Genomic DNA, 144,179 nt, shown 5'->3' on the forward strand with positions numbered 1-144,179 from the left:
AGGATCACCAATAATGATCACCCTTTTCCTATTTGCCTAGCTAATTTGTTTATATATTTCATAGTCACATTATCCTCCACATTACCTGGACTATAGCAACATCCAACAAAGTCTTTCATTCTATTCACCTCTATCTCACACCATACCTCCTCAAAATCTGTAGCACTATTTCCCCCCTTGCATCTCTACCTTGTATGGACATAACTCTTTTTATGTCATCAGTAGAGCACTCAACCTGCCATTTTACTTTTTCTATCTTCAAAAAATACATCATACCCCTCCATCTCTATTCCTGTGGGGATGTCATCCTCATCCAACCATCAGTGGTGAGCTATAAGAGGCTCATGTGAGCCCTTTGTTAAATTTTTCTCACATTTTTTTATTCTCAAATTTTTTTATTTTTTTCAAAAAAGAACAAACAATTTTTTGAAATATATTAAGCGACAAACTCATACGATAACCTAACAAAAATTAGTCTATTCGACAGTGTATAGATTATTTGGAATTATTGTTTCAACTCCTCTATAACGAATGTGCCCAAGTTTGAAAATAAAATAAGCGCATGAGCTATCTTTACTCTTCTCCCTTCTGGTAGCCAATTGTATGGGTGAAACCAGTAGCCAATCAAATGTTCGTAAAACTGTCATCAACGGGTTGTTCCACTGGACATTAGTTCTGTGTTCGTCAGTACACTGATGTATAACAATTGTTTGTGTTTAAAATTTTAAATAATAATAAATTTATAAACTGTATATTCAGCAAATTTTATTTTTATAATTGTAAAAGTATTTTTACCCGTGAAACATGAAATGACAGTCAAATTTATTACATGTTTTTGGGCAAGAAAAAATAATGAAAAGTAATTCTGCCGATTCTACTGCAGTTGAAAATGAAAGTGAAGATAATATGCACATTGATTCAATGAATATGCAACAGGTTGGAGGAGAAAAAGAAAATCATTTACCTGATTGCTGGAACAAGAAGCAAGCATCGTATTTCAAAAAGCAGAAGTGTCTTCTTATTTGTAAATAAGAAGACACTTTTGGTAATCACATATAAAAGGCAGGTGTATCACTTGGTAGGAAGTCTGCTGCCAGCACCTCAACAGGAAGCTCAATTCCTGCAAATCTGTTTCGTGGGTGAGGACGAAAGGAAATTGTGCTTGAGGTGCAGCAACTTTCTTGATGTCAAACAACTGCAGAGGACACTACATGACATCAACAGTCACATAAAGGTTAGGTTAGGTTAGGTTAGACTGCCCTGAACAAGATACCTGCAACCTGCAAGAAGTTTGAAGTCGTCATCCATTCAGATAGAAAGTCCACTGGCACTCATGGAGGTCACTTCAAAGCACCAGCAGCAAATGAGGTAGCTCTGGTGATTGTTGGTCAGAAATTCGAACAGTGAGACATTATGCTGCAGAGCCACGACAACACACTGAGGTGTATAGCGAGATCCAGCAATCGTATGACGCTCTGCAGTACCCACTCTTGTTCTGCTCTGGCAAGGATGGGTACTCCATTGCCCTGCCTCAGCACGACCCTGAGACCAAGTTGTCCTCAAGAAGACAGCCTCTGCAGTAAGCTTCTACTCCTACCGCATCATGGTCAGGCAAGGGGAGACCAATCACATGGTGTACTATACACACAGACACATACACACATTTTATATCTTGGAAACAAGATATAAAATGTGTTTCCAAGATATAAACACATTTTATATCTTGGAAACATTTTATATCTTTTATATCTTGGAAACAAATAAAATGTTGACTTGGAATTTCTTAATGGAGGGAAACTGCAGGTAACACAGGTTAACTCTTCTAAGTCGAGAGATCATAAACGTTAGAACTCCACTATAGTTAGTCATTCTCATTATATTCGATGTTCAGTTGACAAATATAACAAGAAAATAATCATGTGCACTTTCTTTTTTTTTAACACACACACACACACAAAGAAAGTACATTATAAATCACACTTCATTCTGAAATCTACACTCAATGAAAAAGAAAATACTATGTATTTTCTTCATATTATTATTCTTATCATCATTATCTGGCATTTTCTTTTAGTACAAAGAAGAAATCACTGCATATTTGGAAAAGACATTTACTGCTAGTTTAGATAGGTGGCATAATAGCTATATTTTTACTACAATTTTACACTAAAATGCATAAGTATGCTCCCCAAGTGATTTTCGTTTGTAACAATTGTCTTGTGAATGGTTTTGAAAATAAATTATTTCAAACATCAGCAGGATGAAGAAGTGGGTCCTCCTCTCTCTCCCCCCCCCTCCTAAAAAAAATAGGCTGAAGGCTTAATCAACACATAAGCACCTATTTTTTTAAATTCAAATATTTCTTTCATTGTTAAATAAATGCATCCAATAATTTAGAAGTTTTCGATAATAAAAGTGAAATTGTGATTATTAAAAATGAAGAAATATTTTCACATAAATATTGTATCAGACTGTAAAAGAAATCTCGGTATTTTTATTTAAGATTTTGGATAATATTAGGATATAATTGAAAACCCCCCCCCCCACCCCCCCCCCCCCCCACCCCCCCCCCCCCCCACCCCCCCCCCCCCCCACCCCCCCCCCCCCCCACCCCCCCCCCCCCCCACCCCCCCCCCCCCCCACCCCCCCCCCCCCCCACCCCCCCCCCCCCCCACCCCCCCCCCCCCCCACCCCCCCCCCCCCCCACCCCCCCCCCCCCCCACCCCCCCCCCCCCCCACCCCCCCCCCCCCCCACCCCCCCCCCCCCCCACCCCCCCCCCCCCCCACCCCCCCCCCCCCCCACCCCCCCCCCCCCCCACCCCCCCCCCCCCCCACCCCCCCCCCCCCCCACCCCCCCCCCCCCCCACCCCCCCCCCCCCCCACCCCCCCCCCCCCCCACCCCCCCCCCCCCCCACCCCCCCCCCCCCCCACCCCCCCCCCCCCCCACCCCCCCCCCCCCCCACCCCCCCCCCCCCCCACCCCCCCCCCCCCCCACCCCCCCCCCCCCCCACCCCCCCCCCCCCCCACCCCCCCCAAAAAGTCTCAATCATATCACCTCTCCTTCTTCTATCTGCCAAACTCTGCAGTCCACATTCTCTCAGCCGATCCTCATAACTATCATTGTACAGTCCTGAAACCATCTTTGTCATCCGTCTTTGTATCCTTTCCACAGTTAATTTATCCCCTTCAAATCCTGGGGACCAAATCTGAGAACAATAGTCCAAGAGTGGTCTGATCAGAGACTTATACAACGGAATGATAACCCTCTTATCTCTGCAGGTCAGTGTCCTTCTCATAATAGCAGCAATCCTCTGTGTTACCTTCACCACCTTTGCAATATGTCCCCTAAACTTCAGGTTTCTATCAATCATCAACCCCAGATCTCTTGTCTCCCCTACTTCCTCCAGTATAACTCCTCCCATAGAGTATGCAGCATCCCATCGATGTTTCCCAAACCTCAAGACCTTACATTTTGCTGCATTAAACAGAGACCCCCATTCATTTGCCCATCTATCTAGCTTATTTAAATCCTCTTGCAGGGCTACCACATCTGCGCTATTACTAATAATCCTTCCCAGCTTCGCATCATCCGCAAACAACTGAATATCCCCCTGCAATCCACTGGCTATGTCATTGATATAAAGGTTAAACAATATAGGTCCTAGTACTGAGCCCTGTGGGACCCCACTTGTAACCCTCTGCCTCCTGGAAACTGCTCCACCATACACAACTCTCTGATACCTATCAGACAGCCAATCCTGAATCCAGTTGACCAATCTGACATCCAGACCCATGTGCTGCAACTTAAATATCAGCTTATTATGTGGCACCCTGTCAAATGCCTTCGCCAAGTCTAAGAAAATTGCAGTATATGCCTTTCCCTCATCTAATGCTCTTGTAACTTTATTATAAAAGGCTAGCATATTGCTAAAACAAGAGCGTCCTTTCACAAATCCATGTTGATTCTCACAGATAACATTACCCTCATCTGCCCAATGCTGTACACGGTCCCTCACTACTTTCTCCAAGATCTTAACAACTACTGATGACACACAGACTGGCCTATAATTAGACACTTCCAGTCTGTTACCACCCTTATGCAATGGCACTATCTTACCTTCCTTCCATTCCCTGGGCACCTTTGCCAAAGCCAGACTTTCATTGTAAAGCCACGTTAAAGGTATTGTCAATTCGCTAGCACATTCTCTCAAAACTCGTGGCGAAATACCATCCAGTCCCACAGCTTTACTGACATCCAGAGTACTCAGTATCTGAAACACACTCTCCTCCTGTACCTCCAGACCTCGTACCAGTCCTATCCCTCTAGCATTAAAACTGACTCCTCTAGGATGAAATATGAAATAATAATTATGCACAGATTTGGTTGCCAGGTTTTCATGGTGACTAGGATATGTTGGAAAGGATCCAGATTAGTTTCACAAAGGTGGTCAGTGGTCTTTGGAATGTGGAAAATTAAGGACTAATTGAGAGGATGTAAATTGCAGAGCCTTGTGAATAGGAGGAAGAGGGAGATATAGAAGCTAGTAAGGGGTTTGTTATCAGACTGACATGAATGAGATTTTTCATAGAATGGGGGGAGGGGTAGAGCAAGAGGCCATTGGTGGAAACTGTATAAGGAGTGTGTGAGCAGAGGAATGAGGTGAGTGGAATAAATTGCCTGATTGTGTTGTGAATGAAGACATATTAAATCTGTTTAAGGCACAGTTGGATGAGCTTTGTGTGTGATAGTTTGTACTTCCCATGATGAGCCTCTGAATTCATGGAGGTTAGATAATAATAATAATATAAAATGCTTTTTAAACAATATCATGTAGTTAAATTTGCAAACCAACAACACTTATCACCTGAATTTATTTTACTTAATCTAAATTAAGTAAAATACTACTAACAATAATTTCTAAAATTACTAGTATTTATGGAAAAGTTATTAAATCAGACATTGTTTCAAAACTGAATAAGAAACTCAAAGATTGGAATCAAAGAGTTTCATGCCTAATATAGTAACTATAACAGTATCGGTGACTACTAGCGTAAGCTAAAGCACGTAGTACAAACTAGGGCAACTCATAGCAAAGGTGGGGAAAGTTCTGATCGCTATTCTTAGTATTTTCCATAATGTAAAACCCATCTCCTAGGAAATGTATGATGTTATACATTATGGTGGGAGGTCACTACCCAGACCAGTTTTGATCTTTTGAGATCTCATCAGTGTGTAGCTAGACCAAAAATAATACTAAGGGTATAGCAGAGTATATAAGTTCTTTTCACTATACCCTTAGTATTATTTTTGGTCTAGCTACTCACTGATGAGATCTCAATAAAGATCAAAACCGGTCTGGGTAGTGACCTCCACCATAATGTATAACATCATACATTTCCTAGGAGATGGGTTTTACATAATGGAAAATACTAAGAATAACGATCAGAACTTCCTCCACCTTTGCTACGAGTTGCCCTAGTTTGTACTACGTGCTTTAACTTACGCTAGTAGTCGCCGATACCATACCAAGATGCTATACTACAGTAGGTTCGAATCTGATCATCTATTTTTTGAATTGTATGAAGCCCTACTCCACCATCCTAATCTTAATTGGACAGATTGTATGCCTATTTCTTAGTTTTGGGAAATGATTGCTGTTAATTGTTTATAGTTTTTTATATTTTTATTTATTTCTTTATTATTTCATTATTTCAAAATTAATTATGCATCTGTTCCCACTTTTCTGAATTCTAATAGTGTTTCTTCCTACTGGACAGCTACAACCGAGATACACGATATTATATGCATGCTGTATACTCATTTTTGAATTCAGAATTTAAATGTCATTACCAGTTTTTCTGTCTTCTTCCTGAAAGAAACTCATGACATTGATTGAAATATATAGGAGGAAGAAATTATATTTAGTTTTCTCTTAGATGTTTGAAGCTGTTATTCAAAAAAATATAGTATGTCTAACACACATCTCTATTAAACAACTAGTATCCTATTTTGATGGTGCCTGTCGTCAATTCTTCTAACATTGAGAATGTATAAAAATGAAATATTTATGTGTAAATATAATAAAAATTCAATTTTTGAAATCAATATATCCAATTATGAAATCATTTAAATGCACTAACATTTTGTTCTTATTTGTTTTCTAGTGGGTTTTTGGTGACTTACCTATTTTTAAAAGAAGCTGATAGGACAAAAGGGAAAATAAACTGGCTTCTTTTTTATTTTCATCGTTTCTGGAGGTAAGTGTATTATTTATTTTTAAACACTATCTCATATAATTTTATCACTTGAATTTTCTTGATCTATGCCATTGAAGATTTCAGTACCTATTCAGAGGGTGAATGTTTTTAAGTCCAGATGTAATCAAGTTTTTGTTGGAGAGTGTGGATAATGGAATTTTTGTAGCCTTTATCAAGTTTGGTTGAGTTGGCCTACTTTTAGTTGCAGGTGAAAGGGGATTTTCCTCTTGTAAATACTTTATTATTATTATTATTATTACATAACACTTCCAGGGAGTCAAAAGACTCACCGAGGAGGGCGTCTACTCTACAGGTTTCTGTCTCCACCACTCCACCAATTGCAACTACCTTCATCATCTACACCAATGGCATCTACCACTACTAGTATTTTCACAGACAATCACATGCCCACAGTGGGATTCAAACCCACAGCCTTTTGACTGGAGAGCAGATACGCCAACCAGACCAGCATAAATACTTAAGACTTCTTTCTACAAACAACAAAAAAAAACTCTAAGATTAAGAACATAATTTATAGCCCTAATATATACAGCTCTCTCTGTTTGGTGAGCATGGGAAATTGCAACCAGCATCCTAAAAGAGGACCCCCCCCCCTTTCTTCTTTTCTTTACAGTAAGCTCTAGATTATTGCTATAAAATAGATAATTTAATTCTTTTTTTAAAGAATATGTAATTTCACTATGAAATTGTTTATTTCATTTTTAATATTTAAGATGGATGTCATGTAATGCTTTCATTGTGTTATGGCTTTAATAGGGTCACCTTATACCATTCAGACCATACTTTTATCTGTGGGGAGGGAACTAGAGCTCCAAAACATATGATCCCTCCAAGACATTTCTATTATTTTGAATCAAGTAAAAGAAAGAATGGCTTGCACTCACTCTCTCTCTCTCTGTGTGTGTGTGTGTGTGTGTGTGTGTCAAAGTGCTATATTTTCCCTATTACTTAAAGAAAACTCATATGACATTAATTTGTCAAAGATATTGTTGTGTCGGAAAAAGTGCTGATTCACTTTTGATGAGTCATCCTTTTTCCGATCCAACATAAGGTAACTCAAAAGGGATGGATAAGGACATGCTTGTGCCTCTTGATGATTCAGAACATGTGTATAATCAGTTTTAGTAGATATTAATTTAGTAGATGTGTGTGTGTGTCAAAGTGCTATATTTTCCCTATTACTTAAAGAAAACTCATATGACATTAATTTGTCAAAGATATTGTTGTGTCGGAAAAAGTGCTGATTCACTTTTGATGAGTCATCCTTTTTCCGATCCAACATAAGGTAACTCAAAAGGGATGGATAAGGACATGCTTGTGCCTCTTGATGATTCAGAACATGTGTATAATCAGTTTTAGTAGATATTAAGTAATGTTAGAGAAGCCCATAACATGAACAGAGAATAATAAATTTAGTTGAATCCTTTATCCAAGTGTGAGCAAACAAGGTTTGCGCCTGACAGTATCTTCAGGACTGGGGTAAGGTGGTACAACACCAGGGCAACTCATTGCAAAGGTGGAGCAAGCTACCAACACTCCTGTCTCAGTATCTCCAATAATGCAAAACACATCTCCTTGCGGATATGTCTAATGTTATGCATTAAGGACAAGGCCACTACCCAGACTAGTTTCGACCTTTATTGAGGTCTCTTCAGTGGGAGCCAGGCCCAAGTTGAGATACCAGGCAAAAGCATTAGCAGGTCATCTCAACCTATAGGAGTTACCGATTAAGGGAAGGAAAGGCCTTCCCTTAATAGGAGTTACCAATTAAAGGAAGGGCCTCTACCCAGACTAGTTTCGACCTTTATTGAGGTCTCTTCAGTGGGAGCCAGGCCCAAGTTGAGACAAGTTGAGATACCAGGCAAAAGCATTAGCAGGTCATCTCAACCTATAGGAGTTACCAAATGGTGTGATACCCTTTTTTAATAAATTACTCTGGATTTAGAGAAAGATGTTGAAAGTTTATTTTTCACTTGGTTATAGTATAATAAATTTAGTTGAATCCTTTATCCAAGTGTGAGCAAACAAAGTTTGCGCCTGAAAGTATCTTCAGGACTGGAGTAAGGTGGTACAACACCAGGACAACTCGTTGCATAGGTGGAGCAAGATACCAACACTCCTGTCTCAGTATCTCCTATAATGCAAAACACATCTCCTTGCGGATATGTCTAATGTTATGCATTAAGGGAAGGGCCACTACCCAGACTAGTTTCGACTTTATTGAGGTCTCTTCAGTGGGAGCCAGGCCCAAGCTGAGATACCAGGCAGAAGCATTAGCAGGTCATCTAAACCTATAGGAGTTACCAAATGGTATGCCACCACTTGCTCCACCTTTGCAACGAGTTGTCCTGGTGTTGTACCAACTTACCCCAGTCCTGAAGATACTTTCAGGCGCAAACTTTGTTTGCTCACACTTGGATAAAGGATTCAACTAAATTTATTATACTCTAACCAAGTGAAAAATAAACTTTGAACAGAGAATGTTTGTGAATTATTTAAGATAGGAAATCTTTGTAAAAATACTGAAAAGATGTATATAAGTTGATACAAGAATTAGGCCATGTCAAAGACAGTTCGGAGCCGCGGTAACCAATCGGCTGCTGCTGTGTGCATGACAACACCACCAAGAGAGAGGGCGCTGATTTGAGGTATATAGGTTTCGGCGCAGAATTCAATCGACCTCTTATTCATCTGTCCCTGGTTTCCTGAGTGGAGAGCTGAGTAGCTGTGAAGCTTGCCGCCGTGTGCAGCAAGAATTTCCCCTTGCTGTACGTGCCACGTGGATCAAAGTTACAACAAAAAAATGCAGCCAGAGTTCCAGAAGAAAGGGCTGCTGGCGAACCAACGCCAGTGTATAAGTTAGTGAAAGAATGTTCTTTTCGAGTAGAATAAAGGAATAGCTCAGACGCCATTGAAGCATATATGGTGAGGAGATCCGAAAATCTAGCTAAGAAGGTCCCAATAACAACCAGATAAAGGAAGAACGGTAAGCTGAAACCTCTTGTATTAAGATAGAGTAACCAGAGAGGAATAAGAAACTGAACATTAAGAAAATAGCCAGTTTCCATGTTGTGTTTAAGGAACTGTCTTCCTTTGGACATGTTGTCTACAAACGGCATCCTAAGCTTGAGCTGAGCTGGAAACCGAGGCTTCGGACTGTTTATGTTGGAGAAAAATTTAATGTTATTATGTTAAGTTTAATTTTGAATGCCAGCTGAAATTCTGGGGGGGATAAAGCTTGGATATAAGAAGTAATTTTATCTCATGTAAAAATTTGTCAGACGGAGCACGTCTGATATAATCCATGCCAGGATTGTAGAATAAGCCTGTATATATATCTGTGTTTTCTATATAAGATAACTGAGCAACTCAGTAGAAATTAACAGAGTCTGAACGTAGATATATAAAGAAGAGTATGATTCTGACAGTATAAGAAATTATAGAGTGGAACCTTTTTGGATGTGTTAACTTAAGAGGGGGGAAAGTTCAGACTCTTTAGAATTGAAAGTTTGACTAAAGTGTATTTCTATGTTTTGCTGAAATAAATGTATTTCTTATGTTTAAACCAAATGAGTCTGTCATGTTTCTGTGGATTGAATTACCGCTTGTAAAATCACAAACCGTGCATTAGAGGGGAATCCATTAGTAACTAAGGAAACGGGACCACGACTGCAAACCTCCTGATCCCTGCATTCCTTTTTTCAGTAATTGAGATTGTATATCAGAATTCAGTTGCTGGCTGGCGCAGTCATAAAATAATTATAAATTTGTCGGCAACTGAATAGCTGGTGATAAGATAGGTTAAACAAGAAAATATATACAAAAATTAAGTTTAGACGGGAAAATGAACAAAAGAAGATACAACAATAGAGAGTCCCCATGGCACCAGTTGGACTTGGTTGAGTCAGACCTGAAGAGAAATGCTACCCACTCAGCCAACTGGATTAATTTTTCATTAATCTGGTTGACTGGTGGATGACATTATTCTTTGTGCCATAGATGTTAAGGGAATGTGTTTAGTTGTAAACTCGTTTTTGGAATTCAGTATTAGATGAGCACCATGCTTATTAGAGACCTGAAGTACCTTTAAAAATTAATGTTTGATCTCTAGAATAGAGTTTGTAGATAATCTACTTGTGCCCTATTCCCTTTGTAGTACTAATGGACTATGTTTACTCCAGTTCATAGGTTGTCAAAAGATAATAGTGTAAATTATACTTCCCAATAAATTATATTCTTGTTAATCCAGTTTGCTGGTAGATAACATTATTTTCCAGTTTATAAGCTGTGAATATGATCTAGATTTTCCTCTGAGTTGTTTTCCTACCACCCTGGCATCAAACACCTGTTTTATTATTATTAATATTACACCTTCTATAGAGGCAGCAGATTCATTGTGGAAGATTCATGCAACTGACAACATAGTTATCATACCAAATCTTAAAATCCTTAACACTCTTGCATTAAAAGGTAATGTGTTCCATTCACTGAACAATTCTCCATGTAAAAAATCTACTCCTCACACCCCTCTTCACCATATTCTTACATAACTTCCAGAGATGGCCTCTGATTTTTCCCATGTCATTTTTATAATCACCTCTGGATTAATCCAATAAAATCCTCTCACTAACTTAAATGTCTATCATATCAGCTCTTTTCCTCCTCTCCACCAAACTGCAATTCACATTTCTTCAACCCTGCTCCACAGCCAGCATTCTGAAATCCTGCTATTGTCTTAGTCACTTATCTCTGAACCCTCTCCGATGTCTCCACATTACACTGAAAACCAGATGACCAAATTTGAGCACAATAGTTCAAGTATGATCTGACCAGTGCTTCATATCGTGGCACAACAACTTTCTTATCAATACCTGTCAGAGTACTTCTTATCATAGCAGATTACAATGTGCAGTCTTGAACAAAGAGGACATATTGCAACACTTACAATATGTCCTCTAAACTTCAGTCTGCTGCTAACTATCACTCTGAAATCACAACTCTCATCCACTTCCTGCAGTATGGCTGTTGCAATACCGCCTTATATTTCTGCACTCCAAAATGAAACACCTTGCACTTATTAATATTAAAACTACAACCCCACTCCTTTGTCCAAGTCAAAAGTCTGTTCAAATCTTCCTAAGGGGAATTAACATCTGCAGTACTACTTATAATTCTCTCCAACTTTGCATCATCAGCAAACAACTGAAGACCCCACTCACTCTGGTGTTAATGATGCATGCACGATATGTCATTTACAAGCAAGTTTAGCAGCAGGAACCCAAGAACAGAACCCTTATATGATTCTCCCTTATCTGACACATTTGTTACCTTATCATAAAATGCAAGTAAATTATCCTTTATGAGCTGTACTATTTTTCCTTCTTTTCACTCCTTAGGAACCCTACCCAATGCAAGACTTTCGTTAAATAATTAGGTCAAGGGCATAGCCACTGTGGTTCACATTCCTTAAGAATACATGAGGATATGTCATCCATTTCCACAGCCTTATTAACATTTAACCAAATCAACACCTGATACACCTCTGATTCTTTCACTTCCAATTCTTCTAATATTTGCCTCCATTCTATATATTGCACTGCATCATTTACACCAGTATGATATATGCTGATAAAGTGCTCATTCAATAATTCCACTATATCCTTTGGAATTGTTGTTCTGCTGCAATGACCATCCACCATTGTCAACCTATAATTATTCTTTCTATAGCTTGACATATAGCTGAAAAATTCCCTTGAAAAATTCACTTTGCACCACATATATATTGCAGTGCATCATTAACACCAGTATGATATACAATGATAAAATGTTCATTCAATTATTCCACTATGTTGAGGAAAATTGGTTGGACATATAAAAAGAAGGTGATCCGGATGGGAGACTTTAATTACAGAAATATAAATTGGAAAGAGGAGATGCGGTATGGGAACAAGGAGAGTGAGTTTGTTAAATGTTTGAGGGTTAAATATCTTTTATAAACTTCCAAAAGAGTGCTATATGATATTGATTGATGAAATTTTACATTATACAAAAGGTGGGGAGAAACCTGGGGTATTCATGGAAGCTATGATTGTCTGTGGCTGAGAAAGGGATGAGAGCTAGATTTTTCTCTCACAGAGTTGTGAGTGAGTGAGCATGTTGTTGAAGTGGTAAGTGCATCTAGTATGAGTATTTTAAGAGAGGGTATGACATATCTTTCTCAATCTCACTTATCTTTTTCTTGTACCGGTGTCTACATTCGATATACTCTCAACTGTCCTCATAACCTACATTCCATAATCATGATATTATTATTATTAAGAGTGACCTCCAAGGAGTCAGTGACTCATTGAGGGAGGCCACATACTACACATACCAGCTATCATACTTATTCTTGAACTCATTCACACTGGTTGCATATACCACATTCAATACAATCCATTCCAATCACACACCACCTCATGAAAAAAAAAAATCTAGCCCTCATCCCCATTCTTAACAGAATTCATTCTCAGCTTCCAAGGATGCCCTCTTCTCCTTTTCACACCATCTATAAAATGAAACATTCCATCAACTGAAATTCTATATTACCCTTTCACAAGTTTGTATGTCTCATTCATATCACTCCTCTTTCTCCTGTTTGCTAGTGTCTGGAGTCTAAAAATTCTCAATCTCTCTTCATAATCAGTATTCCACAATCCTAATATCATTTTTAATACTCTCCTTTGCACTCCCTCTACTGTAAGAGAATCATAACAGAAACCAGACCTGCGCACAATAGTCCAAGTGAGATCTTATCAAGGCCTTGTAAAAAAGGCAAAATGATATCCTTATTTTTACATGTTAAAGTTCATTTCAGTGTTGCAATTATCTTTTGAGTTGTTTTTGCAATCTTTGCTACATGGCCCTGAACTTCAACTGCTATCTACTAACACTCCAAGATTTCCAGCCTGATCAGTATTTTCTAGCATAATCCCACCAATATAATATGACATTGAATATCTAATCATGCCAAAGTGCTTGCCTTTACATTTACTGACACTGATCTCACATCCATTTTCCTAATTCCAGTCTATTCAAATCATTCTGCAAGTACTACATATCAGCAGCATTCCTAATTACCTATTTTGCATCATCATCAAATAGCTGTATGTCATCTAACAAATCCTTCCTAATATCATTAATGTTCAGATTGAAGAACAGTGGACTGATCCTTGTGGTACACCACTAGTTACCTTAAATCTTGAAGACTCACATCCTCTTAACCACTCTAATATTTTATAATCTAAATCCATATATTTCAATTTATTCAACAGTTTTCTGTATTCTGTCAAAAGCCTTAGCAAAATCCAAAAGTATCATGGGGGTATCCATTCCCCTTGTCAAACTCAACAGTAACATTATTATAGAATGTGAGCAAATGGCTCAAATGTTACCTTCCAATAGTAAACATATTATCCTCTTTCAACCTATTTCTGTATGTCAGCCCTAACCAACTTTTTCAAAATCTTCACCACCACTCTAGAGATACTGATGGGTAGATAATTAGATATATCAGTCTTTGCACCATCCTTGTGCAATGGGACTACCATACATTCTTTCCACTCTTGTGGAATCTTCTCTGTTGTGTGATTCAAATTATATCACCTGGTCAAAGGAATAGTCACTTCAGCTGAACATTCTTGTAGCATAAGTCTGTATTGCAGAATTTTTATTCATTTTGGCAAAATTTCTAGTACTTCCTCCTTTTCATACACCTGATATTGTAAAAAAATAAAAAAAAGTAGCTAATGCCTTTTTATTCCCATGTATAGGGAGTAGGCAAGGTCGTTTTTAGCCCTATCTAACTTTTGGAGACTGAGTGGGTAGTTCAATCTCCACTGGTACCCAATCAGAGATAGCTAGCCCAAAGCTATCACTAATTAAGCGGCACACAGTGAAGAGAGACGGCTCAACAAGTGCCGCCATCTCGTGGTCCTTAACCCTAACGCTCGTATTTAATGTCTGAAATAATGTGGGTTCTACGGTCGATTTTCTTGAGTTTACGGGATAAAAAACCCGAGTTTCTGGGAGGAAAAGCCCACTTGCCCATGCCAGAGATCGACTAACTCGGGAACCGGTCGAAAAAAGGATTAGAAAAATTTCTTCTAGTCGCTGACTAGATTCGAAACCAAGAAGCTAGTCAGCGACTAGAATCCTTCGTGCAGTCAAGTGGCATGGTGTGCAAATGTCACATCCACTGAGCTACACAGGCTATCCCTGATATTGTATAATAATAATAGGTCTGAATTAGATGAATACAAATAAGTTCTCTACTCATAAATGTTTCCCTATAATACCCATTTTCATCACTAATACAATTACATAACATTATTGCTCATACACGTTCAATCCATCATAATTAAATTTCCTTACACTCGACGTTAGGTCAAATATCAGTTAATAATTTTTTCAGGTTCCTGATACCAAATGCATCCAACTATAGGCTGTCCTTTTTATGCAAATCATTTCTTCCTTCAAACTCAGTCCACACATCAAAGCTAACATCCATTCCATCCACACAGCCTACACATTGAATTGTTTGTCATTATAGTCCTTCTAAATTCATTTCTATCATATCTAGGTAACATACTTATGATTAATATAATTATGATTTTCATTTTCACACTCTTCACTCAAATTTCTTCAAACAATTTTTTCATATCATCTCTCATATTTGTTGTTGTTGACTGTTGTTGTTCAGTTTGTATGTTAATGATACTGGAATGGGTTTAACTAGTGATGTGCAGCTGTTTCCAGATGATGCAAAACTGGGGAGAGGAATGCAGAGTCAAGCAGATGTTATTGCCTTACAAGAGAACTTGAATGGGCAGGTAAGTGAAATTATTGGTTTGATGTTGCAAAGTGTAAGGTTTTGAGATTTGGTAAGCAGTGATGGGATGCAAAGTATACACTTGGTTGGGAAACTTTAACGGAAGTAGAGGAGATGGGAGATCTAGGAGTGATGGTGGACAAGGACCTGAAATTCAGGGGCCACTTTGGACAAGTTGTGAAGACGTCATATCAGATGATGACAGTGATGTGGAGAACCCTGATATAGAAATAGAGAGGTTATGATACCATTGTATGAGGCCTTGATCAGGCCTCATATGGATTATTGTGCACAGATTGTTGTCTAGTTTTCATGGTGAAAAGGATATATTGGAAAGGGTCCAGAGAAGATTCACAAAGGTGGTCAGTGGTCTTTGGAATGTGGAGTATGAGGGCAGATTGAAAGAATATAAGTTGCAGAGATATCCCTCTCTTCCTCCTTGTGAATAGGAGGAAGAGGGGGATATGATTGAGACATAAGCTAGTCAGGGGTTATTATCGCATCAACATTACATGTTGATGCGATAATAACCCCTGATTTTTCATAGAATGAGAGAGGGAGGGGTAGGACAAGAGGTCATCTTTGGAAACTGTATAAGGAAGGTTTGAGAAGAGGAGTGAGGAGTAGGTTCTTTGCATGGAGAGTGGTTGGTGAGTGGAATGCATTGCCTGAGTGTGTTGTGGGTGTAGTCAGTTTAAGGCATGTTTGGATGAGCACTGTGTGCAATAGTGTGTACCTCCCACGATGAGTCTCTGATTCCTTGGAGGTCAAATGTTAATAATATTAATGTTGAATTTATTGCTAGTTAAGATGTTCATACTTTCTAGAATTATAATCTCTTTTACTTTGCTTTTCTTATCTTCATTTAATTGCATATACTATATTTTTCATTTTTGGATTGGTAAATCTTGAAGTTATAATCTACTCATCAGTGGTATGTTTTATGATCGATTTGCCTACCAAATAGCATCCTTCTTTTTGCAGTCAACTTTATTTACCCGATTTTCATTACTTACTAACTTACTTGATTATACTTTGCTGTTTTCTATTTTGCTGCTTAACATTCTTATCAGTTCGTAGTACCATTTGCCTGATGGTTTCCAATTCCTGTTGAGTTTTGGAGAATAAATTATATTCAAATTCTTCTGTATTCTTTTCTATTAAAATTATTATTGTTGTTTTTCAACTATAAGAAATAAGAAATATCTGTGATCAATTAATGACAGTTATTTTACTGTGTCATATATGTTTTGTCTTGGCACAGCTCTAACCATCCTATCTTTGAATTATGGTTACAAAATTCAGTGATACTTGGAAGAGCATTGGTACTTAATGCCTGTTAAAACTACTGATGATGATGATGATGTTTAACTTGTATGTTAATAATATTGGAAAAGATTTGAGTGGAGGATTTGCAGTTGTCTGCAGATGATGCAAAGTTGGGATGAACTATGAGGAGTAAAGTAGATGTTGTGGCCTTTTAAGAAGACTTGAATAGACTGAATGAATGGACACAACAGTGGGGGATGCGGGTTCAATGTTTCAAAATGTAAGGTTTTAAAATTTGAAAAACAAAGGTGGGATGTAGAATTTAATCTTCCAGGTGAAAATATATTGGTCATGATGGGGGAAATAAGAGATCTTGGGGTGATGGTGTATTAGGATCTGAAATTTAGAGGACATATTACCAAAATTGTGAGGATAACTTAACTTAATGAATTCTGAGAATGATGCAGAGGACACTGACTTGTAGAAGTATGGAGATCTCGGTTCCATTGTAAGGTTCTGATTAAGCCATATATTGACTACTGGGCACAGATTTAGTCACATGGTTTTTCAAGGTGACTAAATCTGTTTTTTCAAGGATGAAGAGATGTCGAAAAGGTCCAGAGGCAGTTGATTAAGAGAGTTTTTCTGCTCTCTGGAATGTTGAATACAAAGAAAGGTTGAAAAGATGCAAATTACAGGGTCTGGTGGATAGGATGAAGAGGGTGATATGATAGAGATGTACAGGTTTTTAAGAGGTTTTTATAGGATTAACATCAAAGAGGTTTTTTTTATAAAATGGTGGGAGACTCAAGGAGAACAAGAAGTCATTCCTGAAAACTGGAATGGAAATTCCAACATTCACAACTCTCCATGCATGTTGAAATAAAAGAACTCGAGGTCAAAGAGTGTCAGAAAGGATTCTAGTTATAGATGTAACTATTCTGCCTCTGGTTAGTGAGAGTGATCATGTAGTACTCACTTTGGAAATGGCTAAGTTTATGAATATTCCATTCACAAAATGTTACATGATCTACAAATCAGGAAATTATGACAACCTGAGTAGAATGCTGATTTCTTTGCCATGCATTTAAGCAAGAGGTGCTCAAGAAAAACATGATTTGGAAAGAATATTCTGTGCATAAGGATGAAGTCAATTATTAAAATTATAAGTAGCAATCTAGAAGAGTCACAACTGCTGTATGGAAAGCTAAGAATGAAAAGGAACTGGCACAAAAGACAACTCAAAATAATTCTATTATTATGAGCAAGTAAAAGAAAGAATAACTCTACTGAATGCATGTAGTATGTGAGTAACTGATGCAGAAAAGATTTTTCAACTAATGAATGGCCATTTTGCTAAAAGCAATCAACCTGGTGTATGCAACATTGTGCTCACTGCTACCTCTTCTCTGTATGAAGAAACTCAGGTGTATGAGAAGAAGGAGGCACTAGAGATTTTGCCAAAATGAATAAGAATTCTGCAATACAGACTGATGCTACAAGAATGTTCAGCTGAAATGGCTATTCCTTTGACCAGGAAATATAATTTGAACCACACAACAGAGAAGATTCCACAGATGTGGAAAAAAATCTGAGCCTTGTACAGATTTATACATTCCAATCATTCACAACCTTCCATGTAAAAAACCTGAAAGGTTTTTTGCATGGAGAGCTGTGAATGATTGGAATGCCATGCCTGAGATTGTGCATCTGCAGAGAATTTGAATGTGTTTAAGGCCTGGTATAATGAGCTGTGTGTATGATAAAAAGGACCTCCTAAATGAGTCTGTGACTCCATGGGGTCTTAGGATAATAATAATAATATATGTTTAGTTTAAAATTGTCAAAGGGAGAAAACTGAGCTGCTGATGAAATGTGTCAAACTACTTCCTAACAGCAAGGAATAGTTTGTTTTAGTGAGTAGTGAGGTTCAATTGTGTATGATCCTTATGTTTCAAACATGTTTGTCTTTGATGCAAACAAACAACAAAAAAAAAACAGGTGGAAAGAGAAAGTTTGCATGTCTTGATAATATCAGTTATTTTGTTGGCTCAAACATTCAGAGTTTATCTCTTATGATAAAATCGGTTGACTTTTTCAATGATTTGTATTTTCCCAAAACTGTGAACAGATATAGAAAAATAGGAAATACTGAAGCAATTTATTGTTTATATTTATTACAGGTTAACTCCTCCATATATGATAGTTCTGGGCTTTCATGCTGCTCTGGAAAAATATTTTACTGGTGGACCATTTGCAAATGGAGTTATTGATCCATATTGCAAAACAACATGGTGGTGGAATTTACTTTATATTAACAATTTCAAAGATAAAGATAACATGGTAAACAATTTGCTTTAGGGATAATTTTTTTTGTATGACTTAGTGTTTTCCTAGTTTCAAATGCATTTTCACAATATAACTGTTTTTGAGGAAATTACAACATATATTGAATATTAATTACGATAACTTTACGTAATACTTTTCCGATATTTTGGCAAAGTTAGATTGCCATCATTAGGTAACACAGCATGATATTATATATACATATAGGTATATATCATATACCTCTATGTACATATACCACCAACACATTATGAACTGGACTCAAATTTCTATCATCCATGTGGGCTATGATGAGCTCGAGAGAAAGATTGTCGAATCTAGAGAAACTGCTCTAGATTCTTCCCATATCGACAACAGCTTAAGTTTTAATCTCTCTGATGCACACGTTGCCTCTGTTCAGTATTGGCACACTCGTGACAGCACGTAGTCTACTTATTATTTGGAACTCACGTCGCATTTTGTTTTCAAAAGCGCTACTGTCTTTTGTACTTGTTCTGTTAATGCAAATTTAAGTCTGTAATTTTTTATATATTTCTTTGATTGTGTTACCTGAAGATGTTGATCAATTCAACGAAACTAGTAGACTAGTAGTATCTTTTTAAATAAACCATGTCATCTCTTTATCTCTTGGTATCAGTCATTAAAACTTTTTAATAATATATATACATATGTATATATGTGCTTCACAGCTTTCTTTGTAGATTCTTATGAGAAATGTTACACAAAAGTTATTTACATCTGGAAAGACTCTACAAAGAAAGCTGTAAAGCACACATTCACAACCCAAACCTGAACAAAAGTGATTGCTAAAACTTTCTCAATTTTGGGAAGTTACATTAACTAATCTATCTCTCATATGAGGAATGCAGCTGAGAGGCACATAATAGGACATGGTGGAGTAGGGATCCCAGACGTCCCATAAAATACGGGATCATCCCATCTTTGGCTAACGTCCCATTGTCCCGAGAAAACTCTTTGGGACAACTTTTTGTCCTGTATTTTAGAGTTCAAGACTGAATCACAAAATCGATGAGTTACAATTTCTATTCTATTACAAACATCGCTCTCCATCATTGCAGGGAACTGTAGATGTGTTGTAATTTTCTCAAGGTGAGTGATGGCAACACTGCAACAGTGATAAGTTTGTTAGAACAGTGCACATGTGCATTGATATTTTGGAGTGTGCCGTGATATTGGCTCAGCTTTAAATAGCACGGAATGGTCTGCTTGGCCCACAAAAGGGCCCATTTTAGAAGCTTGCTCTGAGAGAAACAGATTCGTGTTTGCAGAGTATTAATTACTCTACGGCTGCTATTAAAATGTATGGTTTTTCAGTTCTCCTGTGGTGCTGTTGAACGTGGAAAATGCCGAAAAGGAAGTGTGTAGACACATTAAAAACTCAATTTCTGTTTTTAAAAAAATATACTAAATTGGGCAAGACAGATAAAGTGGAGTGTGCAGTTTGTGGTGGCTTACTTAGCTTCAAGCATGGCAGAAAGTCTGACATTGCCCAGCACATTGCTACGAAAAGACATAAATCAGCATCTCAAGCTAGTACAAGTTCAAAAGTCAGTGATTTCTTTACCAAGAAAGAGATGGGGAAAGTGGAAAAGATACAAAATTTTGTATCTATAATAGTAAGTAAAAAACCATTTGAAGGCAACTTAAAGTGGCTTAATGAAAATATACAGCCTAACAATTGGATTTACTATTTGTTTACTTCTACTTAGTAAAGTGCGTACATAGTAAACCTTACCACGCACATACTTGGAAAGTTAGAATCATTTTGTAGGACTGGCATATGTGATGGATGCGCATACTAACCTTTCACCCTCAGTCATAAGTGTCCCGTATTTTTTTCCAACATATCTGGGATCCCTATGGTGGAAACATGTGGTAGTCAATCTCTTGGAAGGGAAGACACCTGACAGGACAGGATATTAACTAATACTCACCATTCATGTGTTCCTTAATTGTAATTAAGTTTGTTTATATTTTAAAATAATTTATTAACTCAATTAATTTATTATAATTTATTTTTAATATTTATTAATTCAGATGGAGCTATTCTCCTGCAGCTAACAGTGCACATAATATCACGTGCTTTCAATTGAATTGTTCTTTTTAGTGTTTTCCTATAACTGTATTGACAATAGGTTTGAAACTTAGCTGAAAATTTTACAAATAAAGACATTAAAATTAATCATAAGTGATCCTGGCCAGGATATTTTATGATGAATTCTCCTTCTTATGTCTGGAGTTTTAGATGAAAGAACGCAGAACGTTGCTGACTTGATGGGTGAAGCATAAATACTTTTCATATTCCCCTTTGTCTGAGGGGGGGTTCTTTGAGTGGAGAGTTATGGAGCATTATGCTCGCCCAGGAAGGGCAGTGAGATTAGCTGTGATCAGCTGAGCATAAAATTGACTTGGATCTTTTGTATTTGTAGAATTCTGTGTCATTGTTGTCTGAAGCTTGCTTGATCAGTGGGTTTGGATGATTGTTTGTCTTGGTGAAGAACTTGGCTGCTAGATCATGGAGGAGGGATGCAATGTAGGGAGTGTTGACTTCTCAGTGAATCTGGGAGTTTCTGAAAAATCATGGGGACTCCAGAATCATTCTCAGGCATTAGTTCTGTATCCTCTGCAGTTTTTGAATATTTGTATTCGAGGTGTGGCTCCATGTAGGAGATGTGTAAGTGATAACTGGGCGTATTACCATCTTGTATATGAGTAGTTTGTTCTGGATATCCAGTTTACTTCTTCTGTTGATCATGGAGGAGAGCTGGGCAGTTGCTTTGGATGTCTTTGAGCTTATGTGTTTTATATGATTGCTGAATTGGAGTTTTTTTCAAGCATGTCACCGAGGTATTTGACTTCATTCTGCCATGGGATCTTGACACCTAGCAGGTGTATGTCATCCTTCATCTGAAACTTCTTTTTGGTGAACAGGATGGCTGAACTCTTCAGTGGGTTTGTTTGGATCCTCCAGTCCATCAGCCATTTCTCCAATGTGTGAATGCTGTTTTGGAGTCTTGATAGCTAATTTGGGACTGAGAGAGCTTGCTAATAAAGCAGTATCATCCGCAATGCTGTGATTGTTGAACTTGGATTTTGTGCAATATCAGCTATGTAGATAGAAAACAGCAGGGGAGCCAGAAGAGAACCCTGCAGCACATCTGCCAGGATCTTGCTTCTGGTTGATATGGTTTCATTTATTTTTACTTGCATGAATCTGTCTTTAAGGTAACTATCTATGATTTTTATTAGATTAGTTGGCATGTTAAATTTGATGAGTTTGTAGAGAAGAACTTGGTGCCACACCTTGTCAAAAGCCTTCGCAGCAGTGTGGAGGTTCCAGTTTGAGACCTGTGATGATAAATTCAACCAGTCAGTGTATCTGATGTGTGGTGCTATGGTTTTTTTCTAAATCCGAACTACTCATTGGGGATAATACCTAGTTTATCTGTTGCTGATTGAAGCCTTGTAAGGATGACTTTTTCTGCAACCTTGCCTAGGCTGGACAGTAGGCTGATAGGTCTGTAGCTTTTGGGAAGTTGAGGGTTTTTTCCAATCTTTTTTTCGATTGGTGTAATGTCAGCCGTTTTCCATGCTAAGGGAAAATATTTGAATCTGATTATTGCATTGATAATATTGACTAGGTGCACAATGGCTTTTCTGGGAAGTAATTTGATTGTTCGGTTTGTGATTCCATCTGAACCTGGAGCCTTGCTGTTATTCAAGTGGGTTATGATATTTATAACTTCTGCTGGAGAGGTGGGTGTGATGGGGTCTGCCTTCTCCTGTTATAACCTGCCTGACTCTGCAGCGAATCTTGTAGATTAGACTGATGTTTAAATTCTTGTAAGAGGGGTTACACTGAATTTCCAGATTGTCAACCAAAGCTTCTGCTTTTTCTTGGTCAGTGTCAGCTGCTCCTTTCTTGGTCTGAATTGGGGGTATGAGTTGCCTTTTAGTGCAGAGGGGTTCTCATGAATTTCCAGATGGAGTTATCCTCTGGGTTCAGATTGTTCAGTTTGGTTTCCCAATCTTGATTTCTATGTTTTTGTAGAGCTTCACAGATTTGTCTATTTAAATTATTCAGAGTTATTTTATCTTATGGGGCTTTTGTGTTATGGTACCTCTTTCTGGCTCTGTTTTTCAGCCTCATCAGGTCTGTAATTTCCTCAGGGATCCGACCACTGGAATGAAAAACTGTGGCTTGTGTGACTGAAGTTAGTGTTTTTTTAATTTGGTAAGAGGTTTTTGACAGCTATATGTATCTCCTCTTTGTAATGGATAATGGGTGTTGGGCCAATGTGGTCTGAGAGAGTTTTGGAGAGCTTTTCCCATGATATAAAGAAGTGTGGAGGAGAGAATTGTTCTTGTGTACCAAGCTTGAGCAGAATGGGGTTGTGATCAGATGATAATTTGTTTAGCATTTCCAGTTGGTATTGGTATCTGACGTTTCTAAGGACTGCAATGTCCAGTACATCTGATCTTCCATTTGGACTGTGATGAGTGGACTCTGTGGGTCCGGCTATAACAATAGAATTTTTCATTGAGTAATGGTTTAGGGTGCAGCCTTTGTCATTGATTGTGGAGCTATACCAAGCTGTATGCTTGGCATTGAAATCTTCAGCCACGATGATGGAGTCTGTGGAGCCGACAATGGAATCTAAGTCAGATACCAGTAATGGAATGCTGGGTTGGGTTGTATACTGCATAGATTTTGATATGCCAGCATTGTTTGTATGGACTTCAATGCCTGTTATCTCTAGGTTCTTGGTTTGTGGATTGGTCAATACATTGTGGCTTATGTAGTTTTTAATGAATATGGCTGTGCCTCCTAAACTGGCAGTGAGTCTGTCTGTTTTGTACATTGCGTAGTTCCGTAATTTAGGGTTATCAGCTGGTCTAAGACGTGTTTCATTTACTAGAATTATATCAGGAGTATATCTGTGAGTGAACTCTTGTAGTTGATTTTGTTGTTCAATCAATTTGCATTCCATGCAGTTATGGTAATGGGTGTAATCTAGATCGCCTCCTTGTAGTGCACCATGGGTAATGCTAACTGAGCTAGAGTGATTTGGCAGCCAGTCTAACACTTGGTTCTCCTAGCTAAGGCATGCAGTCAAACGATACTGATTTTTCTAATTTTATTGATGATGCTGACAAAAAACTGAGATTTAGACTTAAGATGTGTCAACTGAATATAGAGGAAAATAACAGAGCAAAATGTGACTATCTCTGCAAAATACTACAAGAAAATAACATTGACGTTGTGCTTCTTCAAGAAATGCATGCTGAAAATGAAGAACGACCTTAATAGAAGAGGAAAAATAACTGGTTACACTCAGATTGGTGCTACACACCACCGGAATTATGGCATTGCAACATATATCAATGATGATATAGAAAATGCTTCTGTCCTGACAACGAGATGTGATAACGATACCCATCTTGTGAGTGTGAAAATTCACAACATAACAATAGTCAATGTCTATAAACCTCCTTTAACATCATAGTCTATAGATGCGATATATACTTATCAACATCCAACAGTATGGATTGGTGATTTTCATAGCCATCATGAAGAATGGAAGTACCGTGATAACAACGACTGTCGGACTACTCTTGTTCAATGGCAGAAATAAATAATATACACCTTGTATTTGATGCCAAAGATAGAAACAATTTTAGATCATCAGCATGGCAAACAGAGTCTAATCCGGACTTATGTTTTGTTTCAATAAACACAGAAGGGCAACCATTACCAGCATGACGATATGTACTTTCTAACTTCCCACACAGTCAACATTGACCGGTGTCACTGGAAATTGGTATGACACTACCTATAGCAAGATCATTTCCATGACCACATTGGAATTTTAAAAAAGCAAAATGGAGAAATTTTGCGAATGAATTGGATAAATGTGTTTGTTGGATACCTGCTAGAGTTACAGAGTACAAGAGATTTGTAGGAGCAATCATATCAACTGCGAAAAAATACATTCCTTAAAGTTACAGAAAAGATTATGTCCCCAGATGGAATGAAGAGAATGAACATCTCTACAGGAGTTCCTGAAAAGTGAAGATCCTGAAATAGCAGATGAATTACTACATAGCCTGAAATCATCTCATAAAACAAAATGGATTGATACGGTTGAAAACCTTGACTTTAAACAATCAAGTAGAAAAGCTTATAATCTTGTCCAACAACTATCCACAACTAATCTACCTAAAAGAAAAAGCACAATTATCTTCCCTGAGAAAATAGCTAGTTAAGAAAGTTAAGAAAGAACTTAGAGCTTTAAAAATAAATGCCCCTGCTTTCTCACAATATGCCTCAATCTTCAATATAGATGAAGTAAAAGTCATCATAAAAGATATCAAAACAGGCAAGGCCCCAGACTTCGACAGTGTCCATCCTGAATTTCTGATTAATAGTGGGCTAAATACTATAAAATGGCTCTGTGAATTCTTTTCTGATATATTATTGACTGGCCGACTACCTAGCCAGTTTAAGAAATAAAAATAGTTGCTATGCTTAAACCTGGAAAACCACCCCAGGAGGCAAAAAGCTACAGACCTATTGCTTTATTGAGCTGCACCTATAAAATGTTAGAACGCCTTCTGTACAACAGATTGTCCATACCAGTTATGCAACATGTCCCAATTGAACAAGCTGGTTTTAGAGAAAAACATGGTTGCCGTGATCAAGTGCTCACTTTAACATCATACATAGAAGCTGGATTTCAGAAGCAAGAAAAAACATCAGCTGTATTCTTGTACCTAACAGCAGCCTATGAAACAGTATGGCGTGAAGGTCTTATATACAAATTTCTTAGCATTGTCCCATGTAAATGGACTGCACATTTAATTTCCTCATGCTCACTGAACATTTCTTCCAAGTTATATTAGGAAATAAAATGTCCCGACAATGAAAACTTAATAATGGTCTTCCACAAAGGTCAGTATTGGCACCCTTACTTTATAACTTATACACATGTGACTTGCCTGCTACCATATCACGCAAGTTCTGTTATGCTGTTGACACTGTAATTGCCATTCGACACAAAAGCATGAGTCAGGCTGAAGACGTACTTACAAAAGATCTGAAAACAATAGGTGAATATTACAAAAAATGGAGGCTCCAAGTCAATCCAGACAAAACAGAAATATAAAGCTTGCACCTTAATAATCACATGGCAGATGTGTCACTTTACATATCTTCTTTGAAGGATGTTAACTATGACACAATAAGTTTCCAAAGTACTTGGGCATGACCCTGAACCGCACACTCTCTTACAAGCAACACCTAACAAATGTTTCTGCCAAATTAAGAACCCGTAACAACATAGTACAAAAACTAATAGGCATGACATGGGGAGCAACAGCTGATAATCTGCGGATTTACAGCTCTTGGTCTAGTTTTCTCTGTTGCCGAATATTGCTCACCAGTGTGGCTAAATAGCACACATGTTAAACTTGTTGATAGCCAACTAAATAATACAATGAGACTGATTTCTGGCACAATTAAATCAACGTCCACACACTGGCTTCCAGCTCTTAGTAACATTGTTCCACCAAATCTGCACAGGACTAAGGCTCTCTTACAGGAGTATAAGAAAATCTTGGAGAACACAGCCCTACCAATACATTTAGATCCCACAGACTTAAGTGTACGACAATTGAGATCAAGACATCCACCACTACAATTAGCCTGACTACTACTACTACAATCTAACTTTGACCTGAAGCAAAAGTGGCAAGAACAGTGGGAGAGCTAGACAGATGACATCACAAAATTTGCTCTTAATGAATTACAAGAAAGTTTTGATGCTTGCTCACACCTCCCACGAAAATCCTGGACTCGGCTTAATAGAATACAAACTAATCATGGTGTGTGTGTATGGACATGCTTTTTAAATGATATAAACGACCATCATTGCATTGTGATTGTGGAGCTCAGAGACAAACTGTGGACCATGTTGTGACTCAGTGTTATCTCAGAGCATATTCAGGAGACAAATTGGACATTTTAAGTGCTACACCCGAAGCTATGAACTATCTGACCAATATGGATGTAACCTTTTAATTTTATTGGTTTTTAAAATGACTTTTTACTTTTAATTTTATGTTTTTAAAGTGACAGTGTATTGTACTGCATGATTTGATATTCATGCCATATGAATCAATAAAATAAATAATAAATTGTAAGGGAGTTAGGCTTATATTTCCTATTGCTCATGATTGAGGGCTGTCAGAAGGAATGGGTACCTTTGAAGAATTTCTTCATGGAGGTTGGTGTAGGATTTGTTTTGCTGAATTCCTGAGGCATGGTAGCTAGTGAGGCAGTTAGAACTGATGTAAGGTTGGAGTTTGTAAATTCGTTGGAGGAAGTATTCTTGGATCGTGCAGCCTCGACATATGTTTTGGTCCTGGTTTCAGGTTGATTTCCTTCCTGAGCTGTCAGTGTGGAGGTTATTTGAACTGGATGGTGATCTGCAGAGTTGCCAAGGGTGTCACTGCTGGGTGATGGATGAACGGTTTTGAGAGACCCATGGTTCTTTGGGTGTGTTATGCATCCTTTATAGTTGGTGGGGTGAGGACCTTCGCAGTTTGTGCACTTAGCTGGCGTAGAACTTGGCTTGGTGCACATGATAGTCTGGTGGCCTTCACCACATTGTAAGCACCTGAAGTTGTCCAAGCATAGCTTTTGGGCATTCCCAAACCGCTGTCATATGTGGAACTGTCCTGCTGATGCTCTCTTTCTTAGGGGGTCTGTAGTAATTCTGAGACTGCAGACAGCAGTCAGCTCATATATTTTCTTCTGGGCGTTATCGATCTCCATGAGTACTAAAGGCATTGGCCTTTTATCAGACCTGAGCATCTTATTTACTTTGATTGGGATCAGGCTCTGGTTGCTTAAATCAGCTGAGATTTCTTCTGGAATGATTCCTTCTGTGACTCTACGTATTACCACCTTTAAGGTCTTTTCACTCGGTAAAGCGAATCTATGGTAAGGAAGATTTTTGGTGTCCAGTAGCCTTCTCATCTGCCTGTAGTCAGTGACAGTGGCTGGCTGGATTTTGACTCCCTCATCTGAGTTTTTTGCCCGGGAGCATATGATGTTTTGCTCCCTGAGGGCTGATATGACAGAAATCCATTTCTCCTTGTCCCGTAGAATAACTGGGGGGACCTTCTCCAAGTTTTTCGGCGCATCCTGTGTGGGTGATTCATCCTCCATAAGATCATCTGCTGTTCTTCTCCATTTGTTGGAGTGCTCTTCTTGTGAGTTGTTATGACGGGGGTTTTTAGATGGTGGAACAGTTATGAATTCCTCTTGGGTTTCTTCATCCTCTACTTCTCGATCATTTGTTTGGGCATACGGGTTTAAATAACCCGGCCAGTCAGTCTCAAACTTTGCCATGATAAGTTTTAAAACTTCTAATGACTCCTCCTTGTTTAGAGTCTTAATCTGTTCCTTGATACCTTCCATACCAATCGGGAATCTCCTGGAGTTATGTAAGGGCTACGAAAAAATCCCTCAACAACATGGGGCAGTGAACCTACAATTCAGTTGCTTTTAGTAATTAATCAACAATGGCGATTCCAACAGCGGTTAGGCCTATCAAATTGCCCAGTTACAGTCCACTTACCTGTGATGTTAACTTGCTGTTCTTGTATATAATTCAAAAACTATAATCACATCTCTGCTAGTTAATCTAGCAGCTACACTACAAAACCAGAGTTCCACATCATACTTGCATTACAGTAGCAGTCGACTTTAAATATCCTCGATCATTCACCTTTGAATCACATCAAAACTCATTGTCACTAACTCCTCAATTCTAGATGAAAGATTGAAATAATGCAGATCATATTTCCATATATAAGTAGTCAAAAGGTGGCACAACATCATCATCAAATTCCTGCCATGTACCCACAAGGGGGTGTACAGGATATGATAGTACTACATGAAAAAATTATATCATTACTAACTTCCTATCTACAATTTACCTCCAAATCAGTCTGTTACTTGTCAAGACTCCAACATTATCAGATCTTATATTTCTATCGTCTAAGGCACTTTGTACGATATCAATACACCTATATCTTGGTCTTCCTCTGGGTCGTTTTGCTGCCAACCTGGCAGAGAACACTTGTTTTGCTAATCTTTCCTCGCTGATTCTGTTTAGGTGACCATACCACCTGAGATTAGCTCTGCTAACGCATTCCAGAATGCTGACAATATCAAGTTCTTTCCTAATATCCTCGTTTTTAATATGATATTGCCATTGATGCCATCTGTTCACGCCTATAATCTTTCTCAGGACACTCATATCTGCGGTCTCTAGTCTTTGGTCAAGTGTTTTACTTCTGACCCAGCTCTCAGATCCATAAGTTAAAACTGGTTTGAACACTGTCTTGTATACAGCTAATTTAGTGTTCCGACTAATTTCTCTCTTATTCCATATGAATTTATTCAGTTGACTTCCCACCATACCAGCTTTGTTCATTCTGTTGTCTATTTCTGTATTTAATTTACCATCTTCAGTAAAAATCGTGCCTAAGTAGCTGAAAGGTTTTACTTGTTCCACAGGTTCTCCATTCACAACACAGTTGACATTTTCAATGATTCTGCCAATTTTCATTGTCTTTGTCTTTTTATTGCTGACCTTCATACCATATCTATTACAACAACTATTCAATTTAGTCAGAGAATCTTGGAGACTTGTAGCATATTTATTTAGAAGTATAACATCATCCGCATAAAGCAAAGAGCTGACATTAACATCTCTAATTTTGATGTCATGTTTAATACCACTTTCCTTCATAATGTGATCCATATAGATAATGAATAACAGAGGGGATAATGTACATCCTTGTCTCACACCAGATTTAATATTAAACCATCTTCCCGAACTTCCTTCAATTCTAACTGCTGACTTACAACCCAAATAAAGACTAAGTATTGCTTGATATAATGCCCCATCGACACCATATAACTGCAGTATATTGAATAGCTTCTCTCTTGGCACCTTGTCATATGCCTTTTCCAGATCGACAAAACTTAAATACAGATCTTTGTTATATTCCCATGCTTTCTCGACTATTTGTCGTAAAGTGAAGATCTGATCCTGACAGCCTCTATTTGTCCTGAATCCAAATTGTTCTTCACCAAGCTTTTCTTCCACAATTCTTCTCAACTGTTTCTCAAGTATACTTGCATAGATCTTGCCAGGAACACTCAGTAGGGAAATACCTCTGTAATTCTCACATTCAGTTTTATTTCCCTTTTTATATATGGGTACTATTAGAGCTCTACTCCAATCATCGGGAATTCGTCCCTCTGTCCAGGCTTTCTGAACTATGCAGTGCAGCCACTGTAAGACTCTTATTCCACCATACTTCAGCATTTCTGGTCAAATATCATCTACTTCTGCTGCCTTTCCACATTTCAATCCTTTGATGGCTTTTTCTACTTCAAGTATGGATATGTATTCCTGACTGCATGACTGGTCAGTGTTTTTTGCCACTGTGCTGTCATCACTGCTTGTTTCATTTAGCAGTTTTTCCAAAGTAATTACTCCATACTTCAAGGATATCTTTTTCTCCAGTGTTCATGTCACCTTTATCATCTCTAACTCCTTTTACAGCACTCTTTCCTTCATTCCTAAGCTTCTTCAACAATCTCCCGAATATTTTGCCACCATCTTGATATTTATTTTCTATATTCTTGTCAAAGTGCTCCTATGACTTTTCTTTAGCTAGTTTTATACAGTGTTTAGCATTCTTGCATTTGTCTCTATATTCTCTAAGTGCACAAGCTGACTTATTTGCCAGGAACTTTTGATATGCTTTCTTCTTTTCCTTCACTGCCTCTTTAACTTCCTGTGTCCACCAGGGAGTTCTGATTTTTTTATCCTTGCAGACAACCTCACCACATGCCTCTCTAGCAGAATCAATCAATGTTTTCTTCAGAGTTTGCCACTGAATCTCCAAGGTTTGATTCCTGTTCTCAAACTCTTTCATTTTTTCTTCAATAATCTTTGTGTATTTTAGTCTACAGTTCACATCTGAGAGCTGCTCAACTTTTATTCGCTTTAAAACTTTCTTTCATGTTATTCTTTTCAATATGAAATTCAATTTTATCCTGCTCAAGACTAAATAGTGATCACTTCCAATTTCAAATCCTCTGTACACTCTGTTGTCCTGCACCAGGGAGAAAACATCACTATGAACAATAACATAGTCAATGAGACTTTTCTTATTCCTAGCCTCTTCTCTCCATGTGAATTTGTGCACATTTTTATGTTGGAACATGGTGTTAGTAATAACCAGTCCATGTTCTGAGCAGAAATCCAACAGATATTTGCCATTATTATTAGCTTTGCTCTTTTCTCCAAATTTTCCAGAAATATTTTTGTATGTCTCACAATCATTTCCTACTCTGCTATTTAGATCCCCAAAGGACCAACTTTTCCTTTTTCATTGTGTCAGTTGCTTTTTCTAAAGCCTCAAAAAATTCCTCCACTTCTACCTCAGTAGAACCTTCTGTGGGACCACAGGCACAAATAAGTCTCATTGTCCAGTTCCCCATTCTTATATTTGCCCACATTACTCTTCTTGAGACTGACTGCCATTCAAGAAGATTAGCCTTGTATTTTGTGTTGAATACTGTGGCTACTCCTTCTTTTCCTTGATTGTCATTGCCTGAATATAACATTTTGTATTTATTGCTCAGAAAGATCTCACCAGTTTTGGTCTTTTTTGTTTCAGTCACCCCTATTATGTCGATCTGGTACTTATCTAATTCCTCAGCTAGCTCCATTTCTTTGCCATTCAGGCTTCTTATGTTGATAGTACCGATCTTTAACTCTGGTGAAGTTGAGTCTGGGTTTGTTTTCAGATTTGTTCCAGTAGCTGACTTATTGCTGTTCGCCCTGGTCCCCTGGTGAAAACAAGGTGGGCCTTGTTTAACCGGGCGACACCCCAGCCGGCATGAAATTTTGTCATGTTGTACCATCATTTTTTATTTTGGTTTAACCAATAAGAATACAATTTGGTCGGCTAAATCCTAAATTGCCAGCCCATCCTCGTTCGTTCAGTATCCAAGTAGATATCCAACAGGATGCACCACGAGAAGGTGAGGATTGGACATTAGGTCAGAAGCCCTGGTCGGTTCTCTGCATTCCTTTAAAGGCTATGTGGAGGTCTCCTCTCAGTTATACAGCTTTGACCCTTAAGCACAACTTATTACTAAAATACTCTGGATTGGAGACAGATGTTGAAAGTTTTTCACTGGGTTATACTATAAATTAAAGATGCCAAGAAGTTATATTCTTGGTTTCATCCTTTATCCAAGTGTATGTAAACTTTGTTTGCATACACTTGGCCAGCCTGGTTGGCTGAATGGTTAGCATATCTGCTTTCCAGCCAAAAGGCTGTGGGTTTAAATCCCACCGTGGGCATGGAAGTTTGTGATTGTCTGTGAAAACACTAGTGGTGGTCTGCGGTAGATGACATTGGTAGATGATGAAAGTAGTTGTGGTTCATTGTAGTTGTTGGATTGAGTGGTGAAGATGGAGAGTTAAGCAGTAGGTTCCCTCCTTCGGTGAGTCTTTGGTCTCCTGGAGGTGTTACGTCCAGGATAGTAAGGCAATTCATGTGAAGTCATTAGCCTCTATATACAAGTAGCCCAGCCATGAAGTGACTTCACATGCAAACTTTGTTTGCATACAGTTGGACAAAGGATGACACTAAAAAGACAACTTCTTGCCATCTTTAATTCATAATATAACTAACTGAAAAACTTTCAACATCTGTCTCTTATTCAGAGTATTTTAGTAATAAGGTGTGACACCTTTTCATTACTTGTATATGGAAATATGACTTCTGCATCATTTCAACCTTGGTATCACTTCTGGGTCTGGCTCCCACTGATGAGACCTGAATGAAGGTTAAAAACTGGTCTGGGTAGAGGCCCTTCCCATAATGCATAGCATTATACATGTCCATAAGGATGTGTGCATTGCGTTATGGGATTCAAAGGAAATTGATGTGAAGAAATTAGTCTCTATATACAAGTAGCCCAGTTATGAAATGATTTCATGTGCAAATTTTGTTTGCATACACTTGGATAAAGAATAAAACCAAGAATATAACTTTTTTTTTTTTTTGATAGTTAATATTTGGTCCTTTTCACTAAATATGATATATTATATTGGATTTATTGGACCATGGTTTAGATAAAACATATGTACATAATCTTCGACAAGTTTCGCCAGCTGGGGACTGTCTGGCTTTATCAAGACGGGTAAGGTTATACTAACATTAAATGCTAACAAAAGAATGCAGTAATGACATAAAAAACAGTTAAACAAATTGAAGAGCATGCGTGACATCAAAACCATACAGCATGGAGACTTAGTCATTGTTATTAAACCCTGTTTTATAATTATTCGTTTAATCGAGTTGCTTTTAAACCTATTTTAACTACATGGCACTTATTAAGATCTCCTAAGGACAGCATCACTTTTTACAAATACGCAGGGGTTTACTGCATACTTTGTTCATGTGGACTGACCTATATAGGCCAAACTTCACGAAGCCTAGAAATCCGAAAGAAGGAACGTGTCAGTGATGTAATTAATAACAGAACAGACACCTCAGGATTAGCACATCATTTCTCAATTTCAAACCATTCCATAGATTGGGACAACAGCTCCCTGCCATACATTGAAAAGGATTACAGATGTAGAACCTTTAATGAAGCTGCAGAAGTACTACGGACAAGAAACAACCTCAATAGGAACCAAGGCATAATATTAAAAGATATTTGGAAAAACTTAATTAATTCATTTTGTTTAATAGAACTCAATTACGCGAAAAATTATAAAACGTGGTTTAATAACAATGACTAAGTCTCCACGCTTTATGCTTTTGATGTCACACATGCGCTTCAATTTGTTTAACTGTTTTTTAAGTCGTTACTGCATTCTTTTGTTAGCATTTAATGTTAGTATAACTTTACGTGTCTTGATAAAGCCAGACAGACCCCAGCTGGAACTTGTCGACGATTATGTACATATGTTTTATCTAAACCATGGTCCAATAAATCCAATATAATGTATCATATTTAAGAATATAAGTTCTTGGCCTTGAATAGATTGCGTGAATGGGCAGTAAGTGGAACTGTCATTTCGGTGTTGCAAAGTGTAAGGTTTTGAGAATTGGTAAGCAATGATGAGATGCAAAGTATACACTTGGTGGGGAAAAGAAGTAGAGAAAATGAGAGATGTAGGAGTGATCACATTGGATAATGGCAATGATGTAGAGGACCCCTGATATGCAGAAATAGAGAGATTATGATGCCATTGTATAAGATTTAGATAAGACCCCATATGAATTATAGTGCACAGATTTGGTCGCTGGGTTTTCATTGTAACAAGGATATGTTGGACAGGGTCCAGAGAAGAGTCACAAAAGTGGTCAGTGGTCTTTGGAATGTGGAGTACAAGAACAGATTGAGAGAATATAAGTTGCAGAGCCTCGTTAATAGGAGGAAGAGGGAGGGGGATATGATTGAGACATATAAGCTAGTCAGGAATTGTTATCACATCGACATGGAGAAGATTTTTCATAGAATGGTAGAGGGTAGGAAAAGAGGTCATCGCTGCAAACTGTATAAGGAGAATATGAGCGGAGTGAGGAGTAGGTTTTTTCTATGGAGAGTGGTTGGTGAATGGAATTCATTGCCTCAGTGTGTTGTGGGACACATTGAATCAGTTTAAAACACGGTTGGATGCGCATTGTGTGCAATAGTGTATACCTCCAACGATGAGGTCTCCAACTCCATGGAGGTCAGATGTTATTATTATTATTATTATTATTATTGTTCCGGGAAACTCCAAGGAGTCGACAGACTTATCGAGGGAGGCCCTAACATCATGTCAAGAACAACTATTCAACATTCACAAAGTAACTATCATACCTTGCCTTGAACTCATTCACGGTCGTAGCACCCACAACAGACTCTGGAAGCTTATTCCACTCATTCACCACTCTCCAAGCAAAGAACCTAGCTCTAATACCCTTGTCAACCACGCTCTTGCCCAGCTTCCATGCATGGCCCCTAGTCCTCCCACCACCAGTTATATTTTCAAAAATATCTTCTGGATCAATCTTATAAAAACCCTTCAGTAATTTGAATGTCTCAATCATATCACCCCTCCTTCGCCTATCGTCCAATTTCTGCAACCCACAAATCTTCAACCTATTCTCATAAGGTTCATTCGACAGACCTGCTATCATCTTGGTCACTCGTCTCTGGACCCTCTCCACTTCCTTCCCATCACGAAGAAACCCTGGTGCCCATAGCTGGGCACAGAAGTCCAGATGGGGTCTTATCAAGGCTTGATACAGAGGAACAACAACTTGTTCGTCTCTGCATGTTAAAGTATTTTTCAGAAGCCAAGTGATTTGGTGAGCTGTTTTAGTTACTTTTGCAATGTGCCCCGTAAACTTCAACTCCCTATCCACCAACACTCCCAAATCCTTGGCCTCATCAATCTCCTGGAGTATGGTTCCACCAATGCGATATACTGCTGCTATTCTTTTCACCCCAAAGTGCATAACCTTACACTTTGCCACATTAAATTGACATCCATTTTTCCTAGCCCAGTCCTCCAAACTATCCAAATCATCCTGTAAAATTTTGACATCCTGTGCACTCACAATTGCTCTACCCAATTTTGCATCATCAGCAAACAAGTGAACACTTCCTCTCAGATCCTTTCCAATATCATTGATGAACAAATTGAAAAGCAGTGGTCCAAGAACAGAGCCCTGTGGCACTCCACTAGTCACAAGACGTCTTTTAGACTCCACTCCTGAATAAACCACTCTTTGATATCTCTCCTCCAACCACCCTTTTATCCATCACACCAACCCTATATCTATACCCATCTGCTCCAGTTTACTGATTAGGGTTCCATGTGGTATCCTATCAAAGGCCTTGGCAAGGTCCAGTAGTATCACTGTAAACCATTACCCCTATCCAGTTCAGCCGTCACTGTGTTATAAAACGTGAGCAAGTTACTGAGGCATGATCTACCCTTCACAAAACCATGTTGTCCCCCATACAATATCCCATTTTCATCTATCCAATCCAGTATTCTTTTCTTGACTAATTTCTCTAAGACCTTGACAATGATTCCTGATATGCTAATCGGTCGGTAATTTACAACAGCAGTCTTGGAACCACCTTTATGCAGTGGAACTATTTTCCCCTCTTTCCACCCGCTCGGGACTAACCCAGACCCGAGACTCAAATTAAACAAAATGGTCAAGGGTACTGACAATTCTTTAGCTGCTTCTCGTACAACACGAGCTGGTATACCATCCAATTCCACAGATGTACTGACATTGAGGTTATGCAATAGACTACTCACCTCCACTTCATTAACCACAATTCCCGTATAATCTACTGGTTTATTCGTTTCTGCAATGTCACCACCTGGATGATATACTTTTGCAAAGTGCTCAGTAACTCAATTATCTCAACTGATTCAGTTACCTCCCTACCATCGGCATTCTTTAAAATCAATCTGCCATGTACATTTTTCCTTTTACTTGCTACATATCTAAAAAACTGTTTAGGATTCTCTTTAGCCTGCATGGCCAATGTTCTTTCGTAATCCTTTTTTGCTTTTCTTACCACACTCGTCACCCTTCTGGCCTGCGCTTTATACCGTTCATGTGCCTGCCGGTCACCCTTCTCCTTAAATTCCCTCCATAGTTGTTTCTTTTTTTGCAACTCAAGCTTAATGGTGTTTTTCATCCATTTAACCCCTACTTGATTTATTATTCGAACTCTAGGTATACGGTCAGCCATTGCTTCATGCAAGCACTTCTTAACTACCTCCCATGCACTATCAACTTCTAGTCCTTGCAGTTGTACATGCCATGGCACTGAACCAATCAAACTCCTAAGCTTGTCATACTTTCCAGCCCGATAATTCCACATGTACCCTGTCTTAATTGAAAATTCTATTTTCAATATAAAATATAAAACACTAATGCCATGACCAGGAAAGGTCATGGCATTAGTGTTTTGGTATGCATTTTGTTTATTAATTATCTTGAAAAGGGCAAAACAATAACTGGGTAATATTATTTCGATCTTTTAATCAGAATAGATGAAAAACTTTGTGAGAAAAGACCAGTTTGCAGAAGGAAAAATCATCTTTCATCAGGACAATGCACCTGCCCACAAAGATGTTCCAACAATTCTCATCCATGAATTGTTGGAACATCCACCATGTTCCCCAGATTTGGCTCCCTCTGACTTCTATCTCTTCCCAAAACTAAAACTCTTCCTCTCTGGTCAGCGTTTTTCTTTCAATCAAGAGGTGATTGCAGCTGTAGAGGGGTATTTTGCAGATCTTACTGAGAATCACTACAGGGACAGGATAATGGCGCTGGAGCATTGCTGGAATAAATGTATTAGTCTTAAGAAAGATTATGTTGAAAAATAAAAATAATTTTGAAATTATAAATTTGTTTTTTCCTTGTTAGGCCAAGAACTTTTCAGACCACCCTCGTATAATCTTCCTTCTGGTAAATCCATAAATCCCTCTCCACACCAACGTGTCTCTGATAGACCTAAAATATTCCATTTCAATCTTTTTAAATTTTTCTGGACTAATTGCAATTTTCCAGGTCAGTATAATTATCTTATATTGAGGGTGACTACATACTTCATGTCTTTTGCAGAACACGTTGCTGATTTCTCAACTACTCTGTGTTGTCTTCGAGTAGGTGCATCTGCTGTCCTGCATGCAGTAGTATTTTCTCTGTTTTTAGTCTTCTCCGGTTCATGTAAGTTACTGGCATAATAATGTAGCCTGCTTGACATGCCTCTGCTACATCCTTTGGTCCATGGCGCTTTATTCTTTATTCAAAGCAACCCATTTGGATTTCCCCATCCGTCACCTGGGGGATGCACCTGGTAGGAGTGTGGGTTCCTTCCCAAGTTTAATGTTAATATTCTTAACCTTAAATAACATTTTTAAATATAATTGACATTTCAAGACAAATATTTCATATTAATCTTGAAATGTCACTTATATTTAAAAATGATTTTTTATTTTACTAACTTTTATAATAACAGAATTAACTCATGTCAGAAGAACTACAACTGTTTCTCTCAAAATTAATCAATGCACTTCATCCAAGGATCCAGTTCACCCTAGAAGTAGAAGTAAATAAGCAGTTAACATTTCTAGACCTCTTGATTCTTTGCCAACCAGATGGTTATCTACAATTCACAGTCTATAGGAAAGAGACTCATACAGGCCAGTACATCCATGCTGAATCACATCACCATCCTCGCCAAAAGGCAGATACTATAAAAACACTAGTTCATAGAGTCCACTCCTTTTGTTCTTCAGAAGAACTGTTACAAAAAGAATTGCAGTATATTAATTCCTCCTTCATATCCAATAGCTATAAGAAGTCCTTCATAAAAAGAGCTTTAAGTAGTCGTGCTCCAGCATCCTCTACAAGTACAGAAGAACCTACACGTATACCTATCCCCCCTATACAAGGGGTTAGTGAATGTATAGCTAAGGTGCTAAAACCACTAAATATCTGTGTGGCTTTTCGACCCATCAGAAAAATCTCCACTTTCCTAATGTCTCCAAAGGACAAGCTCCCACGTTTCGGCTATCCAGATGTCTACCAGATTCCCTTCTCGTGTGGATTATCATATTTTGGACAAACAGGAAGATCTGCTCAGGTCTGGTTAGAAGAACACCAGTCGTACATACAGTACCATGAACCCGAACAGTCTGGAATTGCAGAACATGCCATCAACACCAGACATAGAGTTAAGTGGAACAAGACAAAAGTCATTCACAAAAGTCGGTTCCTAATGGAACAGCTATACAAAGAAACATATGAAACATTACTTCACTCTTCTAATCTAAACAGATCCGATAGTTTACGTCTTCCCCCCCTGTGGGAGATAGTACTTTATAAAGCAGCAAATCTTTCCTAACATATAATCGTATACACACACATATATATATTTTTAAAAAAAAATTATGATAATTGAATAATTAAATTTAAATAATTAAAATAAAATAAAAATAAATAAATAATACTAATTTAAATAAATTTAGGAAATTTAACCTTATCTACTTAGGTTGTGCTTTGTGAATATAATAGTTATTGTTTAATTAGCCTTGTACCTGTACTGATGATGCCTGTGATACTCAGGTGAAAATTCTACGAATAAAGAATAATTGATGTGAGTTAATTCCGTTATTATTATAGTTAGTAATATGTCTACTTACGGTATTTCCTTACTGAAACTTATAGATTTTTTACTTCATGTAACTGCCCAGCATCCTGTCCAGTATGTGAAGCACATTTTTGAGGATTTAGTCAGAACCAAGTACTCCATCTTTAATAGAAGTAGTAGCGATTTTCCTTCTGGAAGCTTAGGAATTTTTAACCTTAAAACAAACTAGCCAAAGAAATGTGCAGTGACATAACAAACTGTGGAGAAAAGGTGATAACTACTCTATCCTTGCGAGTAGTGGGTTTATGAAAGCCAAATATCACTTGGATATTGCACATTGTTGGATCTAATGGGTTAACTGATAACAATCATTTGATGGTCATATTTTTTTATGTTGCATAGTTGGTTCCATCCTTTCATTGGGAAGATGATTTTTTGTACAATATAGTCATTCTGCCACTACCAAACATACAAGGTCCAAAAGAATAATTTATTAAAGGTTTGTTGTCATGATGTCCTTTAAAATACTATTAATGCTTATATTTCAGGTAGTTTTTTAAGTGTGCTCTTAAAGTGTTCTGTATACTTAGAGTTAATTGTAAGTTTCTTAGGTAGAAAAAGAATAATCCAGAAATTTGCAAATTTTAACTGATAAAACATGTTTAATTTTTTAGTGCATGGGATGGTCATGGTATTTAGCTAATGATATGCAGTTCTTTGTTATAAGTCCAATATTCCTTTACGCTCTCTGGAGGTAAGCTGAATTGAAAAGTAACGTAAATGTTATTTAGTCACTTGTTATTGGTAGTTTTGCAATTTCTTCAGTAATTTTTAATTATATTCCTTATACCGTTATTATTATCATTATTATTGTACAGGCACCTCCATGGAGTCTGAAAATTCATTGTGGGAGACCCCCCCAAACTATCCACACAATCTATCATACCTCTCCTTGAACCCATTGACAGACAAAGCACTCAAAACTGACTCTGGCAACCCATTCCAATCATTCACAACTCTCAAAGCAAAAAATCTAGTCCACACACCTTACTAACCACACCTTTATTTAACTTCCAAGGACCCCTTGTTCTGGTCACTCTAACGAAGTGCTGAAACATTTCCCCTGCATCAATCCTACAAAACTCTTTAAGCAATTTAAATATTTCTGTCATATCCACTCTTTTCCTCTTATTAACCAACTTTTGCAATCCACATACCCTCAATCTATCCTCATAGGGAACATTCCACAGGCTGTTTACCATCTTGGTCACTCACCTCTCAATCCTCTCTACAACTTCCTCTTCCTCAAAAATCCCAGGGGACCAGACTTGAGCACAGTAATCCAGATGTGGACATATCAAGGCCTTATAAAGAGGAATAACAACTTCCTTATATCTCTACATTTAATGTGTTCTTCTGATAGCCAAGGATGTTAGTATTCATTGGCAACCTTAGCAACCTCAGTAGTGTATCCTCTAAACTTTAACTCTCTGTCTATCACCACCCCTAAATCTCTAGCTTCATCTATTTCCTGTACATCGCCATCAATACGATACATGGCTTGTAATCTATTTTTCCCAAAATGCATAACTTTGCATTTCTCCACATTGAACTGAAACCCATTAACTTTTGCCCATATTGAATTTAGTTTAATCCTTTATCCCAGTGAGAGCAAACAAAGTTTGCGCCTCAAAATATCTTCAGGACTGAATATAGTGTTGTACTAACTTACCTGGGTAAGTAGTGCAACACAAAGTCAACTCGTAGCAAAGGTGGAGCAAGTTACCAACACTCCTAACCCAGTATCTCACATAATGCAAAACACATTTCCTTGTCGATATGTATACTGTTATGCATTAAGGGATTGGCCACTACCCAGACTAGTTTCGACCTTTATTGAGGTCTCTTCAGTGGGAGCCAGGCCCAGAGATGGAGATACCAGGCAGAAGCAGTAGCAAATCATCTTTACCTATTGGAGTTGCCAAAATGTTTATCACCTTTTTTTTATTAAATTACTCTGGATTTAGAGAAAGATGTTGAAAGTTTATTTATCACTAGGTTGGACAATATTGAATTTAGTTTAATCCTTTATCCCAGTGAGAGCAAACAAAGTTTGCGCCTGAAAATATCTTCAGGACTGAATATTGTGTTGTACTAACTTACCTGGTAAGTAGTGCAACACCAAGGAAACTCGTAGCAAAGGTGGAGCAAGATACCAACACTCCTAACCCAGTATCTCCCATAATGCAAAACACATTCCCTAAATTCAAATGATAGCAAAAAGAGAATGCATGATGGCAAAAGTTGGACGCATGTTGGACCGAAAGTACTGAAACAAAGAAAGACGAATGACAGTAAAAGTGACAAGAATGATAGCGAAAATTGGACATATGTTAGTCCGAAAGTATGGAAACAAATAAAGATAAATGAGAGTGAAAGTGAGAAGAATGATAGTGAAAGTTGGACATGTGTTGGACCAAAAGTACGGAAACAAAGAAGGATGAATGAGAGGGAAACTGAGAAGAGGGGTTCGAGAGTTAGAAAATTAGAAAGAGTCGCGAGATTTGGAAGGTGAATCGGATTGGATGAGGCAAGAAATGAAATGGATGCGGAAAAAAATTAAGAGAATTCAGGTCAAAACTATTAAAATAAATAATGTTGGCATGAAAGAGTTAATGAAAGATGAGCGAGTGGCATTCTATGGCAACTTCATTATTAAAGGTGTGCTAGAGAATAAAATGCACAAGGTATGTTTTCCAGGCGGTAAAATGAGTAGAGTGATTGAGGCATTGGATATGAGGCGGGAGCGAGCAAAAGTGTTAATTGTATTAATTGGTATAAATGATTTGAGAGAGAACAAAGAGCATGTCAAAATGAATGTCAGGAGACTGCTTGGAAAGATAAAAGAGAATTGTGTGACAGGAAGGGTAGTCAGTGTGTTGCCTAGATATGATTGTGGTGAAATGAGGCAGAGCAAGGATTATGAATGATATTCTGGCTGAAATGTGTGAGGAGATGGGAGTACAGTTTGTTAATGTGTGGAATGAGTTTGAGGGACGAAGTGAGCCGTATGGGAGTGATGGACTGCATTTCAGTGGTTATGTTGTGAGTTGCTTGGAGAGACTGCTGCTGGAAGGTAGAGAAGTGAATAGAGAGAATGAATCAGAACGAGAGGGAAGTGATTTGGAAGAGCAGGAGAGTAAGACAGGAGAGATTGAAGAAGTGGAAATGAATGGGGAAGTGAGTGGTATAAGTATAGAAAATGAGAGAATGGATGTGCAAGAGGAGCAGCGAAATGGGGAGGCTCAGGGTGGACAGGGGTACACGGCATGAGAAAGGTGGATGCTCCAAGAGGAGGTGAGAGCATGTGTAGGCAGGAAAAAAATGGGATGACCAGGGATCAAGAGGAAAAAATGGAATTGCAAAGGGTTCTGAAATGAAGAAGCAGAAAGGGAAATTGCCCCTGTCCAGCATTGAGAGATCACATCGAGTGAGTGGTATTAGTGGAACTAGCTGTAGATCCAGAAATGAGCTGTTGTGTTTGTATACCAATGCTAGAAGTATAAGAAAGAAGGCAGATGAAATGGTTGCACTAATTGCATCTGTGCACCCAAAGATTGTCATAATAAGTGAGACATGGTTAGATGAGGACAACATCCTGACAGGAATAGAGATGGAAAGGTATGATGTGTTTCGTGAAAATAGAAGGGGTAAAAAAAGTGGGGGGAGTGCTAGTGATGATAGAGAAAGTGTTATGTCCATACAAGGTAGAGATGCAAGAGGGAAATAGGGCCAGTGGTTTTGAGGCAGTATGGTGTGAGATAGAGGTGAATAGAATCAAATACTTGGTGGGATGTTGTTATAGACCTGGTAATGTGGATGGTGGTGATAGTGAAATGTATAGTCAAATAAGCCAAGCAAATAAGAAAAGGCTGATCATTATGGGTGATTTTAATTATGCCAATATACACTAGAATGAAGAGATTGCAACTGGAAGTAAAGAAAATGGGTTTCTTGAGTTTTTGAGGGATAACTACCTCAGACAGAATGTAACAAAGGGCACACGAGGATTAAGGGTCTTGGATTTGGTCATGTCATCGGATGATGTAATTATAAATGAGGTGTCAAATCATCCACCAATTGTTGAAAGTGGCCATGAGGTGATTACCTAGGTGGTTGCCAGCAGTGCAAGGACCCCTGTGAAAACAGGGTATATGTGGAACTACAAGGGGGGTTGATTATGAAGAGCTCAGGAGACAACTTGCAGGTGTAGCATAGAATGAGGAATTAGCTGGAAAAGAGATCAATGTAGCTTGGAGGATTTTCAAAAACTATTTAGTAGATGCAATGACTAAATGTATACCATGGGTGAGAAGGTTAAATAAGGTAGGTGTGAGATGGATGAATAAAGAGATTAAGCATGCGATACAGAGAAAAAAGGGCATTTTGGAGGCAGCATAAGAGAAGTGGAAGTAAACAAGTTCATGAGGTCTTCAAAGACCAGGCAATGAGGGTGACTTGGTTGGTGAGAGTAGCTAAAGAGAGGTATGAACAGCAGTTAGCTAATGAAGCCAAAAAGAATCCTGGAGAGTTCTTCGATATGTAGCCAGCAAAAGAAAGAATGATTATAGAAGGATGACATTGATTGGAGGAAATGGTATAAAGACAGCTGATGCAGAATTTGTGCTGGAGATACTTAATGAGCAGTTCATAAAGATCTTTCAATCTTGTGAATATGACATCATGGAGAGATTGAGAGCAGTTAATGATGGGGAGGAGAGACTGACTGTAAGTGAGCAAGAGGTGTTTGGGGGAGTTGAGTAGACTAGATATAAATAAGGCTGTGGGACTTGATAATATATCACTGCGTATTCTGAAGGAATTGTCTAGAGAGTTGACACCTGCCTTGACATATTTTTTCAATATGAGTCTTGCACTTGGTCAAGTTCCTAAAGAGTGGAAGGAGGGCAAGATTGTGCCATTTCATAAAGGAGGTGATCGAACTCAAGCATCAAACTATAGGCCTATCTCTGTGTCAGGTGTTGTGGTAAGTTGTTGTTGGAGAAGCTTGTGAGAACTAGGATCCAGAGTTGGGTTGACAACAATGGTATAATCTTTGATGGACAGCATGGATTTACTAAAGGGAGGTCATGTTTTAGTAATCTACTTACTTATTACAATAAAGTGACTGCTTCCTTGCACAGAGGAGAAGGATACACAGTAATATACTTGGATTTTGCAAACGCTTTCGATAGAGTAACTCATGATAAGTTGACAGTCAAACTAGAGGAGATGGGATTGGATATTAGATTAGTGCAATGGATTGGAGACTGGCTATCTGATAGGTATCATCAAGTTGTGTTTGGGGGTGCGATATCCAGGAAAAGGAAAGTCACTAGTGGAGTGCCTCATGGGTCTGTTTTAGGCCCATTGCTATTTAACTTTTATATTAATGATATTGGCAAAGATTTGGATGGAGATATTCAGTTCTTTGCAGATGATGCAAAGTTGGGACGAACCATAAAGAGTAGTGAAGATGTTGTGACCTTGCAAGAAGACTTGAATAAATTGAGTGATTGGGCAAGCAAATGGGAATGTGAGTTCAATGTCGCAAAATGTAAGGTTTTAAAATTTGGAAAACAAAGATGGGATGCAGAATTCATGCTTGGTGAGAATATATTGTTGGAAGTAGAGGAAATAAGAGACCTGGGGGTGATAGTGGATAAGGATCTAAAATTTAGGGGACACATCGCCAAAATTGTGAAGACAACACAAAGACTTCTGGGAATTATGCGAAGGACACTGACGTGTAGAAGTAGGGAGATTCTTGTTCCATTGTATAAGGCTTTGATTAGGCCACACATGGACTATTGTGCCCATATTTAGTCACCTGGTTTTCAGAAGGATGAAAAGATGTTGGAAAGGGTCCAAAGGTGACTGACTAGGGTAGTTTCTGTCCTCTGGAATGTTGAGTATGAGGAAAGGTTGAGAAGATGTAATTTGCAGAGTCTAGTGGAGAGAAGGAAGAGGGGAGATATGATAGAGACCTACAAGTTTGTAAGGGGTTGTTATAGGATCAATGGTGGAGAAGTTCTACAGAGAATAGTGGGAGATCAGGGGAGAACCAGAGGTCATCCCTGGAAACTGTATAAAGAGGGTGTGAGTAGGGGAGTGAGAGGCAGGTTTTTTTCATGCAGAGTTGTGAATGATTGGAATGCCTTGCCTGAGAGTGTGGTGTCTGCAAGGAGTTTGAATGTGTTTAAGACATGGTATTATGAGATGTATGTGTGATAAAAGGACCTCTGAGATGAGTCTTTGACTCCATGAGGTCTTGTTTAATAATAATAATAATAATAATAACGAGACAAAGACAATTAAAATAGACAAAAGCATTGAAAATATCAACTATATTTTGAATGGATAACTTATAGTAGAAATAAACCATTTTAGCTGCTTAGATACGATTTTTAGTGAAGATGGTAAATTAAATATGGAAATAGACAACAAAATCAAAGCTGGTATGTGTAGGAAGTCAACTGAATAAATTTATATGGAATAAGAGATAAATTAGTCAAAACACTAAATTAGCTGTTTACAAGACAGTGTTCAAGCCAATTTTAACTTATAGATCTGAGAGCAGGGTGCTTAAAGGTCAATGCTGTATAACTGAGAGGAGACCACCATATAGCCTTTAAAGAAATGCAGAGAACAGATCAGGGCTTCTGACGTAATGTCCAATCCTCACCTTCTCTTTGTGTGCACCCTGTTGGGTATCTACCTCGATACTGAACGAACGAGGATTGGCTTAAACCAATATAAAAAATGATGGTACAACATGACAGAATTTCATGCTGGCTGGGGCATCGCTCAGTTAAACAAGGACCCCGTTGTTTTTGCAAGGGAACCAGGGTGAACAGCGAAAAGTCAACTACTCGAACAAATCTGAAAACACACCCCAACTCAATATCACCAGAGTTAAAGATCGATATTATCAACATAAGAAGCCTGAATGGCAAAGAAATGGAGCTAGCTGAGGAATTAGATAAGTACCAGATCCACATAATAGGGGTGACTGAAACAAAAAAGACAAAAACTGGTGAGATCTTTCTGAGCAATAAATACAAAATGTTATATTCAGGCAATGACAATCAAGGAAAAGAAGGAGTAGCCATAGTATTCAACACAAAATACAAGGCTAATCTTCTTGAATTGCAGGCAGTCTCAAGTACTGTGATGTGGGCAAATATCAGAATGTGCAATTGGACTATGAGACTTATTTGTGCCTATAGTAGAAGTGGAGGAATTTTTTGATGCTTTAGAGAAATAACTGACACAATGAAAAATGAAAAGTTGGTCCTTGTTGGGGATCAAAATAGCAGAGTAGGAAATGATTGTCTGACATACAAAAATATTTTGGAAAATGGAGAAAAGAGCAAAGCTAATAATAATGGCAAATATCTGTTGGATTTCTGCTCAGGACATGGACTGGTTATTACTAACACCATGTTCCAACATAAAAATGTGAACAAATTCACATGGAGAGAAGAGGTTAGGAATAAGAAAAGTTTCATTGACTATGTTATTGTTTATAGTGATGTGTTCTCCCTGGTGCAGGACACCAGAGTGTACAGAGGATTTGAAATTGGAAGTGATCACTATTTAGTCTTGAGCAGGATAAAATTGAATTTCATATTGAAAAGAATAACATGCAAGAAAGTTTTAAAGTGAACTAATGTTGAGCAGCTCTCAGATGTGAACTGTAGACTAAAATACACAAAGATTATTGAAGAAAAAATGAAAGAGTTTGAGAAAACGAACCAAACCTTGGAGTTTCAGTGGCAAGCCTTGAAAAAAACCCTGATTGATTCAGCCAGAGAGGCGTGTGGTGAGGTTGTGTGCAAGGATAGAAAAATCAGAACTCCATGGTGGACACAGGAAGTTAAAGAGGCAGTGAAGTATAAGAAGAAAGCATATCAAAAGTTTCTGGCAAATAAGTCAGCTTGTGCTCTTAGAGAATACAGAGACAAATGTACAAAAGCTAAATTCTGTGTAAAACTACCTAAACAAAAGTTATGGGAAGACTTTGAGAACATGGAAAATAAATATCAAGATGGTGGTAAGATATTCTGGAGATTGTTGAAGAAGCTTAGAAAAGGAGGAAAGAGTGCTGTAGAAGGAGTTAGAGATGATAAAGGTGACATTAAAACAGAAGAAAAAGCTATCCTTGAAGTGTTGAGTAATTACTTTGAAAAATTGCTAAATGATACAAGCAGTGATAGCACAGTGGTAAAAAACACTCAACAGGCATCCAATCAGGAATACATATCCATACTGGAAGTAGAAAAAGCCATCAAAGGCTTGAAATGTGGAAAGGCAGCAGGAGTAGATGATATTTGACGAGAAATACTTAAATATGGTGGTATAAAAGTTTTACAGTGGTTCCACTGCATAGTTCAGAAGGCCTGGACAGAGGGAAGAATTGCTGATGATTGGAGTAGAGCTCTAATAGTACCCATATATAAAAAGTGAAATAAAACTGAATGTGAGAATTACAGAGGTATTTACCTACTTAGTGTTCCTGGCAAGATTTATGCCAGTATACTTGAGAAACAGTTGAGAAGAATCGTGGAAGAAAAGCTTGGTGAAGAACAAGCTGGATTCAGGCCAAATAGAGGTTGTCAGTATCAGATCTTCACTTTACGACAAATAGTTGAGAAAGCATGGGAATATAACAAAGATCGGTATTTAAGTTTTGTTGATCCGAAAAAGTCTATGGCAAGGTGCCAAGAGAGAAGATATTCAATATGCTACAGTTATATGGTGGCAATGGAGCATTATATCAGGCAATACTTTGTCTTTATTTGAGTTGCAAATCAGCAGTTACAATTGAAGGAAGTACAGAAAGATAGTTTAATGTTAAATCTGGTGTGAGACAAGGATGTAAATTATCCCCTCTGTTATTCTTTACCTATATGGATCACATTATGAAGAAAAGTGGTATTAAACATGATATCAGAATTGGAGATGTTACTGTCAGCTCTTTCCTTTATGTGGACGATGTTATACTTCTAAATAAATCTGTTACAAGTTTGCAAGATTCCCTGACAAAATTGAATTATTGTTGTAATAGATATGGCATGAAGGTCAGCAATAAAAAGACAAAGACGATGAAAATAGGTAGAATCTTTGAAATTGTTAACTGCATTGTGAATGGAGAACCTGTGGAATAAGTAAAACATTTCAGCTACTTAGGCACAATTTTTAGTTTAGATGGTAAATTAAATATGGAAATAGACAAGAGAATCAACAAAGTTGGTATGGTAGGAAGTCAATTGAATAAATTCATATGGAATAAGAGAGAAATTAGTCGCAACACTGAATTAGCTGTATACAAGATGGTGTTCAAACCAGTTTTAACTTATGGATCTGAGAGCTAGGTCAGAAGTAAAACACTTGACCAAAGAGTAGAGACCGCAGATATGAGATTCCTGAGAAAGTTTAGAGGTGTGAACAGATGGCATCAATAAAAAGATATATTTCGCGTGATGATACTGCGTTCCCCGTTTTTACGGGAGTTCACCATACCATCTAGTCCGCCCCAAAATTTATCCAGGCTCCGGAACCGCCATAGGCTGACGAATCAGACCTATGGCTGGGTCAGTATTCCTGACTGTAATCCGTGTGTCCTCAAACCGGTTTGCCTGCTTGCGGAATGAAAAACACCAGATAAACTGGAGGAAAAAACTCTGCTGTCTACGCCCAAAACTGGCTAACTTGGCTATGGCTGAGGAAGATCCTTAATCTCCTCATGTCGTTGATGGGAATTGAACCTAGGACACTCCTTCCCCAGGCCTATGGTTGTGAAGCGCAAAGCCACTAGGCTAACCATGCAGACATGGCATCAGTGGTCATATCAATTAATAACGAGGATATTAGGAAAGAACTTGACGTTGTCAGCATCCAGGAATGCGTTAGCAGAGCGGTATGGTCACTTAAACAGAATGGACGAGGAAAGATTAGCAAAACAAGTGTTCTCTGCCAGGTTGGCAGGAAATGACCCAGAGGAAGACCAAGATACAGGTGGATTGATACGGTACAAAGTTCTTTAGATGATAGAAATATAAAATCTGATAATGTTGGAGTCTTGACAAGTAACAGATTGATTTGGAGGAAAATTGTAGATAGGAAGTTAGTAATGATGTAAATTTTTCATGTAGTACTATCATATCCTGAACACCTCTTGAGGGTACATGTCAGGAATTTGATGATGGATCTGAGAGCTGGGTCAGAAGTAAAACACTTGACCAAAGACTAGAGATCGCAGATATGAGAGTCCTGAGAAAGATTATGGGCATGAACAGATGGCATCAAAGCAATATCATATTAAAAATGAGGATATTAGGGAAAAACTTGATGTTGTTAGCATCCAGGAGTGTGTTGGCAGAGCTAATCTCAGGTGGTATGGTCACTTAAACGGAATGGGAGAAGAAAGATTAGCAAAACAAGTGTTCTCTTCCAGGTTAGCAGGAGGAAGACCAAGATATAGGTGGATTGATACTGTAAAAAAGTGCCTTAGAAGATTGAAATATAAGATCTGTTGGAGCCTTGACAGGTAACAGGTTGATTTGGAGGAAAATTGTAAATAGGAAGTTAGTAATGATGTAAATTTTTCATGTAGTACTATCATATCCTGTACACCTCTTGAGGGTAAATGTCAGGAATTTGATGATGGTGAGTTACATGTGAGATGCTTTTGCAAAATTCAGCAGAATCATCATATAGCCATTTCCTTTATCCATATCATTTTAGATATGGATAAAGATAGTAAATCACTAAGGCATGACTGACCCTTCACAAAGCCAGGTTTCGTATATATTATTGTATTTTTATTTACCCATTCTTCAGTTTTCTTTTTGACCAATTCCTACTTTTATCACCAAACTGGAGATACTAATTGGTCTATAATTTGCTAGTTCAGTCTTACAACCTCTCTTATATAAGGGAATTATTTTGCACTCTTTCCACTCCCTTGGAACTCTATGAGATCTGAGATGTAAATTGAAGAGTCTAGCAGTGGCATTACCAGTTCCTTTGCACATTCTCACAAAACCTGAGCTGATATTCCATCTAATCCCACAGCTGTATTTACATTGAGATTCTCCAATATCCTAAGAACATCCAATTCATCTACCTTTGTTCCTGCATTAGTGTCTGTCACATATGTTAACGTCACTAGGATGATATACCCTTGCAAAGTGGTCACTTGGTAACTTGACTATTTTATCTGCTTCTGTCAACTCTTGACCATCATCACTCATTAAGGTTAATCTTCTAAAGTCATTCTTCCTCTTACTTGATGAAATAACTCTTTGTTGGCCTGCTTGGCTAGATTCTTCTCATAATCTGATTTGCCTTCCTTGCCATGCTGGTCACCTTTCTTGCCTTATCCTTTTGTTGTTCATGAGTTTGCTGGTCACCTTTCTCTTTATATGCCCTCCACAGCATATTCTTCTTCTTCTTCTTCTACAGTTCGTGCTTAATGATGTTACTCATTCATGTAACTCCTACCTGATCAACCCTCTATACCTTAGGTAAGGATATTAGTAGTGCATGGGAGATAGTTATGGGTCATCTAGAGGAAGCAATATTAAAATCCTTACCATGCAATGTTTTATGCCATGGCAGATTTAAGCTTCCTTCTAAACTTATTATAATCACTGCCTTGTAGTTCCACATATCCTCCTTCTTGTTAGCATATTCCTCATGTTGTACAATCTCCCAAGTCAAGACCACATGGTCACTTTCAGCATTTGGAGGCAATGTGGTCACCTTTGTTATGGACAGGTCTTGTGATTCTATGACCAAGTCCAATACCTTCATACCCCTACTCCCCTCCATCACATGCTGCGTTAAGTAATTATCCCTCAACAGGTGTATAAATTCTATTTCCTTCCTGCCGTGTGATCTTTCTTCCTTCCAGTCTATTTCTCCATAATTGAAGTCCCCATAATAATCACTCAACCTGTATTCATTGTGATACTAATTTGCCGATGCATGTTTTCCAGATCATCTGTGGAACTCCCTGACCTATAGCAACTACCAACTGTATATTTTGTCATACTGGCCTTAATCTCACACCAAACTGCTTCAAATGAGCAGCCACCCTTCCTCCTATCTCATATTATTTTTGGCTGCAGTTCATCTGCTATCATCAGCAGTAACGCTACTGCTATCCTATCCTATCTTCACTGAAAATATCAAGCCCTTCACATTCTATCCCTGTAACTTCATCATCTGCTGTTAGCCAAGTCTCATTAATGCCTATAACTTTTGGTGAGGTTGATCTAACCAATGCCAAAACCTGCTCCAAAAAGTAGAATGTTTCATCATCCTCGACTACACTAAGGAAACACTTACAAAATTATTATTATTATTAAAAAAGTGGTGCTACTACCATGGGAAGATAAATGTAGATGGGCAATGTGTTAGCTGTTGAAAAAACATAAGTGTTAGTAGTAAGAGATATATTTGATTATATTTGTTTCATTACCAATACTGGTTTTTAAATTTACAAAATTGAAATTGATCGTTTTTGTATGATTGGTGTGTTTTTTTCTTATAAAATTCTTGTCTCTCTATTGTACTTAGTTGTTATCATATTCATCATTCAGGCTGCCATATGTAACACATTTTTTGCCCAGCCTGCCATCATTTAAAAGACTACTTTATCATAGCATAGTTGAGGAATTTGTAGCATACTACATCTCTACCACTCAATCCACCAACTACAATGAACTGCAACTACTATCATCATCATCATCCACACCAATGCCATCTACTGCCCATCACCACCACTAGTATTCTTCCAGATAATCACAAACATCCATGCCCACAGGGATCAAGCCCACAGTCTTTTGGCTGCAGAGAGGATATGCAAACCACTCAGCCAATCAGACCAACAAAATTATTTGCCAGCAGCACCCAGAGTTCCCAGATGGTTATCCTCCCTCCAAGTACTAACTGAGCTCAGGTTTGCTTAACTTCAGTGATCAGAAGAGAATTGGTGCTTTCAAACTGCGCATATGTGTGCATGGAATGTTGGAAGTGTTCAGAAAACTGAGTGTTTTGATGTCAGCATTCAGCAGCAGCAGCTGAGATAGGGCTTCAGAAACAAGTGAGTGTGCCAATTTGTGGACACCAGTGGTATGTAACTGGTTGAAAATACAGTCAAGGTGTTAATGTTTGATGCAGCACAGTGTGCAAAAAAGAGTTGTTTTTTGTGTAATGAATGGGATTATGTATGTTAATGTTGGGTAAATGCAGGATATGTGTGTGTGTAGAGAGAAATAGAAATATGGACAATGGAGACAGAACGAATGGAGAGATTAGTAAAGTTAGCTAGTGCAAGGAGAACAAGTGAGAGAAAAAGGCAGGATAATGGGAAAGAAGAGAAAGATAGGAAATTGGAGAAAGTCAAGAGAGTGTCAGAGCAAGGGGGAGAGAGAGATGAGAAGAAGAAGGGAAAGGAGAAAGAGAGAGATCAGAAACAGAAAGAGGTAGTAATGCCACCAAGAGACAAATGCAGCAGAAATGTATTAGAGAGAAGACAGTGAGTGTGTTGCCTTGGTATGATTGCAGAGTGAAGAAGAAGAAGAGCAGTGATAATGAATGAGATGATAGCTAGAATGTGTAGGGAGAGAGATCTGGTAGATGTGAATGTGTGAGGTAGTACATTTAAGGAATAAAAAGGAGCTGTATGCAAGAGTTGGATTACATTTGAATAAAGAAGGACACAGACATTTGGAGTGGCTGTTGTTTTTTGGGTAAGTGTGTTAGGAGCAGGGAAGCTAGAGTTGTGAAATGTATCTGGGATGGCCTCATTTGGAGATAATAGCTTGAGAAATTATAGTGTGTATACTATATTGCAGAGCAAGTGGAGGACACATAAGGTAATAATAGCTACATGAATACTGACAGTGTGCTAGTTTTTCTGTATAGAAACCATTTTTCTACAAAAAATTGAATATCACCATTCAGACTTTCTCCAATCCCCAATATCATTAACATACAGGTTAAACAGTAATAGCTGTTTTAGTGTAATAATAGCTCTAAAAAACAGACCCTTGAGAGACATCATAGTGGCTTTCCTCTTCTGGGATAACCATCAGCTAGTCGATCTCCAATCCAGCACATTAATCCAATATGAAATATCCATCTGTTCTAGTTTAGCTATCAACTTATCATATGGGAATTTGTGAAAATTCTTTGCAAAATCTAAGTATTCTAATGTGTATCCATATCCCTTGTCCAATGCACATGCCACCTTATTGCAACAATAACCAGATTACTAAAATATGACCTCCCTTTAACAAATCCATGCTGTCCATCAAAGTGAATGCACTGTTGTCGATCCAATTCTGAATCTTGGTTTTTTACTAATGCCTTCAACACTTTAATCACAACATTTGATACAGACTGGCCTATAATTTGAAGCCCGAGTTCACTCACCTCCCCTTATGAACTGGTACAGTATTGCCTTCCTTCCTTCCACTCTTTTGGAACTTGAGCCAGTGTAAGATTCATATTCAACAAGTATGCCAAGGCAGATGTCAACACCTAGAAAATTCTCTTAAAAAGGAGTTGTGATATATCATCAAGTGTCACAGCCTTATTAACAACAAGTTTACTCAATTCCCACATATCTTCTGTGTAGTCACACTCTATCTCTCCTTCTCCCATTCCACTCTATCAGACTCTGCAAGATGTCTCATTCACAAAGTTGAAATATGTTTATGAACTGGTCATTTAACATTTCAGCTATATCCTCTGCAGCATTTATTATTATTATTGGCTACTCCAGGGAGTCCTTAAACTCATCTAGGGAGACCCTAAACATCATGTCAAGAACTATCCAACATTTGTGCAGTATCTATCATACTATGCTTTTAACTCATTCACAGTTATGGCACTAACAGCAGACTCGACAACCCATTCCACTCATTCGCTACTTTCGAAGCAAAAAACCTACTTCTAACACCTTTGCCAACTACACTCTTACTCAGTTTACATGGATGGCTTCTAGTTCTCCCACCACCACCAGACCTGTTCTGAAACATTTTCTCTGAATTAATCTTGTAAAAACCCCTCAGTAATTTGTATGTGTCAGTCATATCACCCCTTTTCCATCTATCAACCAGTTTCTGTAACCCACAAACCTTCAACCTGTTGTTGTAAGGTCCATTCCAACCTGCTACCATCTTGGTCACCTGCTTCTGGATCCTCTTCACCTACTCCTCATCACCAAGAAACTCTGGCACCCAGATCTCCATGCAGTAGACAAGATGGGATCTTATCAAGGCATGATAAAGATAATAATAACCTGCTTGTCTCTGCTAAGCTGATAGCTCCTACTGAGTCACCTTACTTCTCAGAGAACTGATTATTCCCACTTATCTTTTGCTGTCTCCATAATACTTACTTCCTCTGTACTACATGCCTAACCTCTTCATTCATACTTCTTCTTCCATTAAACTCTTCCATTTCATACCTTCCTCAAGCTTTTTTTTAAGGTACAGATTGGAATACATTTCAACATTGCTTCTGCTAAGTAATTCTCGAATAGCACCCAAGCAGCACTAATCTCCTTTCCACCTAGCTTCTCATTCCCTTCTACAGTGTAAGCTATCTCCTGTGCTTTTCATAATCACTAGCCTTGCAGTTCCACACATATATCCTTTTCTTAGAGAACCTATCACATGGTTAGCAACCATCCAGGTTATCACTTAATGGTTACTCTCACCAGCTGGAAGGAGATTTGCACTTTTATAATGACATTCTCTGATGAGATGATCAAATCCAAGATCATTGACATGTCCTCTGTTACATAATGTCTGAGGTAGTTGTCCCTCAAAAACTTGAGAAATTTGTTTTCTTTATTTCTAGATGCTGTTTCATCATTCTAATCCATAATGCCATAATTAAAATCACCTATAATGATCACCCTTTTCTTATTTTCTTAGCTGATTTATTTATACATTTCATAGTCACTACCCTCCACATTACAGGTTTGTAGCATCATCCAACTAAGTATTTCCTTTTGTTCACCTCCATCACGCACCATACAGTACCAAAATCATTGCCACTATTTCTGCCCTACATCTCTACCTTGTATGGACAAAAGCCCTTTTTTACCATTGACCTCCCTTTTTACCTTGTATATCTTCATGAAGAACATGATACTTTCCATCTATATTGCTATCAAGATGTCATCCTCATCTATGTCTCACTCATTGCAACAATTTTTGGGCAAATGAACTCAATCAATGTAACAATTTTGTTCCCCTTGTTTCTGATACTGCTAGCCATTCATTTGCAATAATAAAAGTCCATTCTAGATTTATAACAAATTCACTGATACCACTTATTAGATGTAACTTCTCCATGCCTTCCTCAAGCTATTCCCCTCTCTCATTACCTATCCCAGAACCCTCTCCAAACCTAAATACTCCTTCTACATTCAAGGTCATTCCTTCCTGCTTACCTCTCTTGTCTATATATGCATTCACTCATTTCCCTGTCTATCTTGTACACTTGTTCTCTCATTCTCCACAGTCAGTGCTACCCGCTTCTCCTTCCATAAACACTATTTTATTCTCTCCTTTCTTGCTCAGATCCATTCACTGAACTCATTACTCTCCTTTCCAGTTGCAACCTCTCCATAACTCACACTAAACCATTCAGATGTAATCCATCCTTCTTATACAGTTCCATTCATCCTTCAGACTCACCCAACACAATATTATTATTACAGGTATCTCCATGGGGTCAGAAGAATCATCGTATGGTGATAAAAATATTTATCATATGATAAGTCTTCTGACCCCACATATCTCCAAATATACATCAGTAGGTTGCCAGAGGTACTTGTGTGTGATTGATCAGTGAATGAATCACCCACAACTACCTCTGGAAACCTATTCCACCTATTGACCACCCTCCAAGCAAAAAAAGCTAGTCCTAACACCCTTGCTAACTACACTCTTATACAACTTCCAATGGTGATCCCGTGTTCTCTTCCTGCTTGTCGTGTACTGAAAAAAAGTCTTCAGTGTCAATCCTATAAACCCCCCATACTTCTGTTATGTCACCTCTTTTTTGTCTATCAGCTAATTTTTGAAGAATACAGACCATCAATCTATTCTTATATGGAGCATTCCACAGATCTGCCACAATATTTGTCACATGCCTATGGATCCTCTTCACAACTTTTTCATCTCCATGGAATCCAGGAGTTCAGATTTGTGTGAAGTAGTCCAGATGTGGCCTTATTAAAGCTTTATATAAGTGAACAGTAACTTTTCTATCCTTGATTGGTTGCTTGATTGGTAGCACCTCTGCTACTAATGGCTCGCAAAAGTTAAGCAAGTTTGAGCGCGGTTAGTTGTTGGAAGGGGTTCAATCATTCGATACTGTTGGCACATTCTCCCTCGAGTCCTTGGACTCCCTGGAGGTGTCACATAATAATAATAATAATAACTAAATAACTTGATTGTAGTGTTTTCTTCAACAACCACATAATCTGACGTACTGTTTTGGTTACCTTTGCAATATGCCTTATAAACTTCCACACCCTGTCCACAATCACACCCACAATTCAGTTCCATCAATATAGTGCACAGCTTCTGTTCTATTTCCAAATTGCATCACTTTACACTTGGCCATGTTAAACTGATAACCATTTAATGCCGGAAGTCTGTTTAAGTCTGCCTGCAGGAGCTCTGTATCACCTTCATTTATCATTGCTCTTCCCAGTTTATGCAAGTTACTTTCTTACTTGCATCTAAATCCAAATCTAAGAGATACAAGTTACTCTAACCTCAGAAATGGTAGAAATAGAACTTTAGCATTGATTGTTTTGTTAGTTAAATAGACGTTTATTGGCACAAGGAAAGCAAAGGTTATACTGTGTCAAGCCAAAGGTTACACATCAATTAGTACATCTTGACTAAAGATTATTGGCCTAAATAAAATTGAAAGGCAAAAAAGTATATACAGGGTGTTCAGGATAAATTTGACAGTTTCGTAAGGAAAAAGAAAATCTTCTTTGTATCTATTAAATTTAATGAATTGACAAAAAAACATTACAGGCAGAGTTAATTTCAATACTATCAACAAGATTTACTCAAAATAACCACCATTAGCATCGATCACAGCTTCAATTCTGCTTCGGAACCTCGAACAAGCTGATGCTACAGTCTCCCTGGGAAGGGCCGCAAAAACTGTTTTAATTTTATCCATTAACTGGGCTTTTGTATTACTGGAAGTGCGATTGGTGTCTTTTTCAACTGCGCCCCATACAAAATAATCCATGGGGTTAAGGTCTGGGGAGTTTGGAGGCCAAACATTTGGACTGGTGAAGTCGTAGAAATTTGCAGACAACCATTTTTGACTTTTCCCAGAGGTGTGGCAAGGGGCCGAATCCTGCTGCCATACATACGGCCTACCATTGGCTACCCTTGTTATCCAGGGCTTGACTACAGTTAGCAACTCCACGAACAAAGCCCGAATTCCAATGCCAGGGTTCTTCAACACCTGTTCCTGCAGATTTGCAAGGAATTCTGCTGTACGAACGCAATCAGATCGTCTGCTAGGGATCTTTCTTCTTGCTACATCCTCGTAGTCACCATTGCAAGTCTCTAGTTCATGCCTGATTGTTTTTACTGTATTCAGGGAGCATTGGGCAGCAGTCGTAATATCCTTATTTTGATGGCGGGCACGAATCATCATGATACAAGTTATTCTCTTCCATGATTCAGGTGGGTTCCAGCTATCCATCCTTTCTGACATCTTGTATATGAATGAAGAAGGGTCCAAACTTTTAAATGAAGAGAAGTGTGTGTTAATACATGTAACTTACGGAAAAATATAATTAATTATAAATATGTCAAATTTATCCCGAACACCCTGTATATGTTGATATCGATTACAATATCTGGAATTTTCAAGATGCAACAAAAATAGAGAGAGAAAAACAGTTTGTTGCACCAAGTCGTTAATAGTGTTTGTGCTTTGTGATGATATATCTGCACTGTTCTTGTAATATACGCATTTAATAAAGTGGAAAATCTTGGTACAGTAATTTTTTTTTTGACATTTTGAAAGAAATTTGTGATCTATTGATTATCTGTTATATGATTGACTAATTTTTTTCCCCTTATATAAAAACAGTTTGTTGATTAATTTCTAAATTGAAGTTTCCAAAGACATATGGTTTCATTATTTTTGTAGAGTCCCCATCATTGGCATTATCATTGTTGGTGTACTCCTTGCAAGTAATTGGATTACAGCAGCAGCACTAAGTGTGGTTTACGACTTGTTTCCACTCATGAGTAATATAAAACCTGACATCAGTCAACAAGAATATATGGAACAGTGAGTATAAATATATTCTTGTTTTCCATTTCATATGTTCACATACATCTCTGAAAAAATGTATGAAGTCAGTAAATAATTTTGTCAAATTGTCAGGAAGGTAGAGAAAAGTGGGAAAATTACTTAGCATACCCAACCCCCTCCCCAGTTGATTTGTTTGGTTTGAATTACAGCTGAAGTAACTAAGACTATGACACCAATGTCTTTATGTTTGTTAATTGCCCATTTGTACATATAGTATTTTAAACTTTGAATATATAAAGGTCAAACTGAAATATTTTTTATCTTTTTATTTCATATTTTGTATTATTAAAATGATACATAAATTTTAATTACGAATTTACCAGCAAAGTTTCATATAAATTCTTAATTTGTATGATCTTTATGGCAGCAACCAATCTTTACTGTGCACTCTTGTATCAAGAAGAGTATAATCACACAGAAACTGCTTTGCTTCCATGCAATTGTATTGTTTGCAGTATTGCTGACACCATCTTGAGGAGTGGATATTCTTTATCCTGTTTTTATGTGCACAGTTGTATGGTTCAATTTCTAAATATTAGTATAGAGTAGAACACGTGGAGAAGGGAGATGAAAAGCCATCATTGCTCAACTTTATGACATATATAAAAGTTTTGAGTGAAGGACAGGAAGCAAAAAAAAAATATAAAATGCAATTATTTCTAATTAATGGTTTTAATTGAATTATATCTTAAGATAATGGAACAGCAACCAAGTCTATTCTTGTTTGTTTTCAATTAATATGAAGTTTCAGAACAGTTAGTAGAGGACTATATAAAAATACTATCTGAAAATATTACTAACAATGATAAAATGCGAGAGAGAATGAAATGGTCAAGCTGTTTAAATTATTTTATACTATTTACATTCATTATTGTCCAGTGAGAAAAGTAATTCATACATAAGTTACATTAGAGGAATCCATCAAAATCAGTGGTCCTGCCTCATACCATTCAAATAATCATAAATCAGATACATTTTGACAAACTTATGGAGACTACTACCATGTTACGAAGAATTACTTTAATTTCCCGATGTTTCACCCTTCATATCAAGATCATTGTCTGGAAATAACACGCGCACGCACACACACACACATCTGTGTGTGTATATATATATATATACACACACAGAAAATCTACATTACACTCAAACAGTATGCCAAAGTGACACTAGTTTGATTGACTGTTATTAGCCTTGACCTCTTTGTTCAGTTGAGGGGAAAAAAAAATCAAAAGCTATATCCTATTTTTTACATGGCCAGAGAACAAATTCAGATTATCTTTTAATACAGCCAAAGTGGCCTAATCAATTATACAACACAAGTGTTTATTATATTAAGGATAAGAACTTAGAGCTCAGAATTTTTCCACTTGGATATATTATAAATTAAAGATGTCATGAAATTATATTCTTAGTTCAATCCTTCATCCAAGTGTAAGCAAACAAAGTTTGGGCCTGAAGCAATTTCAGAACTGGGCAACTTGTGTATTGAAGCTAATGACTTCACATCACTTGCCTTTGTATTATACGTGTCTATAAGGATATGTGCTTTGCATTATGAGATACTAACACAAGTGATGTGATGTCATTAGCTTCTATATACAAGTTGCCCAGTCCTGAAATTACTTCAGGCACAAACTTCATTTGTTTACACTGGGAAAAAGTATTAAAACAAGAATATAATTTCTTGGTATATTTGATTTTATATAATCAAGCAGAAAAGCTTCCAACATCATCTGTAATCCATAGTATTTTAATAATAAGATCTGATACCTTTTGGCTACTCATATATAGAAATATGACTTCTGCATTACTTCAACATTGGTATCACTTCTGGCTCTGGCTCCCACCGATGCATTGTCCGTAAGGATATGTGCTTTGCATTATGGGATACTAAGCAAGTGATGTGAAGTCAGTAGCTTCTATATACTAGTTGCCCAGTCCTGCAATTACTTCAGGCGCAAACTTTGTTTGCTTACACTTGGATGAAAGGATTAAACCAAGAATATAATTTTTTAGCATCTTTAATTTAAAGAACTTGGAGTACTATAGTCCTAATTATAATTTATATTCATGTCTTAGAATGAAAGGTTATGTGGGTAAGATATGTACCATCTATATACTTCAGATTTTTAAACCATTAATATTATTGTTGAGATTAGGGTCGTTCATTAGAATTTCACAAGCCTCTCTAAATTTGTGCTCATACAAAGTTTTGGTGTGATGTAATGGACAAATACGTTTCTGTCAATTTTGTGCAGAGCATCCAGGGCATGATCAGAAAGGCCATATTTACCATAATTATCAAATTTAATGTACCAGTTATGCTCCTTTTTCCAGATAGAAATTGTGTGTCCAGTTTAATCTATATGAGACAGATTACTGATACACTGAATACAGTATACTCCTTTGGATCGCTCATATTATACTCCAGGGTGGACCAGGTGAGAAAGAGAATCCTTGAGGAGTTGAATAAGTTCTTTAATTTAGCAGCAGGTTAGAGGTGGCATTCAGGTTGTATTTTATTATTATTATTATTCAGGCCTCCATGGAATCAAAAGACTCATCGCAGGAGGCCCTTTCTAAGAAACACAAAGTCTCTCAAGACTCATCATGCGAGGTCCCTCCTATGAAACACAAAGTCTATTACTGCTCCTTAAACTCATTGACCATTCTTGCTCTAAACCACTCTATCAGGCATTGCATTCCATGGTTCAACCACCCTCTATGCATAGAAACCACTCCTCACCCTCTTGCTCACAGTTTCCTTTTGTAACTTCCAGGGATAGCCCCTTGTCATCACTCCTTCCTGCTGTTCAACCAAGCTAAAGAACTCCCCAGTGTCAATCCTGTAACCACATCTCAACAATTTAATATTCTCAATCATATCACCTCTCCTTCTTCTAACCACCAAACTCTGCAGTCCATATTCCCTCAGCTGATCCTCATAACAAACATTGTCCAGTCCTGAAACCATCTTTGTTATCCGCCTTTATACCCTTCTCACAGTTAATTTTTTCCCTTCAAATCCTGGGGACCAAATCTGAGAACAATAATCTAAGTGTGGTCTGATCAGAGTCTTATACAATGGAATGATAACTCTTTTATCAATGCAGGTCAGTGTCCTTCTCATTATTGCAGCAATCCTCTGTGTTACCTCACCACTTTTGCAATATGCCCCATAAATTTCAGGTTTCTATCAATCATCAATCCTAGATCTCTTGTATTCACTACTTCCTCTAGTATAGCCCCTTCCATAGAGTATGCAGCATCCCATCGATGTGTCCCAAACCTCAAGACCTCAAATTTTGCTGCATTAAACCGACATTCCTTCATTTGCCCATCTGTCTAGCTTATTCAAATCCTCTTGTATGACTACCACATCTGCACTATTACTAATAACCCTTCCCAGCTTCACATCATCTGCAATCAACTGAATATCACCCTGCAATCCACAGACGATGTCGTTGATATAAAGGTTAAAGAGTATAGGTCCCAGTACCCATCCCTGTGGGACCCCACTTGTAACCCTCTGCTTCCTTGAAGCTGTCCCACCATACACAACTCTCTGATACCTCTCGGACAGCCAATTCTGAATCCAGACCCATGTGCTGCAACTTAAATATCAGCTTATCATGTGGCACCCTGTCAGATGCCTTCACTAAGTCCAAGAAAATGACAGTATATGCCTTTCCCTCATCTACTGCTCTTGTAACTTTATCATAAAAGGCTAGCATATAAAATACAACCTGGCCCCAGTCCAGCATGGAGAGATCACATTGAGTGAGTTGTATCAGTGGAACTAGCTGTAGATCCAGAAATGAGTTGTTGTGTTTGTATACCAATGCTAGAAGTATAAGAAACAAGGCGGATGAAATGGTTGCACTAATTGCATCTGTGCACCCAGAGATTGTCGGAATAAGTGAGACATGGTTAGATGAGGATGACATCCTGACAGGAATAGAGATGGAAAGGTATGATGTGTTTCGTGAGGATAGAAGGGGTAAAAAGAGAGGGGGAGTGCTATTGATGATAGAGATATTACTAAAACAACAAATCCATGTTGACTCTCACAGATAACATTACCCTCATCTGCCCAATGCTGTATATGATCCCTCACTAATTTCTCCAAGATCTAAACAACTACTGATGACACACAAACTGGCCTATAATTAGACACTTCCAGTCTGCTACTGATGTTATGCAATGGCACCATCCTACCTTCCTTCCATTCCCTGGGCACCTTTCCTGTAGCCAGACCTTCATTGAAAAGCCTGGTCAAAGGCAATGTCAGTTCTTCAGCACATTCTATCAACACTTGTGGTGAAATACCATCCAGTCCCACAGCTTTACTGACATCCAGAGTACTCAGTATTTGGAACACACCCTCCTCCTGCACCTCTAAACCTCGAACCTGCACTATCCCTGCAGTATTAAAATTTACTCCTCCACAATGAAATACGCCAATAAAGTGTTAATTGAACAATTCCACTATGTCCTCTACATCAGTCACTCTATTCCCATTTTTATCCCACAGTGTCATTCTTCCACAGTCATTTCTTCTCCTACTGGTCCCATAGCTAAAAAATTCCCTAGGATTTTCTTTGGATTTTAGGGCCAATCTCTTCTCATGTTCCAGTTTTGCCTTCCTTATCATACTAGTCACTCTCCTGGCCTGTGTCTTATATACTTCATGCATCTTCTCTTCACTTGTCTCCACTTTTCTGAAACTTTTGTCCTCTTCTTCACTCATGGAATACAGTTTTCTATTGCTGCTAACAAATATTCCTTCAAAATTTCACAAGCATTAATGATATCCTGGCCTTCCAAATTCTCCCTCCATGAAACTTCCATAAGTTGACATCTAAACCTATTATAATCACCTACCTTATAATTCGACGTACGTTCCCATCTGTTTGATAGTCGTTTTCATCTTCCAAGTCAAAAATGCATGGTCACTCTCTCTCCAACTGGTATTAGAGATATCATCTCAGTTATTATCAACTCTTCTGATGCTATGAACAAATCCAAAACTCTTGAACCTCTTGTTCCGTCTTTTACATGTTGCCTAAGACAGTTGTTCATCAATAACTCTAGAAATTCCATTCCCTTATTGCTAAATGCATCTTCCTCACCCCAATTTATAATCCAGTTAAAATATCCCATAAGAATCATTCTTCTTGCACCTGCCAAACTCAACTATCTAAACATCTCCTGATTCCCACCCTCTGTGCTCCTTGGTCTGTAGCAACACCCCACTAAAAATCCAGTCTTGCCCACCTCTACCTTACACCATATACTTTCAAAATCATTACTGTCACTGCCTTCTAAAACCTCCACTCTCAGAGGACATAAGTCGTCACTTATCATAAGCAGTACTCCACCCCCACACTTTCTCTTCCTATCCTGCTGAAAAATGCTGCACCTAGGTGCAGCATATGTTCTATTCCTGATATTATATGCTCTTCTGTCAACCACGTCTCAGTGATCTGGATAATCTTTGGCCACACTGATGCTATCAGCGCCAGCAATTCCTGTCCTTTATTTCGGATACTCCTGGCACTGGTATAAAGCATAAAAATGCCATTGTTTCTATACCCAGCATTAACCCCTCTAGACTCCACTGGGCCAGTGTTACCTGATGTCATCCCGCCCCTTCTCCCAAGTACCCATTCCCACAAGAGGCCACTCCTGCTACCATCCACTCTGGGACACACCAACTCATTCAGAACAGCAATATCTCCAGATGCCTATGTCCCTCCTCATTCAAATGCAAGCAGTCTCTCGCATACAATTCCTCTCTGTCTTCAAACGTCCTCCAAGCATCCACAAATTCCAATCCTCTCTTCTGACACATTCTTGCTATTATGTTATTCAATATTACTGCTCTTCTGCTCAGCTCATCACTATCATACCTAGGCAACATGCAAACTATCTTTCCTCTCTGTGTCTTCTTTCGTACAACCTCAAGCAAGAATCTGATATCTCTCGCTACCCAATTTACATTACCACTCAAGTCATTTGTTCCAACCATCACAATCATCTCATCCACCCTTTCACCCCTCTTAATTGCCATAGCTACATTTTCTATCGTTCCTCCAAGCAAACACTCCTCACGTATCCTATCTTGAACACCACTTATCATTGAGTCCCCATACATTGTACCTCTTACCACCCTATTCCTCGATTGCTCACATGTATCTCTCATTCTCTCTCTCCTCTAACACTTTCTCTCTGTGCTTCCTTATCTGTGTTATATCAACTAGTCATGCTGTGCCATTGTTATTTCTTCTGCTTACTCTATTATTGTTATTATTATTTATGTTATTTCACTATCTTTATTATTCTCAGCTATTCCGTTGCCGACAAATTTATATTCTTTTAGGTCGACTGCACCAGCCGGCAATAGAATTCTGACAGACAATTTAAAACTACTGAAAAACAATGTAGGGGTCAAGTGGTTTGCAGTCGTGGTCCTCCTTTCTTAGTTGCTAATGGATTCCCCTATTACTTCTGCAAGGTCTGAAATTTAACAAGTGGTAACTCAATTCTCAGAACAATGACAGACTCATGAGGTTTGAATTAAAGAAATACGTTTATTTAGACAAATACGTATATACCCTTTAGTTAAAATTTCCAATTCTAAAGAGCCTGAACTCCCCCCCCCCCCTCTTAAGTTAACATATCCAAAAGGTTTACTCTAAAATCTTATTCTAGCGATCTCATACTCTTCTTTGTGTAATTACGTTCAGGCTCGGTTAATTCTTATAGAGCTGCTCAGTTCACACATATAGGAATAACACATATACACAGATACATTCTACAATCCTAGTACGGAGCATAACAGAGGTTCTCTGTCTTGCAAATTTCACATGGGCCAATTTTCTCTCTTATACTCAGGCTTTATCCTCCCCCAAAATTCAGTTAACATTCAAACTCTGACATACAGGGTGTTCGGGATAAATTTGACAGTTTCGTAAGGAAAAAGAAAATCTTCTTTGTATCTATTAAATTTAATGAATTGACAAAAAAACATTACAGGCAGAGTTAATTACAATACTATCAACAAGATTTACTCAAAATAACCACCATTAGCATCGATCACAGCTTCAATTCTGCTTCGGAACCTCGAACAAGCTGATGCTACAGTCTCCCTGGGAAGGGCCGCAAAAACTGTTTTAATTTTATCCATTAACTGGGCTTTTGTATTACTGGAAGTGCGATTGGTGTCTTTTTCAACTGCGCCCCATACAAAATAATCCATGGGGTTAAGGTCTGGGGAGTTTGGAGGCCAAACATTTGGACTGGTGAAGTCGTAGAAATTTTCAGACAACCATTTTTGACTTTTCCCAGAGGTGTGTTGCAAGGGGCCGAATCCTGCTGCCATACATACGGCCTACCATTGGCTACCCTTGTTATCCAGGGCTTGACTACAGTTAGCAACTCCACGAACAAAGCCCGAATTCCAATGCCAGGGTTCTTCAACACCTGTTCCTGCAGATTTGCAAGGAATTCTGCTGTACGAACGCAATCAGATCGTCTGCTAGGGATCTTTCTTCTTGCTACATCCTCGTAGTCACCATTGCAAGTCTCTAGTTCATGCCTGATTGTTTTTACTGTATTCAGGGAGCATTGGGCAGCAGTCGTAATATCCTTATTTTGATGGCGGGCACGAATCATCATGATACAAGTTATTCTCTTCCATGATTCAGGTGGGTTCCAGCTATCCATCCTTTCTGACATCTTGTATATGAATGAAGAAGGGTCCAAACTTTTAAATGAAGAGAAGTGTGTGTTAATACATGTAACTTACGGAAAAATATAATTAATTATAAATATGTCAAATTTATCCCGAACACCCTGTAAATGTTTCTTCCAACACAAAAAGTTCGAAATCTTGGTTCCCAGCTCAGCTTATGCTTAGGGTGCCACCTACTCTTTAGACGTAGACAGAAATATCCAAAAGAAACAGTTCTTTAGATACAAAATGGAAGTTGACTATATGGAGCTCCTTAACCCTCTGGTTCCAATACCCTCTTTGGTTATTATTCAATTTTTAATACGAAAACTTGCATCTTATCGTTCTTGCCTTTCTGGTAGTTGTTGGGACTTCCTTAATTAGACCTCCGGGTTTCCTCACCGTATATTCCTTATGGCGTCTGCAACACACTTTCATTCTTTTCGAAGGGAACACTTCTTTGTGGACTTATACGTTGGCATTGGTTCACCAATGGCTCTTTCTTGGAACTCTGGCCGCATTCATCAGTTTTAGCTACGGTCGACACGGTACGCACAGCAAACGAAGAATGTCGCTGGGCACGGCAGCAAGCTTCACAGCTATCCAGATCAGGACTTGGATCAGGAACCAGGAACAGAAAATAAGAGAGCGCTTGAATCACGCTCCGAAACTTAAATAGTGAATGTGAACACCCTCTCATGGTGACTACGTCATGCTCATGGCAGCGGTCGATTGGTCACCACAACTCCGAACTGCTTTGACATGGCTCTAATACTTATATCTTACATACATCTAATAGTAACATTTCATCATTGCTACATAATTTTCTTTTGTTAATTATTTCACAGGCTTTATCAATTCTAATCATGGACTACTAAAGTTCACTTTATATTTACAACTAAAATGGTTAGACATAGTTCTGAGTTAGCAAAAATGTACCTTTTCTTCTGGAGGCATAAGTGTGTCCTTATCCATGGTTTTAAACGTTACCTTATGTTGGGTCGGAAACAGAATGACTCATCAAAAGTGAATCAGCACTTTTTCCGACACAACAAAGACCCCTGCCCCATAACTAAAATTTTTCTTTAATGAAGTTACAGAAAAATTTCTGTTAACAACATCCCCTCCTTTCTCTGGGAAAAGGTTGACCACTTGCCTACTTCTTAACATCTATCTGTGTGTCGGATTTTGAGTCTCCCCGCGTTCACCGAGCTCAGCTAACCCATCATGATTCCCCTGATTGATGTTATTTTCACAAGTAATACCTGGGGCTTCCCTATGTCTTACGAAGAAAGGGGTATACTCGTCTTGGCGGCATTCCTCCTCCCTTACTTTGTGGCCTCTGTTTTCCTTTGGTAGCGGCTTGTTGTGGGACGAGTTTGGATGGGAGTTTTCTCTGGGTCTATGTCTGTTCTGGCCCGTCCTGCTTTTCGCATTTCCCAAGACATTCTCTAAGGGATCACCAAAAAAGACTAGTCTTGTTGACCTGGTTTTGTATAATTTGAGGCGATCAGAATGTACAATTGAGATTTTTCCACGGGGGCTGGTTTCCTTGACTCTGAAGGTCACAGGCGTTATTTTCTCGATTATTTCAAACAGTCCGATCGCACTCTTACCGAACTTTCCCCCTTTTCCCTTTCCTTTGAAACCTTATTATTACTTTTAAACTAATTCTTAACAATCCGTATACAAGATATCTCCTAGATTATAACAGAAAATATAGAAAAGTATGTAACTTACAGAGACTGTATCACACATTAAGTCAAGAGTCTTTTACTAAAGTCTTTATGGCTTTTCTCTCATCTCGAGTTTTAGACTTCTTTCTGGAGTATCTTGCTACAGCGGTATGATGTCGGGATATTAGTGGGCTTTTGGACTGCAATCTGCGGTACTCAAATAGCACATACAAGAGGTTTCAGCATAGGCAAATTCTCCTCTTGATCCTTACTTCAGGAACTTCTGCTTCTAATTACTGCCACTTCTGCTACTAATCGCCAATGACTGCAGCTGACAACCACCGATGACTGATCTGGCTCTCTTTGGTAACAGTGCTTCGCCTTTTGCTCTCTTGGCACCTGGATCTCAGCCCTCCTCTTTAGTAACTGGGGTCTTGCCTCTGCTCTGGTTTGGACTCCGCTTATAGTCTGCCCTGGTTCCGACTGCCTCTAGTTCTGACTTCTGATGACTCTCTCTTGACGACTGGAAGCCCTTTATGCTCGGCTCAGTCTCCTTTTATTTTGCGATATCAGGACCTTCCACTAAGGGTAGTAAATCCCGAAGAAAATCGGAATTTCTCCTTGATCCCTTTGATAAGGCCAGTCCGTGCTCTCTTTTTCTTTTTTATCTTGTCGGTCAGCGGAAATTCCCCTAAAATTAGTGGACCTATTTGATACTTCTCTTGTCCTTTCAGGCCACGGAAACTTCTCTAAACCTAGCAGCACTCTTAGATACTAACTGGTTTTCAAGGTGTTAGCGCAGAGCTTGTAAGTACTTCTCTCATACACAAAACTAGTAAACAACTTTCCTGCGCTCTTACACATAATTATATACAAAGTTCCAATGGCAAAGCATTGCCTTTGTTTTCGACGTTAAAACAGTAAATACATTCACTTCCCACAGGGTTGACTACATTAATAAAAATACATACATACAAACAAGATTATTTTTGTAACAGTTCACATGAGACTTGACCTCTAAAAAATCGATGTAAAGCGCTTTGGTATTTTTAAGTTACATCGAGATTTTACACTACTCCAACTTAGCTTTCCATATATACTCATAACTTTTCTGGCCTGAGCTTTATATGTTTCATAAATCTCTCACTCTTATTCTCACAATATTCTTTCACTCCCATTCTAATTTTTCTTCGTTTAGGTGAATTTAATTTCGTTTAACTCTATGGATGTTCTTCGAACATCCATATAGTTAACAACTATACGGATGTTCAAATCAGGACAGGTTATATGCTGAACCACAATTTTGGAAATTATGAGAAACTCAAGAGAATAGTATTTTTGGTTACAAAGTATCAGTTGTTGAATGGGAAAGATATCATGCACTGCTGCTATCTTTCCCAGTTCAGTACTGAATGATCACTGTCACCAACTAGTTGCAAAAAGTCACATCCTTAACTGAGACACCTTCTAATGCTGTGATTAAATCTAACATTCTTTTACCTCCACAGATCACCAATAGAACGATAGATTACCACATGACAAGTTGATAGTCAAATGAGAGCAAATGTGATTGTATGTTAGACTAGTGCATTGGATTGAGGATTGGCTGTCTGATAGGTATCACCAAGTTGTATATGGGGAGCAGTATCCCAGAAGAGGAAAGTCACTACTAGTGTGCCTCGGGAGTCTGTTTTAGGGCCATAGCTGTTTAACTTGTATGCCAATTATATTGGGAAAGATTTGAATGTGGATATTCAATTATTTGCAGATGATGAAAAATTGGGATGAACTATAAAGAGCAGTGCAGATGTGGCCTTACAAGAAGACTTGAATAGACTGAGTGAATGGGCATGGGAGAGGGGGGATGCCAATTCAATGTTGTAAAATGTAAGGTTTTAAAATTTGGAAAAAAAACAAAAAAAACATGGGATGTAGAATTTACACTTGATGGGGATATATTATTGTAGGTGGAGGATATAAGAGCTCTTCGTGTGATTATGGATAAGGATCTGAGGGCATATTACCAAAACTGTGAGGACAGCACAATGAATTCTGGGAATGATGCAGAGGACACTGACTTGTAGAAGTAAGGAAATTCTGATTTCATTGTATAAGGTTCTGATTAGGCCACATATGGACTACTGTGCTTAGATTTAGTCACCTGGTTTTCAAATTGATGAAGAGATGTTGTAGAGGATCCAGAAGTGATTGACGAAAATAGTTTCTGATCTCTGGAATGTTGAATATGAAGAAAAGGTGAAACAATGTAATTTGCAAAGCCTGGTGGACAGGAGGAGAGTGGGGGTGATATGATGGAGATGTATAAGTTAGTAAGGGGTTATTATAGGATTAATATTGTAGAGGTTTTCATAAAATGGCGGGAGATAGGGGGGAGGAGTACAAGAGGTCATCCTCGGAAGCTTTATAAGGAGGGTGTGAGCAGGGGAGTGAGAAGTAGGTTTTTTGCATGCAGAGTTGTGAATGATTGAAATGCTTTGTCTGAGAACATTGTGTCTGCAGAGGTGTGGTGTGATGAGCTGTGTGTCTATGACAAAAGGGACTTTCTAGATGAGTCTGTGACTCCATGGGACTTTGGAATGATAATAATAATAATAATAATTATCATTATTATTATTATTATTATTAATAAATGCATAGCATTTTTGTTAGAAATGTCAATTCAAAGTTCCAAGAGAATACCATGCATCTCATAAAAACTTAAATAAGGAGCATATATTTACAGCTCTTGTTTTAATTGTTCATTTGATCCTTGCACAAGAATAATGAAATATATATTTTTTCTTTTTTTCCTGCAGAATGAATATTACTTTCGATAAACTGTATACAAAGCCATACTGTCGGATAGCACCTTACCTGGTTGGAGCATTAGTAGCATTTGCACTACATCAGACAGGAGTTCAGAAAAAATTTCTTCAGTGGGTATGTGTATTATTTGACCAGCATTTGAAAACTAATTAAAAATTGCTTTGAATTGAACCCATTCAAATTTCATTTCTAAAACAAATTGAATGTGTATATAGCAAATTAAAGTATTATAAAAATTATCATTATCATATTAGGTCATGTGTTTTGCATTATGGGATACACACTAAGGCAAAGTGATATGAAGTGATTAGCTTCTATATACAAGAAGCTCGGACTTGAATATATTTCATGTGCAAAACTTTGTTTTGCTTCCTTGGGAAAAGGATTAAAACTAAGTATAAAATTGTTTGGCATCTTTAACGTATAATAAACCCAGGTAAAAAACTTTCTACATCATTCTCTCATCCAGAGATTTTTATTAATAAGGTCAAGCACCTTTTATCTTTTTGTACATGAGATATGTATGACTTCTGCATTACTTTAACCTTGGTATCTCTCCCGGGTCTGGCTCCCACTGATGAGACCTCAATAAAGGTGAAAACCAGTCTGGGTAGTGAACCTTTCCGTTATGCATTGCATTATACATGTCTGAAAGGGGATATGCTTTGCATTATGGGATACTAAGGCAAATGATATGAAGTCATTAGCCTCTATATACAAGTAGCTCAGATGTGAATATATTTCACATGCAAAAGGGGTTTTACATATGAAACTTTGTTTTGCTTCCTTCATGTCAGTAAGCAATAGGACTTGATGACATATCACCACACATCTTAAGGAATGGTCTAGAGTAGGCATCCCCAACCCTATGCCCGCAGGCACCATGGCACCTGTCGACCAATTTGTGTGTGCTTGCTGCTGCTCAACCGTGTGCCGTATAGTTTGAAATAATCACATGCACATCATGCAACAATTCATGACATGCTATATGATGCATCCATTAATGACACATGACGAGTATTAAATCCATACAATGTAAAGTAGATGCACATTTGAAGTTGTTGCTAGTTATATGCGCATAATTTTAATGGTGTCTTGTACTTAAATTTTTGAAATATTTTGATTTTTAATCCTAAAATGAGTGAATCAAGTAAAAGACAATGAACCTATAATTTTAACACTGACTGGGAGGAAACATATTGTTTAATTAATTTTAAAGATTTTTTAAACATCTTCAAGTGCTTAAAGAACAGTTTGAAAAGAGATTTCAGAAATTTACTATCATCGAGTCAATGATCTCCTTTTTTATCAATCCTTTTACTTGTCAAGTAAATATAATGGAAATAGCTGCATGCATTGCAAAGCTTGTTCAAGTAAATGCTGAAGAACTATAGCTAGAAATTTTGGATCTTCAGAATGACATTACGCTAAAATCCCATATAACATATATTTCAGAAGTTTTCATCTGAAAACTGAGTAGAGTACAAGATAAAATCGTTTTTCAGTTCCACATACCTTTGCGAATCATTGTTTTCAACCATGAATATCATAAAATCAAAATATAGATCACGACTCACTGATGAGCGAAAAGTTTATTTTTCACTGGGTTTGAATATAATAAATTTAGTTTAATCCTTTATCCAAGTGTGAGCAAACAAAGTTTGCACCTGAAAGTATCTTCAGGACTAGGGTAAGGTGGTACAACACTAGGACGACTCCTTGCAAGGGTGGAGCAAGCTACTAACACACCTATCTCAGTATCTCTCATAATGCAAAACACATCTCCTTGCAGATATGTCTAATGTTATGCATTAAGGTAAGGGCTACTACCCAGATAGTTTCGACCTTTATTGAGGTCGCTTCCGTGGGAGTCAGACCCTAGTGGAGATACCAGCAGAAGCATTAGCAGGTCATCTCTACCTATAGAAGGAGCCAATTGGTGTGCCACATTTTTAATAAATTACTCTGGATTTAGAGAAAGATGTTGAAAGTTTATTTTTCAATTGGTTTGAATATAATAAATTTAGTTTAATCCTTTATCCAAGTGTGAGCAAACAAAGTTTGCGCCTGAAAGTAACTTCAGGACTGGGGTAAGGTGGTACAACACACCTTACCCCAGTATGTGTTGTACCACCTTACCCCAGTCCTGAAGATACTTTCAGGCGCAAACTTTGTTTGCTCACACTTGGATAAAGGATTAAACTAAATTTATTATCACTGATGAGCATCTTGATGATTGTTTAAGAACTGAAATATCATCATATTCTCCTAATTATGAAGCACTGGCCAATGAAATGCAATGCCAAAGATCACACTAACTTACATATATATATTTAAATTTTTATATAATGTAAACTTTATGTATTCATTTAACAAAAGAATTCAAGAAATTTGCTTGAAAAAATAGATGGTGCCTGTCGCCCTACCTGTATTTTAGAATGTGCTGTAGGAAACAAAAAGGTTGGGAACCCCTATTCTAGAGGATTAGGAGTAGCGCTGGCATGCTTCTCTAATAAGAGTCTTGCACTAGCACAGATTCCAAGAGAGTGGAAAGAGGGTAACATTGTTCTACTGCATAAAGGAGGTGATAAGACTGTAGCTTCAAATTATAGGCCAGTCTGTATATCTGGAATTGTGGTGAAGGTACTGGACAGATATTGTGGAGAAGTTGGGGTACAAAAATGGGTTGATAACAGCAGTATTCTCTGTGGTTATCAGCAGGGGTTTGTTAAGAGGAGATCATGTTTCACTAACTTATGTACTATAACAAGGTGACAAATACCTTGGTCATGGGAGATGCATATACATTGGTGTACTTGGATTTTGCTAAAGCTTTTGATAGACTGCCACACAACAAGCTGGTAAATAAATTGAAACAGATGGAATTTGATAATAGCCTTCTGAGTTGGACCAGGGGCTGGCTGTGAGATAGGTATCAGAAAGTTGTATATGGGGGTACAGTATCCCAAAAGATGAAGGTCATTAGTAGTTTACTACAGGGGTTAGTTTTTGGACCATTGTTGTTCAGTTTGTATATTAATGTTATTGGGATCTGCATATCACTAGTTAAGCACATCTTAACTGGGAAGAGCAATGGAGAGTCAAGTAGATGTTATGTCCTTACAAGAGGAGTTGAATAGATTGTATGAATAAGCAGGTGAGTGGAACTGTCAGTTTAGTGTTGCAAAGTATACGGTTTAAAATATGGTATGCAACAATGGGATGCTACGTATACACTTGGTAGGGAAACTTTAAAGGAAGTAGAGGAGATGAGAGATCTAGGATTGATGGTGGAGAAGGATATGAAATTCAGGGGCCACATTACACAAGTTGTGAAGATGTGACATTGGATAATAGTAATGATGCAGAGAACCCTGATATGCAGATATAGAGGTTATAATGCCATTGTATAAAATCTTGATCTGTCCTCATATGGATTATTGTGCAGATTTGGTTGCCAGGTTTTCATGGTGATGAGGTTATGTTGGAAAGGGTCCAGAGAAGATTCACAAAGGTGATCAGTGGTCTTTGGAATGTAGAGTATGAGTATAGATTGAGGGAATGTAAGTTGCAAAGCCTTGTGAATAGGAAGCAGGGTAGGAAATATGATGAGACATATAAGGTATTCAGGGGTTGTTATCAAGTCGACATGGAAGGGATTTTTTGTAGAATGGTCGAGGGGAGGTAGAAGAAGAAGCCATTGCTGGAAATTGTATAAGGAGAGTGTGAGCAGAGGAGTGAGGAGTAGGTGCATTGAGAGTGGTTGATGAGTGGAATGCATTGCCTGAGTGTGTTGTGAATGTAGAAACACTGAATCAGTTTAAAGCATAGTTGAATGTGCATTGTGTGCAATAGTGTGTTCCTCCCACAATGAGTCTCTGACTCCATGGAGGTCAGATGTTAATAATGATTATACCTTGCAACACGTAAGTGGCAATCTCACTCATCCCATCTATTCAGGTTTTCTTATAGAGCCACAATATTTTCTCTTCTCCTCATAATTCTTTAAAACTTTGCATTATCCACAGACAACTACATGTTACCATTATTCCCCTTCCAATATCATTTGCATACATGTTAAACAAAAACAGTTCCAAAAGCAACTCTCTTGAGGTCACCCCACTTCATGGCTAGTCATGAAGATTTATTACACCCAAGTTTTGTTTGCTTACACTTGGATAAAGCATTATACAATAATATAATTTCTTGCCAAGTAGAAGTAACTTTTCTTTTCGGGGATATTGCTTCCCCCATTCTCCCAAGTACAATTTGCTGGTAATTATCAGATAGCCAGTCTCCACTCCAGTACACCAATCTGTTACCCAACCCAATCCATTCCAGTTTAATTACCAATTGGACATATGGTATACCCAAGAAAAGAGCTCTGTAGTACTTTATTGGCCACCCTTCTCTTAGACTTAGCAACTCCATATATATTCTTAATACCTATCAGTCAGCCATTCTCCTTTCCTTGTCACAAACCTATGTTGCACATGAGTTTGTATGACAACCTCTTTTGCGCAATCCTTTCAAATGTCTTTGAAAAATCTAGAAGTATAGTGTTATATCCATTCCCCCTTGTCCTACTCTGCAGGCACTATTATAATACATGTCTCTCTTCTACAGTGGATTTAATCTACTCACCTCTAGATGCCAATAAGCACTTCAGAAATATTGATTGGTCTGTAATTGGTTGCTTCTGTTTTAGCTCCGCTCTCATTAAGTGCTCGTTAAGACTCAAACTGAATAACTAAATCAGAAGAACTGCTAATTCTATTGCATATTTCTTCAGCACTCTGACTGATATCTCATCCCCACCTACAATCATATTGCTGCATTTGAATGAGGCTGTTGCAATAGCTTTCATACATTTAACCTATTACCCTGTGTCCTTTTATCTAGTTTTACCTCAACACCCAAATAAGTAACTTGGAATATTTACCTTATGAAAGTGATTGCTTAACAAATCAGCTATTACTAAAGCATATGGAACTTTCTTACCTTTTGTACTCACTAAAGTAATTCTTCTATGTTCTTTCTACATAGTGTAAAAATTCTTTCCCTTTAGTCATAAGGCTAACTTCTTTTCACAATTCGATTTTGCATCCCTCACGATAATGTCACTTTCCTGGTTTGCTTTTTTTATATATATAAAAAAGGTAATGACCACACTCCTGAGTGTGGTCATTACCTTTTTTTTTTCCAGTACTGGATCCATAACATTTCATTTTGGATACAGGTCTTGCTGGTAATTATCAAGGTCTTATTCATCTATTTAACACCTGACTGTATCCTTAGAGTCAGTAGACTCTAAGGATGCAGTCAGCTTATAGTTTCCTTCAGACATCTTTTCACCACTTCTCATCTGCCGCTAATTCTTCTACCATGAAGTTTTTCATGCCAAGGCACTGTTTCCAGCTGTCTTTACAGTCTGTCACAATACTATCTGCCTTAAAGTTCAACATATATATCCTTTTTTATTCGAAACTCTCATATGATTTCTATCTCTAATTTAAATGATCCCTCTTGCCAACTGGAGGTAAAACAGCTACCTTATTTATATAAAGAATTTTACTTGCTATTACTTGATCTAATATTCTTGCTCCAAAAGTCCCTCTATCACATGCTGCTAAGATAGTATAGTTATTCTTCAATAATTACCTTAAGCAGTACTCCATAATCTTTCCTTTGTTTTGCATGCTTTCTCCTCATTTCAGTCTCTTTCTCTATAGATGGAATCACCCATAAATAGCTCTGCCTTTATCCATAAGGCTATCTGTATATCTGCTCACTATCCTCTGCCAAACAGCCTGACCTGCAGCAGAAATCTATGCATTTTGTTCTGTTAATCTCTACATTGCATCAAACAGTCTGAATTCCATTGCCTATATTACTCATATTACTACAACTATCATCATTCAGGATCTCTACTCTGGTTGGATTTAATCCTTCCACAGTCATCAGCAATACTTTGTCACCATTTCTCTCCTGCCTGTCCTTCTTGAATACACAGTACCCATCACATTCTATTCTTGTGAGTTTATCCTCTTCTGTTAGCCAGTTTTGCTAATGCCAATAAATTTTGGTCCCATATCATTTACTAAAGCTAAAAATTCATCACCCTTTATTCCTATTGCTTTTGCCATTTGTGAATATACATCTACCATCTATCAGACAGATATGTATTTAATAACTCTTAAAATTTGATGGGTTCAAACAAGCAGCCTGAGTAGATATAGCAACCAAATTCTTTATCTCACTGTTCTGAACACTGCTTTTTTTATATGAAGAAATTATTATTTTATTATCCCCTCAATACTATCACTCTCTTTCTCTGTCATAAGAATATGACAGAGAAAGAGACTGAGTTAGAACACCTAATAGTATATGTAATTAAGTGTATATGTAATTAATTCATCTTTCAAGCATAAATTCTTTGTCATCAAAAACACTATCAACACACTATATACTATTTCTCCTGCACAATGATTTTCATTGAATCATTGGCAATTACAGCCATCCATTTCTGCTCACTCATATCATATCTTAACAACAGGCTCATAGTCTTGACACTCTCTGCTCTTCTCTTCTCTTTCTTCTCATTCAACAATTTTTGCACATTCTATCTCATTATATTCAGACAATAGCAATGTGGGAAAAGAGGATCAGCAGCTATAGTATCTAACACTGATCATGAAAGTGAACTTCTTGAATGGTAAGCAATTTCAAATACAGGACAGCAATGTGAGTGTATTCTAAAATAAAAATTAAAACAGAAATGCTGTTCTTGTATTACTACATAAGATCTAATAGGGAAGAAGTCAGAGAATATTTTGAGTGATTGGAAAAAGACCAACAATGGCTTGCACTATACCCTGAAAATAATACTGGTATTTCAACAGCCGAACATCTTCCACATGGTGCCCACTTGGACTGGAATACTTGGAAAAGCCTCAACAGACTTCAAACGACAGGAGATGCTGCAAACAAAACCTCATCAAATGGGGCTACCTTATTGGCTCAGACACTTGTGACAACCCAGTCCATGGAACACCTTCTTTCTTGCCCCTTCCTTCCTTCACCTTGCACAAAAGAGGACCTTATATCCTGCACAGAAAGAGCAGTTGATTGTGCAAGATACTGGAGGAACATCTGACCATATTCATTGTATATAAATTATGTATAGTTTTCTTTTTTTCATATTTAATTATTATTCCCTGTATAATTCACCTACCAAATCTAAGCTGATCTCATTGTAATGTATCCTAATTTGTTGTAAATCATGTTGTGCCCCTTACTTACTACTGTACTACTTGTGTTTGGATACGAAATAAATAAATAATTGGAAAAAGTAACAGACTTAAAGAAAAAGAATACCAGACATAGAGAAACATGTGAAAAAGGAGAAATTATCAAAGTGAATATTATTATTAACTGCTAAACCTTGTTAAGGACTACTCATTACTAATACATACTACATTCTAACAAAGATACGCATAAATTCACATAGAAAGAGAACACATAAGAAATAAGAAAACTATTTGACTATATTACTCTTTCATATTCTCTTTCAATTCCCCTGTTTAGTTAGAGGAGACTTGAAATTGTAATTGCCTCCATTTGGTTTTGTGCAAGATAAAAAAAATGAGTATACTGAAAAGAAAGATGTGTACAATAGTTTTAGAATAAAAAGAAATCAATATGCTTTCAGAAGTTAACTGTAAATATTATATGAGAAAAAAATGAGAGAGTGACAATAACAACTGAAAGCTCTTAGAGATCCCAACATTTAGAAAGACGTATGCTTTGGCAGTTCATGTTAATTTTATTTAATGGTTTTAATTAACAACACAAGAATAAAAAGAAAATAATTAATATTTATTTGACATATTTGCTGATATTTTGCTTGTATTGTATTGTATCCAGCATCTTCAGCACAAAAAACAGTTTGTCAAAATATGCAAACACCAACAATTTAGTTAACAGTGGGACCATTTTAAAAAATTGTAATAGACAATACAGTTCTAATTGGCCATCTATTGTTAGATAAAAAAAATGAGTATTAATTTCATCTTAAAATGACTGTCACTCAGTTGAAAGTTTATTTTTCACTTGGTCAGACTATAATAAATTTAGTTTAATCCTTTATCCAAGTGTGTGCAAACAAAGTTTGCACCTGAAAGTATCTTCAGGACTGGGGTAAAGTGGTACAACACGGGCAACTCCTTGCAAAGGTGGAGAAAGCTACCAACACTCCTAACTCAGTATCTCCCATAATGCAAAACACATTTTCTTGCAGATATGTATAATGTTATGCATTAAGGAAAGGGCCACTACCCAGACTAGTTTCGACCGTTATTGAGGTCTCTTCAGTGGGAGCCAGGCCCAAGTGGAGATACCAAGGCAGAAGCATTAGCAAGGTCATCTCCTCCTATAGGAGCTGCCAAATGGTGTGGCACCTTTTTATTAAATTACTCTGGATTTAGGGAAAGATATTGAAAGTTTATTTTTCACTTCGTCAGATATAATAATAAATTTAGTTTAATCCTTTATCCAAGTGTGTGCAAACAAAATTTGCACCTGAAAGTATCTTCAGGACTGGGGTAAAGTGGTACACTACCGGGCGACTCCTTGCAAAGGTGGAGCAAGCTACCAACACTCATATCTCAGTATTTCCCATAATGCAAAACACATTTCCTTGCAGATATGTATTATGTTATGTATAATAAGGAAATGTGTTTTGCATTATGGGAGATATTGAGATATGAGTGTTGGTAGCTTGCTCCACCTTTGCAAGGAGTCCCCGTTGTTGTACCACTTTGCTCCAGTCCTGAAGATACTTTCAGGTGCAAACTTTGTTTGCTCACACTTGGATAAAGGATTAAACTAAATTTATTATAGTCTGACCAAGTGAAAAATAAACTTTTCAACATCTTTCTCTAAATCCAGAATTTAATAAAAAGGCGGCACACCGTTTGGCAGCTCCTATAGGAGGAGATGACCTTGCTAATGCTTCTGCCTTGGTATCTCCACTTGGGCCTGGCTCCAACTGAAGAGACAAGTTCCAGCTTTAGCGGCCCTGAGAGAAAGCTCCATGTTCCAGCTCTGCAGTGAAAGTATCCCAGCCTTGGATTCCTGCTGCCTTGGTAAGATCTCTTTGTTTTTTCCTTTTTGTAGATTCTTTAGGCCTACATACGGCATTCCGCTATTTTATAGAATAGACTATCCTTGGAAAATCTTCTTCCTTCTTACTTTAAGTAATGTCTTCGTCTTTACCGAGGGTAAGAACCCTCGGGTTCGAAATAGATACTGATATTCAGAAGAGGATGTTCACATAGACTATAATTGACTGCATCGGGGCAGAGAATATTTCTGGTTTTACCCCTTACGGGGGGGGGGGGGGGGGGGTTTCAAGTTGTCTGCATAAACGCTGCAACTAGAGAAAAATTACTGAAAGGAGTCGAGTGCCAGGGGAAAATTTTTCATCCTTTTGTGGTGGGAAGTCTTTCCAAAAGTGTAAGAATAGATCGTTTCCCGATAGAATATCTCGAAGAAGACACTGACATCATGACTAAAGTCTTCTCGAAATGGGGAGCCGTGCGGGATATAAAAATTGACACGGACGCTGACTTCCCTCAATGGAAGTCAGGTGAAGTCACTTTTTCCATCATGATGAAGGCAGAAATTCCGAATTTCGTCAAAATAGGATTGGCCAGGGTAATGGTTAGCTACCCCGGCGTAAAGCGACAATGCTTTAAGTGCGGTGCCCTCACACATCTCTGGGCTCAGTGCCAGAAAATGAAATGCCGCAACTGCCTCACAACGGGCCATACATTGGAGAAATGCCAGTCGGCCTGCTTAAAATGTGGCAACAAGGACCACAAAGTTTACACTTGTGGTCCTTGTTGTCCAAGCAGAGACCATGCCGAAAGAGTGGGAGGCACTATCACACCCAACACTCCAACACCAGAAAACAATATCAGTGGCATGGAGCAGAACGACTTCCCAACCCTGAAGGCTGCACATGAAAGGGCAGCAACAAAGAATAATACCTCCACATCGCAAATTGAAGTAACAGAGAAACCTACAGCCAAAACTGTAGAAGCAGCCAGGAAAGACCAATGACCGAACCGCCACCATAGAAAATAAACAGAACCACCAGCAAGAAGGTTCTAGCACGGTAGTTGAAGAAACAACAGCAGAAGAAACAGTAGAAATGGAAACTCACAGTGAAGAAACCACACAAAAAAGGCCAGGCAGCCCTGAAGAAGGGAATATAAAAAAAACCAAAACCAGGGACTCCCGGCATAGCTGAACCTGGAAAGGTAACAGCAGAACCCACAAAGTACCCTTATGCAAAAGCCAATGCACCGATACTGCATCTGCTAAAAGACTTCCCCGAGGATGCGAAGGTTTTACGAAATGGAATAGAAACATTCGGGGATATCCTACTTATTCTCACAGGGAAAAATGGGCCTAAAGTGGTAAGCGCAAACTGGAACGATATGTTTATCGAAGACATAGACAAAATCACTCCAGAACAAATCGAAGAATTTATTGATGCAAAGGATGATGCAGGAGCAGCATTGTACAGAGGCCTAGGAATGCTAAACTACTCCCACGGAGAAAAGTTATATGATCACATCCTTAGTACCCATAAAAATAGAAAGCAGGAGGATTTAAGCCCTGCTTAACAGGCTGACAAGTCAGTCGATTCCTTGCATACAGCTGTCAGACTCGGGGGGAGGGGGAGGTTTTTTTTTTTTTCTTTTTCTCTCTTTCAGATTAGAATTTTTTTTGTGAAAAGGTCTATGTCTTTTCCACACAGGAGGAGGTATCCTGAGAACCTGGACTGCGAAGGCCTATATCGAGGTGGTGCAGCTCCTTGTGGGCTGCATCACCCAGGCCAGGCCAGGCTCTTCCCCTGCTCCTCTGATCATTCAGGTTGAAATTTCAGAATTCGCCTAGTTTCTCATTTCTTTGGTTCTGTCTTACAAATTGTTATATGTAATTTTAATGTTATTTACCAGTTCCTTTTTCATGTGGTGCTGCTTTCATTTGTTTTTCCCCACTTTCCTCGGGTAGACACCTGAAGAGGTGATTGACCGGGGAAAGCTGAAAAGAACGGATGGGGGGAGATAATGTCAGAGATCTGCTTGGTGCTGGTATTTAAGTCAGGCCAAGTAGATCGACTGAGGCCTCTTTAACTATCTACTGCTATCCACTCTATCTTTCTCCTTCTCTCTCACTATCAAGCTGACTCTCAGCACAACTTTTTGACTCTAAAGAGGCCAATGATGAAGAGATATGAACTCCCATTCTACCTCAGTAAAGGTCAAAACTAGTCTGGATAGTGGCCCTTCCCTTAATGCATAACATTATACATATCCGCAAAGAAATGTGTTTTGCATTATGGGAGATACTGAGATAGGAGTTTTGGTAGCTTGCTCCACCTTTGCAAGGAGTCGCCCGGTGTTGTACCACTTTACCCCAGTCTTGAAGATACTTTCAGGCGCAAACTTTGTTTGCACACACTTGGATAAAGGATTAAACTAAATTTATTATAGACTGTCTCTCAGATTTTTGGTAAATTGATGCAACCATACTTGTTGAGGTTTGGGAATGATTTAAGGCTGTTGCTGATTCTAAAAACAATCTCTCTGACTTATGACTTCTGTATTGCAGTTTTGATTTTTCCAATTGATCCTATGTGAAGGAGTATCCAAGGCATAGTCTGCTAGACCTGACTAGCCATAACGATGGTGCTGGATGTATTTTTTATGTTCACAACAGCAGATGTCGACAGTTCTTCCTGTCTGATCATTTATGAAGTGCCTTAGTCACAAGAACAGGGCACTTCATAAACTCCTGGATGGGATAAAGAAGAGAGTTTGTCGTTAAGTGAATAGATGAGAGTTGCCAATTTGACATAAGGTTTAAATGTGGTGCATAGCTGATATTTATTAAGTACCCTAGATATCTTTTCAGATTTGAATGTATGGGATGGTAAGAGATTTGCTGTAGTTTGTGTGGTAGGCAATGGAGGGGATTTCTTGAGATCATTTAGTATTTTTTCTATCCTATGGAGATTATAGTCATTGGCTAAGAAGGTATGACATGAGTGAGTGAGTTTAGCAGTAAGAGTATTGTCATTGGAACAAATAGCTCTAGCTCTGTGAGTTAGTGGTTTTAGAATACCATACTGTTGAGCTGGATGATGAAAAAGATAAGGAACCGTCTGGATGCCATGTGATCAGTGTATCCAGGAATGGCAGACAGTCATTAGCTTCCTGTTCCATAGTGAAATGGATTTTTGGGTGTTGGCTATTTAATATTTAAATGCACTAAAAATGCATCCAATGTGTCTGGACCATGTGGTCAAATAGCAAACACATCATCGATATCATCAACTTAGCCAAACCACTGGTTTGAGAGTGGCTGTATTTATAGCTAGCTTTTCCAAGTGTTCTATGTAGAAATTGGCTAAAGGGAGAGAAAGGTGGTGGTGAAGCCCATTGTTGTCCCATCTAGTTGTTTGTATATCTTCCCTCTCCATGTAAAATAACCTGCATGTACTGTAAATCTAAATAGTTCAAATATATCTGGGAGAAAATGTAACTTTAGTAAATCAAAGGTTTCAATTAATTTTAAATATTTTTCTTTGATACATTTTTAGTGCATTTAACCTGCCGTTAGTAAGGGGGGGTGTCATAGATAATATTACATATAATCTTTTGGGTCTGTGACACCCCACCTTACTAACGCTGGGTTAAACAGCCAACACCCAAAAATCTACTTACTGTGAAACAGGTATTATTATTTTCATATTTGTTAAATATTATTTTTTTTATTTTTGTTTTATTTTATTTTATTTTTAAATATTTGTTAAATATAAGTACTGAACCAAAGAAAGATGAATGACAGTAAAAGTGAGAAGAATGATAGCGAAAGTTGGATGCATGTTAGTCCGAAAATACGGAAACAAAGAAAGATATGTGAGAGTGAAAGTGAGAAGAATGATAGTGAAAGTTGGACGTATGTTGGACCGAAAGTACGGAAACAAAGAAGGATGAATGAGAGGGAAAGTGAGAAGAGGGGGTCGAGAGTTAGAAAGTTAGAAAGATTTAATGATAGAGTGAATGTGTCGCGAGGTTCAGAAGGTGAATTGGATTGGATAAAGCAAGAAATGAAATGGATGCGGAATGAAATTAAGAGAATTCAGGTCAAAACTATTAAAATAAATCATGATGGCATGAAAGAGTTAACAAAAGATGAGCGAGTGGCGTTGTATGGCGACTCCATTATTAAAGGTGTGCTAGAGGATAAAATGCACAAGGTATGTTTTCCAGGCGGTAAAATGAGTAGACTGATTGAGGCATTGAATATGAGGTGGGAATGATCAAAAGAGTTAATTGTATTAATTGGTACGAATGATTTGAGAGAGAACAAAGAGCATGTCAAAATGAATGTCAGGAGACTGCTTGGAAAGATGAAGGAGAATAGTGTGACAGGAAGGGTGGTCAGTGTGTTGCCTAGGTATGATTGTGGTGAAATGAGGCGGAGAGCAAGGATTACGAATGATATTCTGGCTGAAATGTGTGAGGAGATGGGAGTACAGTTTGTTAATGTGTGGAATGAGTTTGAGGGACGAAGTGAGCTGTATGGGAGCGATGGACTGCATTTGAGTGGTTATGGTGTGAGTCGCTTGGAGAGACTGCTGCTGGAAGGTAGAGAAGTGAATAGAGAGAATGAATCAGATCGAGAGGGGAGTGATGTGGAAGAGCAGGAGAGTAAGACAGGAAAGATTGAAGGAGTGGAAATGAATGTGGAAGTGAGTGGTATGAGTATAGAAAATGAGAGAATGGGTGTGCAAGAGGAGCAGGGAAACGGGGCAGCTCAGGGTGGACAGGGATACACAGCGTGAGAAAGGTGGATGCTCCAAGAGGAGGTGAGAGAATGTGTAGGCAGGAAAGTAATGGGATGATCAGGGATCAAAAGGAAACAGATGGAATTGCAAAGGGTTCTAGGGTGAAGGAGCAGAAAGGGAAATGGCCCCAGTCCAGCATGGAGAGATCACATCGAGTGAGTGGTATCAGTGGAACTAGCTGTAGATCCAGAAATGAGTTGTTGTGTTTGTATACCAATGCTAGAAGTATAAGAAACAAGGCGGATGAAATGGTTGCACTAATTGCGTCTGTGCACCCAGAGATTGTCGGAATAAGTGAGACATGGTTAGATGAGGATGACATCCTGACAGGAATAGAGATGGAAAGGTATGATGTGTTTCGTGAGGATAGAATGGGTAAAAAGGGAGGGGGAGTGCTATTGATGATAGAGAAAGAGTTATGTCCATACAAGGTAGAGATGCAAGAGGGAAATGGGGCCAGTGGTTTTGAGGCAGTATGGTGTGAGATAGAGGTGAATAGAATCAAATACTTGGTGGGATGTTGTTATAGACCTGGTAATGTGGATGGTGGTGATAGTGAAATGTATAGTCAAATAATCCAAGCAAATAAGAAAAGGGTGATCATTATTGGTGATTTTAATTATGGCAATATAGACTGGAATGAAGAGATAGCAACTGGAAGTAAAGAAAATGAGTTTCTTGAGTTTTTGAGAGATAACTACCTCAGACAGTATGTAACAGAGGGCACAAGAGGATTAAGGGTCTTGGATTTGGTCATCTCATCGGAGGATGTAATTATCAATGAGGTATCAAATCATCCACCAATTGGTGAAAGTGACCATGAGGCGATTACTTGGGTGGTTGCCAGCAATGCAAAGACCCCTGTGAAAAAAGGGTATATGTGGAACTACAAGGGGGGTGATTATGAAGAGCTCAGGAGACATCTTGCAGTTGTAGCATGGAATGAGGAGTTAGCTGGAAAAGAGATCAGTGCAGCTTGGGGGATTTTCAAAAAATATTTAGTGGATGCAATGTCTAAATGTATACCACGGGTGAGAAGGTTAAATAAGTTAGGTGTGAGATGGATGAATAAAGAGATTAAGCATGCAATACAGAGAAAAAGGGCATTGTGGAGGCAGCATAAGAGAAGTGGAAGTAACCAATTTCATGAGTTCTACAAAGACCAGGCAAGGAGTGTGACTTGGTTGGTGAGAGTAGCTAAAGAGAGGTATGAACAGCAGTTAGCTAATGAAGCTAAAAAGAATCCTAGGGAGTTCTTTTGATATGTAGCCAGCAAAAGAAAGAATGATTATGGAAGGATGACATTGATTGGAGGAAATGGTATAAAGACAGCTGTTGCAGAATGTGTGGTGGAGATACTTAATGAGCAGTTCATAAAGATCTTTCAATCTTGTGAATGTGACTTCATGGAGAGATTAACAGCAGTTGATGATGGGGAGGAGAGACTGACTGTAAGTGAGCAAGAGGTGTTTGGAGAGTTGAGTAAACTAGATGTAAATAAGGCTGTGGGACTTGATAATATATCACCGCGTATTCTGAAGGAATGTGCCAGAGAGTTGACACCTGCCTTGACATATTTTTTTAATACGAGTCTTGCACTTGGTCAAGTCCCTAAAGAGTGGAAGGAGGGCAAGATTGTGCCACTTCATAAAGGAGGTGATCGAACTCAAGCATCAAACTATAGGCCTATCTGTGTGTCAGGTGTTGTGGTTAAGTTGTTGGAGAAGCTTGTGAGAACTAGGATTAGGAGTTGGGTTGACAACAATGGTATAATCTTTGATGGACAGCATGGATTTGCTAAAGGGAGGTTGTGTTTTAATAATCTACTTACTTATTACAATAAAGTGACTGCTTCCTTGCACAGAGGAGAAGGATACACAGTAATATACTTGGATTTTGCAAAAGCTTTTGATAGAGTATCTCATGATAAGTTGACAGTCAAACTAGAGCAGATGGGGTTGGATATTAGATTAGTGCATTGGATTGGAGACTGGCTATCTGATAGGTATAAACAAGTTGTGTATGGGGGTACAATATCCAGGAAAAGGAAAGTCACTAGTGGAGTGCCTCAGGGATCTGTTTTAGGGCCATTACTATTTAACTTGTATATTAATGATATTGGCGAAGATTTGTATGGAGATATTCAGTTGTTTGCAGATGATGCAAAGTTGGGACGAACCATAAAGAGTAGTGAATATGTTGTGGCCTTGCAAGAAGACTTGAATAAATTGCGTGATTGGGCAAGCAAATGGGGATGTGAGTTCAATGTTGCAAAATGTAAGGTTTTAAAATTTGGTAAACAAAGATGGGATGCAGATTGGTGAGAATATATTGTTGGAAGTAGAGGAAATAAGAGATCTGGGAGTGATAGTGGATAAGGATCTAAAATTTAGGGGACACATCGCCAAAATTGTGAAGACAACACAAAGACTTCTGGGAATGATGAGGAGGACACTGACGTGTAGAAGTAGGGAGATTCTTGTTCCATTGTATAAGGCTTTGATTAGGCCACACATGGACTGTTGTGCCCAGATTTGGTCACCTGGTTTTAAGAAGGATGAAGAGATGTTGGAAAGGGTCCAAAGGCGACTGACTAAGGTAGTTTCTGACCTCTGGAATGTCGAGTATGAGGAAAGATTGAAAAGATGTAATTTGCAGAGTCTAGTGGAGAGAAGGAAGAGGGGAGATATGATAGAGACCTATAAGTTGGTAAGGGGTTGTTATAGGATCAATGGTGGAGAAGTTCTACAGAGAATAGTGGGAGATCAGGGGAGAACCAGAGGTCATCCCTGGAAACTGTATAAAGAGGGTGTGAGTAGGGGAGTGAGAGGCAGGTTTTTTTCATGCAGAGTTGTGAATGATTGGAATGCCTTGCCTGAGAGTGTGGTGTCTGCAAGGAGTTTGAATGTGTTTAAGACCCGGTATGATGAGATGTGTGTGAGATAAAAGGACCTCCTAGATGAGTCTTTGACTCCATGAGGTCTTGTTTAATAATAATAATAATAATAATAATAAAATTAGTGACACAAAACACACGTGTTGAAAAGATTATTTTACTGATTAATAATAAAATAATAACTTTACGTTTCGACCCCTGTATTGAGATCATCTTCAGAAGGATACATTCAGAAATAAATGAACAAGCTACATGCTGTTGCACCCTATACAAGTAAATTACAAACTTTTTTCTTAGACTGCCCTCTAGTGGGAAAAATAAAAAATTTAAAAAATTTAAAAAAAATTAAAAAAATAAATAAATAAAATAAAAACTACAATAAACTCTGCTAAAATTCTCATGTACTAGGATTCTTATGGAATTATACAGTTATATTACGATTATCTCTTGGATTTGTACAGTACAGGTTGCTATTGAATGTTCAAGAGAGGGGAAAAAAAAAAAAAAAAAACTTCAATAGGTCTTGTATTGAGATTTTTCTTCATGGTTGCTATGAAGGTTGTAGAATCCAAGAGATAATCATAATATAACTGTATAATTCCATAAGAATCCTAGTATGTGAGAACTTTAGTAGAGTTTATTGTAGTTTTTATTTTATTTTTTTATTTATTTTATTTATTTTTTTTTAAATTTTATTTATTTATTTTTATTTTTTTTTCCCACTAGAGGGCAAGCTAAGAAAAAAGATTAGTTAACAATTAGATGTAATTTACTTGTATAGAGTGCAACAGCATGTAGCTTGTTCGTATGCTTCTGAATGTATCCTTCTGAAGATGACCTCAATACAGGGGTTGAAACGTAAAGTTATTATTTTATTATTAATCAGTAAAATAATCTTTTCAACACGTGTGTTTTGTGTCCCTAATTTAACAAATATGAATGCTGATCACCGTGTAACCTTAAAAGAAAGAGGTATTATTATTTTATTATTTCTCTGAATAACCCAGAAACCCTGCTATAGAGAACTTTTTCAAGCTACTTCAGGTATCCAGTAAGCAGAATACTGATCAAATTAATCTCCCATTTAATGATACTACAAACATATTGCAGAATTTGAAACCATAGTTTGTTTAGGTTAGAGAGAGTGGGCATGCTATCCACTTGGCCATCCAGGCCAAAGCAAATAATCTTCCATCGGGAATCAAACTCAATCTCCTGTGTAAGATGCAGGGATACTATATCTTTCTCATACTAGTAGAATATATGCCACATTGAATTCAAACTCTTATTAAAGTAAACAGAGTTATTTTTTTATAATGGGGGTAGAATTCAAATTTTTGGAACTTGTATACATTATATACCTTCATGCCTGTAAAAAGAAAGAAGTAAATATGTTTTTTTTCATTTATTTTCACTCATTCATGTACTGTATAACTAATTGGAGTTGTTTTTATCTTAAGTGGAAACAGGCTCTTGGCTGGATAATAGCTGCATTTCTCTGCAGTAGTGTTGTATATGGACTATATCATGTGCAGGTAGACATCGCTGAAGCAGCAATTTATAATGCATTTGCTCGCACAGCATGGGGACTTGGTCTAGGTTGGGTAACCTTTGCCTGCCTTACTGATCATGGAGGTAACAAAATTTTCTCATAATTCTTTTGCTTCATTATTTGCTTTTCTGACATAGTGTGTGTGTGCGCGCACATGTGTGTGTGTGTGAAAAGTGCAGGTCATTTCAAAACATTCTACACATGTAATATATTCTGCTTTCACGTCACTCATAAGGAAGACTGAGTAAAAATGGCATGTGCTCATTGTTTTTAATTTCTCCTCATCATATGTACTTGCCATTTGAAGTTTTATTTTGCAGAACTGAAATAAAACTTCCTCAGAATGGAGGAAGAATCTGAATCAGGTCAAATATTGTGCAAGGACCATTACTAATTTTCATATACCAGATTTTGTACATGAAAATTGAAAACTTAATTGGCATGAGATCTTAATGGATGAGATTTTGAATTTGAACTAGAATTGAAAAGTCAGTTCAAGTTAGCAGCTGTCAAGATAGCAGGAATCAACTATGATAGAAGCATACTATAGCAGTTTTCTACAAGCATTTTGTACCCAAAAAATGGAAGAGAAAATGAGCTGGCATGTTTTGTGATCAGAGATCTCATTTTGAATTGTCTTGAATTGAATTTTGAATTGACTATTGTTCTCAGATTTGGTCCCCAGGATTTGAAGGGGATAAATTAACTGTGGAAATGATGCAAAGAGGGATGACAAAGATGGTTTCAGGACTTTACAAGGACAGTTATGAGGATCGGCTGAGAGAATGTGGACTGCAGAGTTTGGTGGATAGAAGAAGGAGAGGTGATATGATTGAGACTTTTAAACTGTTGAGAGGTGGTTACAGGGTTGACACTGGGGAGTTCTTTCGCTTGGTTGAACAGCGGGAAGGAGTGATGACAAGAGGCCATCCCTGGAAGTTACGAAAGGAAACTGTGAGCAAGAGGGTAAGGAGTGGTTTCTTTGTGTGGAGGGTGGTTGAGCTGTGGAATGCATTGCCTGATGGAGTGTTGGGAGCGAGAACGGTCAGTGAGTTTAAAGAGTGGTATGATAGACTTTGTGTTTCTCAGGGGGGGACCTCCCCTCGATGAGTCTTGACAGACTTTGTCTTAGGAAGGACCTCCCTCGATGAGTCTTTTGATTCCTTGGAGGCCTGAATAATAATAATAATAATAATAATAACAATAATGCAAGGCCACCTGTTTCATATAACGTATCTGATCTTTACAGATAGTGTTTACTCATCCTCACTACAGTCCATGAGCCCACCTTACTTCATTCTCTTTCCAAAGTGAAAAATGTGTTTTTCCTTTTCTACAATTAACAAGATTTCTGCTGAAGTGACACAATTTATCAAACAAGTTACCACTACCAACAACCACAAAAAAAAAAAAAAAAAAAAAAAAAGTTTTCTGAGAAGAATACAAAGCTTACCCAAACTGTGGATAGCAGTGAAAAGACAAAATTGAAATTATTGAAGACCTATAAATATGTTTTGTTAAATAAGTGTTTGGTCCAAACAGGAGTACAAGTATGCAGAACTTTTGAAATGACTGTGTGTGTGTGGTTTTTAGCACCAACATGAGCAATATATTTACAATTTATTTATCCATTCTTTGATATAGATATTGTATCTTATAGAATAAAAGTGAATTTATCTTATTTATAGCCTAAAGTTCAAATATTAGTATTAGATATCTTAATAAGTATTTTAAGATATCTCAAAAAAAAAAATAATAATAATAAATGAAATAAAAACCTGAGGAAAGGTAACTGACCTTGCTTGTTTCAGTGTAGTTATCCTGTTTACGTATTGACTTAAATTATCATCATTTCCTGATATGTAATCTGTACACTTCTTGAAGATACATACTACTCCAGTATTGTCAGATCGCACATTGTCTTCTGTGGTATATCTTCATCAGTACACCTAGATCCTCTTTTGCTGTGTTAACATGCTTGTCTTGCTAAACCTTTCTTTTCCCATTATTTTGTTTAATTGGCCACAATATCTTAAATCAACTAAACTTACCGATTCTTGAATGTAGGCAGTATCAAATTTTGAAAAAATTTCACTTATAATGTGAAGTTCATTTTTCTTTTCAATTTTAATATTATTATTATTATCATCACTACACCAGATGTCATACCTTCTCTTAAACTAATTCATGCTGGATATCCCTCACTACTTCAACAGGCAAAGTTATTACCAACTTCTCTAAAATCTTCACCATCACTCCAGAGATGCTGATAGGACAGTAGTTATAAACATCGGTTTTTGCATCAGCCTTGTACAACAGAAACTATCATACATTTTTTTTATTCCTGTAGATCTTTCCAGAGCTCAGACTCAAATTATACAAACATGTCTGCAAACAGTTCTTGGTAGATGATGCAAAGTTTGGAACGAACAATGAGGAGTAGAGCAGATATTCTGGCCTTACAAGAAGACTTCAACAGATTGAGTGAATGGGCACAGGAGTGGGGATAAAGTTCAATGTTGCAAAATGTAAGATTTTAAAATTTGGGAAACAAAGAACAAAAAAAAATAAAAAAACACTTTACGCTTGGTAGGGGATATACTGTTGGAGATGGAGAAAATAAGAGATCTTAGGGAGATGGTGAATAAGGATCTAAAATTTAGAGGACATATTGCCAAAATTGTGAGGACAGCACAATGAATTCTGAGAATGATGTGGAGGACACTGACTTGTAGAAGTGGGGAAATTCTTGTTCCATTGTATAAGGCCTTTTATTAGGCCACATATAGTCTACTGTGCACAAATTTGGTCACCTGGTTTTCAAAAGAACAAAGAGATGGAAAGGGTCTACAGGTAATTGACTAAAGTAGATTCTGATCTCTGGAAGATTTCTGATCTCATTTTTGAATATGAGAAAAGGTTGAGAAGATGCAATTTACAGAGTGTAGTAGATAAGAGGAAAGGGGGTGATATGATAATGATAGAGATGTATAAGTTGGTAAGGGGTTGTTATAGGATCAATGTTGAAGAGGTTTTTCATTATTATTATTATTATTATTATTATTATTATTTGACACCTCCATGGAGTCCAAAGACTCATCAAGGGAGAGTGTGCCAACAGCATCGAATGATTGGTTCCCCTTCCAACTACTAACCGCACTCAAACTTACTTAACTGAGCCATTAGTAGCAGAGGCTCTACCAATCGACCAACCTTTGCCGGTATATTATTATTATTATTATTAAACAAGACCTCATGGAGTCAAAGACTCATCTAGGAGGTCCTTTTATCTCACACACATCTCATCATACCGGGTCTTAAACACATTCAAACTCCCTGCAGACACCACACTCTCAGGCAAGGCATTCCAATCATTCACAACTCTGCACGAAAAAAACCTACCTCTCACTCCCCTACTCACACCCTCTTTATACAGTTTCCAGGGATGACCTCTGGTTCTCCCCTGATCTCCCACTATTCGCTGTAGAACTTCTCCACCATTGATCCTATAGCAACCCCTTACCAACTTGTAGGTCTCTATCATATCTCCCCTCTTCCTTCTCTCCACTAGTCTCTGCAAATTACATCTTTTCAATCTTTCCTCATACTCGACATTCCAGAGGTCAGAAACTACCTTAGTCAGTCGCCTTTGGACCCTTTCCAACATCTCTTCATCCTTCTGAAAACCAGGTGACCAAATCTGGGCACAATAGTCCATGTGTGGCCTAATCAAAGCCTTATACAATGGAACAAGAATCTCCCTACTTCTACATGTCAGTGTCCTCCTCATCATTCCCATTAGTCTTTGTGTTGTCTTCACAATTTTGGCGATGTGACCCCTAAATTTTAGATCCTTATCCACTATCACTCCCAGATCTCTTATTTCCTCTACTTCCAACAATATATTTTCACCAAGCATAAATTCTGCATCCCATCTTTGTTTTCCAAATTTTAAAACCTTACATTTTGCAACATTGAACTCACATCCCCATTTGCTTGCCCAATCACTCAATTTATTCAAGTCTTCTTGCAAGGCCACAACATCTTCACTACTCTTTATGGTTCGTCCCAACTTTGCATCATCTGCAAACAACTGAATATCTCCATCCAAATCTTCGCCAATATCATTAATATACAAGTTAAATAGTAATGGCCCTAAAACAGATCCCTGAGGCACTCCACTAGTGACTTTCCTTTTCCTGGATATTGCACCCCCATACACAACTTGTTGATACCTATCAGATATCAAAATCATAAAATCATTGGAGATCAGGGTAGAACAACAGATCATCCCTGGAAGCTGTATATGGAGTGTGTAAACAAAGGAGTGTTTTTTTTTTTTTTTTTTGCATACAGAACTGTGAATGATTGGAATGCCTTACCTGAGAATTGGTGTCTGCAGAGAATTTGAATGTGTTTAAGGGAAAGTATTATAAGCTGTGTGTATAACAAAGAGACCTCCTAGATGAATCTTTGACTCCGTGTTGTCTTAGGATAATAATAATAATAATAATGTTATTTCAGCTGAAATGACAGAATTTCAGCAATATGGTCCAATGTGGATATCCCATTGGACCATATTGCTGAACTGATGTTCAGATTATGCAACAACTGTTGAACCTCATTTTTATGCACCTCTATTTATTCATCTGGTGTAATGGTAGCATTGTGCACTATATTTCATAAACCTGATTGATGCTAATCTTAGCAAAGTGATCAAATGAAAAATAATCAGATTTTATTCCCATATACAAAGTAGGCAAAGCCTTTTTAATCCTATCTAGCTTTTGGAACCTGAGTGGGAAGTTCACTCTCCACCGGTAGCCAATCAGAGATACCTGGTCCATGACCATCACTAATTATAAACAGAATGATGAAGATGTTGAAAGTTTATTTTTCACTTGAATAGAATATAATAAATTTAGTTTAATCCTTTATCCAAGTGTAAGCAAACAAAGTTTGCACTTGAAAGTATCTTCAGGACTGGGGTAAGGTGGTGCAACACTAGGACGACTCCTTGCAAAGGTGAAGCAAGCTACCAACACTCCTATCTCAGTATCTCCCATAATGCAAAACACATCTCCTTGTGGATATGTCTAATGTTTTGCATTAAGGGGAGTGACCCTTCAATTAATGCATATAGTGAAAGAATATTTGGTAGCAGTAATAATAAGTTGTATACCACGAGTGAAGAAGAGGACAAAATTTGAAGTGAAGTGGATGGAAAACAATATTAAACAGGAATTGCATGCAAAAAAGAGGCTATGGATGAGATATAAAGATATAAAAGAGATATATAAGAGAAGATGCATGAAGAATATAACACACAGGCCAGAAGAGTGACTAGTATGGTAAGGAAGGCAAAACTGGAATATGAGAGGAGATTGGCTCTAAGATCCAAAGAAAATCCTAGGGAATTTTTTTAGCTATGTGGCCAGTAGGAGGAAAAATGACTGTGGAAGAGTGATATTGTGGGATAAAAATGGGAATAGAGTGACTGATTCAGAGGACATAGTGTAATTGTTCAATGAACACTTTATTCGAGTATTTCATCCTGGAAGAGTCAGTTTTACTACTAGAGGGTTAGGGCAGATTCGAGATTTAGAGGTACAGGAGGAGAGTGTGTTTCAAATACTGAGTACTCTGGATGTCAGTAAAGCTGTGGGACTGGAGAGTATTTCACCACGAGTTTTGAGAGAATGTGCTAGGGAACTGACAATGCCTTTGATCTGGCTTTTCAATGAAAGTCTGGCTGTGGGAAAGATGCTCATGGAATGGAAGGAAGGTAAGATAGTGCCATTGCATAAGGGCGGTAGCAGACTGGAAGTTCTAATTATAGGCCGGTTTGTGTGTCATCAGTAGTTGTTAAGATCTTGGAGAAATTAGTGAGGGATCATATACAACATTGGGCAGATGTGAGTAATGTTATCTGTGAGAGTTAACATGAATTTGTGAAGGGGCACTCTTGTTTTAGCAATATGCTGGCCTTTTATAATAAAGTTACAAGAGCATTAGATGAGGGAAAGGCATATACTGCCATTTTCCTAGACTTAGCATAGGCATTTGACAGGGTGCCACATGATAAGCTGATATTTAAGTTGCAGCACATGGGTCTGGATGTCAGATTGGTCAATTGGATTCAGGATTGGCTGTCCAATTAGGTATCAGAGAGTTGTGTATGGTGGGGCAGTTTCAAGGAGGCAGAGGGTTACAAGTGTGGCCCACAGGGCTCAGTACTGGGACTTATATTGTTTAACCTTTATATCAATGGCATTTTCAGTGGATTGCAAGGGGATATTCCATTGATTGCAGATGATGCGAAGCTGGGAAGGATTATTAGTAATAGTACAGATGTGTTTGTCATATAAGAGGATTTGAATAAGCTAGATAGATGGACAAATGAATGGGGTGTCGGTTTAATGCGGCAAAATATAAGGTCTTGAGGTTTGGGAAACATCGATGGGCCACTACATACTATATGGGAGGAGTTATACTGGAGGAAGTAGGGGAGACAAGAGATCTGGAATTGATGATTGATAGAAACCTGAAATTTAGGGGACATATTGCAAAGGTAATGAAGGTAATACAGAGGATTGCTGCAATAATGAGAAGGACACTGACTTGCAGAGATAAATGGGTTATCATTCCATTGTACAAGACTGATCAGACCACACTTAGACTATTGTTCTCAGATTTGTTTCCCAGGATTTATTTGAAGGAGATACTTTAACTGTGGAAAGGATACAAAGGCAGATAACAAAAATAGTTTCAGGACTGTACAATATTAGTTATGAGGATTGGCTGAGGGAATGTGGCTGCAGAGTTTGGTGGATAGAAGGAGAGGTGATATGATTGAGACTTTTAAACTGTTGAAAGGTGGTTACAGGGTTGATACTGGGAAGTTCTTTCGCTTTGTTGATCAGAGTGAAGGAGTGATGACAAGAGGCCATCCCTGGAAGTTACGAAAGGAAACTGTGAGCAAGAGGGTAAGGAGTGGTTTATTTTCACAACGGGTGGTTGAACTATGGAATGCATTGCCTGATGGAGTGGTGAGAGTGAGAACAGTCAATGAGTTTAAGGAGTGGTATGTGATAGACTTTGTGTTCCTTAGGGGTGGGGTTCCCCTCGATGAGTCTTGATAGACTTTGTGTCTCTTAGGAAGGACATCCCACGATGAGTCTTTTGACTCCCTGGAGGTCTGGATGATAATAATAATGATATATTTTATCCAATTAGCCTTTACCTCATACCGGATAGCTTCAAACTCGCTACTGCATGGAACATTAATATTGTCTTAATGAGTTTCTACCCTAACTGGATACAAATCATCTAATATCATTAGCAGTAGATTTATAACCATGCAACAGTGAATAAGTTTAAGGAGATGTATGATAAGTATTGCGTTAATAGATAAAGTGGGTCTCTCTTGATGAGTCTTTTGACTCCATAGAATGCCCATATAATAACAATAATAGTAGTCTTGGTAGTAGCAGTATTGTTATTAAGGTACCTGAGGCAAATAAGGCCCACCTTATTTAAAATTTGAATAAATTAGACAATTGTTTAGTTTAATTGAAACAACAGTGTTCATATTAAAGTTTCTATTATCACTAATTAAAAAGGAAAACACAAATAAGAACAATTCTTGCAGTAATTTATATTTTAACCAAGTCTTTAAAAAACACCTTGTGTGGGCCTTATTAAACCATAGTAGTTTAATAAATCCTTTGAAGAAAATTAAATATTTAAAAAAAGAATGTAACAATTATTTTTAATTATTATTAATTTTAATCATAATTATTAACTGAAGAACAGTGATAATGCCATACAAATACATCACGTTCTTATTTGCTGAGACCAACACACTCTTCATGGTACCATTTAAGACACCGTGTGCATTGCCTCATATCAGCAACCTTTTCTTCTCTGCATCCATGGCAATACCACCCCTCTTTTGACATTTTATTTATTTTTTTGGTTCTTCCTGTTTTTTAGTGACAGCCTTCTCTTTCTTACTATCCTTTTCTTTGAAAAGATCTTTGGTAACTCTCTGGCCCTTATAATTTAACGCTTTTCTTCGTGCTGTTGACTTTACAACTACATAATTTGGTGTTGTCATTAACTCCTGAAACAATGACTTCAACTTTAGATTTGCCAGTGGAATCTCATCATCGGAGTTATCTGAATCACAAGATTGAGGATTAGGACATGTTCTTACAGTTCGAGCAGGATTCAAAAATTGAGCTTTACATTTAGAAATTGGTGGGTTTCTCTTTAAAAATAACTTTATCCAACCTTTTCCTGCGAGGCCATTTTCTTTATTGAAGTTATTCCTAATTTCATTTTGTTCGCAAAATATAGAAGCTTGCCTGCGTATAGCTTTTGATGTTAAAGGGATGCCTGTTGAAGCAAACTTTACTATTCTTTCTACCAAGTTCTTCTCTTGTTCTTTTGTTAGCACAGTAGTTCTTCCTAATCATTTTGTCGTCTTCTTCTCTGTCTTTAAGTGGTTCCTCAATGTTCTTCTAGGTACTCCATAGCATTCTGATGCTGCACGTTGTGATAATTGTCCTCTATGCACAGCTTTCATAGCTGCTTCTAGTCTTTCATCAGTCCAAATTCCCGTTTCTTCTTAATTTCTGATATTTTCAGAGGCCTTTTGCAATAAAATATGTAACTATTATCAGCAATCACCAAAAAATAAAATCATAAATTATAGCAGTTTAATAAGCCCATCAAGAAATTTACTTGGCCTTATTAACCACTGCAAACTAGATTAGATCACATCTATTTTCACATAAAATATGAATTGAAATCAATGAAAACATTTTTTATCATAAAACTGAATGTTGAAAGAACAGTTTAAATATAAAAACAATGTGAAAAGAACAATATTTTAAATTAAAACTTACGAATTATTGCGGCATAATATTATTAAACGGGAAGACACAACCACCTCCCACAAAGGTCTAGGTCAAACTGACACAATACAGTCGCTAGACAATATGCCACCACTGATTTGCTTATTGCGTCCTGTGTGTGTGTGTAAGAAACCAAACTAGCACAACTTACTGTAAATGTGATTTTTTTTTAAACAGGCTTTATTAGACACTGGGCCTTATTTGCCTCAGGTACCTTAGTATTATTATTATTTGTGTATTAACATAAAAAGTTACCTCCTGTTTATTTCTACTTGGTCCAGTTTGGCAACTTTCTCTTTTCATCCACACACACACGCATATTTAAAAAAGTCTAAATCCAAAGCATAAATTTCCACCCCTTCACTAGGACAAACTATGAAGAGCAGAGAAGATAGAAGAGACTTAAATAGACTAAGTGAATGGGTATGTGAGTGGGGATGGGATGCCAGTTCAATGTGCAAAATATTTAATTTGTAAAAGAAAGACTGGATGTAGAATTTACTCCTGTTGAAGATATATTGTTGGAGGCAGAGGAAATAAGTGAGGCCAGCACAATGAATTCTGGCAATGATATGGTGGACACTGACTTGTAGAAGTAAGGAGATTCTGGCTTCATTATATAAGGTTCTGATTAGGCCACATGTGTACTACTGTGCACAGATTTGATCACATGGTCTTCAAAAGGATGAAGAGATGTCAGAGAGGGTTCTGATGCAATTGACCAAAATAGTTTCTGATCTCTTGAATGTTGAATATGAAGAAAGGTTGAGATGATGCAATTTTCAGGGTGTAATGGATAGGAAGAAGACGGGTGATATGAGAGATACAAGTTGGTATGGGGGTTGTTATAGGATTCAAGTTGTAGAGGTTTTCATAAAATGGTGGGAGATTGGGGGGAGAGAAGAAGAGGTCATCCGTGGAAGCTTTGTAAGAAGGGTGTTAGCAAGGAAGTGAGAAGCAGGTTTTTTGCATGGAGAATTTTGAATGATTGGAATACATTGCCTAAGAGCATGGTCTGCAAAGAATTTGAATGTTTAAGGCATGATATGATGAGCTGTGTGTATGACAAAAGAGACCGCCTAGATAAATCTGTGACTCAATGGTGTCATAGGATAATAATAATAATGTTTAGATATAACTTAGATATACAAATTCTGCTAGATATATTCTCTGTGTAACCAACCACAGTTAATTAGGTTTCACTTGTGGTAGTTAAAATATACATGAAATGTATTGTGTAACATTAGTGAATTCTATGCCTCTTAGCATTTTATTTTAATCTGTGACCTTCAAAACTTAACGTAGTAACTGGCTAAATTTTAAATGTTGAAATATTATCTTAGTAACACTTAGTATAAATTTTCATTTATAATTTTTTTTTTTTTAAATATAAACATTTAAAACTTTTCTGTTTCTGTTGCAACAACAACAAAAAAAAAAAAAAAATCAAAATGGGTCTGTAAACAAATTTAGAGTTAGTATGTTAGAAGAAATCCACTAACTCTAAATTTGCTTGCAGACCCATCAAGATCATCTCAGAAGTGTGTGGGATTTTATTAATCCTGAAAACAATTCTACATATTTTTAAAATAAGCCTTGTTTTAAATTTTTTATGCATTTTTAAATTGGCAATGGCATCAATATTTTAACCTGTATACCCACTGAGGGTATATGTCAGGAATTCGATGATGATGATTCCATTAATATAGAAAACTTTTAATGTGCTTGGCTTAATTATGCAAACTTATTTAGTAAATATTAGAAAGATGAAATTGAAAGTAAGGGTGAGCAGCATGATGGGTATTTGCAAATAAGCTATCTGGAATTGGCAATCTTACTGCACAATTATGCAAGCAAGCGTATTTCTTCCTTTTCAGAAATGTACAGCAACAATTCTCCATATATGCTAAATTCCAAGAAAAAGCAAGATGAATACTTTTTTATTTGTTATTTTTCCTTTTAATTAGGTCCAGTGAACACTCTTTTATCATGGAAATTCTTGATTCTTGTTATACTGCACAACTACGCAAGCAAGCGTATTTCTTCCTTTTCAGAAATGTAGAGCAAAAATTCTCCATATATGCTAAATTCCAAGAAAAAGCAAGATGAATACTTTTTATTTATGTTATTTTTCCTTTTAATTAGGTCCAGTGAACACTATCTTATCATGGAAATTCTTCATTCCCTTGAGCAGACTAACATATACTGCCTACCTTGTCCATCCTATAATAATAATTGCTTACTTGCAGTCCATGAAATCTGTTTTGATTTATTCAGATATTACAATGGTAAGAGTGCTTTTTGTTCACTTTAAGTCACTTCTTAAAACCAAAGTTATTTAAATGTTTTTGTATATTTGAACTGCATCTTCACAAATCAGAGGATAGTAATCTAATTAGATTGAACTGAGAACTATTTAATTGATATTAATTTAGTTGCTTATGTTGTTTCACAGAATGAACTTTGAACTGATGATAATTATAATATGTTCTACAGCTGCAATGGAGTACAAGATTTTTCAGTTTGGTAAATTTGGTAAAATTCATTATCCTCATTATGATACCATTCCAAAAAGTTCAATGTTTTTCCTTATAGTTTATAATATGCAGAATTTTTTTTATAGAGGAAGAAAAGGTACCTGTGAAGGGTGAGGGAGTGATTTTGTCAACTTTATAGCAAATTTGTATGTAGGACTGTATGCAATTAACAATTAGGTAGAGGAAAGCATCAGGTTGTGAATTTTTCATTCTCCATATATTCTGGGTGGATTTACTTGAAAATGCAGGAGCTTGTTAACAGTTTTTTTCAGTCAGGATGTCTTTTTTTCACTAAATAAGAATTTTGTTTTTATGTAGTAGCAGGATAATGATCTACAATTTTGTATGTTCAATAAACTTGTAGAAGATTACGCATTTTGTTATCATATTTTTTTGATTCTTATAACAGTGTTCTTGTTACTATATAGCTTTTTTTTTTTTTTTTTTTTAAGTAATTTATTATTTTTTTTTGATGTAATTTCTTTTTTGGGAAATATTGATTTAAGAACGATTGGATTTGGTCAGCCAATAATGAAGGATGACATTGATTGGAGAAAATGATATAAAGACAGCTGTTACAAAATGTGTGGTGGAGATACTTAATAAAGGTCTTTCAATCTTCTGAATGTGACTTCATGGAGAGATTAAGAGCAGTTGATGATGGGGAGGAGAGACTGACTGTAGTGAGTAAGAAGTGTATGGGGAGTTGAGCAAACTAGATGTTAATAAGACTGTGGGACTTAATAATATATCACCATGTTTCACCATCTGAAGGAATGTGCCAGGGAGTTGACACCTTCCTTGACATATTTTTTTAATACAAGACTTGCACTCTGTCAATTTCCTAAGGAGTGGAAGGAGGACAAGATTGTGCAACTTCATAAGGGAGGTGATCAAACTCAAGCATCAAACTATAGGCCTATCTGTGTGTCAGGTGTTGTGGTTAAGTTGTTGGAGAAGCTTGTGAGAAATGGGTTGACAACATGGATTTGCTAAAGAGAGGTCATGTTTAATAATCTACTTACTTATTACAATAAAGTGACTGCTTCCTTGGACAGAGGAGAAGGATACACAGTATTATACTTGGATTTCACAAAGGCTTTTGATAGAGTACCTCATAATAAGTTGACAGTCAAACTAGAACAGATGGGATTGGATATTAGATTAGAGACTGGCTATCCGATAGGTATCAACAAGTTGTGTAAGGAGGAACTATATCCAGGAAAAGGAAAGTCACTAGTGGAGTGCCTCAAGGGTCTGTTTTAGAGTCATTACTGTTTAATTTATATATTAATGATATTGGTGAAGATTTGAATGGAGATATTCAGTTGTTTGCAGATGATGCAAAGTTGGGATGAACCATGAAGAGTAGAGAAGATGTTTTGGCCTTACAAGAAGACTTGAATAAATTGAGTGATTGGGCATTTGGAAAACAAAGGTGGGATGCAGGATTTATGCTTAGTGAGAATATATTGTTGGAGGTAGAAGAAATAAGAGATCTGGGGGTGATAGCGGATAAGGATCTAAAATTTAGGGGACACATCGCCAAAATTGTGAAGACAACACAAAGGCCTCTGGGAATGATGTGGAGGACACTGACTTGTAGAAGTATGGAGATTCTTGTTCCGTTGTATAAAGCTTTGATTAGGCCACACATGGACTATTGTGCTCAGATTTGGTCACCTGGTTTTCAGAAGGATGAAGAGATGTTCGAGAGGGTCTAGAGGCGACTGACTAAGGTAGTTTCTGACCTCTGGAATGTCGCCTATGAAGAAAGACTGAGAAGATGTAATTTGCAATATAGGATCAATGCTGGACAAGTTCTCCAGAAAATACTGGGAGATCGGGGGAGAACCAGAGGTCATCCCTAGAAACTGTATAAAGAGGGGGGGATTGGAGTGAAAGGTGGGTTTTTTCGTGCAGAGTTGTAAAAGATTAATGCCTTGCCTGAGAGTGTGGTGTCTGCAAGGAGCTTGAGCCTTTAAGACATGGTATGATGAGGTCCTGGGTAATAATAATAACAATAATAACAATTCTTTGGATGTTTACTACATCCAAAGAAATCATCCCACTTTCAATTATTATTATTGTTATTATTATTACAAGACATCTCCAGGAGTCTAAGTACTCACTAAGGTAGGGCACTTGATTCTACAACTTTCAGTCTCCACTGTTTAATCCACAACTACACAAAACTGCTACTACCATCACCTATACAGAATGCCATCTACTGTGCACCACCATCACTGGTATTTTTTGTTTGTAAATTCTGTGAGGACTAGATTTTTCTCTCATAGAGTATGGTGTAATCGGAATGGATTGTCATTGGATATTGTGTGTACAAGCAGTGTGAATGAATTCAAGAACAAGTATGATGGCTTGTGTATGTAGTATGTGGCCTCCCTTGATCAGTACATGACTCCCTGGAGGTCTTAATAATAATAATAAATTTCATGTCTTCTCAAGTTCGATTTTTTCTGTATGTTAGATTAAAAATCTGAGTTTCCAGAAGAAAGAATCCTGCCACCTCCAGATGAGATCGGCTAATTCACCTTCAATTGAAAATACCCATATAAAAATTCCTCTCATCACGATGACCATATCACCATTTAAACCCATTCTAATATCATTGATATACAAACTTAATAACAGTGGTCCCAAGACAGACCCTGGGGCAGACAAATAGTGACATTCCCCTTTCGGGATACTGTATCCTCATATAGAACTTTCTGATACTTATCTGAAATCCAGTTATCGATCTAACTCTGAAGCCTATTATCCAATCCCATTTGTTTCAATTTATTTTAACAGCTTGTCATGTAGCAGTCTATCAAAAGCTTTTGCAAAATCTAAGTATACCATTGCATATGCATTTCCCTTGTTCAAGGCATTTGTCACCTTATTATTATTATTATTATATGGGCACCTCCATGGAGTCCGAAGACTCATTGTGAGAGACCCAATCTATCTTACCTCTCCTGGAACCCATTAACAGAAAATGCACTCACAACTGACTCCGGCAACCCATTCTACTCATTCACTACTGTCCAAGCAAAAAATCTAGTCTTCACACCACTACTAACCACACCTTTATTCAATTTCCAGGGATGACCCCTTATTCTGATCCCTCTAGCCAAGTGCTGAAACATTTCCCCTACATCAATCCTTTAAGAAACTTAAATTTTTCTATCATATCCCCTCTTTTTCTCCTATCAACTGACTTCTGCAATCCACACACCCTCAATCTATCCTCATAGGGAACATTACACGGGCCACTCAACATCTTGGTTACTTGCCTCTGAATCCTCTCCACCGCTTCTTCATCACCAAGAAATCCAGGGAACTAGACTTGAGTACAGTAATCCAGATCTGGGTGTATCAGCACCTTACAAAAAGGGAATAATGACTTCATTATCTCTACTTAATTATTAACGGAAAACTCACGTACAAAGATTATTTAATAGTATAATTTTCGCCTGTGTGTCACAGGCATCTTCAGTACGTATTAAACTCAAATTAAACAATAACTGACAATTCCAAAAAAGCACCACCTAAGTAGCTTGTGTAAGATAACTAAAAAGGTCAATAACTTTCCTAAAAAAAAAAATAATATTATTAATAAAAAATAATAATAATTTTAAAAAAATCAATACAATAAAAAGTTAGGAAAGATTAGCTGATTTGTAAAGTACTGTCTCCCATAAAGGGGATAGACGTAAGTCGTCGGATCTGTTTAAGTTAGGAGAATGAAGTAGAGTTTCACATGTTTCTTTATAAAGGCATTCCATGAGGAACCAACTTTTGTGAAGGACTCTTGTCTTTCTCCAATGAACTATATGTCTAGTGAAGATGGCATGTTCTGCAAGTCCACACTTTTCAGGTTTAAAGTATTCAATATAAGATTGGTGTTCTTCTAGCCGAATAGAGGCAGATCTTCCTGTTTGTCCGAAATAAGATAATCCACAAGAGCACAGAATCTTACACAAGCTACTTAGGTGGCGCTTTTTTGGAATTGTCAGTTATTGTTTAATTTGAGCTTAACATGTACTGAAGATGCCTGTGACACACAGGCAAAAATTATGCTATTAAATAATCTTTGTACGTGAGTTTTCTGTTATTAATTTTGTATCGATATGTCTACTCACAATATACCTCTTTTAAAACTTATCTCTACTTGTTAATGTGTTCTTCAATAGCCTAGTAATCTTATGGGCTACCTTAGCAATATGTCCTCTAAACTTTTATTCCTAAATCTCTAGCTTCATCTATTTCCTTGAGTACAGTGCCATCAATATGATACACAATGTGATACCTATCTACTAAAACTTAAAAATCCCTAACCTGATCAGTTTCTTCTAGCATAATCCCACCAATATAATATGACATTGGGTATCTAATCACACCAAAGTACATGACTTTACATTTACTGACATTGAACTGTCATCCATTTACCCTTGCCACAATTCCAGCTTATTTATATCATTCTGCAAGTACTGCATATTACTGGCATAACTTACTTACCCTGCCTAACCTGCCTATCTTTGCATCATCAGCAAATAGTTGTATGTTGCCTGTCAAATCCTTCCCAATGTCATTAGTAGATTGCAGATTGAATAACAGTGAGCTAAGGAGTAATCCTTGTGGTACATCACTGGTTATCTTAAATCTTGTAGACACCACATCCCCCCCCCCCCACACACACACACATATACCACTTTTTGTTTAGGTATCTGTCAGTCAGCCATCCTGTTATTCACGTTAATACTGGTATTGAAGTGGATATTGAAAATCATTTAACCTCCAAAATTGCTACATTAAAGCAGATTATTAGTTAGATAATGAGAGAATTACACAAAGTCAAGCAGCATTTGGAAGAACACAGGGAGAATTAAAAAGTTCAGCAGCAAAATTGAAAACAAAGCATGGAATCAGGCGAGTTAATGTGTAATAACAAAAATCTGTTAAGTAAAGTTGATTATAAAAAGAAGGATGTTATTTGGTGTTGTAACTGTGTAATGCATGCCATGGATGAGCAGTTTATAGTGTCAAGTTTTCTGGGAGCAAAAATTAAAAATATAATGCAAGCAATGGGAAAACAATAAAGAAAAACAAATGAAGTCATGATTCTGGTAGGTACCACTGACTAAACTAGTGATAAATTCAGTAGGAGAGAAAACATGAAAAGGTTGTTGGAAGAAGCAAGAGTGAAGAGTTAGAAACTAAAAATCATTAGTATATATTACCTAGATATGATAGAAATTAATTATGAAGAAGGGCTATGATTCCAAATGTTTCAATAAATAGGCTGTGTGAAGGAATGGATACAAGTTTTTGGTTGTGTGGAGTAAGTTTGACAGACGACTGGATTTGCATAAGAGGAACAGACCACACTTGAATGCAGTTGTGATCAGGAATCTTGAAAAATCATTAATTGTTATGAGACCTAACACAGAGAGGCAGGGAAACTGTATTCTAATGAGAGGAATTGTGAGAATTTGTGTGTAAGGGGCCAATATTAGGTAACTGTGTTAATGATGAGAATGGGTATTCTTATATTAAATTTTGTTTAATCCTTTATCCAAGTGTAGGCAAACAAAGTTTGCACCTGAAAATATATTCAGGACTGAGGCAAGGTGATACATCTGTTTGCACCTCATAGCAAAGGTCGACCAAGCTCTCATCTCTCCCATAATGGAAAGCACATCTCCTTGCGGACATGTATAATGCTGTGCATTAAGGGAAGGGCCGCTACCCAGACCGGTTTCGACCTTTATTGAAGTCTCGTCAGTGGGCGGCAGACCCAGAAGTGGTGATACCAAGGCAGAAGCAATGGAGAGGTCATATTTACCTATACATGTTGCAAAGGGTGTACCACCTTATTATTGATTATAATTTATTAATTTAATTTATTAAAAAATATAATTAATTATAAAAAAGGATTAAACTAAATTTATTATAGTCTAACCAAGTGCAAAATAAACTTCCAACATCTTTCTCTAAATCCAGAGTAATTTAATAATAAGGTGGTACACCCTTTGGCAACTCATAAGTAAATATGACCTCTCCATTGCTTCTGCCTTGGTATCACCACTTCTGGGTCTGTCTCCTACTGACGAGACCTCAATAAAAGTCAAAACTGGTCTGGGTAGTGACCCTTCCCTTAATGCATAGCATTATACATGTCTGCAAGGAGATGTGTTTTGCATTATGTGAGATACTAAGACAAGGAGAGATGATAATAAATTTAGTTTAATCCTTTATCCAAGTGTAAGCAAACAAAGTTTGTGCCTGAAAATATCTTCAGGACTGAGGTAAAGTGGTGCAACTCTGAGCAAAGGTGGACCAAGTTCTCATCATTCCTACCCTCAGTATCTCCCATAATGCAAAGCACATCTCCTTGCGGACATGTATACTGCTATGCGTTAAGGGAAGGGTCGCTACCCGGACCGGTTTCAACCTTTATTGAGGTCTCATCAGTGGGAAGAGACCCAAACGTGGAGATACTAAGGCAGAAGCAATAGGAGAGGTCATATTTATCTACACAAGTTGCCAACAGGTGTACCACCTTATTATTGAATTATTCTGGATTTAGAGAAAGATGTTGGAAGTTTATTTTGCACTTGGTTAGACTATAATAAATTTAGTTTAATCCTTTATCCAAGTGTAAGCAAACAAAGTTTGCATCTGAAAATATCTTCAGGACTGAGGTAAGGTGATACTGAGGCTAGGAGTGATGAGAGCTTGGTCCACCTTTGCTCAGAGTTGCCTGGTGTTGCACCACCTTACCTCAGTCCTGAAGATATTTTCAGGCACAAACTTTGTTTGCTTATACTTGGATAAAGGATTAAACTAAATTTATTATGGTCTAACCAAGTGCAAAATAAACTTCCAACAAGGAGAGATGAGAGCTTTGTCCACCTGTGCTACGAGGTGCCAACAGATGTACCACCTTGCCTCAGTCCTGAAGATATTTTCAGGCGCAAACTTTGTGTGTCTACACTTGGATAAATGATTAAACTAAATTTATTATAGTCTAACTAATTGCAAAATAAACTTCCAACATCTTTCTATAAATCCAGAGTAATTCAATAATAAGGCGGTACACCTGTTGGCAAGTTGTATGAGTATTTAATAATATGGTGGTACACCCTTTTGCAACTCATATAATTAAATATGACCTCTCCATTGCTTCTGCTTTGGTATCACCATTTCTTGGTCTGCCTCCCACTGACGAGACTTCACTAAAGGTCGAAACCGGTCTGGGTAATGTCCCTTCCCTTAATGCATAACATTATACATGTCCACAAAGAGATGTGTTCTGCATTATGGGAGATACTAAGACAAGGAGAGATGAGAGTTTGGTCCACCTTTGCTATGAGGTGCCAACAGATGTACCACCTTGCCTGAGTCCTGAAGATATTTTCAGGCGCAATCTTTGTTTGCCTACACTTGGATAAAGGATTAAACTAAATTTATTATAGTCTAACCAAGTGCAAAATAAACTTCCGAAAAAAGGGTATTATTATGGAAATGATTATTTAGAGAGAACACAGAAATCCAATCTATCAAGCATATGTCAAGATATCTGCATAAGTAAGGAACTGGATGATAAGAACAGAGATCTGCAAGTTGTCGAACTGTCATGCAGACCACAGACAAGTGTATACAAAACAGCATGCAGGTAACTTATTATGTCTGTACACAAATGCTAGGAGTATCAGAAACAAAGCAGTAGAATTTGTTGCTTTGGTTAATATATTTATACCTAATATTGTAAGCATTAGTGAGACCTGGCTATCAGAAGCAGCATACTAACTGATCCAGTGCAAAGGATACAGTAATTTTAGGTAGGATAACCAGTATAGGAGATTATAGTTGACATCTACAACTGCAAGACTAGTAACAGTTTTTCATGTTGCAGTGAATTTGAAGCCATCTGATGTTAACTGGAGTCTAAGAAGATTAAATACGTAGTGGGGTGTTGTTACAGACCATGTGGATCGGTTGCTAATGACGAAGAAATGCAGCACCAAATATATGTGATGGGTGCAAAAAGAGTAATCATAACGGGGACTTTAATTATCCAAGCATTGATTGGGGAGCTCTGAAATTGCAAGAGGAGAATGAAACTGAATTTATTGTGATGTTGCAAGACAACTTCCTCAAGCAGCATGTGACAGAAGAAAGTCGTGGTCAAAGAGTGCTAGATCTGATTATATTGTGAGAGGAGGTTTCAGCTAACTTTTAACTATTCTGTCTCTGGTTGATGACAGTGATCATGTTATACTCACTTGAAAAGTGGTTAGGTTTATGAATGTTCCATTCAGAAAAGATTATATGTAGAACTACAAAGCAGGAAATTATGATCGCCTGAGCAGTATGCTGGGTTCTGTGCCATGGTATCAGTTGTTGGATGGGAAAGAATCGATTGTGTGTGAGAAGTGTTTATAAATTCAAAGAATAAATAGAATATGAGTGAAATGTGCAATCTAATTAAGCAAGAGATTTGTAAGAAAAAGATGCTGTGGAAGGAACACCACTTGGATAAAGATTATGTCAGTTATAATTATCACTCTTCTATCTTGCTGCTGCTGCTTATAATTATCATAAAGATTATGATAGTTATAAGCAGCTGCAGGATAGAATAGTGACAAGTATTATACAGAAAGTCTGAATATGAAAAAAAAAAACTTACTGTGCAAGTTAAAGACAATCCAAAAGAATTCTATTGATATGCTGCAAGTAAAAAGAAAGCATTAATAACTCTGAAGGAATAACTTTGAAGGAATAATTCTACTGAATTCAGATTGTATATTATTATTATTATTATTATTATTATTATTATTACTATTATTATTATTATTACCCAGTACATCATTGAGTCAAACACTCATCTGGGAGATCCTTTTATCACACACACACACACCTCATCATACCGTGTCTTAAACACACTCAAGCTCGTTGCAGACACCATACTCTTAGGTAAGGCATTCCAATCATTTACAACTCTGCTCGGAAAAAACCCGCCTTTCACTCCTCCCCTCCTCTCTTTATACAGTTTCCAGGGATGACTTCTGGTTCTCCCCTGATCTCCCACTATTTTCTGTAGACCTTCTCCAGTTGATCCTATAACAAACCCTTACCAACTTGTAGGTCTCTATCACATCTCCTCTCTTCCTTCTGTCCACCAGACTCTGCAAATTACATCTTCTCAATCTTTTCTCATACTCAACATTCCAGTGGTCAGAAACAACCTTAGTCAGTTGCCTTTGGACCCTTTCCAACATCTCTTCATCCTTCTGAAAACCCGGTGACAAATCTGGGCACAATAGTCCATGTGTGGCCTAATCAAAGCCTTATATAACGGAACAAGAATCTCCCTACTTCTGCAAGTCAGTGTCCTCCGCATCATTCCCAGAAGCCTTTGTGTTGTCTTCACAATTTTGGCTATGTGTCCCCTAAATTTCAGATCCTCATCCACCACTATCACCCCCCCCCCCTCTCCCAAGATCTCTTATTACCTCCACCTCCAACAATATATCGTCACCTAGCATAAATTCTGCATCCCATCTTTGTTTTCCAAATTTTAAAACCTTGCATTCTGCAACATTGAACTCACATCCCCATTTCTGTGCCCAACACTCAATTTATTCAAGTCTTCTTGTATGGCCAAAACTTCTTCACTCTTCATGGTTTGTCCCAACTTTGCATCATCTGCAAACAACTGTATATCTCCATCCAAATCTTCACCAATATCATTAATATATAAATTAAACAGTAATGGCCCTAAAACAGACCCTTGAGGCACTCCACTAGTGACTTTCCTTTCCCTGGATATTGCTCCTCCATACACAACTTGTTGATACCTATCAGATAGCCAGTCTCCAATCCAATGTGCTAATCGAATATCTAACCCCATCTGCTCTAGTTTGACTGTCAACTTATCATGAGGTACTCTATCAAAAGGTTTTGTGAAATCCAAATATATTACTGTGTATCCTTCTCCTCTGTCCAAGGAAGCAGTCACTTTATTGTAATAAGTAGATTACTAAAACATGACCTCCCTTTAGCAAATCCATGCTGCCCATCAAAGATAATACCATAGTTGTTAACCCAATTCTGGATCCTAGTTCTCACAAGCTTCTTCAACAACTTAACCACAACACCTGACAGACAGATAGGCCTATAGTTTGATGCTTGAGTTAAATCACCTCTGTTATGAAGTGGCACAATCTTGCTCTCCTTCCACTCCTTAGGAACTTGACCGAGTGCAAGACTCGTATTGAAAAAATATGTCAAGGAAGGTGTCAACTCCCTGGTTGCTCACTTATATAGTCAATCTCTACTCCCCATCAACAACTGCTTTCAATCTCTCCATGAAGTCACATTCAGAAGATTGAAAGACCTTTATGAACAGCTCATTAAGTATCTACACCACATATTCAGCAACAGCTGTCTTTATACTATTTTCTCCAATCAATATTATCCTTCTGTAATCATTCTTTCTTTTTCTGGCTAAAAGAACTGCTTAGGATTCTTTTTGGCTTCATTAGCTAACTGCTGTTCATACCTCTCTCTTTAGCTACCCTAACCAACCAACTCACCCTCCTTGCCTGGTCTTTGGACCTCATGGAATTGGTTATTTCCACTTCTGTTATGCTTCTATAAGCCCTTTTTCTCTGTATTGCATGCTTAATCTCTTTATTCATCCATCTCACACCTACCTTATATAACCTTCTCACTCTTGGAATACATTTACACATTGCATCTACTACATAGTGTTTTTGAATATCTGAATACCCCAAGCTGCATTGATCTCTTTTCCAGCTAATTCCTCATTCCATGCTACACCCACTAGCTGTCTCCTGAGCTCTTCATAATCACCCCCTTGTAATTCCACATATACCCTTTTCTCACAGAGGTCCTCACACTGCTGGCAACCACCCAGGTAATCACCTCATGGTTACTCTCACCAATCAGTGGATGATTTGACACCATATTTATAATTACATTCTCTGATGAGATGACCAAATTCAAGACTCTCAATCCTCACGTGCCCTCTGTTACATACTGTCTGAGGTAGTTATCCCTCAAAAACTCAAGAAACTCATTTTCTTTACTTCCAGTTGCTATCTCATTATTCCAGTCTATAGTGCTATAATTAAAATCATCTATAATGATCAACTATTTCTTTTTTGCTTGGTTAATTTGATGATACATTTCATTGTCACCACCATTTACATTACTTGGTCTACAACAACATCCAACCAACTGAAGCAGAAGTGATTGTTCAACTAATTAGCAGCTATTTTTTAAAAGCTATCAACCTGGTATATGCAACATTGAACTCACCGCTACCTCTTCATGGTATCAGGAACTCATGTGGATGAGAAGAAAGTAGTAGAGCTGTTGCACAAACTGAATAAGGATTCTGCAATAGGAACTGGTCAGACATCAGCAAGGATACTAAATGAGTATTTAGCTGACTGGCCATTCCCTTGACCAGACTATATAATCTGAGCCTCAGAACAGAGAAGATTCCACAGGAATGGAAAAGATCAACCAATCATTATCTCAATGGTTAAGATTTTTTAAAAGTTTGTTAAGGCTCACATTCAGAAATGGGTTGATTGACAGAGTCTACTTTGCAATGATCAGCATGGGTTTACTGAAGGAAGGACATGTTTTAACAACTTACTCACACTCTATAATAATGTTACTACTGAGTTAGACAAGGGAAATGGATACTTTTGATATGGATATACCATGATACTTTTGGATTTCGCTAAGGCTTTTGACAAAATACAGCATGGAAAACAGTTGTGCATAAACTGAACAATATGGGATTGGATTATAAACTATTAGCATCGAGCTGACTGACAGATATCAAAAAGTCATATATGGGGGATGTGAATTTGCAAGATTCAAGGTAGTGGTGTGCCTTGGTCCATTGCTATACAATCTGTATGTTAATGAAATGGCTACGTTTGGTAGGATTTGACATGTGACATACATCTGTTTGCTAATGATGCAAAGATGGGTGGGGTAATCAAGAGTGCTACTGATATGCAGTACTCGCAAAAGGATTTTAGTAGGCTGGAATTGTGGACATGTGAAAATGACTGTCATTGCAATGTTAATAAATATAAGGTCATGCACTTTTTGGTGTGATTAGATATATTATTATTATTACCCCAAGTCCTCATGGAGTCAAAGACTCATCTGGGAAGCCCTTTTATCACACACACAGCTCATCATACCATGCCTTGAACACATTCAAACTCCTTGCAGACACAACACTCTCAGACAAGGCATTCCAATCATTTACAACTCTGCACGAAAAAAACCTGCCTCTCGCCCCCCCCCTCTTGATACAGTTTCCACAGATGACTTCTGGTTCTCCCCGCAATCTCCCACTATTTTCTGTAGACCTTCTCCAGCATTAATCCTATAACAAACCCTTACCAACTTGTAGGTCTCTATCATATCTCCTCTCTTCCTTCTGTTCACCAGACTCTGCAAATTACATCTTCTCAATCTTTCCTCATACTCGACATTCCAGAGGTCAGAAACTACCTTAGTTAGTTGCCTTTGGACCCTTTCCAACATCTCTTCATCCTTCTGAAAACCAGGTGACCAAATCTGGGCACAATAGTCCATGTGTGGCCTAATCAAAGCCTTATGTAATGGAACAAGAATCTCCCTACTTCTACACGTCAGTGTCCTCCGCATCATTCTGAGAAGCCTTTGTGTTGACTTCACAATTTTGGCTATGTCCCCTAAATTTCAGATCCTTATCCAATATCACCCCCAGATCTCTTATTTCTTCCACCTCCAACAATATATCCTCACCAAGCATAAATTCTGCATCCCACCTTTGTTTTCCAAATTTTAAAACTTTACATTTTGCAACAGTGAACTCACATCCCCATTTTCGTGCCCAATCACTCAATTTATTCAAGTCTTCTTGTAAGGCCACAACATCTTCACTGCTCTTCATGGTTTGTCCCAACTTTGCATCATCTGCAAACAACTGAATATCTACATCCAAATCTTCACCTATATCGTTAATATACAAGTTAAACAGTAGTGGTCCCAAAACAGACCCCCCCCTGAGGCACTCCACTAGTGACTTACCTTTTCCCTTTTCATATTCAATGCCACCTTCCATAAAATGAAAAATTCCATTTACTGAAATTCTATATAACCCTTTCAGAAGTTTGTAAATATCAATCACAATCCTCTTTCTTCTGTTTCCTAGTGTCTGCAGTCTACAAATTCTCAAACTTTCTTCATAATCAGTATTCCACAAACCTGATATCAAACCTGACTCTCTCCTACCCAAATTTTTACAAAATCTTCACTACCACTTCTGAGAACTGACTGTTTTATAGATGAATACCTTGGTCTTTGCACTACCCTTGTATAATGGGTTTACTGTCCATTCTTTCCACTACCTTGGAATCTTCCCTGTTCTGAGGCTCAAATTATAATGCCTCTTCAAAAGAATAGCTAGCCAGTTCAGCTGAAGTGCTAAAACAAATGCAAAAATACACTTTTAGCATCTGTGTTGATATCCCATCTGTCTCCAGTTGAATTCTTATTCAGTTTGTGCAACAGCTCTAATAAAATCCAGTAAAATGGTAGCAGTAAGTTCAATGTTGTCATTAGTTGTTCAACATCTGTCACCTTCGCACCATCTGCATAAATTATATATTTAGTTTAATCCTTTATCCAAGTGTAAGCAAAGTTTGCGTCTGAAGTATCTTCAGGATTGGGGCCACTCATGGCAAAGGTGGAGTGAATTCTCATCACTTTCTCATCAGTTCTGTATTGCTTCAACCTTGGTATCACCTCTGGGTCTGGCTCCCACTGAAGAGACCTCAATAAAGGTCAAAACCGGTCTGGGTAGTGACCCTTCCCATAATGCATAGCATTATACATATCTGCAAGGAGATGTGCTTTACATTATGGGATACTAAGGAAAGTGATGAGAACTCAGTACACCTTTGCCACGAGTTGTCCCAGTCCTGAAGATACTTCAGGTGCATACTTTGTTTGCTTACACTTGGATAAAGGATTAAACTAAATATATAATTCATGGTCTAACCAAGTGGGAAAAAACTTCCAACATCACACCATCTGCATTCATTAGAGTTATTCTTTCATATTCGTTGTTTCCTTTACTTGTAGCATAACAATCAAATTCGTTAGGGTTGTCCTTAGCTTGCAGAGCCAGTTTCTTTTCATTTTCAGCTTTCAATAAAACAGTTGTGAAGCTTCTTGCCCTTCTTATAATTTTCATATTACACATCATACTTTTCTTACGAATCTCTTGTTTGATAAGATTACACTTCCATTTCTCTCCTACCCTATTTATTCTTTGAACTCCAGGAACACATTCTGATATTGCATCATTTAAGCATTTTTTTAAATGCTTCCTATGCACTGTCGATATTCTTCCCATCTAGCAACCGATACCATTGTGTTGAACTCAGAATATACTCCTCAGTTGGTCATTAATTCCTGCTTTGTAGTTGCGCATGTACTCTTTTCTAAATGGAACATTCATAAACTTAGCCACTTACCAAGTGAGTTCAGCATAGTCAGTTGCCAACAGGGGGAAGATTAGTTATGACTTTAGCTGAAACATCCTCAGGTGCTATAACATTCATTGACTTCTACTTCCTTCTGTCACATGCTGCTTGAAGAAGTTGTCTTGTAACATCTCTATAAATTCAGTTTCATTCTTCTCGTGAGATTTTACTGCTACCCAACAATATTTGGATAATTAAAGTTCCCCATTATGGTTATTCTTATCATGTCCATCATCTTTATTTGGTGATACATTTCTTCGTCACTAGCAACTGATCCACCAGGTCTGTAACACCCCACTGTGTATTTGATCTTGTTAGATTTCACATCAGGCCAGATGAGTTCAAACACACTGTCAAGTTATTATTATTTGTCTTGTACTGCCTTTGAAAGTGACTTCTTCTTCCAGATTTCATACCTAAACCCCCTCATTCATCCATCTTACACCTACCTTAATCAGCCTTTTGGCCTTTAAAATACATACAACTATATTATGAGATAAAATGATGTAACCTGTATTGAGAGTTGATTGTTTTATTAAAGAAATACTATGAGCTTGCATATCAAAAATAGTTATAAAACCAGAAGAAAATTCTTGTAAAATGTAAATAAATAAATAATAAAGTAAAAAAAAAAATTAATAAATAAACTTTATTAACATAGATTTTGTGCCTAAGTATCATAGGCATCATCAATCCAAGATCACAGAATGGCAGTTTAACATTAACAGAGAATACAGAGGGGATAATGCTGGCCATAGAAACAATGGCTTTTATATGCTTTATACTAATGCCAGGAGTATCCGGAATAAAGGGGAGGAATTGGTGGTGCAGATAGCATCAATCTGGCCAAAAATTATTGGAATCACTGAGACGTGGTTGACAGAAAAGAATATAATGACAGGAATAGAAGTCGCTGGGTACAGCATTTTTCGGCAGGATAGGAAGGGAAAGCGTGGTGGTGAAGTACTGCTTATGATAAGTGACGACCTATGTTCTCTAAGAGTGGAGACTTTGGAAGGCAGTGGCACTAATGATTTTGAAAGCATATGGTGTGAGGTAGAGGTGGACAAGACAGGATATTTAGTGGGGTGTTGCTACAGAGGGTGGGGACCAGGAAATGTTTAGACAGTTGAGTTTGCAAGTGCAAGAAGAATGATTGTTTTGGGAGAATTTAACTACAGTAGAATAAACTGGGGAGAGGAAAATGCATGTAGCAATAAGGGAATGGAATTTATAGAATTTTTGAGGGACAAATGTCTTAGGTAACATGAATTGAGAGAACATGTAATAGAGGGAACAAGAGGTTCAAGAATTTTGGATTTAGTTATAGCATCAGAAGAGTTGATAATAACTGAGATGACATCTCTCCCACCAGTTGGAGAGAGTGACCATATGGTTTTGACTTGGAAAATGAATAGACATGAAGGAGTATCAAAGAGATGGGAACGTGTGTGGAATTATAAAGTAGGTGATTATAATAGTCTAAGACACTAACTTGGGGAAGTTTCATGGAGGGAAGAATTGGAAGGCCGGGATATCATTAGTGCATAGGAAATTATGAAAGAATATTTATTAGCAGCAATGGCAAGCTGTATTCCACGAGTGAGCAAGAGAACACAATTTGGAGTAAAGTGGATGACAAACAATATTAAACAGGAATTGCATGCGAAAAAGAGGCTATGGAAGAGATATAAGGAGACAGGTGAAGAGAAGATGCATGAAGAGTATCAGACACAGGCCAGAAGAGTGACTAGTATGGTAAGGAAGACGAAACTGGAATATGAGGAGATTGGCCCTAAGATCCAAAGAAAATCCTAGGGAATTTTTTAGCTATGTTGCCAGTAGTAGGAGAAATGACTATGGAATATGGAATAATGATACTGTGGGATAAAAATGGGAATAGAGTGACTGATGCAGAGGACATAGTGGAATTGTTCAATGAACACTTTATTGGAGTATTTCATCCTGGAGGAATCAGTTTTAATACTAGAGGGATAGTGCAGGTTCGAGGTTTAGAGGTACAGGAGGAGAGTGTGTTTCAAATACTGAGTACTCTGGATGTCAGTAAAGCTGTGGGACTGGATGGTATTTCACCACGAGTTTTCAGAGAATGTGCTAGGGAACTGACAGTGCCTTTGACCTGGCTTTTCAATGAAAGGCTGGCTGCAGGAAAGGTTCCCATGGAATGGAAGGAAGGTAAGATAGTGCCATTGCATAATGGGGGTAGCAGACTGGAAGTGTCTAATTATAGGCCAGTTTATGTGTCATCTGTAGTAAGTAAGATCTTGGAGAAAGTAGTGAAGGACCATATACAGCATTAGGCAGATGAGGGTAATGATATCTGTGAGAGTCAACATGGATTTGTGAAGGGGGTGCTCTTGTTTTAGCAGTGTGCTAGTCTTTTATGATAAAGTTACAAGAGCATTAAATGAGGGAAAGGCATATACTGCCATTTTCTTAGACTTAGCGAAGGCATTTGACAAGGTGCCACATGATAAGCTGATATTTAAGTTGCCAATCCTGAATCCAGTTGACCAATCCAGATTGGTCAACTGGATTCAGGATTGTCCGGTAGGTATCAGAGAGTTGTGTATGGTGGAACAGTTTCAAGGAAGTAGAGGGTTACAAGTGGGGTCCCAGAGGGCTAAGTACTGGGACCTATATTGTTTAACCTTTATATCAATGACATTGTTAGTGGATTGCAAGGGGATATTCAGTTGTTTGCAGATGATGCAAAGCTGGGATGGATTATTAGTAATAGTGCAGATGTGGTAGTCGTATAAGAGGATTTGAATAAGCTAGATAGATAGACAAATGAATGGTGTGTCGGTTTAATGCAGCAAAATATAAGGTCTTGAGGTTTGGGAAACATCGATGGGATGGTGCTTACTCTATGCAGTTATACTGGAGAAAGTAGGGGAGACAAGAGATCTGGGGTTGTTGATTGATAGAAACCTGAAATTTAGGGAACATATTGCAAAGGTGGTGAAGGTAACACAGAGGATTGCTGCAATAATGAGAAGGACGCTGACCTGCGGAGATAAAAGCGCTATCATTCCATTGTATAAGACACTGACTAGACCACGCTTAGACTATTGTTCTCAGATTTGGTCCCCAGGATTTGAAGGGGATAAATTAACTGTGGAAATGGTACAAATTTGGATAACAAAGATGGTTTCAGGACTGTACAATGATAGTTATGAGGATCGCCTGAGAGAATGTGGACTGCAAAGTTTGGTGGATAGAAGAAGGAGAGGTGATATAATTAAGACTTTTAAACTGTTGAGAGATGGTTACAGGGTTGACACTGGGAAGTTCTTTTGCTTGGTTGAACAGTGGGAAGGAGATGAAAGATGACAAGAGGCCATCCCTGGAAGTTAAGAAAGGAATCTGTGAGCAAGAGGGTGAGGAGTGGTTTTTTTTTTGCATGGAGGGTGGTTGAACCATGGAATGCATTGCCTGATGGAGTGGTGAGACTAAGAATGGTCAATGAGTTTTAGGAGTGGTATGATAGACTTTGTGTTTCTTAGGAAGGACCTCCCATGATGAATCTTTTGACTCCATGGAGGCCTGAATAATAATAATAATAATTTTTTTTTTTGAATTAGGTTATTGACCTGAAAGTTGACCGTAGTTTTTTGAAATAGAAATATCACTTAATATTTGATTTGGAGGCTTTGTTTGCTTGTTCAGTTTTAATATATATTTAATTCCTAGAAATCTCTCAACATTATTTTTGTTTTACAGGTGACATATTTTCTTGGTTTCTTAGTGGTATCTTATGGAGTAGCTTTTTTTACATCATTAATTGCTGAAGCACCCATGATGGCACTTGAAAAACTCATGCTAAAACGTAATAAATGAAAATGTATTTATGCCAAAAATATATTTATGAACAATTGTACAGATATTCTATTTGTGTGTATTCGCATGTAATTAGAAGTAATAAATTAATAAAATAACTGAAAATGGTTTTCTACACAGTTGAGTGCATGTTTATTCCCAAATTATTGCTTATAATAAAATGAAGTGTAATGTCACTTTAACATATTCTCTAGTCTCTTAAGTCAGTTTTCTTACTTTTCTCACTGTTGACACTATTTATAGGTTAGTGTTTCTTCTAAACCTCAACAAGAGAAAAATTTACAAAAAGGAAACAAAGAAAAAAAAAATTGCATTCCAGAGAGCATTTTTGACCTGGTTTTGCAAGAGAGAGAGGGAGGGGGAGAGAGAGAAAAAAACCCATCTCCACTCTAGAATGATTTAAATCCTATAGTAATTGATTATATGAAGCTCTGGACACAGCTTGCAGCTGTTGCATGGGATGAAGAAAATAGATCAATGTGGCTTCATTAAAATAAATCAGTGTGATAAATTTCAAGACATTCAAGAACTATCTAGTAGAAGCATTGTTAAATGTATACCAAGAGTCAAAAAGTTAAAGAATGTGCATGCAAAATGGATAGATGCAGAGTGTGCAGTATAGAGGTAGAGGGCATTATAGAGGCAATGTAAGGTGAGTGGTAAGAATCAGTTCAATGAAGATACAAAGAACAGGCAAGAAAGGGACAGTTCGTAAAGTTAGCAAAGATTCAGTAATTGTGAGCACCAATTAGTTAATAAAGCCAAAAAAGACCCTGGAAATTCTTTCAGTATTCAGACAGCAGATGAAAAGAATGATTATGGAAAGATGATACTGGTTGAAAAAACTGGTAAAAGGTGCATCTAAATGAGCATCTCATGAAGATCTTTCATCTTTGTGAATATGAAATCATGCAGAGTTTGAGAGCAGTAGATGGGGAAGAGGAAAGGGAGGAGAGATTGACTGTAAGAGAACAAGATATACATAAGGAATTCACCAAACTCGATGTAAACAAGACTGTGGCACTTGAGGATATATCACCATGTGTTTTATAGAAACATGTCAGAGAGTAAACATCTGCATTAGCATACCATTTAATATGACTTGTACTGGATAATTTCCAAAAAAGTGGAAGAAAGGGAAGATTGTGCCACTTAGAAATGGAAGTGACAGAACTTGCGTGTCAGATGTTACAGTTTAAGTTGAAATGTTAGTGAGAATTAGGATCCAAAATTGGTTTGATGAGAGGTATTCTCTTTGATGGGCAGCACGGATTTGCTAAAGAAAGGTTATGCTTACTATTACAGTAAGGTGACTGGTGCATTGTACAAGGAATATGATACACAGTATTATACTTAGATTTTTCAAAGAGTTTTGATAAATTACTACATGATAAGTTGATAGTTCAACTAGAATGGATGGAGTTGGATATCATATTAGTGCATTGGATTGGAGATTTCTCTGATAGCTGTCAGCAAGATGTGTATGAGTGAGCAATATCTCAGAAGAGAAAAGTCACTAGTGATGTTCCTCATGGGTCTGTTTTAGACCATTGCTTTTTAATCTTATTTTTTGCTTATTACATGATAAGTTGATAGTTCAACTAGAATGGATGGAGTTGGATATCATATTAGTGCATTGGATTGGAGATTTCTCTGATAGCTGTCAGCAAGATGTGTATGAGTGAGCAATATCTCAGAAGAGAAAAGTCACTAGTGATGTTCCTCATGGGTCTGTTTTAGACCATTGCTTTTTAATCTGTATGTTAATGATATTATTATTATTATTATCAATAGACCTACATAGAGTTAAGAGACACATCACAGGATGCCCCACTCTCACATGCACTGCTCATCATACACTGGTATCCAAAAGGACATACACCGAAAAGAACAAACTATGTTTTTATTTGTATATGAAAAAATTTTCATCACTATAGCCAAATGTGAACATAAATTTATTGTCAGCGTACTAATAAGTTATATTACACAAAAAATTCGCTACATATTTCAATCATATTAAATTGCAGTATGTTTTTGAAAAATATTTTGGCAAAACATATCCTAAGGCCGTAGTTAAGGAATTAATGTACAGTGCTTACAGAAAACTATGCAGAGAGACATTTCAGTATGGAATATGTCCATCCCGAACTATGATGCAGCTCTCAAAACGTTGCACCATGCTTTGTACCAAGTGATTCAAGAGTTCTTGAGGCAGTCCAGCCCGCTCCTCCTTCAGAACAAGGAAAAGGCCTTCTATGTTTTCTGGAGGGGAATTTCGAGTAGCAATGCATCTCCCTATTGCTTCCCAAACTATGGGGGTTGAGATCTGGGGAGTGTGCTAGACACTCGACTCCATTAATATCTTTGGTCTCCAGAAATATCTCCACTGTTGTGTACTATGTGATGTGGCACTGTCATCCATAAAAATGAATTCTTCACCAACACCACCACAGAACAATCGAACATGACATTGAAGAACTTCGTGATAATGTCATTCACCAGTCATAGTCCTTTTTCAGCACTTGTAGCTCGTGCATACATTAAACATAATGCCTCCCAACACTGTGATCCCAGTGCTGCCGTACTTAGCCCCTTTCAACAGCATTCTTGCAATGGTGAGCAGTACCACTTTCATGCCAGATCAAGTCTCGTCTAGAATCAGAGGAAAGACTAAAATGACTCTGATCTGTAAAGAATACATTAGCCAATTGGTGTCTTGTCCAATTTTTATGGATACAGCACTACTGAAAATGTGTTCTACAATGAGCTGTGGATAAAGGAATACAGATTATATGCCTTCGGGTGTATAGGCATTCTTGTTGCAGATGTCTTGCCACAGTGATACATTGATTACGTTTTGTTGTTATAACCAAAAATCTGCCTTCATCCTCTGTGCTATAACAAGAGCAACCTCTTAGCAAACGTCTGGAGCACGTTCCATTGGTTTGAAGTGCTGCCCACAGCCTGGATACAACACTTTGTGAGATATCAAACTCTTTGCCAATATCAGTGATTCTGTGGCCTTCTTCCAGCTTTCCAATTCTTCCCTGTGTGAAATCATCTAGATAGTTTCTTTGATACATTGCAAGACATCCAAGTTTGCAACTTTATTCCTTCATGAAATGAGTGTCCTTCATACACAGTTGGCTTAGCCAGCCTTTTACCTTTTATCCTGTTGAGTACTGCCACTTGATCTCTTTGCATGCAATTCAAAAATTTGAATATGTACCCACTTTCTTCTTGAATCATCAGTTATACAAATTGCCACAAGCTCATTCATCTCAATTTGCATTTGTAATCATCAGAAATAGTGTTTGTCCTTAGGTTTTGGACATCAGTGTACCTTTCCGATGCCATTTAATACAAATTAAGCAACAATGAGACTAGAAACTGATTTTGTCAATCTTCTCTGAATTCTCTCTCCAACATTTCATCCTTTTAAAAACCAGGCATCCAAATCTATGCTTTGAATATCCCCATTCATAAAAAGTTTGAATTGGGATATTCAGTTGTTTGCAGATGATACAAAGTTGGGACAAAAGATGATACAAAGTTGGGACAAACAGACACCTGGGGTACACTACTTATAACTTTCCTCTTCTGAATATCATTCCACATACGCAACCTGCTGATACCTATCAGACAGCCAATCTCCAATCGAACGCACTAATCTACTATCTAACCCCATCTGTTCCAGTTTAATTACCAGCTTGTCATGTGTCAATCTATTGAAAGCCTTTGCAACATATAATTATACTGCTGTATAATTATATGTTGTCCCCTTGTCCAATTTCTTCATCACCTTATTATAATAAGTAAGTACATTGCTAAAACGCAGTCTTCGTTTAGCAAACCCATGCTATCTATTAAAAAGAATTCTGTTCTGTCAACCCTGTTCTGAATCCTTAGGAAATATTATGGAAGATTTGAATGGTAATATTCAGTTATGTGCATATAATGCAAAGTTGGGAAGAACTACAATATTCTACAAGAAATAGAGCAGTTCTTGTAGCTTTAAAAGAAGCCTTGAAGAGACTGGATGAATTGGCACAGGAGTGGTTACTAGTTCAGTGCTGAAAAGTGTAATGTTTTAAAATTCAGAAAACACAGATGGAATGTAGAATTGGGTATAATTGAAGGAGACAGAAGAAATAAGAGATCTGGGGTGATGGCTAATAGGAATCTAAAATTTAGAAAATGTATTACAAAATTGTGAGCGCACACACCGTATTCTGACAGTGATGTGGAGGACACTGATTTCTAGAAGATTCAGGTTCCATAGTACAATTTAATGAATAGTAGCGAATAAATTGTTTTTGTCATCAATGACGTTCTGGTTAGGCTGACAATCTGATTCATATTCACTTGTGGAATATGAATAGGTATTTCCAAAATGCATGAACTGTATCGCTTTCAATTAACTGCAGCCTAACTGAAAATTCTCTGACTTCACTCTTACCAAATGTCACATGAGAGTTAATAATTTCAAGCCAAGTTTATTATGTATTTTCAAGCCAAGTTAATAAATGTTTATTATGAAGTACTCAAATTGGCTTGGGGCATGGGTTCCATGCTTCCAAGAGCGTCCCCAGGTTGCGGATAGGGGAATACCTCTGGATACAAAGGTTAGCTGTGAATAAACAGGGAAGCCTGTGAATAGAAGTCATGGATAATGGCACAGCATCTACCAACAGGAAGTAATGAGATAGACAGTGGCAAGGCTATCTCTATAAAAAACTGCACATTTCCAATGATGGGGATGCGACATGGCATGTAACCGCATTCAATATGTTACAGCTCACTGGAAGTTGGTTCAGCAACAACTTTCATCCTGATAAGTGCTTGATCACCATAAGTGACAACGGTGCAAAGGATACTGTGGCAGGCAGACAGTCATGAAGAATGAGAAACAGCTAGCGCACTGAGCCTCTTTAAAAGGTTAATCCTGGACAAAGAAAGCAATGGGATACCACCTTGTTCTATTTTTCTGTAGAAAGATAGCAGTATGGATAGACATTCTAAGAGATAGATAATTCAATACTTGTGCACAACAGGGAAGAAGCAAGGCTTCCCAGGTTGGAAACCAGTGAAATGCTTGTACATTCATTTGGACGTGGAATGTGAGAACCCTCCTACAAATTAGAAAATTTGAAGAGAGAAATGGATAGATTAAAAATAGCCATATTGGGAATTGGTGTGATGAGATGGAATGGAACTGGAAACTTTTGGAGTGGTGATTATATAATCATTTATTCAGGTGATGAGATAGCAAAAAAGGGAGGCACAGTGGTTCTCAATAAGGAATGCAGAAGAAGAGTAATCAACTCAGTAAAATGTATTGTTATTATTAAGAAGAAATTTTCAGAAAAAAATAGCCAAACGGCTATTTTTTTCTGGCAAAGTTGATAAATTAAGCAGATAAAAATCCCTTATTGTTTTTCAGCCAGTATGCGAAACTCTAAGATCGAAAACTATGATCTAAGCGTTTTATGCCGACGAACTATTGGCGAATACAAGTGTAAGTGACCACTTGGTAGCACCACACCAAGGCAACTCGATGCAAAGGTGGAGCAAGCTCCCTCATTATTATTCATATTTTCTCATAATGTAAAAACACACAGCTCCTAGGAGATGTACTACTGCTTTACATTATGAGGAGAGGTCACTACCCAGACCGGTTTCAACCTTTTTTTGAGGTCTCATCAGTGAGTAGCTAGACCTAGATGATATCAAAGTTTTAGTGAAAAGAACTCGCATACCTTCGCTATATGAATGCCAGAAAGGTGTGCCACTATATTGTATTATAACATATTATAATTAAGAAGAAAAGCCAAACGGCTATTTTTTTCTCGCGAAGTTGATAAATTAAGGTGATAAAAATCCCTTATTGTTTTTCAGCCAGTAGTTATAATACAATATAGTGGCACACCTTTCTGGCATTCGTATAGCGAAGGTATGGAAGTTCTTTTCACTAAAAACTTTGATATCATCTTGGTCTAGCTACTCACCGATGAGACCTCAAAAAAAGGTTGAAACCGGTCTGGATAGTGACCTCTCCTCATAATGTAAAGCAGTAATACATCTCCTAGGAGCTGTGTGTTTTTACATTATGAGAAAATATCAATAATAGTGAGGGATCTTGCTCCACCTTTGCATTGAGTTGCCTTGGTGTGGTACTACCAAGTGGTCACTTACGCTTGGATTCACCGATAGTTCATCAGCATGAAACGCTTAGATCGTAGTTTTTGATCTTAGAGCTTCGCATACTGGCTGAAAAACAATAAGGGATTTTTATCCCCTTAATTTATGTATTGTTATTATTATTATTATGTGACACCTCCAGGGAGTTCAAAGACTCATCGAGGGAGAGTGTGCCAACAGCATCGAATTATTGAACCCTTCCGACTACTAACTGCTCTCAAACTTGCTTAACTTTTTGTGTGAGCCATTAGTAGCAGAGGCCCTACCAATTGACCAACCTAGTAGCAGATTGATAATGGTAAAACTAGAAGCAATATATATAATAATATATATAGCAAAATATTATAACAATACAAGCTTACATGCCTACTAGTGACCACAGAGATGAAGTTGAAGGAGTATATGCAGATATGGAGAATTTAATCAAGGAAGACAATCTTATTGGAATGCAGTCATTGGTGAAGGCAAAGATGGTAGAGAGGTGGGAAAGTATGGACCTGGATGCTAAAATGAAAGAGGAGGTAGACTTTTGGAGTTCTGCCACCAATTCAGTCTGATCATTACTAATACCTGGTATGAGGTACCAAAAAGAAAATATACTTGGAAAATTCTAGGGGATATAGTAAAGTACCAAATAGATAATTATAACAAGAAATAGATTTAAAAATCAAGTAAAATGATGCAAAAGTTACCCAGGAGCTGATGTTGACAGTCACCACAATTTAGTTTTATTGAAATGCAATCTGAAATAAAAAAAGCTGTCACAACCAAGGAAAATCCCCAAATGAAACATAGATAATCTGAAAACAGGAAAACCATACACATTATAAACAGTAAACTGATGAAAGCATTAAAACTTTCATCAGTTTCATCAGAGAGAGAGGGAAAAGAAAAACAGAGGAAAAATGGACTCACTACAAGGATACAATCATCAAGGCTGCCAATGACTGCATAGGATTAAGGAACTAGCAAATAAAAAAGCCATGGATTACCCAGGACAAGACCTAATAGATGAAAGAAGAAAATACAAAATCTCTGTAAATGAAGAAAGCGAAGACAAATATAAACATATAAAATATATGATAAATAGAAAGTGCAAAGAAGCAAAAGAACAATGATATATAGATAGAGAAATGTAAAGAAATAGAAGATCTAACAAAGACTTGGAGAATCAATAAAGCTTATAACATTTATAAAAGAAATAAGCTAACAAAACAAGACAAGAAACACAATTATCAAAAATAAACAGGGGAACATACTTATAGATTAGGAATAAATTCCGGAAAGATGGAAGGAGTACTTAGAAGATTTATATAGTGGAAAAGATCTAGATGCCAAGACTACAGAGGATGAAACAAGACTTGATGCGGAAGAAATTGCTCCAACTATATTAAAAGATGAATTTGAATAGACACTAAGTGAATTGTCAGCCAACAAGGCACCAGGCATTAATAACATCCCCTCAGAATTAATAAAATATTCAGGAAACATAACTAAGTCATACCTTTTCAAGATCATAAAGTATATATATGAAATGAGATCATTCCCAAAGACTTTACACGATGCTCTATCATACCCATTCCTAAAGTAAATAATGCAAACAATTATGAAAATCATTGAACATAATAAGCATAATATCATGGGTTCAAAAATACTACTAAAAGTTACACAAAAAAGACTAATCAAAACATAAAATGAGTAACACAAGTATTCTTTAGTGATTCTGCTTTTGGAGTTTTGTTGTTATATTATTAATATTGTTATTATTATTATTAACATTTGACTTCCAGGAAGTCAGAGACTCATCGTGGGAGGTAATCACTACTGCTTACAATGCTCATCCAACCACGCCTTATACTGATTCAATGTATCCACAACATACTTAGGCAATGCATTCCACTCACCAACCACCCTCCATGCAAAGAACCTGCCTCTCACTCCCTTTCTCACATCCTCCTTATACAGTTTCCAGCAATCATCTCTTGTTCTACTCCCCTCTCCCATTCTATGAAAAATATCTTCCATGTCTATCTGATAACAACCCCTGACCAGCTTATATGTCTCAATCATATCCCCCCTTCCCTCCAATTCACAAGGATCTGCAACTTTCATTTTCTCAATGTGTCCTCGTACTCCACATTCCAAAGACCACTGACTACCGTTGTGGATCTTCTCTGAACCCTTTCCAAAATATCCTTGTCACCATGAAAACCCAGTGACCAAATCTGTGCACAATAATCCATATGAGGCCTGATCAAGACCTTATATAATGGAATCATGACCTCTCTATTTCTGCATGTCAGTGTTCTCTGCATCATTGCCATTATTCGATTTGATGTCTTTACAACTTGTGCAATGTGGCCCCTGAATTTCAGGTTCTTGTCCCCCATTTCTCATGTCCTCTGCTTCCGTTAAAGTTTCCCCACCAAGTGTGTGCTTTGCATCCCATCGTTGCTTACCAAATCTCAAAACCATAGACTTGAAAACATTGCACTGATAGTTCTACTTACCTGCCCATTCATGCAATATATTCAAGTCTTCTTGTAAGGCATTAACATCAGCCTGACTGTGCATTGCTCTCCCCAGTTTTGCATCATCTGCAAATAGCTGGATTTCACTAGTTAAACTAAACTCAATATCATTAACATACAAATTGAACAACAATGGCCCCAAAACTGACCCCTGCAGCACACCACTCGTAACTTTTCCCTTTCAGGATACTGCACCCCATATACAATTCTCTGATACCTATCCAACAGCCAGTCACTGATCCAACACATAAGTCTGTCATCCAATCCCATCTGTTTTGATTTATTTAAGAGCTTGTCATGTGGCAGTCTATCAAAAGCATTTTCAAAATCCAAGTGCACCACTGTATATTCATCTCTCTTGTCTAAGATATTTGTCACCTTGTTATAGTACATAAGTAAGTTAGTGAAATATGATCTCCTCTTAAAAAACCCATGCCGATAATCAAAGAAAATGCTGCTGTTATCAACCCATTTCTGTATCCTGCTTTTCACCAATCTCTCCAGGACCTTCACCACGACTCCAGATATACAGGTCGGTCTAAAATTTGAAGTTACAGCCTTATCACCACCTTTAGGCAGTGGAATAATTTTGCCCTCCTTCCACTCCCTTGGACCTGTGCTGTTGCAAATGCTAATGCCAGTTCTCTGGAACATTCTCTTAAGAAGCGTGGTGATATGTCATCAAATCCTATCACCTTATTAACATCAATGTATTTATTTCCTCAAATACCTCCTGCTCACTCACAATTAAGCCATCCTCTCCTATGCCTTCTACACTTAAGTTCCTCATGATTCCACTCTGATCAGAATGAAACACACTTATAAATTGATCACTGAATACCTTAACAATGTCGTCCGCAGCAGTAACACTTTCTACCACTTCCATTCTACCACTTTCATCCCATAACATCCATGATCCTTTCCATGATCATTCTTCCTTTTACTTGCCAGATATCTAAAAAAGTCTCTAGGGTTTTTCTTGGCCTGATTTGCCAATTTCTGCTCATACTCTACTTTTGTTTTCCTTACTGAGTCATTCTCCTGGCTTTTTCTTTATATTCTTTATGTGACTGATTACCATTATTCATCTTGCACTTCCTCTAAAGTACTTCCTTTATCCAGATTTCATGCTTATGCTCCACATTCATCCATTTTACACCAACCTTATTCAGCCTTTTGGCCTTTGGGATACATTCATACATTGACGTTGTTATGTATTTCTTTGTAATTTCCCATGTAGCATTTATTTCCATACCGCTCGACTCCTCATTCCGTATTATAGCTCCAAGTTGTCTCCTAAGCTTGTCATAATCCCCAGCTTTATAATTCCACATATATCCTTTCATTGCAGAAGTCTGCATGTGACTAGCCACAACACAGGTAATTACTTCATGATCACTTTCACCATCTGGAGGAAAATGTGAAATCCCCATAACAATTACATCCTCGGATGAAACGATGAGATCTAAAACTCTTGATCATCACGTGCCTTTCTTTACGTGCTGCCTGAGATAGTTATCTCTCAAGAACTCGAGAAATTCATTTTCCTTATTCCCAAATGCTATCTCTTCATTCCAGTCTATACCGCCATAATTAAAATCACCCATAATCCAATTAGTGAACAAAGCGAATTGTTTATACATTTCTTCATCACCACCTTCCACATTCCCAGACCTATAGCAACATCTAACTAAATATGTCTTCCTCTCAACCTCCACATTACACCACACTGCCTCATAACTATTGCCACTATTTCCCTCTTTATGTCTACCTTTTGTGGACTTAATTCCCTTGCTATCATCAGCAGCATTCTCCCCTCACTTCGTGGCCTTTCTATCCTCACAAAAAATACTGTACCCTTCCGTTTCTATTCCTGTTACAATATCATCTTCATTCAACCATATTTCACTTATTCCAATGATTTAGGGATGAATAAACTCAATCACTGAAATCATTTCATTCCCTTTATTTCTGATTCTGCTGGCATTTGTAAACACAACAGTCCATTTTTAGATCTATAGCCAGTCCTATCCAAGCCACATGTTCGTCGTGATTTCCCCACTATTCCTGCCAATTCACTTTTATCACCACTTACCACATGTATCTTACCAGTCTCCACTTCTCCATCCACATTGCAATATACTCCATCTTCATATACACATTCACTGCTACTTTCAACATTCTCTCTCTATGCCATGTCTTCCTGTCCAACTGAGCTCCCCCCCATTTCCCTGTTCCTCTTGTATTCCCGTTCTCTCTTCCTCTCTCATACCACTACTTACTGTTTCCACTGCTAAGCACTGCTGTCTCTTCAGTACCGCTCTCCTGATTTTTCTCTTCATCTCTTCCTTCTGGTCTCTGGCACGCATCACACAGTGTACTTCCACACACACTATACTTTCATCCAGCAACACTTTCTCCAACACACTCACTCCAAACCCATTTAAATGCATTCCATCACACCTGTATAATTTCATTCTTCCCTAAAACACCTGCCATACGTCCACAAACTCCACTTTCTATATATAAATATATTGTGTTATTTTTGGGTTTCCATGAAGGCGAGGTCACAGCTGATAGCATATGTGGTGGAAGAGGAGATAAGTTTTCGCTATTTAATATAGTTGAATATATAAATAGCATTTATATATATATATATATATATTTTTTTTTTTTATGAAAAAAATTGAATGACTAGAACCGAGATTTAATTAAAAAGGTTTTAATATAAACACACTACTAGTTTCGGCTTGTAACAGCCTTCTTCAGGTGACATTATAAAAGAAAAAACACTAAACATTGAGGGTTAAAAGACTATGAACATCATAGACAGTCTTAATACATAATTAGCATTAAAACGTTGTAGTTGTATTTGAAGCTGTTCTTTCATTTGTTGCATTGTTGGGAGAGTGCATGCTTGCTGCATCACGTGAACGCCAGTACATGATTACAGCTGAATGACTATCCGGGAGGTTGTAGCTTAAGTTGTTATTTAGATGAACAGGATTGAAGATGATTTCTCTCGATTCCACAATTTTTCTCTCTATTTTGTCACTGCAACGGAAGATGTTTGTAGATTTTTCCCAGCAGACTTTGTGACTTTGGTTATCATCATTAGGATTAGCCGAGAAGAGGATATGACTTGATAATGCACTTGCTCGCTGTCTCTTGTAAGTAATGTCTCTCATGTGTTCTTCCATACGCATTTCGACAGATTTGTCTGTCTGCCCGAAATAAGGAATATCGCAGTCACATAATATTTTATATACGCCAGGGTATTTGAGTTGATGATGACAAGGTTTTGGGTGGCTAATTAAGGAACGGATCTTTGGAAGTGGAGTGAACAAGGTTCTGATATTGTATTTTTTTAGAACTTTTGCTAATTTATGTGAAACAGTACTTATGTAAGGAATAGATATATTGCTTTTGAATCTATTTGTTTCTTCTGAGTAATGTCTGGGAGGATTAAAAAGGAATTTGTTAATGATTTTCTTGGAATATCCATAAACTTCGAAAGAAGTTTTCAGATGGTTTATTTCTGTAAGCAGTTCATTTGGATCATCAAGAAGAGAACGGGCTCTATGTCCCAAGGTGGAAATTATTCCAAGCTTATGAGGAGGGAAATGATGGGATTGACTGTGCAGATGTCTGTTGGTATGTGTGGATTTTCTATATATCGATATTTTTAGTTTACCAGCAGAAGAGCGAGTCAGTTTGACATCAAGAAAAGGCAAGGAATTATCCGTTTCAAGCTCAGCAGTAAACTTAATACTTTGATGTCGGCTATTGAGATGTTCGAGGAAAACCATAAGGGATTCATGTCCATGGCTCCAAACAATGAAGACATCATCCACATAACGTTTCCAAACTTTAGGTGTTAAAATAAAGGAAGAGATAGCCTTGGTTTCAAAATCTTCTAAGTAAATATTTGCAAGAACAGGAGATAAAGGATTACCCATAGCCAGTCCATGATTTTGTTTGTAAATATTATCTTGAAATTTGAAGTAACCGGACCTGATGCAATGTGTAAGCAAGGCTAACATTTTTTTGGATAACTTGTCCTTGAGTAATGTTAGGACTTCATCTGTTGGGACATTAGTGAACAAAGAAGTTATGTCCAAGCTAGCCATGATGTCATTTTCATCAACTGTAATATCCTTGATGTATGTAACAAATTCTGTAGTGTTCTTGATAAAGGAAGGTGATTTCCCTGAAAAACTTTTGAGGTATTTGGCAAGGTATTTTGAAAGATTGTATGTAGGAGAATCAATACCTTCTACAATTGGGCGTAATGGGGTGTTCTCTTTATGGATTTTAGGAACACCATATATGCGAGGAATTAACGGATGGAGAGAGCGAAGAGATAAACGGACGTTTCGGGATAATTCAGTTGTTGTTTTTAATAAGTTGTTTGTACGATTTTGAAGTTCACGAGTTGGATCTCTCTCAAGTATTGAGTAGGTATCATTATGTAGTAAATCAATCATTTTATTCTTGTAATCTTTTACAATGTCACCTGAAGAAGGCTGTTACAAGCCAAAACTAGTAGTGTGTTTATATTAAAACCTTTTTAATTAAATCTCGGTTCTAGTCATTCAATTTTTTTCATAAAACTATGTATGTTAACCGAGTCAATGATCATTCTGTCATATACATATATATATATATAATGTGTGTGTGTATAATACAGTATTTATATGGCGTTTATATATATTTAGCGTTTAGTTTAGTAGTTACTCGACTCGGCAGTAAGAAATGATAGCAGCCACAGCTGCAATCACAAATGGCATGTCACCAAGTCCTCCACCATTTAAGAACTCTTTTATACGAAACATAATAAAGGACTTTGTGGCATGCAGTGCTTGTAGCATGTATGCGTCCCGAGAGTTGGATATGTGGCAGGTGGAAGAAGGGGGGTGCGTATATGCGCAAAATGCAGGCAGTGGGAGGAATTCAATGAATTAGATATTTTTAATAAATCGGAAATAAATGTCTGGAGACCAGTAGTGTTATAGGAGAGAATGACAAGCAAAATATGAACGAGAAATTAAGAATCGGGCGTGTGGAAGGCTTGAATGACCGTGAAGTTTTCAGAGATGGTCTTGACTGGGAGAATGAATGGCGAGTAAGAGTGACTAACTTGCAGAGACAGAGAGAGATAGATGAGCTGAAAGAGGAGGTGGAATGTCTTGGGAACAAGATGAAAAGTACGAAAGAGGAGAATGGGAGAGATGAATGCAAGGTGAATCAGAGTAGGTGTCAGAGAGAGTTTTGGGAATGATAGAAGAGGATAGAATGGAAACAGTAGGAGAAAAGGAATGAGAGAGAGAGAGAGAGAGTTATGGGAATGATAGAAGAGGGAATGGAAACAGTCAGAAAGAGATAATAAGATGAATGCGAGTGGGTGCTGGAACAAGGGATAGAGTGATGCCAGGATAGCAGGTAAGTAGTAGAACAAAGAGAGAAAGGATTAGAGGAGAGAGAGAGAGAGAGAATGAGGGATGCAGGTGAGCAATCAATGAACAGAGTGGTAAGAGCAGTGATGTATGGAGACTCTATGATTTCTGGTGTGTTTGCCTGGAGGGACGATAGAAAATGTGGCTATGGCAATTAAGATGGGTGAAAGGATGGACAAAATGATTGTGATGGTGGGCATGAATGACTTGGGAGGCAATGTAAATCAGGCAGTGAGGGATCTGAGATTCTTGCTTGAGGTTCTGTAAAAGAAAACGCAGAGAGGGAGATTGTGTGTGTTGCCGAGGTATCATCGTGACGAGCTGAGCAGAAGAGCAATAATACTGAATAGCATAATAGCCAGAATGTGTCGGAAGAGAGGATTGGAATACATAGATGCTTGAAGGGCATTTGAGGACAGGAGGGAACTGTATGCGAGAGACCACTGGCATATGAATGAGGAAGGACGAAGGCATCTGGAGAGATTGCTGTTTTCTGAATGATTCAGTGTGTCAATGCAGGAAAACTAGAATTCCTTGTGTCCACCCCTGCTAGGAATTCTAGCAGGGGTGGACTCTTGTGTGAATGGATGCTTGGGGGATGACATCAGGTAACACTAAGTCCAGTGGGGTCGAAGAGGACAATAATAGGTATAGAAGCAGTGAACATTTTTATGCTCTGTGCTAATACCAGGAGTATCCGAAATAAAGGAGATGAATTGGTGGAGCTGATAGTGTCAGCCTTGCCAAAGATTATTGGGATCTCTGAGACGTGGTTGACGGAGGATGATATAATAACAAAAATTGAAGTGGCAGGGTACATCATTTTTCGGCAGGATAGGAAAGGAAAATGTGGTGGTGGAGTACTGCTTATGATAAGTGAAGACTTATGTCCTCTAAGAGTGGAGGCAGTGACACTAACGGTTTTGAAAGTATATGGTGTGAGGTAGAGGTGGGCAAGACAGGATAATTAGTGGGGTGTTTCTACAGACCCAGGAGCACAGAGGGTGGGGACCAGGAAATGTTTAGACAGTTGAGTTTGGCAAGTGCAAGAAGAATGATTGTTATGGGAAATTTTAACTACAGCAGTGTAAGCTGGGAAGAGGAAAATGCATGTAGTAATAAGGGGATGGAATTTCTAGAATTCTTGAGCGACAAATGTCTTAGGCAACATGTAATAGAGGGAACAAGGGGTTCAAGAGTTTTGGATTTGGTCATAGCATCAGAAAAGCTGATATGTGAGATGACATCTCTCCCACCGATTGCAGAGAGTGACCATGTGGTTTTCACTTGGAAGATGAATAATCATGCAGCAGCATCAAAAAAAAGGGAACGTATGTGGAATTATAAGGCAGGTGATTATAACGGTTTTAGGTATCAACTAGGAGCAGTTCCATGGAGGGCAGAATTGGATGGCCAGGATATCATTAGTGCTTGGGAAATTGTGAAGGATTATTTGTTAGCAGCGATAGTAAGCTGTATTCCACGAGTGAAGAAGCAGACACAATTTGATGTAAAGAGGATGAGAAACAACATCAAACATGAACCGCAGTTGAAAAAGAGATTATGGAAGAGATATGAGGAGAGGTGTGGAGGACAGATATACGTAGAATATAAGATACAGGCCAGGAGAGTGACCAGTATATAGAGGATGACAAAACTGGAAATGAGAAGAGATTGACACTAAGATCCAACACTAAGATCTTAGGGAATTTTGTAGCTATGTGGCCAGTAGGAGGAGAAATGATTGTGGAAGAATGACATTGCAAGATTAAAATGTAGACAGAGTGATTGATGCAGAGGACATAGTGGAGTTGTTCAATAGGTATTTTATTGGCGTATTTCATCCTGGAGAAGATGGTTTTAATACTAGAGGGAGAAGCAGGCTCAGGTTTTAGAGGTGCAAGAGGAGATGTGTCCCAAATACTGAGTACTTTGGATACCAGTAAAGCTGTGGACTGGATGGTATTTCACCATTGGTTTTGAGAGTATGTGCTAAAGAACTGACAGCTCTGTTGACCTGGCTCTTCAATAAAAGTCTGGCCTGCTCGAAAGGTACCCAAGGAATGGAAAAAAGGTAAGATAGTGCTGCTGCACGAGGGTGGTAGCAGACTGGAAGTGTCTAATTATAGGCCAGTTTGTGTGCAGGGGTAGTTCGTTTATAGGAACTGCAGCACCCCCAATTTTTTCGATATTTTCTTCAGCTTTTCCCACTTAAGTAGGGTCGCTGTTTGTGGTGAGTCTCCTCCACAACTTCCTGTCTTGGGCTGCAGCCGCATCCAAGTTCTTTATCCTCAAGTCCTCCTCCACCATCTCCCTCCATCTCTTCTTTGGCCATTCACACTTCCTCTTCCCCTGCACATCCATCTGCATGACCTTTCTTCCCATATACTCTTCCTCCCTCCTCATCACATGACCAAACCATCTCAACCTTACCTTCTGTATCTTTGATCCCAAGTTCGTAACTTTCACCATTCCCCTTACATAATCATTTCTCAGATGATCCTTTCTGGTCACTGCACATCCACCTAAGCATTCTCATCTCCGCTCACTCCATCTTGCTGATGTTATTTTTCCTTAGGGCCACAGTTTCCAAAGCATACGTCATAGCTGGTCTTACTACTGTCCTGTAAATTTTGTCTTTTAGATTGATCACTACCCTCTTATCACATAGCACTCCAGCCATCTCTCTCTCTCCAGTTCCTCCATCATGCTTGTATCCTGCATCGCACTTCCTTCTCAGCCTCACCATCCTCTTTCATTGTTGAACCTAAGTATCTAAAGTCACTGACCTTCCTGATGACATTTCCTTCCAGGTCCAGATGTCTCCTGGCTGCCATCCACTTTGCAACACATATGCTCTATCTTACTTCTACTCAGTCTCATACCTCTCTCTTCCAGTACTTTCCTCCAACTTTCCAGTTTGGCTGCCACTTCTTCTCTTGATTCTGCACAGAGCACGATGTCATCTGCATACAACATAGTCCAAGGCACGTCTTCTCTCACTTGTTCTGTCACCACCTCCATCACAATATTAAACAGGAACGGACTTAATGCAAGCCAACTGTCACTGGAAAACTTTCTGTCACTCCCAGGCAGGTTCGAACACTTGTCTTCACATTTCTGTACATCTCCTGCATCAATCTGACATATTTCTCCGGTAGGAGTTGCCGCTAGAGGGATTCATAGTTGTTTGTGTTCGTTGAGAGCTCCAGATAAGATAACTGTTATTTTAAGTTTTCATTGATACATTTACTTGAATTTTACATAGGTTTGTTTGCCTTGCATACCTTAGTGTGGCTGTTTGTGTGTTTTTGGTGTTTCATTTTATAATTTGATAAAATACGTTAAAAGTGAGTATGGCTCCCGTACGAAGGAAAATGGCAGCCAGTAATGATGGGTCGCCATCTTTACTCAAAATGGTAATATAAAGGAGATGATTCAGTGTACTATCTGCGAAATGTACTCTTTGCGGAGTGCGGTCGGAGTATGTGTGTAGAAAATGTAAGGAGAATGAGGAATTAAATTGTATTTCAGGTCACGAGTGTGATATTTTTGTCAAACTTCAGAATGAAGAAAACAGTGATATGACAAGAAATGGCGAGGTTGTACCAGAGAACTGTCAGGGCGTGAATGATGGTATTAATTCAGAGCAAAATAATGGTATCACAGAGAATAAAAAAATGATCACGTTGTTCAGTGGAGCAATACAAAGGGCAAAGCGGCAGCTAGAATGTATGAACAAAAGTCGCTGAGTGTACCAGCCAATAATAAAAAGTATGATAGGAAAAATAAGCGTACGAGTGTGAACACAAACAAAATGAAGGAGAGAGTGCTGTATGGAGACTCGTTAGTACGAGGTGTGTTAGTAGAGGATTTGACAAAATCGTACCAACCTGGTGCGACCATAAAGGATGTAACTGAGTCTATTAGAGAGCAAAAGGAAAGGGTGAAAGAAATGATAGTTGTGGCAGGTACAAATGATTTGAAAGGAGATAAAATGAAAATGATAGAGGACCTGAATGAATTGTTTGAGGTAGCAAAAGAAAAGAGTGAGAGAGTTAGGGTGATTAGTCTTTTTCTGCAGTAGGACAGTGAAGTGTTTAAAAGGAGGGCCATAATTGCAAATGACTTTATGCGTGGGTTATGTATGACGAGTGGTGTGGAATTTGTGGACGTGTGGAGTGAGTTCGATGGGTGAAAGCATCTATATAAGATGGATGGGTTGCATTTGAATGGATACAGTGTAAGGAGACTTGAAAAAGTGTTGCTGAATGTAGTGAATGTGCAAAATCAGGGAAACTAGATTTATTAAGGGGTGGAGTGGATATACAGACCTTAGGGAGGCAATTGAATGTATGAATGAATGTAATATACCTGGGTGAATAAGGACAACAAATCAGAATAGAATAGTTAATATAAGGCATCAAAGTAGAGATGGGACTAATGGGGGTCTTACATTCATGTACACTAATGCTAGGAGTATTAGGAACAAGAAGGAAGAGTTTTTGCCCATGGTTCGCACTTCCAGACCACAGGATATTGGCATTAGTGAAACAAGGCTGATAGAAGATGCTATAGTTAGTGGGACAGAATGTGCAGGGTATTGTGTCTTCAGGAGAGACAGAGAGAATAAAATGGGGGGAGGAGTGTTATTGATGATAGCTGATGAACTGCAACCAAGGAGAATAGAAGTTGAATTGCAGGATACAGAAAAGAGCACATTTGAGGCCATTTGGTGTGAGATTGTGGCTAGCAGAACAAAATATACAATTGTGTGCTGCTAGAGACCAGGTGATGAAAAAGATGGTAAAGACAGTATGCACAAGCAAATAGAAGAAATGAGTGGAAGGAGGGTAATTATTATGGGAGATTTCAACTATGGTCGCATTGATTGGAGTGAGGAGAGGACACACGGGAGGAAGGAATTGGATTTTATGCGGTTATTAAGGGATAACTATCTGTGACAGCATGTAATGGAAAATACTAGGGGTCAGAGAGTGCTTGACCTAGCAATTACATCTAAGGATTTGGCTGTAACAAATATGACCACATTGCCACCAATCGGTGAGAGTGATCATAGGGTCTTGATTTGGGAGGTGGCTAAAGGTGTGGAATTTACAATTAAGACAGGGTACATGTGAAATTATCGGGCTGGAAAGTATGACAAGCTTAGGAGTATGATTGGTTCAGTGCCATGGCATGTACAACTGCAAGGACTATAAGTAAATAGTTCATGGGTGGCAGTTAAGAAGTGTTTGCATGAAGCAATGGCTGACTGTATACCTAGAGTCCGAATAATAAATCAAGTAGGGGTTAAATGGATGAATAACACCATTAAGCTTGAACTGCAAAAAAAGAAACAACTATGGAGGGAATTTAAGGAGAAAGGTGACCGGCAGGCACATGAACTGTATAAAGCACAGGCCGGAAGGGTAACGAGTGTGGTAAGAAAAGCAAAAAGGTATTACGAATGAACATTGGCCATGCAGGCTAAAGACAATCCTAAACAGTTTTTTCGATATGTTGCAAGTAAAAGGAAAAACGTATATGGCAGAAGGATTTTAAAGAATGCCGATGGTAGGAAGGTAACTGAATTAGTTGATATAGTTGAGTTGATATACTGAGGGAGCACTTTGCAAGAGTATATCATCCAGGTGGTGACATGCAGAAATGAATGAACCAGTAGATTTTACTGGAATTGTGGTGAATGAAGTGGAGGTGAGTAGTCTATTGCATAACCTCAATGTCAATACATCTGTTGGATTGGATGGTGTACTAGCTCGTGTCATACAAAAAGCGGCTAAAGAATTGATTTTAAAGAATGCCAGTGGGAGGGAGATAACTGAATCAGTTGATATAGTTGAGTTACTGAGTGAGCACTTTGCAAAAATATATCATCCAGGTGGTGATATTGCAGAAATGAATAAACCAGTAGATTATATGGGAATTGTGGTGAATGAAGTTGAGGTGAGTAGTCTATTGCATAACCTCAATGTTTATTTTTAGTCTTGGGTCTGGGTTAGTCCCGAGGGGGTGGAAAGAGGGGAAATTAGTTCCACTGCATAAAGGTGGTTCCAAGAATGCTATTGTAAATTACCAACCGATTAGCATATCAGGAATCGTTGTCAAGGTCTTAGAGAAATTAGTCAAGAAAAGAATACAGGATTGGATAGATGAAAATGGGATATTGTATGGGGGACAACATGGTTTTGTGAAGGGTAGATCATGCCTCAGTAACTTGCTCACGTTTTATAACACAGTGACGACTGAACTGGATAAGGGTAATGGGTTTACAGTGATTCTACTGGACCTTGCCAAGGCCTTTGACAGGATACCATATAGAACCCTAATCAGTAAACTGGAGCAGATGGGCATGGATATACGGTTGGTGAGATTGATAGGAGGGTGGTTTATTCAGGAGTTGAGTCTAAAAGATGGCTTGTGACTAGTGGTGCGCTGCAGGGCTCTGTTCTTGGACCACTACTTTTCAATTTGTTCATCAATGATATAGGAAAGGATCTGAGAGGAAGTGTTCACTTGTTTGCTGATGATGCAAAGTTGGGTAGAGCAATGAGTGCACAGGATGTCAAAATTTTACAGGATGATTTGGATAGTTTGGAGGTCTGGGCTAGGAAAAATGGATGTCAATTTAATGTAGCAAAGTGTAAGGTTATGCATTTTGAGGTGAAAAGAATAGCAGCAGTATATCACATTGGTGGAACCGCACCCCAGGAGATTGATGAGGCCAGGGATTTGGGAGTGTTGGTAGAAAAGGAATTGAAGTTTAGGGAGCACATTGCAAAAGTGGCTAAATCAGCTCATCAAATCACTTGGCTTCTGAAAAATATTTTTACAAGCAGAGACAAACAAGTTATTGTTCCTCTGTATCGAGCCTTGATAAGACCCCATCTGGACTACTGTGCCCAGTTATGGTCACCAGGGTTTCTTCGCAATGGGGAGGAAGTGGAGATGATCCAGAGACGAGTGACCAATATGATAGCAGGTCTGTGGAATGAACCTTATGAGAATAGGTTGATGATTTGTGGGTTGCAAAAATTGGTCAATAGGCAGAAAAGGGGTAATATGATTGAGACATTCAAATTACTGAAGGGTTTCTATAAGATTAATCCAGAAGATATTTTTGAAAATAGTACTGGTGGTGGGAGGACTAGGGGCCATGCATGGTAGCTGGGCAAGAATGTGGTTAACAATGGTGTTAGAGCTAGGTTTTTTACTTGGAGAGTGGTGAATGAGTGGAATAAGCTGCCAGATTCTGTCATGGGTGCTGTGACAGTGAATGAATTTAAGGCAAGGTATGATAGATACTATGTGAATGTCGAATAGTTGTTCTTGACATGATGTTACGGCCCCCTCGATGAGTCTGTCGACTCCTTGGAGTTGCCCAGAATAATAATAATAACAATAATACCTTCTTCTCCGACAGACACCTCCTGACTTCTTGCCTTGGCACGCTGTCATACTCTTTCTCTAAATCAAAAACCAAATGTAGCTCCCGTTGCTTCTCTCGAAACTTTTCCATCATCTGTGATACCCCAAAGATAGCATCCGTTTCCAATTGACCAGGCATGAAGCCAAATTATGCCTTTGCAATCTCCACCTCCTTCCTCAGTCTTCCATCAAGAAACCTCAATATATAAATATATTTATTAATTTATTTATATTTGCATGTAATATTTATTGTTATCATCAACTATTCTGTACAATTCTCTTATTTTGTATAAAAAATAGATAAAAATCCATCTTGTAGCACTTAGGAGGGCGAAGGACGCTAGCAATACTGTGTTTACCACAGTGTCATATTGCTTCGCACGCAAGCATATGCACATCATTGTGAGGTGCAAGCTATTAGCATAATGAGGCACTGTCTGTTGCGCAGCTCCACTGTTGTTTATATGCAGGTTGCGCAAGTAGTAGAGTGTTTATAATGCTTATCGTGTTAACTCCGTCTCTTTAAATACTTCTAAAAAAAAAAAAATCAGCTAACGCCTTTTTTATTCCCTCACCTACTCCCGTATACGGGAGTAGGTGAGGCCATTTAGCCCTATCTAACTTTTGGAGACTGAGTGGGCAGTTCAACAGCTGATTTTTTTTTTTTTTTTTTTTTCTTTAAATACTTGGACATTACAATTAAAGGATTTAATTGTAATGTCCAAAAATTGTAAATCGATTCCTTTAATTACAACTAAAGGAATGGATTTTATTTTTAAGTAATTTTGAATTATAATAAACTATAATGTTATCGATAATAAACAATATTTTTCATGTTTAATTTTTTTTTAATTTTACCATAATTTTCATATTTTATCTAAACACATATACACTGCACTTACAGTGTGTATCTATATTTCGAAAAAAGTTGCAGCACCCCACAATTTCAAGCCATAAGCCGCCACTGTTTGTGTGTAATCAGTAGTTGTTAAGTTCTTGGAAAAATTAGTGAGGGACTGTATACGGCTTTGGGCAGATGAGGATAATTCTAAGGCTTTAAATATCAGGTACACTTACTTGCCACCATTTTGGATCTAGGGTCGTCCACAGTTGCATTCGCTTGAGCTCTTGATTTTTTCGACTTTAAAGTGAAATGGGAGGTTGTTCTGCTCCAAGTTGTATGTGTGTATATATATGTATCTATCTATATATATATATATAAACATAAATAAGTCATAAATTATCATTGAACTGCTTGCTTTTTAAAAGTTCATATTGAAATATAAGAAAAATCTTATGAACTTGCATACAGTACATATATTAGAAATACTGTTATTCTATTACACAGATTCCCCCCCCCCCGTACTTGCCGCCATTTTGGAGCTATCTTGGCGGTTAGAGCTCGTATCATTTATCAGTGAATAGAAGTGGTTGTATAAGGTTCATAAGCATTAATTTTTCGTGAATTCGTAAAGAAAAGACTTCCCATGTCCTTTATTATTGGTTGTACTACTTTATATGAATTAGTGATTTGGATAAATTCCTGTTATTAAGTTTAGAAATTCTACATTGCCTAAATCCGTACTTTGAAATACGGAACTGAAAGTCCTGGGATTTTATGGAGGTGTCATTTGATAATATTAATAATAAAATAAAACAAAACGACATATGACTTGTAATTATCTTTGAAACAATGATAATTTATAAGTAATTTATATATATATACATACATTCATACATACACACACACACATGTTGTGTCATCCTACCTAGCTAACTGTTCCATTTATGTTGGAATTTTATTCTTATCTTTACCTCTTTAATTTCTGCTATACTAGGTTAGTTGTTGATTGATGCTCATCTGAATATAAAGAAATTTATATTATACTGCACCACCCTATATTCAGATTAGTCTAAACATTATAGAGAAATCAATCATCAGCTACACTTATATTATCTCTTTATCTTCAGGCCAAGGTTATTACTAGTATTTAAGGCTTCCGCAAAGGTCCGAATAATTTTATGAGCGGTGCAATGAAAGGATATTAGGCAAAACACCAAGTTTAACTCAACAAAAGAAAACATTTAATGTGGAAAAGTACAATATATATATTTAGGTATATCTATCTGCAAAATTTTATCCAATTAAAATATTATAAGAATTCACATTCATACATTAATAACTTCTCAATTAGGTTTGAGGATCATGACTAATATTAACAATTGTTAATTCACAAAGCATTAGTATTTCTCTGACATATTTCACTCTAATCAATTGGATGAATCATATCATAATTATATTAGCTCAGTTTAAAGTATTCAGAATAATTACAATTCATAAATTATTAAACATTCATTTATCAGTTCTTTATGTTCAGTCAATCAAGTTGAAAATAGTTCTTAAAAGTTTAACCTTCCAAATGTTACAATAATTAATCTTATGACAATTTTTCTCAGTCAGCTAACACTCAAGAGAACAACATGAAACATTATTTTGAGGGGAAAGTACTTTAGTGCATCTAACATCCGACCATTAATCGACATAACACTGCAGCTAAAGTTAAAATATATCCGATGGAGTTAACAGTTATAGCTTCACAGGTTATAGAAAGGACAACTCTTACTGGGTTACTGTTTCTACACATCGAATTCGCAAAGGCACGTTTGAAATTCTTGTTGACTTTTACTTTATGGCAACACAATTCTAAAGAAATCTTCCACTATAATAACTGAATTATAGACACAGAAATATACTAGTCTTCATGCACTTGGTTTCAGTTATCTACTAATTCTTATTTTCTTCTATGTATTAACTTCGGTTCTGCACTATTCTTCCACTAAACATTTGGAAAATATTGTAGTATCAGAACTCCCATAGAAGCAATTTGAATTGCTTATTAATTCCCAGTCCATAGTCGATTTACGGCATATATCCCCCCCCCACTGTTACACACAAGCCCCTTCTCTTCTGTCCCTCTAAAGCTTCTCTCTTTACTTACTTTCGTTTTCCAATCACCTATGTACCTTCTTCCCGCCGAAATCCGGTTCTAATCAGTTCAACTGATAACTGATGTGGCTTGATGGATATCAGTTCCATGGACTCCGATTCCTTCATCGCAATGAAATAGTCTTATATTAAAGGTTAGCGAGCATCTGTCTCACCCAATTTAGGGCTGTATGGAGGCACCTGAACCGATCAGCACAGCTGCTTTCGGGCACTTATATTCCCAACTATCATGTTCGTCATAGATGACTCTTGATTGAGTTGATTGGGATGAACAGCTGCTTTGGCAAAATAAGCAGTGGCACTATTATGGAGAAACGTGGGAATATCTGGAATATCGGCATTACAGGTAAGAGAGCATTTCTGACAAACCACGGAGCATTGAAAATCATACGGAGGCACTTGTTTTGAATAACTTGTAGCATTTTGATGTTGGTGGGGGAAGTGTGACCCCAGGCCGGCAATCCGT

The 144,179-nt window shown here is 37.7% G+C and overlaps 1 protein-coding gene across 1 annotated transcript; it reads left to right on the top strand.

Annotated features, from left to right (window-relative positions):
• The first annotated feature begins 6,153 nt into the window (after positions 1 to 6,153).
• LOC150103711 (nose resistant to fluoxetine protein 6-like) lies at positions 6,154 to 119,164 on the top strand. Its single transcript, XM_090396735.1, has 8 exons — positions 6,154 to 6,258; positions 18,601 to 18,760; positions 39,755 to 39,834; positions 58,368 to 58,511; positions 70,766 to 70,889; positions 89,059 to 89,233; positions 100,217 to 100,359; positions 118,953 to 119,164. Exons 2-8 carry the CDS (start codon positions 18,617 to 18,619, stop codon positions 119,067 to 119,069), a joined length of 927 nt encoding a protein of 308 aa, XP_090252861.1. The 5' UTR covers positions 6,154 to 6,258; positions 18,601 to 18,616; the 3' UTR covers positions 119,070 to 119,164.
• The last annotated feature ends 25,015 nt before the right edge of the window (positions 119,165 to 144,179 follow it).

This window comes from Typopeltis vanoorti, chromosome 8 (genome assembly GCF_054136105.1).
Source record: "Typopeltis vanoorti isolate ZY-2024b chromosome 8, IOZ_Tvanoo_1.0, whole genome shotgun sequence".
Classification (NCBI taxonomy): Eukaryota; Metazoa; Arthropoda; class Arachnida; order Uropygi; family Thelyphonidae; genus Typopeltis; species Typopeltis vanoorti.

What these genes read in the sequence shown, in the direction of transcription:
- LOC150103711 (XM_090396735.1), top strand. Translation starts at nt 18,617, where the DNA reads ATGATAGTTCTGGGCTTTCATGCTGCTCTGGAAAAATATTTTACTGGT. An exon ending in TTCCTTTACGCTCTCTGGAG is followed by an intron (nt 39,835 to 58,367) that starts GTAAGCTGAATT and finishes TTATTTTTGTAG; the next exon opens with AGTCCCCATCATTGGCATTA. An exon ending in TTTATTCAGATATTACAATG is followed by an intron (nt 100,360 to 118,952) that starts GTAAGAGTGCTT and finishes TTTGTTTTACAG; the next exon opens with GTGACATATTTTCTTGGTTT.